The 125395-nt window shown below is 39.5% G+C and overlaps 6 protein-coding genes across 6 annotated transcripts; 4 read left to right on the top strand and 2 right to left on the bottom strand.

The window, feature by feature from the left end:
• Nucleotides 1-22425: 22425 nt before the first annotated feature.
• Nucleotides 22426-48992, top strand: hap1 (huntingtin associated protein 1; the record flags this gene model as incomplete). The annotated part of the gene is made up of 15 exons (XM_041785890.1): nt 22426-22777; nt 23100-23288; nt 35289-35365; nt 35641-35757; nt 35865-35959; nt 37253-37361; nt 42233-42311; nt 42397-42527; nt 42674-42748; nt 43904-44115; nt 44755-44973; nt 45139-45476; nt 46069-46257; nt 46422-46524; nt 47405-48992. Coding segments are annotated over 15 exons (2703 nt in total), but the record flags the coding sequence as incomplete, so codon positions are not given.
• A 171-nt stretch (nt 48993-49163) lies between these two features.
• Nucleotides 49164-49651, bottom strand: LOC121509130. Its single transcript, XM_041786363.1, has 2 exons — nt 49399-49651; nt 49164-49240 (listed from the first exon to the last, which is right to left on the bottom strand). The coding sequence occupies exons 1-2, from the start codon at nt 49649-49651 to the stop codon at nt 49164-49166; spliced, it is 330 nt and encodes a 109-aa protein (XP_041642297.1).
• Nucleotides 49652-58819: 9168 nt separating this feature from the next.
• Nucleotides 58820-66385, top strand: LOC121508305 (keratin, type I cytoskeletal 42-like). Its single transcript, XM_041785049.1, has 9 exons — nt 58820-58957; nt 59638-59766; nt 62577-62659; nt 62782-62938; nt 63096-63257; nt 63360-63485; nt 65366-65592; nt 65691-65716; nt 65801-66385. The coding sequence occupies exons 1-9, from the start codon at nt 58835-58837 to the stop codon at nt 65905-65907; spliced, it is 1140 nt and encodes a 379-aa protein (XP_041640983.1). The 5' UTR covers nt 58820-58834; the 3' UTR covers nt 65908-66385.
• A 12058-nt stretch (nt 66386-78443) lies between these two features.
• krt15 (keratin 15) lies at nt 78444-80700 on the top strand. Its single transcript, XM_041785842.1, has 7 exons — nt 78444-79041; nt 79210-79292; nt 79408-79564; nt 79651-79812; nt 79921-80046; nt 80166-80383; nt 80486-80700. Exons 1-7 carry the CDS (start codon nt 78505-78507, stop codon nt 80586-80588), a joined length of 1386 nt encoding a protein of 461 aa, XP_041641776.1. The 5' UTR covers nt 78444-78504; the 3' UTR covers nt 80589-80700.
• Nucleotides 80701-90176: 9476 nt separating this feature from the next.
• Nucleotides 90177-98154, bottom strand: krt98 (keratin 98). The gene is made up of 8 exons (XM_041785914.1): nt 93655-98154; nt 92959-93041; nt 92688-92844; nt 91886-92047; nt 91657-91782; nt 90521-90741; nt 90417-90427; nt 90177-90307 (listed from the first exon to the last, which is right to left on the bottom strand). The coding sequence occupies exons 1-8, from the start codon at nt 93991-93993 to the stop codon at nt 90207-90209; spliced, it is 1200 nt and encodes a 399-aa protein (XP_041641848.1). The 5' UTR covers nt 93994-98154; the 3' UTR covers nt 90177-90206.
• Nucleotides 98155-118363: 20209 nt separating this feature from the next.
• On the top strand, nt 118364-123961 carry LOC121508119 (keratin, type I cytoskeletal 19-like). The gene is made up of 8 exons (XM_041784659.1): nt 118364-118909; nt 119266-119348; nt 119459-119615; nt 119736-119897; nt 120043-120168; nt 120827-121047; nt 123571-123584; nt 123690-123961. Exons 1-8 carry the CDS (start codon nt 118457-118459, stop codon nt 123737-123739), a joined length of 1266 nt encoding a protein of 421 aa, XP_041640593.1. The 5' UTR covers nt 118364-118456; the 3' UTR covers nt 123740-123961.
• Nucleotides 123962-125395: the final 1434 nt, after the last annotated feature.

Genomic DNA, 125395 nt, shown 5'->3' with positions numbered 1-125395 from the left:
GTAGATTTAAAGTATCACATGCCGAGTGAACACAGCTAATTGCCCTTCAGAGGGTAACTAACTGGTATTTGGTTTTTTGTGCCCACTTTCTTTCACAGTCAGATGTCATCCAGATTTAGCTCGCACAGTTGTCAGGGTGACATTCTTTCTCACTTGAAGCCCCTGTGGACATTGGCCTGTTGTTTGGTTCCCATGCTCCTTTTCCTCCAGCTTGTCCGTTTTATCTGTTTGATACTATGTTGTTATTAGTTATTCTGAGGACACTCATCTGAAGTTCATGCTTTTTCCAGGTAGTGTAATTAGTTAATTTATAACATGGATCCACTTACGTCAAGTTTCACACAAACATTCACTGGGGTTGGCATAATACCCGGATTTTATACCTTTATACAGTTCTAGTAGGAATTAAAACTATGGGTGCGCAGGTGGTCAAGTGGTTTAAGGCATGCACCATGTATGCAGTCGACCCGGGTTCGAATCCAGCCTGTGGTCCTTTACCGCATATCTCTCCCCACTCTCTTCCCTGTTTCCGAGTCTATCCACTGTCCTCCTCTGTCTAATAAAGGCACGAAAAGGCCCAAAAATAAATCTTAAAAAAAAAAAGAATTAAAACTGCAAGTAGAGATAAGGGGCCCTCACACTTTCACGCACCTCAGGGCTTGGTGCATGTCAGGCTGTGGCGTAGCCCCAAAAATGGCCTGCTGTAGTGATTTCTGTCAGAAACTGAAACGTGGAACAACTATGCATTTTAAAAAACAACACTGAGTGAGAGCACACAGTGAAAATATGATATTAAGTGACTGAGGCAAATAATGCAGGGATTTCTATGTCTTACTGATAGGCGGCGATATAACAAATAGTATTGTTGTTGCAAAGATATGGTCAAAAAGGGTCTCTTTGGTCATGTTTGGTGTCCCATGTTTAGCAGGTATGATTAACTTTAAAGACTGAGACTCAGCTGAATTTATTTATTTATTCATTTTATAAAAACATGTTGCAGCAGTCAGCATCAAATGCAGTGTATCATTTTACACAGGAAAACTGATGAAAAGGAAAAAAATGAGGAGAATGAGAGTTTCGCACCAACTTATGACAGTTCCAGTTTACATGCTTCTTGGTGTTATGTTCTGTTACGTTCTGTCTCTCGTACTGCATTTGGGTCCACTTTTGCTTTCGTTGTTTGCGTGAACTGCCTGTCTCACTCTTTTCCGGCCTCTAGCATTTTCTGCTGGAGCCCACCTCTTAAAGGTGTGGGATGTGGACCGGCCATAGAGCCCATAGAGTTTAAAGGTGGGGGACCGTAACCTGTAAAATCCATAGATTTAGAAGGTCCCCTAGTGGCTGTTAGCTGTAACTAATCTATGTAAAAATCCATAGATTAACCGTATCGTTGTATAGGCCACAGGGTTCAAAGCATGGGAAAAAAGTAGCGGCTTATAGTCCGGAAATTATGGTATAATCAGTTCCTCGCATCACCCAGTGATTGGGCCCTCATAACACAGTACTGATATCAAGATAACAAAATAAGGAGTCTTAGGAACCTAAAATGGGGTACTTTCTTGCTGTTATTTACCAAATATATGTAGCACCTCCTGCACGCTGTCATAATTGCATAAATACACTACAATATTTCATAAACAAAACATTGTCTGTTTGTAAGATACGTAAATGTAACTTTATCATCTTTATCACCAGACAAAAAATACTATGTGCACTGAGGTGGGTTGAAAATTGCAACTACTTGTGACTGGCCACTCTGTGATGTTCTAAAAACTGACCAGTTCACACCGATGCAACTAGAGGAGATGATACACTTAGCTTACGAGCACAACTTATGGAGGGGACAGGTGAGCCTGAGGTCTCTGTTTGAAAAGTAAAAAAATAAAAAAGAGAAACACAGATGTTGTCATTTCCAAAATTCACAGCAGGAATATGAATATTCTGCTTTAAACAAATATTTACTGGTGTTTACAGCCTGACAAAACCAGATTCATAATTCCTATTTCACATTTATCTGCCAACATCATCAGACAGCTTAGCTGTGGCGACTTTTTCAGACAGCTGCAAACGTCTAAAACAATCTTGTTGCATCAAAAATCTTTGGTCTTGACTGGGCTTTAGATGTCATTTTTTTTTCTTGTACTTCTAAACTGTATCTTTGAGCCAAGTATCCCTGTTAGAGAATGGGATAGGCTTTTCATTTCTAACTTTTTTCTTTGACCAATGTTTTTCTGTACATTTTCAAAACAGAAAAGAAAATTTAAATAAAATCGTCAGGTGTACATGTACCCCTTGCTGTCACTTTTGATGTTTCATCTGAGCTGCCTCCTCTTCATCAGAATATTTTTCATCCTGTACAGCTCTCAGTAATGTGATAGTGTCAATATTTGTGCTGTGTCAGCCATTATACTATCCCCTGTCTTTTCTATGTGCTTTGTGTTAGCATTATTGGACTGGAACCTATAGCTCTCTAAAAGAAATATATATTTATCAGAACTTAAATCAACATAAAGTTGTTTGAAAGTGATCTATGACCAGGATGAAGAAGATTGCTACTGCTGCTTATTAGAGTTTATGAATCAAATTTTAATTTAAAACTTGTTTCACTGCTGGTTCCTCAATCATCTTTCTGATGATAGCAGAGAGACTAATAAACTTGTCTCTTTATGGAACCTTGGCAAAGAATGAAATAGTTAATGGTTAACTATACAGTCCTCACAATTCAGCAGTCTAGTGCTTAATAACCCAAGTGTGCTGATACATTATACTTACTGCATGCACGTAGGCCCGGGTGATATTTTATGGATACAATTCTAATCCCCGATTTTCTTTAAAAAATTTGATTTACAATTTTAAACAATTTTTTCTTATCCTTGTTTAAAAAACACACACAAATGACCAAAAAAACTAAAAGCATGTTTTCTTTTTTATTTTACGATTCAAATGTACCTACTGAATTTTCCTTGGGTAAGAGCAAGCTGTAATTTGGTCTCAAAAATGCACCTTTTTACTGCAAGGAGAGTTTACATCAACACAGGAGGGCTGCAATTATTTTCAAAAACCTGTGATGGCACACAGAATTCATGTCTGAGTAAAACATGAAAAAAAAAAAATATTTTTTTTTATTTCTGTATGTTCAATATTGTGTTACTACTCCTAAAGTTTTAGGTTTCACTTCTGTAAGGCTGCTGAGGTAAGTCAAGCTGCAATTGACTACACCTCTATTTCCCACTGGGGCTTTCACAATGAAAGCCCTTAATAAATATCAACAGCTACAGACTTTTTTGTGAAGGAATTGTCAGAAGTAGCGTTTTTATCATTGTTCAACTAAGTTTCGGCAGCAGTACCGCCACTTCCTGCTAGTGCAGTGTTTACAGCTGCATGTCTTCATATGTCTCTGTCTTGTTTAATGCTACAGCTCGCTTCTAGGAGTGAACATGGACTTGGAAGTGAGTCAGAAGTTTAAACACAGTTCAAACTGTTGTTTCAGTGGAATCACCATTTGTTTCACTGTATGTTTGCCAGTTAAAAACAAGTTTCACTTAAAAACATTGCTAAAATTTCTACAATTTCACGCACACATGGCACTGTGCCACAGCTGATATGGAAGCTACATCTCTCTCTCGCTCTCTTTTCTCTTTCCTTCTTGTGCACACATAGCTATGCGTGCTTTGGCACACCAACATTTAAAGTAAACATCAAACATCATTCAACGTGTGAATTACCATGAAACCTAAGCATGGGTTTCATGGACTGCATGTCTAGCAGTCAGCACACTGGGCATTGTGGCCAGATGTGCATGGTATTTTGATAGAACGCACTGTTAAGTTTTCTTCGTTTTGCTGAGATATTTCTGTCGGCTGAAAAACTCTTTGGCGACCTGGTGGAGTGTTGTGGGGGGTCACAATGGGTCATCAGGGGAGGGACATGGCCTGCAAATGCCCCCCCCCATGACGCCGACACCAGTAGGATTAAATCAGGCTGGAGATTGAACTGAGTCGCTCACCAAAGCGTGATACGATGTCCGCGTTTGCGCTCTTTTTTTACGATGTTCCTCCCTGCTCTAAATGGTAAACTATGAATAATTTTCTTTGTCCTGGGGAGTGGCAAAAACACAAGAGAGCTATAATTGTAGAAAACCAAACCTAGACAAATACTTGAGGCCCCCCTTATGGATGAGGCCCCAGGCAATTGCCTACCTTTGCCTAACGGTAAAACCACCTATGGTTACATGGCTGTTTTTACTGCTAGAGCAAAACTTGCTGCTGACTGGACTCAGAATAAGCCATTTCCCATCTCTTTGCTAGCTAGCGGTTGCATCATACCTTGTGTGGGCTCTACAGCTGAATGCACCCATTTTTAAACTGGTAATGACAGCGATGCAGAAATCCATTCTGTGGCAGAATTTTTACAGTTGACAGTATTGATACTAGCTTACTGCCCCGTGCCCACCACTAGATTTCAGTGTTATTGACTGCTTTAAGTGTGTGTTTGATGGATGTAGTGGTCTTGTCAAGTCCGTAGTGAGACACATTTTCGCCACTCGGCTGCATGTCTTTGATTGAAATGTTGACACACGTTTGCCATGCTGCTTCCTTTAGTTGCCACAAGTTTTAAAGAAATATTGCAGCGTGCTGTGGTGTGTTCATGGTCTGAAGCTGCTAGCCTGAACCAGGTCCAAACAGCTGACGAAAATGCACAGTTCTTCTGGGATAAAACTCGGGATTTGCGCGGGTAGCCGTGCTGTTGTGCGTGCGTCACTGTGGTGGAGGAGGGAGAGGGTGTAACCTACGGGTGCCCCAGGGGGAGAAAAAGAGGAGCAAGGAGGAATATCAGAAAATCTAGATTTTTATCTACAAAAAAATTTGAATTAATCGATTAAACTGATATATCGCACAGGCCTACATGCACGACATATAGATTTCATTTGATTTGGTTTTGTGCAGCTGTGAAAGTGTTGAAACAATGTTGTGGCTTGAAAGCGTCTTAATCTGCTCAAGGTTTGGAAGCAATTTTGAGTTATTGGGTGTTAAGTAGAACACAATAGGAAGAGGGAAAGATAAGATATTGGTCCATATAATGTCTGAGCGACGATCACTTCTACAACTTAATATTTACCCAACGTTTGTGCCCTAGATTGTTGGAAATTCATTACATAGAAAGATACATTCAGTGTATTTTGTGTTTAACAAAAAGGAATTCTGTAATGTCTGATTCCTTTAAGATCAAAATAAAACTAGAAAAGCACTCGCAGTGCACAGACCTCTGCCATTAGCCCTATCTCCCAATAAAAAAGAATCCTTTAAAAAAATTCCTGGACCCAGACGGTAATCCAGATCACTCCCAAAATCTAGTCAGTTCCTCCTTATGCCATTTCTGACATTTCCTGAAAATTTCCTGAAAATCCGTCCAGAACTTTTTGAATTATGTTGCTAACAAACAAACTAACAAACCCTGCCGATCACATAACCTCCTTGGGGGAGGTAAAAATCTCTGGATTCAGTTCAATGTCATTGATATCATGATTCAAACAGACAGATAAAACTTTACTTAGAAGCACAGGTAGAGGATGTTTCTTGTTAAACATCATAATGCAATTTAATTGGTCTATAAATGTCTTGTGATGTGGCCAGAGTATATGTGTGTACTGGCAGATTGCAGGTAATGTGGATTGTGTGTGGACTTAATGATGTGCTCATATCGTGACCTGATGCACGTCCGCGGATCTCTGGATGGTAATATGACATACTTAGTTTGGGAACAAGGACATTTTATCTTTGTTTAAGTTAAACTTTTTTCTCTGAATCTTGCTCCCATCTTTTAAAAAGTTGACTTAAGTTTTGGTCAGTATTCCACTATATATTGCATGGTATCACACATGTATCCATGCAGCAGTGCAGAATATTTCCAAACATTTCTGTAATGCAGAACCTCTTAACCCAGCCTGTAAAACTCTTATGACGTGTAATCATTACATGGCTGCACTTATCCATACCATGTATACATTATCCCTCAGTGGGAGGTAAAGTCCTGTGTGTACTGTGTTAAAGAAAGTATTTGTTTGAGTTCCAAGATATTTAAAGCCCTTTAAGGCCCTATTTACTCCTACTGTAATTCTGACAGAACTTCTTACAGATTTTTAAGAAGTTTGCACATTCAAAAGCAGGCTTATTTTCTATCCAATTTAGTCAGTGCTTGCGTTACAATAATAACCCTAGGGAATTGTTGAAAGCTGCTATGTGAGTTACAAAATAAGCTATAATGGCTTGGATGGACAAACAGGAAACCTTGATTGATCCCTTATAATTTCTATCACTGTCCATCATGCAGAAGTTCTCCTGTTTTAATTTTATCTTTGATACTTTAAAAGTATTTTGAAGCTTCACCACATGAACAAAAAACCAAGGACATGCTGACAGTACAGCTTAACGATTTGCAAAATAACCTTATTGCGATTATTTTTCCCAATATTGCGATTTAATGTGCAATTATTTTTAGGTTCCCCGTCTAATGTGTTATTAAACAAGCACAAGCAATAAATCATTCTTTATTATAACAGGGACCATGTAAGATATATTAAACTAGGGATAAATAATAAAAAAAAAAAAAATTTAAATGCAATTTTGGTTCATATGGCAAATTTGATATCAATTGCTACATTGAAGGGGATGAGGCTTTGTCGGCTCTGAGGTTGCCAAAAATAGATTTGCAGATATTAAATAAATCATGTTAAATCACTTAATAAACAGTTTATACAATGGTCTTTTGGTAAGAAAAAACAGTAAAGAGCCACTTCCTTAGGGTTTTATCCATGCAGCAATTAAATTGATGTTGATTTTTGGCAGCAATATGACGCTCTAATTTTTTGGTTCAGGTCTATGGGGGTCTCAGCTTTACTTCAAAACGAGTAGGGGGGCTCCGAGGAAAAATGGTTGGGAACCACTGGTGTAGAGCATAAAACATCTACTGCAAAAGTATTGCATCTGGTATCTTGACACATTTCAGGTTAAAGAAGCGTTGCACTGTCTGCAATTTGAATATTGCAGTAGGCCATATTGCAATGAAATCTAATTTGTGAATTTGTTAATTGCCCAGCCCTAGCTGACAGTCAGATACTCAAATATGTCACCTCAACATAAAAACTTAGCACAAAATGTGGGGAAATTTGTGTTTGGTAGATTATTTCTTCATTGTATGCTTCTAGGCAATAAATGATATACCATTAGAAAGCCAGTTTATTTCCCTTTTAAATGCCCCTGCATTTATAAGGAACATTTTTGGGTTGAGCAGCAGAGCTGAGTATGTGGGTTTTGCCCGTGAAAAATTTGCCAAATCTTCTCTGCCAATGCCAAACAGCTTATTTTGCTGTTTATATCGACTCTTGTTTTGAGCTTCTTGTACTCCCCCAGGTCCTGACAGTCAGGTGCCTGATTGTCATCATTTGAGGCAATCTCAATGCAGAGATATCAAGATGAGATTTTGAAACCAGTATCAATCCCATATTTCAACAGCATTGGACTGAACTCTTTCCTCCAAGATAACAACGCTTGCCCCTACAGAGCAGAGAAGATGTACCTGACTTTTCATGGGTGCAGACCATATACTCAGCTCTGCTGCTCATCCTGCAAATGCATAATTCTAACAAATGTGGCACCATTTAAAAGGAAATAAACAGGCTTTTCAATGGTGCAAGATTTATTGGCAAGAAGCATTGTTACAACAAAGAAATAATCTACCAAACACACATTTTCCTGCCTTTTGTGCCAAGTTTAGTTTTATCATTTAGGACTAAAGCTCCCGTTATACACCAAATAAACTTCTCCAACTTGTCTGCATGACTTTAAAATTGATGCCACTTTTGGAGCATAGGAATAAAATTATATTTATATCTGTTTCAGCTAGTAAAGGGCTATAATAGAGTTTCAATTTCAATCACGATTTTAGCTTTCCATAATCATGAAAGAAGATCATCATGATTAGATTATTACTTTACCCCATATGGTTTTTGCCCATATGATTTGTCATGGCTAAAAGTTTCAGCATATGTTAAATTTGGTCAGAAAAGTAAATGTTTTTTGATTTATTGTTATTATATATTATTATTTTGATATATTCATGTTTTTCCCACTTGTTTTTTTCCAAAGCGTTTAGAGTTTCTAAGTTCGATAAGTGCATGTGTTGCAAATGTTGTAAAATCATTGAGTCACTGTCTTTTATAATCATGATCTCAGTCTTGATTATGATTTATACCATAATCAAGCAGCCCTAGTATAGGATGACGAACACTGCTGCTGGTTTCAATCACAGTAGATTACAGTTTTTCTTGTAATCTTAGCAGTGATAAGTAGCTGTAGCCCCCTTAGCGAATGACAGACAGGGAAAGAGCCTTTGGCTAGCTTGTAGTATAGAACTTGTTCTGCTTGCCCCTTTAGTTCAGCCCCTTTCCCTCCCTTTTCTCTCCTCTCCATGTCCCTTCCCTCCTGTGTGCCTCCGCTCACGTACACACCCTCCTGAAAGGGCATTGTTTACTCAGAGTACCAACGTAGGGCTTTCAAACACCCTTTACCTCCATTCAGCTGATCACAGGTCCAGTCCAGACTCCAAGGTTAAAGTCAAACTTTTCTTGAACACAATTTTTGTTCAGTGACTTCAAGCTTGTTACTAAAGTTTAACACTGCAGTTCATGTGACTAGATTTGTTACCATTTTATCTTGTTAAAATCCCACGGTTTGTGGTTACAGTACACTTTTAAAACCCTTGATGGCATTTTAAGTCTGTTTTGGACAGCTCCTCTCTTTTGGTTTCAGGCTAATCTCCTCTGCAGCTCCATTATATTCTGTATGAATGATGCTTTTGCTGATTACTCAGCTGACAGTTTGGGTTTCTTCCTCTGGCTTCCTGCCTGGCACAATAAAACGATCAGAATAGAAAAGAGGGAGAGAGGGCTAATAACCATGTCTCCTAGTGTCACCCCAAAGTGGCTGACAGTGTCTCGCTTGGCTGCATGGTTAACAAACCGAACTGATGGTGTGTTCCACTCTCTGCTAAATTGGAAATGACATGCCTTTTTTTTCTCTCTTCATGAATGCACAATCTTTTTTTCATTTCCAAGTGAGATGATATCACTAGTCTCAGAAAATAAATCCTTTAGTAAATGTTGTTCAGTTGTGGTTACATTTCTCTCCTAACAACATGTATACTTGGTGTCAGAAATGGTCAGTCTGACTGGAAACGAATATAAAAGCAGAAGTGTGTGCAGATGGTGGGTCTCCTCTGACATCTTTAAGGGAGAGAGGATTGATGGAAAAGGGTTGGCCATGACCCAAAGCACTCAGCTGATTGGATGGGGTGCAGAGGAACAGACCAACAAGCAGAACAAGTGAAATACAGGGCCTCTGTTGGTGGTGACAGTGATACTAGTGCTGGGGGTTAATTTGTGTGTAATCAGGTGGGTGTGTTATGATGTGTACACAATAGCATATGTGCATGTGCTCATCCTGTTCTTTCCATGAGAGCTGGGTAGCTGTTGCTTTAACTGGGACTAACCCTCTGCCCTTCAGCCAGCATGTTTTATTGACTGCAATAACTGAGCTGACATATCAAGTGTCCTTTTGTTACCAGTATGAATAAAGCCTGAGGCCTTTATGTCACAAGATATTACGAAGGACAATTAATGGAAAATAATGCAATGTTTTGCATTTTAAATATCTTAAAGAGCAAGTATGGTCTTTAGAAATCCCTCTCATGAAAAAACCCATGTCATATAATGACTTACAGGCTAAATGAGTATAACCACCCCTCCCCAAAATGTGTTGACATCATTTGTAAGCTATAGAAAAATTTTGTCATGTCCATTTGGGCAGAGTCCCAGCTCCTGGTCTGTGTTTAGAGAGTTTCCAGGCATCAGTCTGTGGGCATTGAATGTGTATGCTCAAGCATGTAAGAGTGCATTACGCGTATGAAAGGGACTCCATACACGTAGCAACCATGTGAAAGAATGTAAGACTGCATCCAAGAGAAGGCCACTGGTGTCCTCGGACTTGGAAATTGGGCTTGACGTTTAACTGAATCCAATCTGGCCCAAATCAGGCTTTAAATCATCCAGTGTGTAGCCAGCTCAATCTAGTGTGCAGGGGTGATAGTATTCCGGCACCGTGCTGGAATTCCAGCGTGGCGTTGTTTAACTGCTGTGAAAAAAACTACTAATGTGAGCTGGTTTACGCGGGACAGCCTGACATAGCCTTAGGTTGATTTCCTGCTCTGCCGTTCAGTGAATCCACCGCTGATGAGTCTCTACCGGTGTTGCCAACTTAGCGACTTTGTCGCTATATTTAATGAGTTTCCAGACCCCTCTAGCAACTCTTTTTCAAAAAAGTGACTAGCGACAAATCTAGCAACTTTTTCTGGTGTTACTGGAGACTTTTGGAGAATCTGACGTGAAAGCACACATCGTTGTTGCTCTGTGGGTGCTGGCGTGCAGCCCCTCCCCGTCCAGCTGCACTCACAGGCAGCCCAATCCTCGCGCAGCGTCCCCCTCAGCTGCAGTCAGAGCAGGAGATGCTCACGCCTCCATGTCCAGACTGCAAATTAACGGTGCTGTGAAGGCCCCATGACTGTTTTTTCTATTGTCTGTTTTTGGTCAATTTAAAATTGTTAATGAAGACTTTATGTATATAAATATATATAAACATAAGTGGTATGGTCAAAAATGTTAATGTTTCACTGGGATTCGGTGTTGGCTTTTAAGTGGACCATAAGGTTTTCAACTAAACCAAACAACGGGAGATTTAAAAACCAGCGCGGTTTAATCGAGTGGCATTTCATCAGAGAAAACAGCAGGGGGTAAAACAAAGAATAATGTGGAATAACTGTAGAGACTGCAAGGTTAGAGAGCTGATCACACTCTGTACAGGAGAGGAGAGAGCAGACGCATCTCTGCTCACAGCAGCATCTAAAAAGTTCCATGATGTGTTCAAGTGAGCTCGGTACTCTGAAGCTTCTGACCTCTGATGTGAATACGTGCACTGTGACACTGCTTAAAGTCGGACCTCCAACTCAGAAACATGGAGTAAAAAAGAAGTCTATTAGATCTAATCGATCAAAATTAATGTTCATGTTTTTTCCCCGTATTTCATTTAGAAAATACAAAGTTTTGAACCGAGAAATCAAGAGTTTCGAGTTTCATTGAAAGCAGCAGCTCGGGCAGCGGCTGCTATCTGATTATGGCACGCTGGGGTGTGTGTACGGCTCTGTTACACCTTTGTGTGAATTGCTAGTTGCAGAACAGAGATGGGCATTCCTTTTTGCCTTTATTGCAGAATCTCTGTGTAAAAATGACTTTTGTCTTAACAAATCACAAAAAACAATTAATTAAACAAATATGTATTTGTTTTCGATATCGACCCCCAATGAGCACAGATGAAACAAATTTTGAATCCAAGGTGCTTGAAATCCAGTGATTTGAGTTTCCATAGTCAGTAATGGTTTGGGGTGCCATGTCATCTGCTGGTGTTGGTCCACAGTGCTTTATCAAGTCCAGTGTCAACACTGTCAGCTGTCTACAGTCTCTAAAATCTACCAGGAGATTTTAGAGACTTTCATGCTTTAATCTTTTGAGAAGCTTTATGGAAATACTAATTTCCTTTTCCAGTAGGACAAAACTAGCTGAAACTGGTTTGCTGACCATGGTATTACTGGGTTTGATTGGCCAGCCAACTGGCCTGACCTGAACTCCAAAGAAAACCTCTGGGGAAATGTCAAGAGAAAAATGAGAGACACCAGACTCAACAATACACATGAGCTGAAGGCTGCTTTCAGAGCATGCTGGACTTCATAACACCCCAGCATCAGACTGATTTTCTCCATGCCATGTTGCATGGATGCAGTAATTTATGCAACAGGAGCTCCACCTAATTATTGAGTGCATTTTGAGCATTATTTTCCAGAAGGTCAATATTTCTGTACTAAAAATCCTTTTCGGACTGATGATTTAAGATATTCTAATACTTTGTCATAATGGATGTTTTCATGTGTGAGCTGTAAACTGTTATCTTCAACATCAACATTAAAACAAAATATATATGAAAGTTTTACTTCTTGAATTAAATCACAGGAAAAAATTAACATATATTTAAATTTGTTGTGCAAACCTTCTTCCATTTGAGAATTACAAAGGCCACTTTGCTCTTGGGAACCTTCAGTGCAGCATAACTTTTTTTGTTGCCTTCCCTTGATCTTCCCTTGAACTTTCTAAATGCACTGTATTTATGGGATTTTTTAAAGATAAAATACTCAGGAAATAGACTTTTGTGGCTGTAATTATACCTTGTTGGCCCACCTAGGCATTTTCAGTGTATGATGGGAAACATTGTTGATTGGTGGACATGTTGGTGAAAAGAATTGGCATTAGCATTGCAACTTGAGGAACTCCATTACAAACTTTTGCATTTCAAAGGGGCTTGTGTTGACAATTTCTTAAAACTGCAATAAGGTTATAGTTTTCATGAATTTTGAAAGCCTTTTAAGAGAACTGCTGAGTCCACTTTATGATTATTTGGAGAATGTAGCTTGTGGTACTAATAAACTATGTTGAGTTTTATTGGCTTCAGTTTTGTTATTGGCCAACACTTATGATATAAATATGCTTTATTTGTTATAGCAGGCTTTATCTATTGAACTGGTGTATCTTCTCATGCAGCGTTAATGTTATGGGTTGAGATGTTGGCTGCATAAAGATGTTATTTGCTGTAGGGTATATTATATCAGGGGCAGTAGACAGATTATTATAAAGACTTAGCTGATGTTTGCTTCATACTGTGCTGAATAAGATACACTCTTCCTACTGGAGCTTGAGAACAACTCTGTGTGTAATTCATGTATCATGTGCTGCCTCATGCTGTGTTTGTTGATAGGAGTGTCACAGTAATGCTGAGGAACCTGATCTGTGTGTAGCCTCTTGCTGTAGACACATGATCCTTATGACCCTGAAACGTGGACAGGAGGCCCAGCCCGGCTTTGTTTGTAGTGAAAGGCTCTTTGAGGAAACAGAAGGTTTGATGCTGATATAGCTCAGATGTTTGTTTTTTGCTTTTGAAGATATTAAATCCTTGCTAACTCTAGTTATTAGAAGCTGTAAATTATGAGAGTGGTTTCCACCATGTATCCCTCTGATTGAACTGTCTATGTCAAGTTTTTTCTTTCTGTTACACTAGCCAAAACATGAAAACAGAAGTTTGAATATTAGACAACGTTCACCTGAGTAAATACCAAATTAAGTTTTAAATGATGACTTCGTTTATTAATGGGAAAAAAAAACACGTAAACCTAACTGGCCTTATGCTAAAAAGTAAGGCTTAGGCTTTGGGACTCCAATTAACCACGATGAGAGCCATTATCCACAAATATAGAAAACTTAGAACAGTGGTGAACCTTCCCAGGAGTGGCCATCCTACCAAAGTTACTCCAAGGATTGTGTCCTCGACTTATCCAGGAGATCAGAAAAGAACCCAGAACATCTAAAGACCTGCAGGCCTGGACAAAAATGGCATCCATGGGAGGGTTCCAGAGGTGGCAAAAGTACTGCCATTCTGTATTTAAGTAGAAGTTCAGCTACTTGTGTGACAAAAATTGCTGGTAAAAGTAGAAGTACTGATTCAACTCCCTCACTGAAGTAAAAGTAAAAAAAAGAATGATTAATTTTTAACATCAGTGATATGCAATACCTCTTTTGATAATTCTGGAAATTATTTGAAAAACAAATTTTACAGCTTTGGTACTCTCCATACCAAAAAATTCCTCAAATTTAATTTTACAGGCTGTTTGCCTTACCTGTATACAGAGGTTTTTTCAGTTATATGGGCTTTAGGCATTCAGCTTTTATAAAAAGATCTATTTTACACTAAAACTGACATGTACAATGGGAGAACTTACATTACAGGAATAGAAACGGCAGAGATGGAAGCAGAGAACAAGATGGAGATCCCATATGAGTTGATATCTCTTGTAATCTAATGTTTTTTAATCATTTACATTGAATAGAAAGGAACATTGGCCATCGATGCAGAGAAAAACCTAAGCAACTTTGCAAGGTACTGCAATGATGAAGAACTATCCTGCAAACATTTCAAAATTAAAGCATTGTGTGAAAATTGGAGTAACCTAGCCACAGAAACAAACTGATCAGGCTTTTACTTTGAAAAGAAATCAGAAGAATACCATACCTGTCATGTCAGCCTGAAATGTATTGACCGACAGGATACACAAAGTTGTACAGACCTGCGGAGAGACCTGAGTGCAGTGCAGAAAACGTAATCTTTTCAGGTTATTATCGGATGTTCATCAGCATCAGACTGAGCTAGGTCCACGCCTTCATTCATCCTTTCAGGTCAAAACAAGGAACAAGCCTGTTTTGACAATGTAAGGAGTAGAAAGTACATATGTTTGTGTTCAAATGTAGGGAGCAAAACAATTAAATTTCAGAAAAATAAATACTCAAGTAAAACACAGATACCTGAAAAAAATGACACAAGTACAGTAACAGTATTTCTACTCAGTTACATCCCACCTCTGGAGAGTTCCAATGCCAAAATCACTGCTGACCAAAAAGAACAAAAAGGCTCATCTCACATTTGCCTTCGACATCTTGATGATCTCCAAGACTTTTTGGGAAAGTATTGTGTGGACTGATGAGACATAAGTTGAACTTTTTGGAAGGTGTGAATTTACATCTGGAGCAAAACTACCACAGCATTTGATAAAAAAGAACATCATGCCAACAGTCAAACATGGTGGTGGTTGTGTGATGGTCTGGAGCTGCTTTGCTGCTTTGGGACTGGGGCAACTTGCTGTAACTCTGATTTTTACCATATTTTTATCTGGTCATCTCTCCCTGTTATGGGTGAGTTTTGTCGTACGGCGCATGTCTGCCTCACGGACGGACCAGAGAGAAACATGACAACATTTTTACTCGAAACTTTGAAAAGAGCACCAAGATGTTGATCAGTTAATATAAGATACAGATATGTAATAGTAGAACAATCCAATATATTTTGCACAAGTAGGAGTTGAAAAAAAATGAGTGAGTGCCGGCAGTTTATTTACACCAAAGGTACGGTGGCCATATGTCCGGCTTCTGGCCAGGCAGTCCGGAATGTCCAGCGTCCGACGCAGCCTCAAGCCAGACACTTATTTGTCCTCCTTTTGGAGTCGCACCTGAACGTAACGCAGAATTTTGTCCATTGCTCTCTCTCTGCACATTAATCTGGTGTTTGTATGTTAAATATGATCCAGGTAATGTATATACAACCTTGACCAAACATAAACTTTACCTGGCTGTCACATATTAGTAAATTAACCCTCAAGATGTCTATTTTTGGAGGTTGGTGCCATCCGTGATCAATGAAGTGCGCGCAGTGTTCGCTTGCTCTCCCTCTCCCTTTCTCTCCTGATACTAGCGGCACAGAAACTTTCAGCACATCTGCCCTGTAAATTAATACCTTATTCTGCAACCTCTGTTGCCAATTGTCAACTTCTACCATTGTTTAGTTTGTGAATTTATGATAAAACTCCGTGAAGTTCCTGTGCTGGTTCTGATCAGGAATTAATTGACATTGCCAAACTTTCTTGTGCAGATCAGCTGTTTTAAAATCAGATCGTAGGTAAAAACAAATAAAGACAATGTATGTTTTAATGTGATTTAACAAAAGATAATAACACTAAAGCAGAAACTTAAAAAAGGCCATGGAGAGGAAGAGAAAGAAGCAAAACAGATGAGCTGCTGTGTGTGATTGAAGGGGAGGAGAGCAAGATCAGCTGGTTTATATTTGTTTCATTTTGAGAAGGCCCCAATAAAACTGATAGCCAATAAAGTGGGATTAATGTTATGATGAAAATAATTAACCCATAGTGATCACTTTTTTTTAGACAGATGGAAATTTGAAATATCCTTATCACTGCAAAAAGGAAAATGATCATTAAAATCAATGATAATTTTACTAACCTAGAACGGTGTCTTTTATATGCAAGTAACTCAAGCGATTGCAGGGACTGTGTATTTATTATTATGTAGTAATTTAATAAACTGATGCTGCCGTCAACAAATACAGCTAGCCAGAGCCATAGTTTTAGCCAATCAGAGGCAGAGCAGGGCGGGTCGTGCTTGCCAATGCGCAGAAACTGGCGAAATTTGACATGGGTGGAATGGTCTAACGTTATCTGTGGAAATATATTACTAAATGATGACAGCTGGTTGGTACTCTGAGAGCGGCTTCTACGGTAAGTTTCTATTGGTTACTTATTGACGTCTCTGTGAAGTTAATGTACTGTTGAAGAAGACAGGGTTGGGATTACAGTACACCATGGGTCTCAAACTCACGGCCTGTGGGCCAATTGCGGCCCACGGGCAGATATTTTGTGGATCCCACTTGACATCAAAGTGTAGTGTTAGTGCAGCCCGCGCCTTTTACGCTCGCAAAAATTCAGCCTCAGTCACAAAAATCCACCAGTTTCTGCTGCCAGTCAACAACACTGCAGCTTTAAAGGCAACAAAAGACTCAGTTTATATTATATCCATGATATGAATAAGAATTAAGAGATAAAAACAAGAATTTAAAATACGTGCCTTAATCGGCAAACACATTTAACACACTGCAGCCAAAAAACACGCTAGTTTGATGTCTTCATAATAAACAGCCTTCCGGTTGTTATGGTTGTGGGTGAAGGCATCAATGAGTTCTGCTTGGTCCAGGGCTCGGGTTCTGTCTGAGTTTATTTCCAGCAGTACCAGGGTGCTGGTCTGAGAGTCTCCGCTGCTGTTCCTCAACTCATTCTTTAAACGACGCAGACATCACAGCTCACTGATGTGACAGGAAGGCTCAGAGATATGGACAGGAGTTTAAATAAGTCTATAAAGGCATCCAGATGGTTTTGCCTTGTAAAACCAAACTTCTCCTGAGTGGGATTAAAACAGCTGCTCTCAGGATGACAAATGTTTTCCCTGTGTAACTGTCCCTCAGCCAAAATGCAGACATCATATCTTGCTTTGGTGAGCGACTCAGTTCAATCTCCTGACTGATTTAATCCCTCAGTATAACAATCTGCAATAACAAACTAATAACAACTAATTTTATGTACATACAAGTTAATTTTATGTCAACAAGAACTGAAATTGTGGTCTTGATCACTTAAGCTTTAACGGGACATGGTTTATAAATCCTGTGGCGTATTTAACTCCAGGTCTCATCAAACAGTAAAAATTCCTCCGATAACAATAAAAAACATCCTTTATAACTGAACATTTAATCCTAATCTGGACACAGGCTGTTTAATGACATGAGAGGTCGGCATGTTTGATCTTGACGCAGCGCAAAAATATGCATGGAGATGTCGCTATGCGTGCAGGGATGTCAGGGGGATTCAGATAGAGTGGGCTCATACATGTGTTTAAAGTCAAGTTTTCACTAAGGAGGTGAGGGTTTGCAGATTTATAAACAGTAACAGGGCAGCAGTGTGATAAATCTCCACAAGAAAGTGCGAGAGAGACAGGAGTCTCTCTGGCTCTTTCTCTCTCTCTCCCTCCCTCCTCTCGCTCTCATTCTCCTCTCTGGACTCTGTGCACTGATCCCAGGTGAAATAGGACTCATACCAGGTTTTGTGAACAGGCTGCTGTTGCCATGTTGAATTTATGTTTATAATGAATAATCCAGTCTTGTCAATTCATCATCAGTGGATTCTAAAAACGTTAAAATCTGTAATTGTTCTTAATTGTTGGTGCTGCTGTGAGTTTTGTTTTTCTGTAAAGTGATATGGCTGTACAAAGTAAAATAAATAACTTTTACTGAAAAGTTATGGAGATGATTGAATATTTGCATGACTACATTATATCTGAGTTAAGCCTTGCAAAAAAGTGTTTTATTGAATAGATTAAAAACATTGAAATTACATAAAAGCAAACTAACAGAAAAGCTGTTCAAAATCACCGTCTTCATTTAAAATGCTATTGGTCCTGAGAATCTTAATAGTGTAGGTGAAAGTCTTTTTACAACTCGAATGCTTTATTAGAGAACAGTATACTGTGTACATGCCCTTGGGCTAAGGGCATGTACACAGTATACCCCTTTTAACATGAAAACCTTTGGGAAGTAACTGATAGGCAGGAAAAAAGGCTCCTACATGGTGGGTTGATGGTCAGGTAATATGATTTGGTGTTGAAAAAGAATTTCAGTCAGAAGAATTTTTTTTGCTTTAATCCCTGAATATATCCTTTAGTTATGTTAGTTATTTTAAGATACTCCTGAGTATTATTAAGTGAGTATGTTGGGGTGACAGAGTTGGCAGTGTTGGGGAGCCGCATATCAGAGTCTGATTAGGGCCTCATTTTGGCCAGGGGCGGTCCTGGATCAAATTGTCCTTCAATGAATAGAGTATCTTAGAATCAGTGTAACATGATACCATCGGTATCATGGACAAAATGATATTGCAGCAGGGAATACACCAGAGTCCTATTTGTTGCGATTATTCTTGCTTCACTAAGTGCTGCAAAGTGTCCTCCTTTTAGGTGCTATGGAAATGGCCACCCTAACCAAAGGTGAAGAAAAATTTCTTCTTCTCTGGCAAATATTCCTGGTAGATTTGACTGGTGGCACAGTGCTGTGCATGTCAGAGCAGTTTTATTTAGATTTAATGTATGATACATGTGCACACACATCTGAATCAGATCGTATCCTTTGGCGTCCATGTGGACAGAGAAGTTTGAATCTCAGAATAAATCAGAATCAGAAACAATTCAATTGGATTTTGAAAAAAAAGCTCATGTAACTGCAGCTAATGAGATGCTGTGGCATGACCTCAAACAGGCTGTTCATGCTAGAAAACCCTCCATTGTGGCTGAAACAAAACCATTCTGTAAAGAAGATTGGACCAAAGTTCCTCTGCAGTGATATGAAAGACTCATTGCCAGTTGTTGAAAATGCTTGCAGTTGTTGTCATCAAGGGTGGCACAAACAGTTAGATTTGGGGCGCAATTATTTTTTCACATAGGGCCAGGTGGGTTTGGAGGGCTTTTATTTCCCTTAATAAATGAAATCATCATTTAAACACTGCCTTTTGTATTTACTCAGGTTATCTTTGTCTATTTTTTTTTTGATGATCTGAAACATTTAAGTGTGACAACTGTGCAAAAAAGGAGCTGAGGAATGGGGCAAAGGCTTTTTCACAGCACTGTAATTGGTATTGCTGCAAGTGCACATCTTTTACCTGCCTTTTTTGATCTAACTTAAAGTGTAAGTGAACCCCCAACTCAGAACTAACTCCGCCCACTTCAAGATTTAAAAAAATGCATAGAAAGTGAGCAGTTTGGTCCTGAGAGGAGGGAGGGGAGAAAGACTTTTTTTTTTTAAAGGATGGGGTTTTCCAGATGAAGCAGAAGTGACAGTGACTCCCTTGCCAGAAAGTGACACAGAGTCCTGCAGCACTGCTGCCTGAGAGTGGTCTTTTGAGGTGACGGATTTTTCCCCTCCAGTGTCCCCTGAAGCAGTATAGTGTGGTGGTGGACCGTGGTCGCCCTGAGCACTGCCTGTTTGGGCTGTTGGCTCCAACACTGGCGTTACTAAAGCCGGAGCTCTCAGAGCCGAAGCACGCAGGTGCAGGCAGGAGAGGATGGGAGTGGTCTCTGAATAGTAAAGTCAGTTGGAGGTGGTAACATTCTACCTTTTATATAGAGTTTGTGATGTAGAAACTCACATAAGCCCTGCCTTTTCAGAAAGATTTTCCAAAGCATATGTCCATTTTACCTAATTAAATAAGCCATTAAATGCAGATTTTTATCAGTTTGGTGCAAATGTCGGAAATAACACAAACATTGACGTGTTTTTATCATAGTACAGTCAGATACCTCAGTGTGTTACCCTGCTGAATTTGGTCTGGGGGATTGATGATACAAATCCAGTCAGGTCCTTAACTTTGGATAAAAGTGTCGGTAACATTGTGACATCAGGAGTGCCACATCCATTTCCTGTGAGGGGGTGTGGTCAGGGGGCGGAGTCAGATAGCGCATGACCATTTAAAGCCACAGACACAGAAACGGCTCATTCTGAGAAGGGCTGAAACAGACGCCTCTTTAGACATACAAAAATTCTATACTAGAGGGTTTTTTCAGCAACAAACTTCACAGGCATGTTTTGGGGACCTCTGAGAACAATATAAACTTGTCTTAAAAGGGTAAAATATGTCCCCTTTAACCTATAAACATGGCTTGAATGAAATCTTTGTTAGCTTCATAAATAAATGTGTTGGCTTTATCACTCACTAAATCCCTGATTATAAAATCCAGCTAAGCTTGTTCTTTTGTCTGTTTTTTTTAAAGTTGCGCAAAATAGATGGTAAAAAATCATGGCCTTGAGATATTGTTGAACAAACTCCTCTATCACTAACATGCAGCATGTATGTGCAGAGAAGTGAAGTCAAAATGTAACTTTATTTGGTCAGCTGTCCTCTTGGACCCCTGCACCCCTAGAAAACTATTCCAAAAATATATTTAGACTGCAGTCATGTGAAAATGACATTACTGTACAAAGTATCTTATGTTATAATATTTTACATAAATCTAAATTGTTTGGGTCTTTATCAGTGGAATACAGAACAAAATGCATTCTGCCTTATTTCAGGTCAAAACCCTTTACAGTAAATCAACAACAGGGGATTCCTATGTTATTTTCTATTTTTTTTTTTTACCTGTCTTAATAGTTTTTTCTCGAAGATAAGAATAAAAACAATACTTTAGAATTAAGATAAAGGTTCCTATTAACAAGTTTTGGGGGTATAAAAATTTTGCAAAATAATTTGATTTTCTATATTATGTATGTAAACCCTATTCAATATTGAAGAAGAAAATGATACAGTGATTACATTTTCAGCCAGCTCATCTGCCACCTGCTGCCAGCATTATGCAACAACAAGACAATAACAGAACAAATGCATAAAGTCCTCCTCCTTATCACCACATCTACAACTGTCATCATGCGTTAATGTCTATTTATTGTTCTTATTTTTCATGGGAGTATAAAGTTCAGTAATTTCGACTGAAAAACACAAAATAATCATTTATTAATAAACCAACAAAATTCCACAAAGGAGAAGGTTCATCAAACATCTCTTCACAGTATGTTTGAAAATTTGGTGGATGAGAAGTTTTATTCTCATCGTGTTGTTCCTTGATAAAGGCATTGCAGACAATAGCTGCACAGATAGCAGTAACTTCTACCAACACCTCTGTATTGCGAAATTAAAGAATCAAATGTAAGGAAAATCTTTTGTTGCATTCAGTACAGTATGTCATCACCAAAACATATGTTAATTTTAAAGTAGAAGAAAATCAACACAAAATATTTTTAGCCATAGTAGTCGTTGTCTTGGCTTTTTGCCTTCCTTTTGGTGACACAGACTAAAACTTATACCGTATTTATTCATTCATAAAATGAATAAAACGTATTTATACTGCAATCATTTGAGACACATTCACTGCACTCAAGTGATCCCCATTTCACTAATTGTGATACACAAGCACCAAATGGCTGGAACTGTGTTGAATTAGGTCAGTCACTTTAAAGGGGGTGAAATATTTATGCAGCCACTTATTTTACCTTACATATTTTTATTTGTTTGACCATTATTTTGTAGAAGTCTGTTTTTACTTTGACATTAAAGTGTTTTTTTTTTTTTGGCCAAAAAAAGCCAAATGATATTGACCATAATTGATTAATAAAATCCCTAAAGGGGTAAATTATCCAAGGGGGTGAATACTTTTATAGGCACTGTATGACTGATCAATGATAGTCAGCAGGATATTTTTGTTCAGTATGAAAACACTGATTATACATGAGCGGTGTGAAAATAAAAGAGAAAATCATTTTGAATTAAGCGTTCGCCGTTCATTAGCTTTAACTTTTGGTATGAGTCCATTTAAGTTCAAGATATAATCTAGATTTTCATTTTCAGAATCTCAATTTTTAAAAAAACCTTAAAGAATAATTGGGTTATTTCGCCAGCCTCAATTGATGTTAAGACTTTTCCCCATAAGCTTAAAAAAAAGGTAACATCTGGAAAGGTCAAAAGGAGCACAGCATGTGAGCTATGAAACTATGAAGGAATTAATTATTACAACCTTACCATGAATCTTGAAATGTTTGCCCCTTCAGGCTTGGACATTTTTAAAAAAACATTTTCAAATCTGTCTTCTTTTAAAATAGCTTTATCAGGTGGAATATGTATTCCTCAAAGACCCCTTATTTTCAGCAAAATAATTCAGTATCATACAATAATGTAATGATTATAAGATACAAAGTATCTTAAATGTCTAAATGGTTTTGTCTTTTCTTCCCCCTCCTCCTCCTCTCTTTGTTTTCCTCTCTTTAGTCATACCCACTCAGATAATCCGAGCCTGATGCCCTGAAGTCCTGTGCTGTCTCCCTGAGCCACCAGGGGCCCCAGTCCCTCAGAGGGACGCACAGCTCTCAGTTCAACTTCACCCTGAACCCTCCAGCTCTAGTCAAGCTGTCCCACCCTGCCTCCTCTCCCTCCTCTGCTGCTCCTGCTCCCCTTTCTCCTCCCTCCTGGCCCCCGCGCACACACCTGGACTCCCAGTCAGCCTTCTCCCTCCATGATGAGGGGTGGGGGGAGGTGCCTGGGGCCCTGGATGTGGCCCCACAGTCTTCTTATTTGGCATCACCTGGGAACCTCAGGGACCTGGGACAACGACACTGTCAAGATGCATCAACATTAACAGGTGAGTTATTGACACCATATTAAAATCATGCTTTCAAACACATAGGAGTAAAAATGAATGGATAAAAATTACAATTAATCATCAATCAGCAAATTATTATGTTAAGTATTTGTGTTAAGCATATAAGATGAATACAGTTGTGCTCTGGTGTTTATTAATCAAGAGAGAACTGTAGTTTCATGGATTCATCACTAGAGGGCAGTACACAATTGCAGCTGTTGTGTCAGAGTAGTTGTTTGTTAAAATGTTACATCCTTTCTATCTCTTCTTTGTCCTTCTTCAAACATACACTCAGAAATTATTACAACTATTCCCCACACAGACCTTTGCTCAGACCTGCCAGAGTTGGAGATAGTGAGCCTCCTTTCAGAGGGACAGCCCAACTACACGCTGCGAGCAGACAGTGTGTTTGGATACGACAATGACGACTGGCTGCACACCCCTCTGCTGCAACCAGAGGTCGTTCTGGGACTCACACATGGGCAGATTGAAGAGACACTCAAGTACTTTTGTGAGTGCAGTTACTTAACACCAAGTATACAGTACCAGTTTGAAGCATATAGAAATGGGATTAAGAGGTATTGACTTAAATTTAGGAATATGCATGCTGTATATTATTACATTATCATACAAAGGTCTTGTCCTCAAACTGGCCCTCACATTTTATAGATATTTTACAGCAGAAATCCCAGTTATGTTTGGGTGCTTTATTTGTACCTTTTTTTTTGTTTTACAGAAAAAGAGTTGGCCTCCTTTAGTAAACAGGACAAGACAAGACATAAAAGACAAAGTGGCAAGTGCTGAAGAAATGTGATTTAAAAAAAAAAAAAAAACGATGTGGAGAAAGACATAATTTTAATCAATGAAAAAGTTAGGATCAGTAAGAGGAAGATTAAAAAACACATGATTAATCTGATCTTGATTTGTGAATAGTCTACAAATAATACTGAATTTTGCAGCATCAGTGCTGTGTCCCTTTGATTTGTTGATCTCAGTGATTACTGCTGGTACAAAGCTATTTATAGATGGTTACACAACATTAGATAATTGCTTTAATTTACTTTATGAATGCGCTTGGTGATGCTAGTTATCAGAAGAATGTGTTACAATGCAACAGTGAGTCTTCACATACAGAGTATAAAGAGATATGTCAGCTTTTTACCACTGCCCTTGTGTTCATATGCAGCCAAAGCTCAGTCTCTGTGCCATTGAAATGTAAAGTGTAAAATGTAAAGAAACATATGGCTGAATATTGAATTTCAGGATTAACTGGTTGATCAGTTATTCAATCTCTCAACCAGAATGTTGGGGGTGTGATCCCCAACTCCCACACTGAAATTTAGGATGGCCACACCTTACAGGATTTTTAAAGCCCGACTTTGAGGCCAGATTGGTCCCCTAGGCCCTGAATCGAAAATATCAGACACGTTTGATATTTACTAGGGATGCACAATATTATAGGCAGTATACTGGTATCTGCTGATAATAGCTTAAAAAGTTAATTATCAGTATTGGCCAATAATACAATTTACACCAATCTGTACGGCTGATAATGTGAGGTCATAATTAAGGGCATGCGATGACGCCAGACGTGTGCCAACAACAACAAACATGTTAGCTATGTGTGTGAAGTTTGATGTGTGGGAACAAGACAGCAAAGTAGCTGTTTGCATCGCTTGTAAAGTACATGTGATGCTAGGAGGAGCTTGGCAACATGCCTTTAACACCACAAGTTTAATTTTGCATCTAATTAACTGTCACCCTGATGACTACAAGGACTTTCTTAAGATAAAGAATGACCAAACTTTGTCAGGGAAAAACTGGTCAGCAGCCTCTACTTCAGTCATTCGACAAAGCTAAAAAATACAACAGCGACCACCCATGGGTAAGAAGCTGAACAGGAAAATCATTGAATTTATAGCTCTTGATAATCAGCCTTTCAGCATTGTGGGATATATGGGCTTCCGCGGGCTAATGGTGCATTTAAAGCCCTGCTATATTATACCTAGCAGGCACTCATAGCCTTACCTGAACTGCAAAACTTCATTTCCAATCATGTAGAGAAGCTCCTTGTTAAAGCTAAACATCTTACCTTCACCATATGGACATCAAGTGTCAGTTGTGTTAGCATGTTGAGCCTCACTGCCTCAGTGGATATGAGGATTTCACTCTTAAAAAGCCTGTCCTACACTCACAGGAGTGCTCACTCAAGCAGCCACAATTGCAGCTGCTTTTGATGAAATGTTTCAGATATGGAAAATAGAGATAAAGAACGTGCATGTCGTGCTACGTGACAGTGCACAAAACATGGCAAAAGCAATGATGGACGTCTTTGTGCCACATCTCTCATGCACACCCGAAGGTGCACGAAAGTGTCTCCAGCATTGGAGATGTAGGTGTCACCGGGTTGTTGCAGAGCTGTATACAGTGAAATGCCCATTAAGCTTGGTTGCTTAATTAGTTTGTGCTGTTTAAAGCAGAATCAGGAGAAATACTTCAGTTGAAGTTTTGTTTCTGTTGTTCAGCTTAAGTCTCCAAAATTTAAAATCATATTTAAGCTCTGAACTATAGCTAGATTTTTTGTATTTAAGAATCTGTCTTTTTTTGTTGTTGTTGTTGTTATTTTACTTTGTCAGAAGTATCTCAGGGAGCCATCCTGCAAACTGGCTGAGTAATAAGGAGTGTTAGAGCCATTTGTGCACTACAGAATGTTTGTTTGATCTGACCTGATTAGAATTTGGAGACTTTAAACAGTCCTATAATGTTATTCTAAATGTTTATTTGTAGCTGATAATCGCTGCAGTTCTCCTATTGGACGAGACATGTAACGTGACACGCATGCGTTGTCAACTTGTTTTTTGTGCAGCTATGGAACCCGGAGAGCACAGTAGCTTTTGACCGTGTTTACACAGTGTTTAACTGAGGTTTTGTTTTATTTACTGCACAGTAAGTTTGTTTGTTATGCTACAAAACCTTCCAGTAAAGTCCTCAAAAGGAAGATCACGGACTGTGGCGTTTTATTCTGGAAACACGCGTCAACTACATGTTCAGGTTTGTTATCACAGAGGGCCTTTCAGAAATTAGACGGAGCCGCACTATCAAAGAGAATCAGTCTAAATTTATAAGCTATTTCTTTTTCGCACTGTGGAGCTCAGTGTCAGCAGGTTATTTTGCTTCTGTTTGTTGCCCTCAAAGATGCAGATGACTTTGGCTGTACTGTTAAAATGCATGTAGCATGTAATGCACATGTAACCCAAAGATAATACTGTAAGTTTTTCATTAGTGTATGGGTGAATTTGAAAAAACAAACAATACATCCTTCATTCCTGATAAAAATCAATAGACTACCGATATTAAAAAAAAAAGAAACAAATTGCAGGCCAGGATTGAATTAGTGTTTTTTTTTTTTTTTTTTTTTTACAAAATCTTTATCGGTATTGGCCAAAATGAGTTTTAAAATATTGGCATATCGGATATCGGCAAAAATCCAATATGGTGCATCCCTAATATTTATGATTCATACTTATGGTGATTTTTGCTGCAACTGTAATGCATGCCAGGACAGCCTGATGTGGAGGGATACCCAGCTGTGGATACAGATACTCATCCATATTTATTTTAACTCTGATGACATGTTTGATAATGTGAGACTCAGTGAAGTCTCGTGTTTGAGGAATCCTCTCTGCAAGGACAGTTTGTGTGAGGTGTGGAGTAGTTGTGAGTGCAATGTGAAGTGTAAAAGCTCTTTGAGTGGTCAGAAGACTAGAGAAGTATTGTTACCAAGTCCATTTCTTCACTTGTTTAGTTTGTTTTAGTTTATTATTTATTTAAAAGAGGTTATGAACAACCAAACTGCTGAGTTAGCTATAAAGCTAACTTGCATCTTTGGTTCCTGAGCCAACACTAATTTTGAATATCCTCCAGGATTGATGAAGTATCTGTCTAAAGCTTTGTTTTAAAATCACTGAAGTCTGTGAGGTCTTTTTTCTGCTGCTCTAACTGAAAATGCAGATTTTTCTAAGCAGTTGTTCAAAACTTAGCAGTTTTCTTTTTCTGAAGAGTATAATCCCCTTCTCTTTATTTTCAGTTATTCCCAGAAATGAGTCTGCATTTATTTTGGCTTGAGTGTTTGAAGCCTTATATCCAGCCCTGTCTCTTGCACCCTTTGCTACATTTTAGGCACAGATGTCAAATGTCACCAAGCCGATTAACGTGCCGTCACTTGGCTTCCTCAACAGTTTCCGCTGGAGCACTGCAGAGGAAATACCTCTGTGGTCAATCTGACAAAACAAGAGCAACCTAAAGAGGATTTATTATTCGTTGCACATATTGTCTAGACTCGTAGGTTGGTGGGAGGTTGCCAGCCGCTTTAGGACTTGGTTCTACTGTGTGTGAAAAGTGATTTTTCTGTTTGTGCAATTGCTGACAACTTATGGCACTGTGATCTGCTTAAAGATTTTAAAGTAAATGTTGATAAGCGAGTCTTAAAATTCTGCTCATGTAGTTTGACAAAAGTTGTGTTTGATGTTTACAACTACTTTTTAAAGACCTTTTTAGTCAGAGATTACGTGGACAGAGTCTCACTTCAGAAAATGTGGTCACCAAATAAAGAGAAGTAGTGATTCAAGAACATTCAGCACAACTATCAACTCTTCACCTATCTGCCACCTTTTACTTTGCAATGAATCCTGGGAAAGTTCATATTGCTCTGCTCCACCCTATTTATGAACAATGTGTTCCCTACCACATGATGATAGTCCTTTTTTTTGCTAAAACACTAAGCCAGCATAAATAATATTGCCTACCATGCAGATGATTCAAACACCATATAAAATTACAATTTGCTGATCTTAACTTGATTCTAAGAACAAAATCAGTCATGAAATATACTGCCAAGATTTCTTGAGGTTGAATGGCTGCATCCTCATTCCACATTCTTCAGTCGGTCCCAGACATCTGTTTCTATCACACCTAGGACAGACTAACCTGGCTCCCAAGGATTGTGCCAAGCTTTGCCAGGTTAAAGTGTATGTCTGGGTGGCTGGTGGCATATGGCACTGTTTTTTCCCTTGTCTGAACTCTTGTATCCTCCTCTGTCCCATCTGTTTTTATTGTAATTTGAAGCTAGTTGTATTTACAGGTTTTACTTGTCCTGAGTATGGCCCCATATGCTTTTAATACAGTCAAAACTCACATCTCTGTTTTATCATGGAGAGGTTTGATTAGGCAGAATATGTTTTCAGGCTTGTCAGTCACTGTTTTTCTTGCTCTCTTCTATGTTAAATTAGTTTGTCACATGCAGATTTGTTAATGCAAAGATTAACTGTTAAAAGAACATCTTATGTGATTAAGTTTAGTGTTCTATAAATAACTTTGAATCAGAAAACATTTGTCCCCATATGACACAGTTTTAACGAATAACATTATTTTAAAAAGGAAATAAATAAACCCACTATTTTGAGGATTTTTTGCATATTTACAAATTTAATTTCAGCAGACACTAATATCAATACCAATATTTAGATGTATTTCAAACCTAAAACTTCAGTACTTAAAGCACAAATCTTGATGTTTGAGGATGAACAAATTGATAAATTTCAGTTTGAAATACATTTTCAAGTGTAAGGAATGATGAATTTTTAAAAAGCTGACTTTAGCTGGCATAGATCTTTTTGCCCAGCCTAAAACTCCAACTCATGATTTAATAACGTATAATTATGTAACATTACGACACATGAAGCAAATACTCGGAACTATTTCTTGAGTAAACCACTCCATGTCTGGAGTGTAGTTCCGGCTTTGCATTTAACTTTCTAACATCTCCGTCTCGTAATGTTCCATGATTATTTCATAGCGTGGTGAATGCACAGGTCACAACTTGTCAACGAGAGCATTTTGGAGTTATTGGATTGTGCATTTGATGAGTTTGATGAGGCAAAGCAAAAAATACCATCTGCTTACATAGCGTTAGCTCTGCAGCTGGTATATCCGTCCCCCCAGATCTAGAAACAGCTTGCACTGACAACAAACAGAAACGAACCTATTACTAAGAGTATAGAAATTATTTTAAGAAATTCATAAAATCAGTAAAAAGGTAAAGCATCCAAGGGGTTGAATACTTTTTTAGGTTCTGTATATAGGCTGATTTTGGTCATGACTTCATTTATTGCCTTTATTTTGTTACCAAATCCCTCTCATTGGTTTTTAGTTACATTTTAGCGATGTTCAGGGAAAGTTGAATCAAAACACCTGAGTGTTCGATTTATTACTGGGGCGTGACACAAAGATAGAAGTCTTGTCATGTATGTAATGTGGGCAAAGTACTTGGAATATTACTTCCTCATAACCTCTGTTCCCTGGGAAAATCTAAAGATATGTTGTCAAGGTGCTGCCTATCATTGTACAAACGTTCACTTCAGCTTTTTGAACAAGGAGGTTTGGTCCCTACTTGCATAATATGTTTCATTTGTACATGATGATCCAAAAGATTGCTTTCCACAGAGACAGAGCACAAGAATAAATGTGACGTAACAGTTGGTTTAAGCTGCATCTCCACTGTCTCTTACATGCAACATTTGACCTGGAAAGAGTCCGTTAGGGTGTGAAACATTGATGAGGAGATGAATATTTGATTGGAGGAAAACTGTTGTCTAAGGTAGCAAGTGCAAGGGCAAGAGACTGAGACAAGATGAGGAACATGAGGACTGCGGGTAAAATGATTGTGAAACCTCACAACACAGTGAAGATTAGTGGAAAAGCTCATCAGAATAGAGTTCCTTTATTCTGATGGATTCTTTGTTAAATAGAATTATGGAACATAAAATAATGTGTCTGCTTATCAAGAAAACCTTAATTTTCAATCTGGTTTCTCCTCAAAAGAATAGCTTACGTCTTAGGAATATGATTATAAACCGTATTAAACAATTTTTTCTTAAAGCATAACACAAAAGGAATCATCATGTTAGCCAGCCAAGATAAAAATATGCAAAAAAGATGAAACTGGAAAAAATATGTTTTGTTGTTTTTCCTTTTAATATTCTCTGTCTAGACACATAAAGTGTACAGTCTTTATTGCCTACATCAGTCCTGCACAGTGGGTGTGGCTGTATCTGCAGCAGCATTACGCAGAGCCCTCTCTCTGTCTCCTGTTACGTATGTGCTCTGAACAAGGGCAGCTATTGGCATTGGTGGACCCTACCATCTCCCTCAGATTCATGGGGGTGGGTGGTCTTAATGCAGCATCCTATTACACTGCATTAGCTGCCCCATCTTGAAGTATTAAATTAGTTATAGCCATATGATGCTCATCTTTCTAAGTGAGGACAAGGCCATGGGGATCATTATCAGCTTTTATGCCTTGTTATTTAGATTTTTCTTCCTCTTCACCCCTCCTCCTCTACCTACCCCCTTTTCTTACCCGGTAGTCCAACGTGGCCAGGTGCACGGAGGCAGGCATGACGACAGATGGCCTGTACAGTCTGAAGGATTATACATTAACACAGAAGAGCTCAGATTCTCTAGGACACACAAACACAGGTGTATACACACTCAGCCAGGCTTGTGGATACAATTTCTCCCATTGCACCACCGGGCAGCAGGATGATGCTGAAGACACAACCGGTGTGTCTCAGCACAGGAAACACACAGTAAATTGAGAGGAAGGAGGGATTTAACTGGCTGACAGAGAGATAGAAGGCTTTTTTTCCCCCTTTGGTCACAATGGAGGTGTGGAGCTCCTCCGCCTCTGAGGAGGAAGAAGAAGAGAAGATCTCTCCGGGTGTTGTGGATGAAGTAGTGGTGGTGGAAGCAGAGACGTGCCAAAACAGCAATAACAACAACAACAATAACAACAACAAAGGCAGCCTGTCCCAGGAGGTGAAACAGGGTGAGATAAGATACTGCATGATGAGGGGAGGATGAGAAAGGGTGCAAATTCTGATCAGTGACCTGCAGAGCTGATGTTTAGAAGACAGATAAGAAAAGATAGACAACAGGCATAAAGTATCAAGTGTCATCTTGTGATTGTTCTGTTTGGTGTATTTGGCTTTACTTTGGTCTCTGTCATCTAAGTGCTGTAACACTTTGTAGTGCACAGCGTGTACTGCAGGCTGCAGTGATGTCACTGACAATGCATCAAGCTTATGAAGAAACCATTTCACTGAATGCTGGACTGACTTGACTGCATCATAAGACATCCTTAGTCACACTAAAAATTCCCCTGTGATTTGAATGGGGTTGTTAATAGATTCAGCCTGAATGTTTCCTCTTAGTCTGCTAAAGGTCACTCAGTGTGTGAGTGTGTGTGCGTTTGCTGCACCAGCATATTGAAGTCTTGTGTACATATAAGCACTTTTCACAGGCACTTTTTTAAGGTTTCCCCTTATTTGTTGTTCTTAAATAGAGGTAAGGTTATGGTGGCTTGATTAGGGCAAAAATTATAATCACCATATATTTTGATTTGTATGAAAATCACAATTATGAAACATAATGTCTCACTGATTTTACAACATCTGCATTATATGCATTTATCGTACCAAGACACTCAACATTCTTAAAACAAGCAATTAAGGATAATAAATGAGTGGAAAAATACAAATATATAAAAACAATGCTATAAGATCGCAGTGAAAAAATGGGAATCAGATTATTGCCAAAATAAAGAAACAAACTGGGAAACACTTACCAAATGACAAAACCTATGGACAAAGCAATCCTAACACAGCATGCACCCCATTAATAAAAATCTTGTTTTTGGAAGCCCAAATTTTGATTGAAATTGAAACTGGATTAAATGCCCAGCCCTGGGTCTGGTTATATGTTGAAAAACATTTTAAAGCTGTAGTTTAAATTGTCTTGGATTTCTTCCCTTCCTGACAGGCTTCCAGAGGAGAATGACGCTTTTGTAATTGAGAGAATCAAATTAACTCAATGGGATTGGAGGAATGACCTCCTCCTAAAAATTGATTGCTATTAATTGTTCCCAAACCTTCGACTATATGGTATATAGCTCAGGAGGGCAACGACTGCAGGTGTAATAACTGTGCTGCTGACCCACATTTAGCCCTGTATTATTAGATGCTCTTTCTCTTCTTACAAGACAAGGTCATACTTTGATACAGTTCAATGAATTGAGAGAAAAGAACAAGAACGACTTTAGGGAGGTTTTTCATGATTGAAAATCAACGATTAAAACCCATCTGTTTTAAGAGCATTTACTGAGAGAAGAAATATTCCTCTCTTCCTCCTCCATAGGAGGCGTTCTTTGTCTGAGAGGGCATGTAGCTGAGAACCATACAAATACTGCGGCGCAGGCACTCCTCCAAAACACACAGGACACTGGACAAATTCAAGCCTCTCTGTTATGCAGTAGGGTATTTTTTGTCCACATCAAGATATTTAGCTGTTTTTGTAAATATATTGCAGTGCTTTTATTATGTGTTGTATAGTGTTGCAAAATATGACTTAACAGACGTGACAGGCAAATTTACGTCAGCAAGGTTATATACAGCATTAGGCTAGCAGTTCAGGGTAACTAGCTGGATTAAGCTCAATAAAAAAACCCTAAAACCTCTAGCTGGCAGCACAGCATCTCCTCCTGATCTGCTGTATACCTAGGCTGGCAGGTCAGGAAGAAATAGATTAAAAGACCTTTGCCAGGAAAGACTTTATAGACGTAAACTTCAGCAGCTACCCAGAAAACTGCATTTTCCAAGTGTAAAAAGCCATCAAGGTAGTGGCAAAGCTTGATTGAACATGATGCTTGAATAAAGAATCACAGCCGCATCATCAACACACAGTGAAAAAACAGTAAAAACATCAGTAGTACATCAGGACAGACCAACGTAAAATGAAAAATATATTATTGTCTCTTTGTGTTAGTATTACAATGTCTAAAAAGTGCTGACTACAGTCCTGCAGCTGACTTTTTATAGAGATACAATCCACTTACAGAGTATAATAGGATTTAAGGAAGTTGAACTATTATCAGATTAACCTTTGTTAATTTATTAATAGAGTCTAACTCCATTAATCAGTTAACCATTCAGAGCTCAAGAATACTCCTAAAAAAATGTCCAAATTACTACTGTTAAGACTGAGTTTCAGTTTATAGGTATGATTGTTTGGGGTTGTATTCAAAGTCATTAAAATTATGTTTTTGTTTTTTTTTACTATGAATGGGTATGTCACCTTTCTTTAGGCTTATCTGTGATTCCACTAAGAACGCTTTAATGTGTAGATAACAAAAAGATTTTAGGGTTAAGCTTCAAAGTTTATTCTTTGTCTAAAGTTCTTTCCATCTTTGTTTTGTAGCTTTTATAACGCTTGAATGCCTTGATTGACCTTTATTAGAGGACATATATGGACTTCAAGATGTTCAACAGACCCACTGTCTATGCTGAGCCTATCCCAGCTGTCATTGGGCGAGAGGCGGGGTACACTCTGGACTGGTCGCCAATCGCAGGGCTGACATATAGAGACAGACAACCAGGCATGCTCACATTCACACCTACGGGCAATTTAGAGTCATCAGTGAACCTAATGAGAATGTTTTTGGTGGTGGGAGGAAGCCGGAGTACCAAGAGAGAACCCACGTGTGCACGAGGAGAACATGCAAACTCCGCACAGAAAGGCCCTGGCCAGATATATATATATATATATATATATATATATATATATATATATATATATATATATATTCTTTATTATTTAGTTATTACTATTAATAGTTATTTTACTCAAATTAATTGACAATAATCCCTTCATCTGCAGAGATCTAACAGAATGCCTTTGGGCCTTAAACAATTTTGCACCATGATTGAATTTACTGACTCAGAGAAGTCCCGCCTGTAGGGAGCAACTGTAATATACAGTGGATGGTACACTGAACATGATGAAGAAGACTTCCTCAGTGTGCATGTTTCACTTATTTTCACTTGTAGTCTCTTAAATTGGATCTTATATGATTATTTGATGCAGAGGTTTAAATACTTTCACTATCCTTCATATGAAGCAACTCTTGCTATCTTTGTTTTTTTTTCATCCCCATAAATTAGTTAAAGTGACCACATAACCCCACAGTAGATCACTTCACAGTGCTTTCACCAAAGTTTATGTTGTATATTTCATGGTCAGCTGGTGTACACTTTCTCTGTAATAGATCCAGGGAACAACCTTGGGTTCAGTCCTTTCCATTAGCTTGATTAGACACTGATACAGCTCTCTTATCCCCTGTTTCCAGGCTAGATTTATGGATCTCAATCTAATTACTTTGCTGTGGCAACCTACCATCTCTAAAGTCTAGATAGGCTTTACCAAAGAAAGACTGCAAGTAATTGTTTTATCAGTACGATGGATTGATTTCTAGTTCAAGATACTTTTGGTTATCCACCAGCTGTAGAATCGTGCTATTCATCTAAAATGAATGAGCTTAGCTGATATCAAATAAGTTGAACAAAAAATTAAAGCACACTATGTGCTATTTGGTTTTAACCAAAATCCATGTTAGGAAGTAGTGACCTTTAAAACAGCAAAACAAAAGCATATTTCATTCCTTCCTTTCCATGGTTTCAGTTCAGAATCAGATCCCCAGGTCCATCTAAACTTAACAATGACAATTTGAACTTCCATCTGTTTGTTTACATCCAGCTCAAAGTAGGCACAAACAAACCAAGTTTCAGGTCAACACTCAGTCACTGTGTTCTTGTCCATGCTGTACATGTCCCGGTGGTATGGACACTGTAAGATAAGCCTGGCCGTGTCACAGGTTGAACTATTTTGGTGTCCAGGAGAACCAGGCCTTTATTGGCGTCTTATCTGGGCTAAAAAGGATCAGGCTAAGAGGATCAGGATGTGGCTGACCACATGGAGATGTTGTAGTCTGTATCCGTGCAATCTTTAAGAAAAAAATAAAACAACCCAAAACACGCCAGTCATTCATTTACTGGCAAGGCATTCAATTATACGGACATTACAGTTTCAATGTGTTGTTGGTTTTCTTACAAGCTTCTGTTAGACAATGCTTATTTGATGGTGCTTCATAATTGCATGTTAAAGCATTTGGTGAAATTTCTTTCATTGCTTTCACAAATTAGAATAATTTTTGAAAGATTTGAATCCATAATGTTTTATAGGAAAAGTTTATTCACAAGCTAAAAACCTGTATCTTCCAAAAAATACAAAATAAAATAAAATCAAAAGGAAAGGGCAAACCTCGCCATTTTTGGTTAGATCACCAATATGATTTTTTTTTTTTTTTAAACTGGTCAAATACAGAAATATATCTCAATAAAATGAGGTTGTCTTTGTAAAAGAACAAACTTTTTCAGTTCTGTTTCACTGTAATAATGTTGTGTTGGTCAGTATTTTGATGAAAAACAGTATTGAAGTTTGAATTCTGTAAAAGTCAACAATTATCTTCACTGGCTGGTCTTCATGCCATTTTCTGTATGCCATCTACATCTCAGTCTCCTTCTCCATTCATTAATTCCTCTGTCTGTCCCTCCTCCCTCAGTGCTTTGCTCAGACAGGGTGGGCCAGGTCACCAAGACGTATCATGACATCAAGGCAGTCACCCACCTACTGGAGGAGGTAAGAGACACACACAAAGAGGATCATTAGGATTATAGAGGATTATAGTTATCAGCCTCACTGACCACCGTATTTGTTTTAACCTTTTCTGCTCTTTTGTTTCTGTCAGGAGATACTAAATATAATTTGATTACGAAAGAAGTTTCATTTTTGTGTAACATTACCTAAAAAGGGATGTTTTATTGAAGAAAAATCTTGATCTGCCCGTGCAGATGTACAAAAAAAATCTGCCTTTTGCAGTCAAATGAATGAGTCGTTTGTCTTTCTCTGTGCAGAAAGAGCGTGATCTGGAGTTAGCAGCAAGAATTGGTCAATCTCTCCTGAAGAAGAACCAAGAACTGACCACACGTAATGAAATGCTGGATGAACAGCTTGAGGTTGCAAAAGAAGAGGTATGAGCAAACCTCAGAATTAAAATTCAATATATAACCAGTGTTTTGTCACTGTGGTGCTTGCAGCCTGCAGAGCTGTGCTGATGTAAGATTTCTATGTTTTTAAGATTGCGCAACTTCGCCATGAACTCACAATGCGAGATGATCTTCTTCAGTTCTACGCAAGTACAGAGGAGATGGAAAACGCTGAAGCACACTCACTGTGAGTTTACACACATAAACTGTTCAGAGAAATTCAGCTATAACACTACTAGCATCAAGATCCCATCATTTGCTGGGGTGACTGTGGATCAGTGAGAGAGTTGTTTGTCTCAACTGTAAGTTCAGGAGTTCAATCTCCAGCTCCAAAATCCACATGTCATTGTGTCCACATGTGTCCACATGTGTCCTTGAGTAAGACACTTGACCCCAAATTGCTCCCAGTGCTGCGTCAGTGGCAAGGTAATGGGATTAGTTAATACTGATGGACACTTTACATAGCAGCCTCCACTATCAGTGAGTGAATGGGTGTGAATGGAAGTGTGACCCACAGCGTGAAAAGGGCTTTGAGTAGTTAGACCAGTGTCTCCTAAAAAGTTTTCCTTGGCACCCCCCCCTACATGTACATACGAAAAGCGCTGCTCCCCAGGACCCAAGAGAGAAGAAAAAGTGACACACTGCTACCAAAAATCAACATAGATTTGAACTGTTTCACTGATAGACCCCTAAAAAGGCATATGCATGCTTTTCTTATCAAAACACCTTTGTATAAACTACTTAATAATTGCTTTATCATGGTTTAGTCAATATTTGCAAATCTTATTTTGGTAGCCTCAGAACAGACAAAGCCTCGCGCCACCAAGCTCTTTGGTGGTCTGGGACCCCAGATTGGGAACCAATGAGTTAGTCGACTAAAAAAAGCAATGAACAAGTCCATGTTCCAATTATCATCATTGTCTATCATTAAGTTTGTATTAAAATGCAGTTTAGTTTTCTAAGTCTATATAGATATATTACATAATCTCTAGAATTCATGTTTTTCAGGCTGGTAGTTACATTGTAGTTGTTTTTTATTTTGTTATGCTTACATTTTGAAACACAAAGAGCAACCTTTTAATCTGGAAAAACTGTAAAAAAAACAAAGCTTTTCATACATCACATTTCATAGAAGAAGATAATTTTCCTATATGGAGCAGATTATGAAGGAGATTCAAGATCTCCTTATTGTAGTGAGTCAGTTGTAAGTAAACTTGCGTCAGAAGACTCGACTGATCTTCTCAGCACTTCATGCTAAGATGTCAGCTAAATTCTGTCCCTTCAGCAGTTCTCTAAGATTTTTTTTTCATCTTAGCAGTTTATTTAATGGTCAAAGTACATCTATAACCATCCTCCCACTGGAAATAAAACTGGTGAATTAAACAAGTTAGTTAAGATGTCAAAAGTTTACTTAAATCTGCTCATGTGTTATGATTTTTTTTTCAAAATAACATACTCTCTGCTTTTTTATGTGTTGTAGGATAAAAAAGAACAATTCATGCACTTCTCTGAGCAACTTCGTCCACTATGATTTCTTGCAGCAGAAACTGAAGGATTTAGAGGATGAAAATCGCAAACTGCGATTAGAGGTAAGAAAACGTGCAAACCATCAATCAGATTAGAATACAACTAGTATAGGTCTTATATATACACCTTATTCCCAGCTTCCATGATACCTTGCATAAATTCTAAGCGTGACTTCTGGTGCCCTCTGTGTCTAAATAAAGAGCCAGTGTTTTCTATAGTAATGAGATGCTAATCCTGATTATTCGAGTGATTCAGAGATTAAGATGTGTGAACGTCATTTGTTACACCCCAAATGGGATAATGTGATTATTCTTCTGGCTTTTAGTATTGAGGGATCTGAGCACACTATGAAGAAATGGTCTTTGACTGCATACACAGGCCTGTTTAGCTAACTTTATGAGCCCTGTATTGGTATTTACATTGTAATAAGGGTGGTTGCATCTTTTAAGGAGGTGGGACATGACCTTTTACACTTTACAGTAGATGTAGAGCCCAGTCAGAGCTTCAACTTCTCACCACCACATCTAGCTTTTAGCTTTAAGTTCATTTGCCATACTGTTAGCTGTTGGCTAACAGTGCATTGCACTTAAAAGTATGTACGTATTGGACACAAAAAAACATGAACAGCTAACATGACTCACTGCTGTCACTGTCAAAGTGAGTTTTTTAAAGTTCATCATAAAAACTGGCATTGATACTTAATAAAGTGTCATCACACATTTTAGTTTCTGGATGTTCTGAAATTCTCATTATTTCACAGATTGATCTTTCTTTTAAATGTGTCTTTACTGACATTCATGATTCACATATGTCACCTCTTCAGGTCTCCAGGTAAATCTGGATGTTTGCATTGATTTTAGAGAAATTTAATCCCAGGTGCAGTCAGAGAGGGAACAGCATGTTTAATACATTTTTACAGTAACAAATTTATCTCTGTTTTTCAACAAGGAATAGTATGGAGTTGTTATTGTTGCAAAACTCAAGCGCATTTAAACTTTTTTAGAGCATGACTTGATTTCCATTAAAACCTGCCTTTGTGCTCAAACCTACCAACCTTGCAAAGCAGATGGACTTGCCAGACTCCATGTCTATCAGATAAGTCCATCTCGAAAAGCTCCAATCCACGCCGTTTGTGCCCCAATCAGCGTCATTTTGGGAGAATGAGGCAGTAGTTATGGACAAATTTAGATGTACAGGCCAATTGCAATGGCTACCACAACATAACAGTAGTTTTATCAGAGCGGGACTTCATTTCTGTAAGAAATATAGGATAAAACAACACTTAAAGCTTTTCATGATGGAAATGATGTTTTCGCTCTTCTGCCAAATTGCTCGGCATGAGTTTGTGATAGGTACGGGGTGGTGGTAAGGTGTACCGTGAGTGGTTGTATACGATGGCTGCTAGTGAAGTGATTAGCTAGGACTTAGCCACAGAGGCGCTTTTGACAGATCTGGACATTTGTTTATTAAAAAGAGAGAAGAACCACACTGAAAGCTTTTCAAAATATGTTTTCAGTCTTCTCCCTGCCTGCTTAAGCATGGGTTTGTTATCGTTACAGATGAGGTCTGCCAGTGAATCCAATGGCTGCTGCCGTGGTAGCTTTTAGCTTGGATGTAGCTGTAAAGCAGTTTAAACAGAACTGGACCACATTTACCTTTCAAACAAAAACTGAAGGCCTTCACACAGTAAGGGTGACACAAACAAACGGCACAAAAGTGCGAAGAATTTGTATGCAAATTTTGTCGCCCATTTCTGTACACATCAGGAGCAATGTTAACCTGACACGCAAGATGGATTTGTTTCAAACATCCATCTGGAAAAGCTTCAAAAGCAAACATTTGAGAAAAGGCAGAGGCTTTGAAAAAAACTTGGAGTGTGATTGGATGAACGTTTTGTCTGTCACATCTCTACGGGCCAATAAGAGCAACAAAACGTGACGTAGCAACTATTGAGCTGCACGTGCGCAGCTACGGGGAATAACGCGAAACATGGAGATTACAGACATGTAAGTACTCAACCTTTGTCGTTTTTGAAAAGAAAACAACTCACTGCTGTTCTTTGTTCTTCTTTTAACGAAGAATTGTTGTCAAGTTCTGGTAAAATGTACGCTTTAGCAGCATCCACGCTAAGCTTTTCCACCATAATTGCACTGGCCTCTTGCTGCTGCTTGTTTACGTCACGACTCTGCCATGCCTGAAAGTACTGTCCCTCGTCGCTGATTGGTCCAGTCACTTTCTAACCGGGCCCAAACGGTTCAGATGGGAGCTTAACAATATGGCTTCACCATAGAAAAACAAGGAAATGGGCGTATCCATCTGCTTTGCAAGGTTAGAGCGATGTGGTTTTACAAATAAACTATGCATGGTCTAAAAAACATTTGTGCTGCGAAAGTCAGTGGTATGTTTTCTCCTGTCCTCTGATTAAAAGTGATATATATTGAAGCCTCTTCTCTCTCTACTAAAGGCACCGTTACACACAGCCAAGGGGTCAGCATTGTTTTGTTTCACTGTTTCATTCATTGTACCAGCCAAGTTTGCTAATTGGGGGGACTGAATTTTCATTCATTCTATGTTAAATATTATCAATAATAATAAGGGCACAGCTGCAGGTCACTATGAGAGGAGTTAACTCCCCCCACAGCGCACAGATAAGCTCATCTGTTTGTGTTACAGACTGGTCAGAGGAGTAATTTCAGTGATCTGACTGATCATGAGCATTTTATTGGATGTATGTCAGAGGGGACTGTGTTGTGAAATATGTTATCGGCCTCAAGCCCCATTAGTTTGGAAACATTTCCAGCTGTGTGAATAGCATATTTACATTCACACTGTGTTACGACCCAGCTTGTTGAGGGTAGGAGAAAGTAACATAAAAACCAGATGGTGTTGGTAACTTAAAGTTATTTATTATAAAAATAAAATTGTGCTAACAAAGGTGAGGCAAAATAAAAGGACCACTGAGTACTGCTTGACTAATAAACAAAATGGAATCTAAAGTAGTGTTTTAAAACTAACATACTATTGGTGAAACAAAATGAACATAATTCCTAACTAACTACACTTACTAATCAAAGCCAACAACAAAAGAACAGTACCCTTAAACCTAGTGTGACTAAACAAATATAACCAAACCTACATTTGAGTGCGCCTAAACTAAACTACTACCTGGCCCAGTGAATCAAAACGAGTGCCTCATCAAACAGAATCACAACACAAATTTAACATTAAACATAATTCTAACGAAAGAGGCACAGTGGTGAGCTCAGACACCAAATGAAGCTGCGCAGACTGAAGGGTGGCCAGACTTTTTAAAGGGTTGAGTTGATTGTTGCTGTCCTCTGATAGGCTGACTGGTTTGGCTGCAGCTGCACACTGATCAGCTACATCTTTCAGCAGCAGCAGCACAGGTGACAGGAATCAGTTACACACTGGAGAGGGGATGTAGCCGTAGCACATGGACATGTCAGGCTGGCTTCTACCTGTCTCCCTCTCTTACCAGGCTACGTGAGGAAAAAAAAAACATGCATTGGGTCAGACAGATATAAAAAGAAGACAAACATCATGTTGTGTTGGCGAGGAGGATGTTTTTGCAGAAAACTTGGACAGATGTGTGCTTGTCAGGAGTGAAACTTTGGAAAAAAACGGACACATTTCAAAAAAAAAATTATCTGTTGCAATTTACCTTGCCGATATTATGTTGCTGGTGACGAAAATTGCATTAACTTGCTGCAGTTTCAAAAAATAAATATTTAGTGCAAATTATTTGCATAAAAAATTGCGTCTGGTGTCCAAGGACCTTATGAATCATAAAGCTTGTCTTGCCAGAGAAGATGTTTTTGCGCGTCTGCTGACTGGCCTTGGCATGAATTTATTCAAGGTAGAACCTCAGGATTATCAACTATATCAGCGGTAGCCTGTCTGCTCAGGAAAAGTGAGCACAACCTTGTTTAGTCTTGTTGCTCTGATTGGCCCGTCATGAATGTGACAGATCGTTCCTCCAACCACCTTCAGATAATTTTTTGGAAAGTCCTGCCCTTCCCTATGAGACATTTCCTAGATGAATGTGAAATATGTCCATGCAATGGATGTATGAAACAGTCTATGTAGCATGTCAGGTTATAAAACTGCCTCTTTTGCGCAGATTTCTCTGTTTGTGCTCAAAATGTCTGCTTGCTCCAAATGTTTAATTGCTCGCTCAGATTTACTGTGCTTGTGTTGAAACCATTCTCCTCTCATTTAGGTTACGTTTGCATGTTTGTTACCCAGCAACTCTGATTTTTCTCTGTGCATGTGTACAAAACTTTGTCTGTAAGCACTTAATGCATGCCCACTCAAAACTCTCTCTGTGCATGCTTCAGACTAAACCTGTTTCCTATTGGTTGGTTCATCAAAAGAATCCAAGAGCAGAAATGTGTTTCTAGCACGCAGATGAAATTCTGCATTAAGTTCTGAGTGCATGCAGACAAAGTTTCGTGCACATGCACAGAGAAAAATCAGAGCGGCAGTTTCACAAATGTGCGAAAGTAACCTGATTGAGAGAATGGTTTCAGCACAAGCACAGTAAATCTGAGCGAGCAATTAAACATTTGAGGGCAAGCAGACATTTTAAACACAAACAGTGAAAGTATAGTTTAGAGCACAAAGGCAGGTTTGAATGGGAAGTCTGAAGAAAAATAGGAGCCCAAAATCCATAAGTCATATTCTCAAAATATTAGAATACACTATTAAATTTTGCAACAATAATGACTCCAGAGAAACAGTTACCAGAACTCTACAAGGACATTTCAGAAAATATAACATAAATTACAGCTAACAACTCAGTTGAATGTCAGATTTTTTTGTAAATTATGCAGTATTTGAAAACACTGAGAGTGAACTCTCTGGAACTGTTTCATGTTATTTTATCTTTTATCTGTTTTTAAATTCTTTTCAGGCCAGCGAGCTTACAACAGAAACATCAAACTATGAAGAGCAGGAGCAAGAGCTGATGATGGTGTGTGTGGATGAGCTCTGTAAGTGCCACTGTGTTATTCCAAAATATAGGCTAAGATGATCACTTCTTCCTCCTTGTGTATTCATTGGACTTGTGTGTTTCAGCGTCTGTCAATAAGCAGGTGGTTGATCTGTCTGAGGAGCTGGCACGGAAAGTAGAGGACTCTCTCCGACAACAGGAAGAGATCAGCTCACTGCTAGCTCAGATTGTTGACCTGCAGGCTCGATGCAAAGGGGTGAGAAAGAAAGACAGATGCATACATATATTTCCCTATTAAGGAGCTTACATAAAACCATCATTTAATCGCTGCTGTCATGTCTATTTAAATAAATATCAAATCACAGTAAAACTAAAGCTCTCCCTGTCTTGCTCCCCCTTTAGCTCACCAATGAGAATGAGGAGCTCAATCAGAACCTGGGTGCCGCCCGTGAGAGTCAGGAAAAACTTCAATCAGAGGCAAGACTCCTAATCACTTCTAAATATACTTTGATATTCCTGAATAAGCATCCTGAAATCTTGTTGTGTTTTCAAGTCTGCAAACTTCCTTTGGAATGAATATAAAGGAGATGTTTGGAGAAAGTAAAGTGCTAAAGATTGTTGAAAAAGTACAGAGATGCAGCAGACTTTAATAAGTCTGCTATATACTCATCACTCACTACAAGAGCCTTTACCCAGAATCCCCATCTTTGTGTCCCTCACAGAGCTGTCTAGGTGGATCTTTACAGAGGCCTTGATTTTCTAACATCATTTCCTACATTGTGAATGGTACAACGGGTTATCTGGTTGATGACTGTCTTTATTTTCAGTAACAATAAAATAAAATAAATTGTTGAACACTAATAATACATTTGTACACAACTATTTACAGTGCTTAAAAAATTTATTAGACCACCCTAACCCTAACCAAAGTAAGGTTTATGCCACAGCTGCCCTAAATTAACAGCATTGGTAATTACCAAAATCATTTTTTATGTTTCTGCAATGGTTAATACACCAATATGTAGAAGCTCTTTAACCAAAATGATATTTTTAATGCTAAAATGTAATTATTATTGTTATCCATGAATTATCAAATTTACTGATTTACAAAAAACTGAAAAAATAGTAAAGCACATTAATATTTCTTTATTAATATGTCAAATTATAGTTATTTACTTGCATTCCTGAACAGAAAAATTATTTTTAGTGGTTGAATGTTATGCTTGATTAATTTCTGACTCCTCAGAGAAGCCCAGTGAGCCGGCTCAAATTTTGATGAATTTAGTTTGAAATCCCTCATTCCTTTTCAAAATGGTAAAACGTGGAGTGCTCACTGAAAATGAAAGAGTCCGCATTAAAGCACTTCATGATGTTGGATGGTCTTTGAGACAACTATGACAGGTGGTCTAATAAATTTGCTAAGCACTGAATATCTTCCTCCCGTCCACTTCTCAATGACTGTTCTCACCTTAATTTTTAATATTCAACCTAATAAAACACACTTTTCTTTTCTCTTTGATTCTCTCACAGTTTCTTCAGCAGAATAAAGTTTGGATTGGAGTTCAAAGTCTGAACCTCTCCACTCATTATCTCGTAGTGCGGTTTGATTGAAATGTCTCCCTCTGTCTGCAGCTCAAGGACCTGCAGGATAAATACTCAGAGTGTGAGGACATGCTGTGTGAGGCCCGAGAGGACATAAAAAACTTGAGGAATAAAAGCCTTCCCAACAGCACAGTGCAGCGGTACACCGCGCTGGCCTCCGTCCTCCCCATGGACTCACTGGCTGCAGAGATAGAGGGCACCTTCCGCAAAGGCCTGGACAACCCGGCTCCTTCAGAGTACAAGTGAGTCTTATTATACGCTCCAAAATGAGTAAAGCTTTGCTTGAATATTTCTAATTGATCAATTTCTGCCAAAGTAATTCAGGAGCCTATTTGATGCTTAAATACCCAGGCAGTTCTCCCGTCCTACCTGAAGTGTGCCTGTTGAGTCTGCTTGTTCCAGCAGATGTCTTATTTGCTCGTATTGTACTCATGATCAGACAGCAGAAAATGGGTAATGCAGCTGGACAGATTTGAGAACTTTCTTCAGGTTTTTTCATATTTTGTGGCTGTTTCACTTGTTGAAGTTTGTTTTAGATTCCATTAATCATCTGGCATTTGACATAAGTGTCAGACTTGATTAAAAACAATGCACTGTAAGCCAATAACATAAAGGTTTAAAACGGATTAAAAACATCTGTATCTGTATCTGATCATTATTTGTGGGCCAACATTTTTTCCAAGTAAAAATACCCCACTTACTTTAATTTTTGAAGATTAAAGGCACAAACTAAAAGTATTCATAAATTTGCCTAATCAAGTTTTAAACCTCCACTGGTTTTATAAGGTTTTGTAAATGATTAGCTGGTCTGCAAAATCAAAATGCATTAGTAGATTTATTATAAGGTTTTAAGGCCACTCATGCCCTGTTTCTCCTGGCAGGAACCACCCGTGGCGTGTGTTTGAAACGGTAAAAGTAGTGAATAAGGCCGTGAGGATGCGGTCTCAATGCCCCTCCCCGGGTCTTCCAGGATCCAACCCTTTATCGGCTCGTTCCAGTTGTGCCAGCACCCCCCGAACCAGCTACTATGGCTCAGACAACATCAGTATAACTCTGGAGGACAAGCCCAATTCTAGTAATACCCACAAAGAAGAAAACTGGTGGGTTTTAATTTGTTTTTCATTCAAACTTCTAAAACCAGTTTTAAGAAGTGTTCTGTAGTTGTAGCAATAGTGCTGTTGCTTTACAGGATAATATTGATTAACTCCATTATAGGTCCCAAGGTTTGAAGCATTTCAAAACATTGTCACATCCCTTTTCCACAGTGTAAGTGAACCGAAACGTCTGGGCCAGCCAGGCACACCGGGAGGCCACGACTTGGAGGCAGCCCTGCGCAGCCTGTCAGTTCGTCAGCAGAACCACTCCTCAGAGCGGCCTTTCTTTGATGTGGAGCGGGAGCGTAAACTTAATGCTTTGGTAGCGAACTCTGAGGAGGGCGAGGGTTCCAGTGGCTTCCTGACACCAAATGACAGCTTGGTCTCCAGCCCAGCAGCATCGACAGGCACCAACTACTCCAATGGCAGCTCACGGCACTCGTGTGGCTCCTCAGGAGGATCCAGATCCTACCTGCCGGACCGACTGCAGATTGTCAAACCTCTGGAAGGTGAAAGATTCTGCTTGATGCTGTGTTTTTAATAGCTGGAGGTTATTCAGAGTAATCCCCTTAACTTTGTTTTAGTAGTTTGATTATTTGATAAATGATTTTACCAGATTTTGTGCATACATTTCAGGCTTCATCTGTTTTTTGTCTCATTTGTATGTGTTTGCTTTCTCTGTATCTGCTCTGTTGTACACCTCGGCATCACTGAATATGAGGGTTGTCTGTCCTCAGAGGATTTGTCTTGATGGTCAATAAAAATGTGTTTATTTAAAAATGTGAAAATGTGCATATATGATAAGTCATTATTGAACTAAATCTGGATTTGTTTTCTGATCACATGCTTTGTTAATGAATGAGTCAGAAAATGAAAGTATAAAAATGCATTGTTTTCACAAGATTTTTTCAGCTTTCACCAAACGTATAAAAGAAGCAAAGCAAATTCTTACACAACTATGGAGCAATGGTAGTTTAAAACCTGTATCTTAAGAATAAAGCCAGCTTCATGTTAAAAATCAATGTGCCTGTATAAGTAAATGACCAGTGTTGTATTAAAACATTTTAACACCAAAACTCTCTTTGACTGTCTCGCTTTCAGGCTCGGTGACTCTGCATCATTGGCAACAGTTAGCCAAACCTAATCTGGGTGGCATCCTGCACCCACGTCCAGGCGTCCTGACTAAAGACTTCAGAGAGCTGGAGGTGGATGTGCAGCACATCTACAGTCTGAATGACCTGGAGGAGGATGAGCCTGACCTGTCACAGATGTCTGGAGCTCACGGCATGGGTAGGACATATGTTGATACACATCCAAACGAGCTTTGTTGTTCCTTTTTATATCATGAAGTCAGTGCTGTATTTCCTCTCTCTTTCTCTTTTGTAGATTCTCATTCAATGTAAGTTTTTTCATTTGTAGTTTAATGTTCCCTTTCTCCCTCCATGACCTCGCAGTCTCTCCATCCGGTCCAAACCTCCCTCAGACCTCTCCCACACATACCATTACCACCTGCCAAGTCCACCAACCCTCCCTCCTCACCCCCTCATTCTCCACTAGGTAAGATCATGCTGTACGCTTTGACTCTACTGTGCCTATGCTTTTGTAGCTTTATTGATGATTTCTGTGGTTGTTTTTTTTCACAGCTCTGGCAAAATGCATTGTTGTTTTGTTTGAGTTTAAATCTTAGCTTTGTTTTGTATCATTTCACAATGGACCAGGTGGTTGTTAAGCACCAAACAAGAAACTCCTGACAAAGAATGCTCTGAATCTACACCTTTTCATATACATAATATTTCCTCGCTTCCATTTTTTTTCGTTTTCTCCCTTTAAAAGACTTTGCTCTTTACCTTTCACAGTGACAGAAAACGCATGTCCAGGCTCTTTCTCCACCTTTAAAAGGAGCCTTCGGGGCAAAGTAAGAGTGCAGGACTATGGATTCATCATGAATGTTTGATTTCATAGAAATGGCTAAGGCACAGCGCCTTATTTGTGTAACTAACATTATGATTGCAATTTTGTGCCTTTATTAAACTGATGTCTTAGAATAAGGTCAGAGACTGAGATGTAAAACATTTGCCGTGAACTAACTGAATGATTATGATTATGTTTTTATTTATTTCCTACTAACTCTTTAGTTAGTGCAACATCTCTACTTGTTTGTACGAGTTCTCTGCATGTTTTACTTCATGTCTGTGGCTCTTTCCTCTCCTAGGTTTTGATCTCAGCAAACGATCAGATCCAGGTTTATTGTCCTGCCACACTAACATCCCATTTATCCATCTCACAGACACTACAAATGACCGAACTCTCTGGAACTGTTTCATGTTGTTTTTTTTTATCATTTGCTTGCATGGTTGTGCATGGGAGAAGTTTTTTTTTTTGGTGATTCGTGCTCTTGATTTTTACTCTTAATTCTGGTTTTGTTTTTTGTCGGCAGCCTTCGCTCTTTCAGCATGCCACCTTGTCGGAACTGTGACCTCTTGAGCACTTCATCGCCATCTCACCTTCAGCTCTTTGGCCCAGGAGGCCAGATCACAACCTCCATGACCACCACCACCACCACCGATGTCAGCACTTCACGACTGGGACTTGTGCAGCTGCTGCGCGAGCGCGGCATCTCAGCTTCTCCTCATGTCCATCCCTACCTGCACTACAGCCAGAGCACTAAACCTTCAGACTCATCATTAACCGACAAAGGCGGAGGCTCAGGATCATTGCACAGAGAGGGAAGAAGGAACATTTTCAGTTTGAACTTGGTGGCCAAGCTTCAGGGTCTAGGGCTGCACAGAGTGGCAGCTTTGGGGATGAAAGGACGTTGTGAAACAGAGAAAGACGGGCGTCCTCTGAAGGTTTGATGAGGGCTGTTCACGGGTTAACTCCCAGCTTATTCACCGGAGTGACTTTAAATCATTCACATGGAGCAATTCAGGGCTCACAGCTCTACTGTCTTGTAAACAAAAGCCACATAAAGTTCTAGAGCCATAAGTTAGATTGTTTGTAGTGTACAGTAATGTTATTTTCTATTACAGTGTGTACGGTAGCTGTATGTGAACATCAAAATTTCATCTCAGGACATCGCCCTATCACCAGTTTGTTTGACTGTAAAATGATGTATAACTACTTTTTACACCAAGAAAACATTCATGAAGAAAATCATATTTTTATACTTTGTTTTTGTTTCAATTTTACACATTATCCCTTAAAAGTCATGAACCTCAACCATTTTTTTGTTTCCAAAGTGGAACATCAGTCATTATGTATATAATAAAGTAAACAAGCTGTCACTTTTGAAAACAAAAGACAAAATGCAGTAAGTTATTTGAAACCACAAATGAAACCAATGCTTTCACACTGAAGAACTTCAAATGCACTAAAGTACACTCCAGTCTTCCTGCTCATAAGCTGGTTCACTGAGAAAGGCACATAGTAAATTTGACTGTCAAGCAAAACACTTGAAGAGCTTATCACTGAGTAATGCAAAGACTGAACTAAACTAGCTGAAACATTTGTTGCTCTAAAGTTTAATGCCAGCTTTTTCATCACACATGTTGTTATGGCTGCATCAGCACAGTTTCACCCAAACTCTGTTTGAATGAAATGAACCTTGTGGACTTTTTCATGAGCCAAAACTCTGCATCAAAGAAAGTAGATGATTTTTTTCATGCAATATGAGAACTTTTACTGCTGAAAAATGTAGCTTGTGCTGTATTCAGTGTCATCAGGGATTTTGAAATCACTGGGATATATAAATGAACTCAATTGTTTTGTGAATTCTCCATGATGTTATTTAAAGGCATGTAGAAGAGTGGTAATTTCTATTTAAACAACAATCATCTGTAGCAAAAAGGCATAGGATACTGTAGATTAAAAAGGGAAGAATCCATACACACAGGTTGTATTAATTTGTGTTATGACTTAAATCAACCAAACCACTGTTTTTCTGCACTGCTGTTTCTTCTGTTTGCATCACAGCTGTATATATGTGTCCAATTTTTACCATCCGTGGATAAAACTTTGCATTTTCATTGAATGTAGTTTTGTCTCCCTTATTCTCTCATGACAGTAATGAAATAAAACTTGTGGTAAGAATGCAGAAAAAGGTTTATTTATAAAGATGCAGGAAAACTAACACACTGACTTTGTATAAAGTCAAAAATCATGAGTAGCTTTCAGGTTGCTGTTGGTCCTGTTGCCATTCACTCTGTGTCACGGCGTCCAAAGTCCACCCAGCCCTGGTAGTCCCGATCCAACATGCAGTCAGAAGTCATCATCTCTGTGAACAAACCATTCCTACATGAACCACACACAGCATTAAGTAAACACATCAGAGCGTCCCTCTGGGTCTCTGCCCACTTTCTTTTCATCTGCCGATGAGAGGGTAAACAAAACAACGAAGATAAAAAACCCATCACACCCAAACCCACCACATACCTGAGATAGCTTGCATTACTTGCTTGGTCATTATCTCACGTTCTTCCTCAGACAGGTGTGCTCGCCTCTGCGTTCGGGGTGAGTGAGCATGGGGTGTTGGCTCCTTTTTGACAGCTGAGTCTCTCACTTTCATCCTCTTGGCAAGAAGCTGCTGGAATTCATTGGTGTCTCTGGCATCTCCAAGTGAAGAGGCTGCACCGGATACAAGCAGTGCAACCAGCAGTGCAAACACCAAGAAAACTTTCCCGGCCATGTCTGTGTAGAAGAAAAAAAGATCAGCTTTACATTCTCACCAACTGGTAAAAAACATTAAAAGATCCACTTACTGTGCCTGTGAGAGATATGTGAGCGATGAGATCTGAAGCAGTTCTGCTTCTGCTGCAGTCCTGATAATTCTGCACACATCACTTCTTTTATACCATATTTGGTGTAAGCTTAGAAAAATCAAAGCCAAGATAACGTTGCTCACTCATCGATTGGTGGAAGGATGCACAGGAAGAATGTGCGTAAAGGAAATGGCCCACCTCTACATCCACAAATCCATTACTGTGCTTTTCATTTACCTGGAAAGGTGTTTTTTTTTTTACTCTGCAATAATAGTAAAACAAGTCAATGTGTTTACATAAGAATCCAATAGTCCTTTAAAGACCTAAACGGAGGATCTGATGTAACTGTGTAGCCACTAGTTGGAAAACATTTATCCCTTTTCTCTGATGCCACTCAAATTGTTGACATTGGTCAATTATTTTAACAATTCATACATTTTGAGAGAATATAAAGAGAAAAGTATGTCTGTTTCCTTGAAGCATGGTTACTCTTAATTTCAACTCTGCTTTCATCTGAATGTAAAAAGAAGCTTATTCCTTTGAAAATAGTTTGAACACTTTAAAGCTCCTGTAAGGAGCTTTCAGTTTGTGATGATTATGGGGATTTTTAGAAGTATACACTGTACACTGGGGTGGGATTGTCAGCTTGAGGAGTGCTCTGGTCTTAGTTTGTAGTCTGAGCTATATTGAGCAAGTATGTGTCCGCAGGATTTGGTGTATAAAAGATAAACAGTCCATGTGGATAGAAAAAACAAGACAGAATGCTGCAAAATTAGAGCTCAGCAGAAGTTCAAGCAGGAAGATCGTTTCTACTTATTATTAGACACCACTTGTTCATATCCCTTCTTCCATTCTCTCCCTTTTCCTGCTCTGGTGATCAGCTGATTATGGGTGTTCACCCTCTTAACTACCAAGCTATTCCGATTCTGCCACAACCTTGTTTAAGAAATTATCATGTACCTAGCATATTCTAAATCTGTCATCCTTTCTCCTACTGTCAGTCTGTCCTTTCAGTGTGGATGCTCCAGCCTCCTCCACCCCAGCCACCTCCATTTAGTCAATCTGGTCCAGATCTTCATAGGTCTTCTGCTCGTCTTATCCTGCACACCTCATACTCCTCCTCCAAGCCACCTCATTGAGTTTCTCGGTCCAGCACCTTAGAAGTGTGGAAGGTTCCTTTTCCTGCCAATTGCTTTCCTACCCTTTCAGGTACATAAAGTTATCACAACAGGCAAAGACACTGCACATTTATCTTTCATTAAAATTAAAAAATATATTTTTTGTTAAACTCGTATTGTGAGTTCTGATTGAAATGAAAAACCAGTTCCTATTAGCAGCAATCTTACAATAAAGTATTAACCTTAAAAAAGTGGTTAAAAGTAAAGCTACTCCATTATAGATCAAACACTTCAACTTAAGCTGCAAAAAATAGGCCTATAAGTCTTTATTCTAGGTGCTGGAAAACATTGATTCACATCAGGATTGCAAATGATAATTTCTTAGATTCGGAATCCATCTTTTCAAATGTGCTTTATTTCATCCTAAATATATTTTCAACAGAAGTCTGTTTTAGCACCATAAACCCCCACTGTTGATAGTTTCCTCGGTGCACTGTCTCCAGCTTTCCTGGTGTGTACCAGGTGTGTTAACCTGGCTCTTTACCTTAGCTGTTCGCATTAGCATTGCTAAAGTTTATGTGGATGTGTCTGACATACTAACGTTCTGCCAGTGTCTGTCGGACAATGACTCAGCCGAACTGTTTCAACAAAACAAAAGTGGTAAGATTTGCCGTGGAAAGGTGTTCTATCAGGTTGAGGTCAGGACTCTGTGCAGGCCAGTCAAGTTCCTCCACACCAAACTTTCTCATCCATGTCTTTATGGACCTTGCTTTGTGCACTGGTGCACAGTCATGTTGGAACAGGAAGGGGCCATCCCCAAACTGTTCCCACAAAGTTGGGAGCATGGAATTGTTCAAAATCTCTTGGTATGCTGAAGCATTCAGAGTTCCTTTCACTGGAACTAAGGGGCCAAGCCCAGCTCCTGAAAAACAACCCCACATCATAATCCCCCTCCACCAAACTTTACACTTGGCACAGTGCAGTCAGACAATACTGTTCACCTCCACCTCCACTGCTCTAGAGTCCGGTGGTGGCGTGCTTTACACCACTGCATCTGACGCTTTGCATTGCACTTGGTGATGTATGGCTTGGATGCAGCTGCTTGGCCATGGAAACCCATTATATGAGGCTCTCTCTGCACTGTTCTTGAGCTAATCTGAAGACCACATGAAGTTTGGAGATCTGTAGCGATTGACTCTTCATAAAGTTGACAACCTCTGCACACTATGTGCTTCAGCATCCCCTGACCCCGCTCCATCATTTTACTTGGCCTACCACTTCATGGCTGAGTTTCTGTCGTTCCCAATTGCTTCCACTTTGTTATGATACCACTGACAGTTGGCTGTGGAGTATTTAGGAGCGAGGAAATTTCACCACTGGACTTGTTGCACAGGTGGCATCCTACCACAGTACCATGCTGGAATTCACTGAGCTCCTGAGAGCGACCCATTCTTTCACAAATGTTTGTAGAAACGGTCTGCATGCCTAAGTGCTTAATTTTATACACCTGTGGCCATGGAAGTGATTGGAACACCTGATTTCAATTATTTGGATGGGTGACTAAATACTTTTGGCAATATATTGTATATATATGCTAAGACTGCTAAGGAAAGTGAGGTACTTTAAGAATGGTTTTAAAGTGTGAGTTCACATAACACACCTACAGAAATAGGTGTTAAAAAAGCAGAAAACAGCCAACAACAGCTGACCTACTACCAAACAGACAGTATAATTACAAGCTATCTGGCCTTGGCATTTCTAGTGAAGCTTTAGATTTATGATCACATCATTTTTTTCCACTGGCAAGTTTCTGACAAATACTAAGTTATCTGGCTTAAGTTTACAATTTGTATTCATGTGAAATGATCTTGCTTTCAACGCTTAGTAATCAGATTATAAAAACATTATCAACTTGACTAAAAGCTGTGTTATCTTAACGCTTTTTTAAATGACAAATAATATACAGCTACTTTGTGCACAGCACACTGAATTAGACCCTAAAATAAGACCCTCTGTAACCAATAGGGAATGTGCTGCAAACTGGGAGTCAGTTTGAATCAAATTATGATCCCTGGAATGGAATAGTATCAAATCATGGAATAAAGATTCAGACTTCTAGTCTTAATGCTGTGTTGTTAAAGTAAGTTAGCCTTTAGATGTCCAGACTACCCAAAACGCATCATAAAATCAATATCCAATCAATATACAAGCATTTTAAAAGCTGACTACTTCTTGAAGACAGACCGGGTTAAGTTTGACATTTTACTTTGAAAAACTGGCATCATGATGTTGGTATTTTGGCAAACTTTAACTCTGTTAATTGCAGGTAAATCATAAGAAAATCCTTTCCTTTTTGAGGCTCCTAACAATTTAGGGAGTAGTAGTGAAACTGCTGTACAACTTACACTCGGTTTATTAGCTATACCTTGCTAGTACCCATTTTAACTCCCTTTTGCCTTCAGAACTGCCTTAATTTCTTATGGCATAGTTGCAACAAGATGTTAGAAACATTCCTCAGAGATTTTGGTCAATATTGACGTGATAGCATCACGCAGTTTCTGCAGATTTATCAGCTGCCATGGCAGTACAGTGAACTCACTGTCATGTTCAAGAAACCAGTTTGACATGATTTGAGCTTTGTGACATAGAGCATTCTCCTGCTTGAAGTCAGAGGAGGGGTACACTGTGGTCATAAAGGGATGGACATGGTCAGCAAAAATACTCAAGTAGGCTGTGGTGTTCAAACGATACTCAGTTGGTACTAAGGGGCCCAAAGAGTGCCAGGAAAATAACCCCCACACCATTACACCATGACCAGCCTGAACCACTGATAGAAGGCAGAGTGGATCCATGCTTTCAGGTTGTTTACACCAAAGGTCACTCTTGCAGCAACATTTTAGCTTAGCTGCCATCACTGAACAGATGATTTCAACCATAATAATCTAGTCTGCCTGTAATAGGAAGCAACAGTCATAGTCTGTGTTTAAATTGCAGATAATTAACAGCTCTGAGTGATGCTGTTTCAGTGCTATGAAGGGATCAGAAACCTGACAGATAAAATCCTTAAGGTTGTTTGTCATGGGAACAAGCTGTGCAAATATTTTGCTGTGAAATGGAAAGTTGACATGCTTATAGTTTGCAAATATAGTTTGGACGAAGAAATGACAGCATTTGTGTGACACATGTTAACGCTGCATGGAAAATAGTCTTCTAGAGTCATCTAGGGCAGTGGTTCACAAACTTGGGGTTGCGAGACACTAAGGGGGTCCCCAGATTCCCTAAAAAAAAAAAAAAAAAAGAATATCTTCTAAATTACACTGTTGCCACTTAACACAAATTTTAACCACTTTTCATCACTTTTCCCACCAATTTTAACACCGTTTTGACATTTAACACCTACTTTTGTCAATTTTAAACCCTTTCCACCACTTTTTTCTGCCTGTTTTTGCCACGTCTAAAACCAATTCTTGCCACTTAAGCCTAATGTTGCCTCTGTTAACCCATTGTTGCCACTATTAACCCCCCCCCCTTTTTTTACCACTTTTTACACCAATTTTTTCCCATTTTACCCACATTTCACTATCTGATATACCAGTTTTTGCTAGTTTAACCATTTTTGCCAATACCTACCTATTTTCTCTTTCTCAGTCAATTTTTTTTTCCAGTTTATATCGATTTTTCATCCCATTTCACCAGATTTCCACACATTTTTGCCAATTTAAAGCCATTTCAGCCACTTTTTAACTCCCTTTTACCACTATTTATGCCCATTTTTTCCGCTTTAACCCATTTTTGCATTGATATTTTTGCCATTTTTATGTAATTGTTGCCCATTTCTGCTACTTTTAAAATCAAATTAGAAAAATTACAGAGAAATTATCATCCATTCCCAGAGGCAGGAATCATCTTTAAGCTAGTCACAGCCAATAATTGTGGAAGAGATTTGAAATTGGTACATGCATAATTAGAGTTTTGGCCATAATGTCTTCCCACTGTTCTTTTAAAGGCAAAACATGTTTCATCAAACTGTAAAAGAAGAGAGCCTATTTGAGCAGTAAACAATTACAACTCTGTGTGACACCTACACCATGACAGCATTCAGAGGCATTTAAGCAGCTTCATAAATGTAATTATTCTTTACTCTGATCATTTTGTTCACATTGTCGGCTCATAAAGAGACATCTGTATTAATTCCAGTCTGTTTCATAATCAGCTATAAACTCCTCAGAGGAGTTTTAATGATTAGTTTGAGGTGATTATTGCCTTCACTGTGATCTATTGTAGTCTGGACTTTCCTAATGACGTACTCTCTGCCCATGTAGTAAAAACACTGAAGAAGAATTGACATAACTGTTTACATACTGTATAGATTTTTGGACCAATTTAATTTTGTGTATCCTGTTTCCACTGACAACATGGATGAAATCTAGACGAGTGAAAGTGAGCTGAACATGGCCTGAAACATCATCTGTCAGATTTACTGTCAATGACTTAACAATTATGAGCTGCACTTTGATTTAAACAATGAGTTCAAGTGACAGAAGCACAATGAAGAGCAATGCACAGCATGTGTCAGCCTACAGACAATTTACACGGTAAATCCCACAACGCGAGCACTATTCAGCAGGTTGTTGAAATGATACGTGAACTATAAGATAAACTCTGTTTGACCTCAGTAATGTTTTATAATCCTGTAAGAAAGAATACATCTCGTAAAAGTTGGCATGATGCTCTCACTGATGCACACACCCATCAGTGGAATCTGAAAAGCACCTCAGACACAATGCAGACTTTATCTGCTGCCTCAGAAGCCTGTGTTTATTTTAGCAGATGGTCACTTGTGTCTGTTTTGAAGATGCAGCATCCCCTCCCCACACACACAATCAACCAAATTTATGATAAAGGTATAGTGTCACATGCTACAAAGCCTGACATGGTAGTTTTTTCCTTACAAAAGTCTCAACACAGGATGAGGAAGAGCCACTGCCAAAGAAAAGTGGCATGCAAAGTTTTTTTTATCACTTTTCCTGATGGGTGAGTTTGACTGCAGATTTAGATGGTTTTAGATTCTTGTGGCAGTGCCTTCTGAGTGTTAGATATGCCTCCAGTCACAGGGTGTGACAGTAATTACTTTGTCTGGTTTGCACTCTCTTCTTCTGAGGAATTGTCCTTGTCTGATCAAAAGAAAAAAAAAAAAACAATTAGAGAGAACTTGTTTCAAGCTGTTGTTTATCCTGTTTACCGCCCACTGAATCATGCAAATTCAGCGTCTAAGTGTATTCTGTGGAGTATGCGCTGCATAGAGAATTACGGAAGACTTCATGGACACTTAGATACTCATGCCCCAAGTGTTTTCTCAAAAGCCCGAGCATTTGAGTTGGTAAAATAAAAGGATGATAAAAAAACAAATGCATGGAAAAACGTGGAAATTTTATTCTTCTGAAAAATCTGTTTTTTTTCCAAAAATTTTATTCCTAAGAGCTCATACACCATAAACTGTGAAAAGAATTAGACAAAGCCTGTGTGACGTCAGCTGTTTGATTACAATAGGTGGACTCAAACAGCTTTTGAAGCCAATCCGTAGTGACCTCCATGTTGAAATCGCTGTCACAACCAAACTTTGGATTAACCTAGCCGCATTGGCTTCGTTTTTCAAAACCAGAGGTTGCTACTTGTTATACAAACACTGAAATCTACAAAATTATAATCAGAAAAATACTTTTACATTGTATAAAAGCACAGACCGTACTCAGGGAGGGGGTTTCAATGAATCTCATGAATGGTATTTTGCCTCAGGGCTCTTTGGATCACGGAAAGGAAAACTAATTCCAAAGGACATTCCACATTATTAATCAGGCCACAGGTTTCAAGCAATATGGGAAAGAAAAAGGATCTCTGCTGCTGAAAAGCGTCAAATAGTGCCGTGCCTTGGACAAGGTATGAAAACATTCAACATTTCATAGAAACTTAAGCGTGATCATCGCACTGTGAAGAAATTTGTGGCTGATTCAGAGCACAGACGGGTTTGTGCAGAAAAAAGCATAATGAGGAAGGCTTCTGCCAGACAAATTCATCGGATTAAGAGAGCAGTTGCTAAAATGCCATTACAAAGCAGCAAACAGGTATTTGAAGCTGCTGGTGCCTCTGGAGTCCCACCAACTTCAAGGTGTAGGATCCTCCAGAGGCTTGCAGTCGTGTATAAACCTACTATTCAGCCACCCCTAACCAATGCTCACAAGCAGAAACAGTTAAAGTGGGCCCATAAATACATGAAGACTCATTTTCAAGCAGTCTTGTTTACTGATGAGTGCCGTGCAACCCTGGATGGTCCAGATGGAGGAGGAGTGGATGGTTGGTGGATGGTTACCATGTCCCAATAAGGCTGTGACATCAGCAAGGGAGTGGCAGAGTCATATTTTGGGCTGGATTCATGAGGAGACCCCTTTAGGGTCCCTGAAGGTGTGAAAATGACCTCGGGAAAGTATATGGAGTTTCTGACTGACCACTTTCTTTAATGGTACAAAAAAAGAACCATGCCTTCCATAGCAAAATTACTATCATGCATAACAATGCACCATCTGTAGAGAACAGCTCTGTATCATTGGCTGCTGTGGGCATAAAAGGAGAGAAACCATATTGTGGCCCCCAGCTCTGGGAGGCTATTCTGACATCCTGCAAAGAAATTCAAGCAGAAACTCTCCAAAAACTCACAAGTTCAATGGATGCAAGAATAGTGAAGGTGATATCAAAGAAGGGCTCCTTTGTTAGGATGCTACTTGGCCTGTTAACATGTTTTTGATTGAAATAGCTTTTGATTTCAATAAATATGACCTCCTAATGCTGCAAATTCAACAAATGACAATTTTCAGTTCTTTTCAACCAATAAAATGTTTAGAAACTCTGTTGCGCTTAATGAGGTTGACTCTCTGCTTTGTTCTTGCCAGAAGAGATGCGCCTTACCACAGATTTTCAGCAGCTCTGTTATACTGTAAAATAACTAACACTTTGAAAGTGTAACTATATGTAGTCTATAGTGTAGTAGGCTACTTAAAGTACTTTCACTTTTACTCATTTACATTTTAACCATAGTAACTGTACTTTTACTTAAGTACCACAGTTTTGTAGTCATATCAGTCAATTTTGCTTCAGATCCTTATTTAAACCAAAAATGGGCGAGTTATGAAATAATTTACTCCAATAAAATGTATGCCGTTAAAGATTTAAGATATTGCATTCAGAATTGTTCTTTTGAACCAGACTGTAGATGTTAATTTCTACTTTTAAAAAATAAACAATTAACATGGCTGTGCTAATTTTTCTGGTGTTTTGCAAGGCCTCAAGAGGACACGTGGAAGTGCCATTGAATAAAAGATGTTGTATTTACCTTTTAAAATTAAGTTAAACATTATCTTTAAAATTAAATCTCAGGATCCCCAGACATTTTTTAAATAGGCCTGTCTGAGGTGATGCTAAACTAGAAAATGTTGGGCATCTAGTGATGCTTAAAGCCAACCGCAACTGAAGGAAAGAAAATGATATGTTTGTAAGCTATCCACCCATCAAGCGGTCAAACAAGATATTCAGCATTCACTGTTATCAGAGCGATTCTAACGCCTCTGTACACACCTATTTGTTTAAAAAAGAAATATTATCATCTGCATACCACTCATAGTTAATACATAGGACAGACGCTGTCTCCCTGCTGCAGACTGCTATAAAAAGGCCCGCTTTCTCCTGCTGACACACTCACTCAGACAGACTCTCCAGCTCTGTTCATCACCTCCACCTCTCACCATGCCTGTCTCCGTCACCAGTAAGAGCTTCAGCACTCGCAGCTCCAGCTCCCGCAGCTTCTCCAGCGCCAGCGGTCTCAACCTGAGTGGGGGGAAGCGGCTGTTGGCAGCCGAGCAGACCCTCGTCTCCACTGGCTCCTACGGAGGCCGCGCGCCCAGCGTGTACGCGGGTGCGGGGGGCTATGGGACCCGCATATCCATGCCAGTCTTCACCTCAGACACAGTGGGGAAGTTTGGCACGTATGGTGAGAGCTCATTGATCACCAATGAGAAGTTTACCATGCAAAACCTGAACGACCGCTTGGCATCCTACCTGGAGAAGGTCAGCAGCAATGACGATGATGATGATGATGATTCTGAGTCAGCATTGATGTCTGCTGATGTACACATTTGACTCTGCACTTACAACATTCATTTTTCATGTTAATTTGTTTTTGTTATTCAACACCATATGTCTTATACTTCTGAGCAGATTTTTCCCCACTTTAAAATTGTCTTCATACAGGCCGCTGACAGAACACTGAAATAAAGACAACTGCTGAACTACTTAAAAATGCATCAATCAGAAAATGGATTAAGTTTTTGCAACCTGAGTAGGCTAAACAAGTTGCAAGAAGTAAATTAGAGTTGTAAAAACTTAATTCATTATGTCATCTATTGAAGCATTTATTTCAAAACTGCCTTATTTCGGGTTTTTACCTCTACCATTCATTTTTAGAGCCCATTTACCTCTCAAAGAAGAGTCTTCCCGTACAAGATGGGATACATCCTGACAACATTCACCTCAACAGACACTAATACATTATCAGACACTTCAATATGCTATCTTTAAGAGTCTTGCATAAGGACATATTGTTATGAAACAGGAGGAGCTGGGGATCAAACCTCTCACCTTCCAGTTGAGAGATGAACGACTGTACCTGCATACATGTCTTCTCTCTTAACTTCCATGAATGAATAGATTGCCATTGTGCTCATGTCACTCTCTCATTGTGTGCTTAGGTGCGTTCTCTGGAGTCAGCTAACAGGAAGCTGGAGCTGCAGATCAGAGAGTACTATGAGAAGAAAGGGCCCGCAGCGTCCAGAGACTTCACCATCTTCTTCGCCACCATCAGTGACCTCCGGGCTAAGGTACTGCTCACATTTCATACAACAGTACACTATTTAACAGGACATATTTTGCCCATTTAAGACAGGTTTATATTTTGCTCAGAGGTCCCCAGAACTTGCCTGTGAAGTTTGTTGCTAAAAAACACTAGGATTTTTGCATATCTAAAAACCCCTCTGTTTCAGGCCTTCTCAGAACGAGCTGTCTTTGTCTGTAGCTTTAAATGTTAATGAGCTATCTGACTCCGCCCCTGACCACACCCCTCTCAGGAGATGGATGTGGCACTCTGACTGGGGTTTCCAACCGTCAACCTCCCAGATCAAAGCCAGCAGGGTAACCCACTGAGCTATCAGCATCTCAGCTGGCAGCTAAGAGGAAGATTAGGAAAAGTGGATGGAAAGGACTTAGGAAGAAATTTTTTGGACTTTTCAAACTGGGGTCTTTAAATGGTAAACCAATAGTAGACTACTCTTTAAACTCTGCAGGAAATTATTTACTCAACAGTGCTCTTTCTTTTAAATTCCTGTTATCTATAAGAAAGTCTCAGTGATTTTTAAACCAGAATGCTTCAAATAAATACTTAAAGCAGTAGCTTGCATTCATTAGAATAAAGTGCTATATGTTGTTCTGAATACCACCAAATAAACATTTCAAAGCTTCTAAAGCAGCAGATAACTAGAGGGCACATACCGCCCTCCAACCACCTTCCAATCAGGTAAAGTCATGAGCTTAACCCATCATCATCATCATCATTCTCCTGAATGATGCCATAGATTTAAACAAGCAAACACAATCAACTGAGCTGAATCTCCTTAGAAAATTAAGAGGTGCTTATTTATTTATTAGGTGTCTAAAATGCCTTCTAGGATGCTTAGTAACTTTTGATAAAGAGACTAGAGCCTACAGACATGGAAGAGACATGTTAATGTCTTCCAGACTGCTTATTTTGGCTACCTGCCAGGCAGCCTGGAAGGCTGGATGACTATAAGGCAGCAAGGCATAATTTTGTCTTCCAGGGTGTCTATTTATATTGGCCTTCTGCCAGGTAGCCAATCTCTTGTGGGTAACTGTAAGGCAGCTAGGCATTTTTTGTCCTCCAGTCTACCTATGAATACTAGCTACCTGCCAGGCAGCATGTTGGTTTTGGATAACAGAAAGAGGTCAAGGGGCTGCCTGGCAGGTAGCTAGTATTCATAGGTAACCTGGAAGGCAGGCACTAACTATGCCTAGCTGCACCACAGTTATCCACAACCAAGAGGTGCCTGGCAGATAGTCAGTATATGCAGTATAGAAGATAATAACATGTCCTTACCATGTCTGTAGCAAGGCTCTATATAAGAAGTTACTTAGCCTCCTAGAAGGCATCTAGATGTCTACCAAATAATACACTTCTCCTAATTTTAAGGAGATTCATCTGAGTTGATTTTGTTTGCTGGTTTTAATCTATGACATTATTCAGAATTGAATTAGTGAAGCTAATGTTAACAAACTTATGCACAATATACAGTAGAAGCTAGTGGGCAAGCTAGCTTAGTTGCCTGGAGAAGTGGCAAGCTTGGTTGATATGATGCTTACTGGTGATTGGATGAGGGGGTAAGCTCATGACTCCACCTGATTGGAAGGCAACTGGAGTGTGGGATGTATACCTCCCAAGTAAAGTTGAGAGCACAAAACACCATTGAGCCACTTCAAATTCTTCAGATAAGCACTTAACCAATATAAACACAGTCAACATAATCAGTAAATTTAAAATGATTGATTGCCTAGGATTAGGTGTGTATCCCAAGGTTCTTAAATGATGATTTGTTGTTTTTAAGCTTCATATTCAGAAACTTGGTAAAAAAAAAAAAAGTTCAAGCTTTGTTTGGGTTTTTGATTCTTGCTTTATCTGCTTGTAGAACAAATTATTGGCATATCCTTATTTGTGAAACAACATTTGTCTCTTGAAATAAAGCTAGGAATCTACTGCAAGAGGATGAAGGAGGATGTAAGAGGTTTGGGGAGCTGTTCTTATTAGATCACAGGTGTCAAACTCAAGGCCCAGGGGCCAAATCCGGCCCGTGGTACAGTTGTATCCGGGCCGCAAGATCATATGATCTTTCTATTATAACTGGTCCACCAGTATGAGGTCTGCAGATTTCCTCCAGTATAAATGTATTAACTTAACCTTGATGATTTAAAACATCCTTGTTGAATTATAAAACTCTGAAATAGTAAAGAGTAGAAGAAGTTAGATTAAAACTCAGGAAGGTGGGAAATTCATGTTGTCTAATATTTTCAATTTTACATCGTACGATTCTGACTTAAACTTACGATCTTGACTTTTTTCATGTTTTGACCTTCAAGATTCACACTTTAAAATTTTAAATCATATTTTTACCTTTAAAACGTATGATTTTGACTTTCTATCTCCTATATCTGCCTTTTAAAAACATTATTTTGCCTTTAAGTTTTGTGTTTTGACCTTTTGAACTAATATGTTTGACTTTTTATCCCAGACTTTGAGCTTTTAAACTTATCATTTTTACTTGCTAGGCTCATAGGTAAGGCCTAAATTCAGAATCCACGATTGACTTTCATGATCCTGGCCTAAATAGTCCGGCCCTCAGGACTTCTCATCAGAGCAAATCCAGCCCCAGACTCAATATGAGTTTGACGCCCCTGCATTAGATGGTTTAAAATCAGAAAAGGGGCATTGGAGGAAGATGCAGGAAGATGGGAGTTAATTTTTAATGAATCATTTTCTGCTATCAGAAAACATGTCATTGAAAAAACTGATGGGTCTGTTCAGTGAAGCATTTCTGTCTAACCTCTGTTTTGCCCTGTCGGTTAGATCACAAGGAGATATCTGGACAACCAGGGTATCGTCCTGCAGATTGACAATGCTAGCCTGGCAGCAGACGACTTTAAAATAAAGTAGGTGTAAATTCCTCTCTTGCTACACAGTGCATTAAGTTTATTTGTGGCCTTTTTTTCTGAAGTAGTTAAAAGACATTGTTTTTAATTTGACTGGATAAAATGTCTTTTCTTATCTGTAGGTATGAGACAGAGCTAAACATCCATAGCATGGTGGAGGCGGATGTGGCCCGTCTCCGAGGGGTCCGGGACAGCATGACTCTGTCCATCAGTGACATGGAGTTGCAGATAGAAGGTCTCAAAGAGGAGCTGGCTTTTTTGAAGAGGAACCATGAGGAGGTGAGAACCAATCTGATCCAAAGAGAGGGTTTAAAGCGCCTGAAGAAAACTGCTGCTAACAGATACAATGGCGCCCTCTGGTGGTGTAACCAGATATGACTCTTTTCCCTGTCATGCCTCACTGCATGACTAAATATTTCCCTCTTCCATCCTGCAGGAGATGTGTGAGCTCAGGATCAAGCAGACTGGCCAAGTCAATGTGGAGGTAGACAGCACATCTTCTGTTGATCTGACTAAAGTCCTGGAGGAGGTTAGGGAGCAGTACGAAGCTGTGGCCGCCAAGAACAAGCTGGAGCTTGAAAAATGGTTCCAAACAAAGGTAGGAGATTTATCAATGAGAATAAAAAGTTTGATTAAAGAGTTTATGATATTTCAGAAACATGTATAAATACACGTCTGTATGTATGCGTGTGTGTTAAAGATGGAAACACTCCAGACGGAAATCCTTCAATTTGGCCAAGAGGTAAAGACGCACAGCAGTGAGCTATCAGAGCTGAAGAGGACCTACCAGAGTTTGGACATCAGTCGTTCAAGCTTCCTCGCAGAGGTAGGTCATAGATGAAGGGATGCCATGAAAAACCCATTTCACAGTCTGAGTTTAGCTGATCATAGATTAACAAAGATATTTCCATCCTCACCCCTCCCCACATGGAAAAGGTGACACATCGCTGTCAAATATAAACACATTTTAGTAGATTTTTTTAAATTATAGCCTGAATTACAAGTGTGACTTTTTTAAGTAGTCTGGTGTTGGAGGGAAGTTCTATTTTTACCGTTGTTTCCATCTACAGGCCTTTGAATCAGTGTTCACTTGGCCTCTATTTTAAATATTCAGATTGAAATGGCTCTTAGTTTCAACCAGATTTCTGTTGTCTTTAACCTTTATAGTTTTGTTCACTTTCAGTTGATGAATACTCAAAAACATTTCAATCCAGTTTACATAATAAAAAGTCCTTACATTTAAGTCTTTGCTTTTAGTTTCAATGCTCATTTCTTTCAATTAATGTAATCAGCCAAATTGTAAAGCAATCATGTGATCCCAAATGTCCTTTGGGGTCAGGAAGAGGGGGGCAGCCAAAAGCAATGAATGGGAATTGAAAAGTTAGTACTAAATGGACCTTTATACTTCTGTTATCATCAGAACATTTCTATATACAATGAGTACAATTCCTACACTTTTCAAAACAGTGATTTTTACCACAATTTAACTGATTTACCCGGCATGGTGGCAATCAATACCACAAATTACTCAGTCTAGCAGACCTCCTAGCATTTTTAGCATTCAGATGAAGGGAAACAAGACTGAGCTAAAAGGTTAGCTGAGCTCTTTAACATATAAAAAAAATCATTGTTTTGTCATAAACATGCTTTAAATTAAAACAGCGATGTGCTATGAACCGAATTCACCATGTGGGGTAAGCGCCTGAGTAATCATGTACTGTTCACAAATGAGCCTTGGCTACAAAATGCCTGTTTTGAGTACCAGTTCCCTTTCCTCCATCCTTTGTCATTATTTAATCAACATTTAAAAAGCCAAACTGCTCTAAAGCTCTAAACAGAGATGGATTTCCCATAACAACGAGCGAGTGCGGAAGCTGGTGAGACTGAGGAAACACGGGTAAGATGAGAGTTTAATGACAAAACTGTACTGAACCAAACTGAGCCACTTTGTGGAAACAGATAAACAAGTGTTGTGTGACACCGTCATCCAGGCTTTAGATGGAGGCTTTTTCATTCCTACCTGCTGACTTCCTGCCTTCACAGATTCAGTTTTTAAAACCTTTTTAGAAATATTTTTTGCCTGAATATTTCACTACTTTCAGGACACAAAAGTAGCTGAAGTATTAAGAATGTTTATATTGTCACACTTTGACTGCTTGTAATAATCCTTAACAGCTCAAAACACGGCCTTTTTAGCAGCGTTTCTCTCCAGGCATCATTATTTGCCCCCCTAGGGGGTATCCTCCATTGCTGCGTGACATCATCTGCAAAGAACTTATTATATCCCCATGGATATGCAGTTTGTCAACAGAGATGACTGCTCATTTTCCTTCCCACATGCTTTGTTTGAGGATGGGGAGGTTTTTTTGTCTGTCCATGACTTTTCAGGGGAATTGGTTGTTTATCCATGTGGTTGGATCAGTTGTTTTTGTTTAAAGTGTTCATGATGGGTTGTTAGGTGTTTGAGTTTTTGTCACCAATGATTTACCATGATCTGTGATCAATGATATGTATTTATGGGCAAAAAATGGGCAAAAAAGTGGCAAAAATGTTCAGAAAGTGGCAAATAACAGGCAAAAATGGGCAAAAAGTGGCGACAAAAGGGCATAAACCACCTGCAAATAGAAAACAAAAACTCTGCCCTTGGTCATCATATTGCACCAGGCAAGGTTTGTTGTCCTCACATCGATCCTGTTCATGTTACAGATTCAGTGCCTACAGCAGAACCAGGAAGAAACCAAATCCCGTTACAGCATCCAGCTCAGCCAGCTGCAGATGACCATCAACGTGTTTGAGACAGAGCTGCAGGAGCTCAGGGTCTCCATAGAGACGCAGCAGTCTGAGTACAAAATGCTGCTGGACATCAAGATGAGGCTGGAGTTGGAGATCGCTGAGTACAGGAGGCTGCTGGAGGGAGAGAGGCAGGAGAAGAAGTAAGTGAAAAAAAGAATCAGGACATTTGATCTCTCATAAGTGAATCAAGGAAAAAATCAAGAACACATGATTGAAAAATGTTTTCCTCTCTTTGTAGGGTGGTCATCAGCAAGGTGGTGGAAGGTAAGAACCTACTCATTTCTGACAAAAACACTGATTATTCTCATTAGAGTTATCATTTATTACTGTATGTCTGTGTCTCTGCAGAGCATAAACCTCACATTGAGAGAAGAGTGAAGACCATCGTGGAGCAGGTTGTAGATGGAAAGGTGGTGTCCTCCACCATTGACACTGAGGTGCAGAACATCCAGTAACACAGCTGCTGTTACTGAACCTATAATCAAACATGACTGGGCTCTTCAGTGGTACATCTTCAATTTTAATCATGTTAAAAAAAATATTTTCTACATTTGGCCATTTACTTTTGCTTTCAAGTTTCCTTCTCCAAATTTTTTCAGACTGCTATTGTAGGGTTCCTGGTTTTTGTCCTTTTATTACAATTCAATAATTTAAGAGAGTTAATGCCTGTAATGATTTCTGCTTGATGGTTAACTCACTTTGATTATCATGAGTCCAAACTGTGATCAAAAGCTATGGTAAGATTTTTAATCTTTGAAAAGACGTGTCTTGTCCTAAAACTGATCATTCATTAGCAAAGTCAAACAAAGTTTTATGTAATTTCTTAAAATTATCTTTTTGTGCAAAAATAGATAAATGAATAAATAACATAGGAGGTGTAAAATGGCAAAGATTCAACCCACTTTAAGTCACGAAACGAGAAATAAACTTTGAATGAGCTCAAGGTTGGTGTCCTATTCATTTATTGGTTGATTTATTTTTTTTAATTCAGTTGCAAAATGTTCAAAATACCCCAAAGTAAAGTGACATTAATTCCCTTACACTTTTTTAATTTAGGCTGTACTTTCCCTGTTGATCACCAGGTGTCACTGTTGTTTAGCTCTGTAAAAGTCAAGTTCTGGCAAAGAAATTGTTGGATTGCACAACCTTATTTAGCCAAAGACAGGGCAGACTGAAAAACTAGCACATGCAGTCACAGGACAATAATCTACGGAAGTTACAAAACTAAAGATGAAAATTGATGTCAGGAAAGAAAGCATTTCTGTTCACTTTTAAATGTAGATTTGGTCTGATGAGCAAGGCCGCTCATGAGGGGGGATAAAGGGGAGAGCTTTCTGGGGCCCAGTTGAATGGGGGGCACATGGAGGTCTGGAAAATCATGGTCCATTTTAACGTTAATCTGTGAAAACCCTATTTTATATTTAACCAGAATAATGACCACTCTTATCAAAGCAACAAAGAAATAAGTTTAATTCATACATGCTGTGGTAAGATATAGCTTACTGAAAATGTAAACTCCTTCTCTTAAAATACAATGACCTTTTTTTGGCAATTCTACCTTTGTGGATGGGCAGATTGACGAAATCAGTTGGAAAGTAATGTCCATCTGAATAGCTGAGCCATGATGTGCATAAATGTCAGGATACCAGAGAATAAAGTAGAAGGAACTGAAATAACTTTGAGGCAAAAATAACAATTGTGAAATAAAGGCAAAAAAAAAAAAAAAAAAGTTAAAAGTGGCCAAATTTGACAGTAATGAATGGTGAAAAGTGAAAGAGTGGCAAAAAGTGGCATAAATGGGAAAAAATTGTAAAAAAGCAGTTAAAAGTAGCAAAAAGGGGCAAAATATGGCAAACTATATAAAAGTGTCCAAAACAGGTGGCTAAAAAAATGAAAAGGTGTTAAAAATATTGTAAAAGTCATTGAAAGTGACCAAAAAATAGGCAAAGAGTGAAATAAAATGGTTAAAAAAAAGGCAAAAATGGGTCAAAAGTGGAGAAAAATGGGCAGAAACAGTGATGAAAATCACTTAAACATCAGAACCCATGAAAGCTAGCACACTTTTCTGCTCTAGAATTAAATAACCTTTAGCCAGGACTTACTGATCCATCACATATACATTTATGTCATTAATAAATTTACAACTGGCGAGGGTCTGCTCTCCTGGTTTTTCAGGGGCCCAGCCAAGTCTGTAGGCAGGCCTGCTGATGAGGGCAGCCCTGAATCAGTGAATTCTTCGTTTGGGTGGAGTTGAATCAAGTGGAGGCTTGATTTTTCAAACTGTCCAAACATCAGTGATTCAACAACCCAATTAACTAATTTGACAGTCTTAAAGGCTCTTTTCCTTTCACTGCTTTTGTGCTGCATGCCTCACAATATTTCTGTACATCAGCAGCAGCAATTAGCTGGAATAAAATTTGATGGGTTGTAGCTGTTTTTGTGCAGCTCAGCATAATCAAGTTTAGGCAAAGAGGATATTACTTATTTCCATCACTGTCTTGTGCTTATTAAATCAATCTGCATGCCAAGACAGGACAAAACAATAAAACAACAAAGCAGTATGCATCATCATTGCGACTTGAAAACCAACATACAGAAATTCCACGGTTGAAGTCACCTTTCCATTTAGCCCCATGCTTCAGTAATAGTGTTCAAAAGTTGTCAGATACAGTTCTCTGATTTACTTTTGCACATTCAGTGAAGATGATTGACACACAGGAATAGCAAACAAAGACGCTCTTGTTCATGGTAGAGTGAATCACATGAGGAAATGTTGGTTTCTACTGACAACAGTTATCTCTCTAAACATCAAAACCAAAGCATGCAGAGCTTAATTTTGAGCACAAGGTCTCTTCATCCAAAAACAGTTGTTAATTTAATATTTTTAATGAAAAGTGCCTGTTTGTGAGTCCAGCATTCTGCTGTAAAAGTTCTGCTCTCTCAGATTATACAAACATTAGCAGTGATTCAGAGACTTTCTCCTTGCTATAAAGGGTGTTGCCCACACCTGCAAGGCATTCCTGTGTGGCAAGATGCAACAGAAACCAGTCTGGGCATGAAGTAGAATAAACCAGGCACACAAAGACAGAGGATCATAGTATTAAAGAAAGACACCTAATGCTGCTCTGAGTCATGGCTGCCTCGCCTGCCTCTCCTTCATGAGATAAAAAGTGAGATATTGTTTAATGTTGGCTCGTACTTGAGAGTTACACGCCCAGGTAGAGGCATTCCAGGCTGTTCTTCATGTCGCAGCACATTTGCACATACTGTTTCTGTTTTTACCACAAGCTGGGGTTATCCGTGTCTCTGAGGCACTTCGAACTCACACTTGAATTGGTCTTGTGCATTCTGAGCAGTCTTTCCCATTACCATGAAAAGTGGTTTGGGTATGTGACACAGTAAATGTGTCAAAAAGACTTATTGATATGGATTTTGGCAGAGGCCCTTGAAGTTCAACTGCAAGTCCAACTCCCATGCACAAAACATGCAGAGCATAGCAGACTGTCATCCACAGATACAGGGTGTAAATCACTGGGTTTGCTCTGAGGATGCAGAATGTTTGAAACTCCTTTAGTAAAAACAAAAATTCCTTTCAGCTATTGGCAAACAAAATTCACAAACCTCAATTAAACAGACGCATATTTCCCTTACATATGAAACCGCAGACACACCTCACCCTCCTGCCACACATACCATCACTATTTATCCCTTATCTTACATAAACCACAACTTAATCCTCACTGGAAGACTGGCAGGGTGTGCTTACAAGTGCAGAATAATGTACTGGGAATAATAAGTAGCTAATTACATTTTCAAACTAATCAAGTCTTATTGTGTAGGTGGCTAACATTGAGGAAGTTCATTAACATGGAAATGAAACCTGTAGGATAGATTGTAGGTAGAATAAGGCTCTTGCAACATTTAAACATGTAGATTCTTTCACATTTTAAGCAAGATAATCTCAACAAGGGCTGTACAGCGGTGCTGCACTAGGTTCCTGGTTTAAATCCCCAGTGGACCGAGCCTTTTTGTGTGCAGTTTGAATGTTCCCTTATGCATGTGAGGGTTTCTCTGGATACTCTGACTTCATCCCACAGTAAAAAGACATGCTTGTTAGATTTATTTGTGACTCTAAATTGCTTGAAGGTGTGGATATAAGTGTGCCAGCTTTTTTGTCTCTGCATGTCAGCCCGGTATTTGACTCACAACCAGTCCAGGGCGTACCCTTCGTTTCACACAATGACAGCTGGAATTGCCCCAGCCCTCCATGACCCCAAATAGGACAAGCAGTATAGACAATGTTCATATGGATAGGATCTTAATATACTAGTATCTGCAGAATGATTTGAATAGAAAATGGGCTACTTATAATTAACTTGCTTTTGTGAGAGAAAAACAAACTTAGACCAGCTTATCTGAGTGTAAATGCAGAAAAAAAGCATAAAACCTTAAAATGAAATACTAATGACTTTTATATTGTGCAGAAAAAATGTGATGCATAATCCTCAGTGAAGTACAACCTTCTTTGGCCAAGAAGTGCAATACAAAATTAAAAAGTTTGAAACACTTCAACAAAACTTGAAACTAATTTTAAAAAGCCTGACACAAAATTATAAAGTTTGAAACACCTTCTCTTTCAGTAAGATACCGCTGTTTGTAATTTTTGTGTTCTTCCACTTTTAATTTGTCTCAGGTCATGTAAAAGTGTTTTGTGTTTTGTAAATTTGTTTCGCAAAGTAAAATCTGTTTTGTCCTTTTTAGAAAAATGAATTATTTTCATTTAATATATCAGTGTTTTTGTCAAAAATGTTTCAGACTTTATCATTTTGTATCTGACTTTTTTTCTAAAAGCTTTCTTTATAAAGTAATCCATGACTGGAAAAAATCATCTGCACTGTATCTGTTTCCATCCTACTTCATGTGGAAGATGGCACAGAGGATAGTTTCTGCGTTTCAGAGCTGTAATGTTATTGTGTCTGCTATTCCTGTTGTAAGGCTCATGGTTTATTGGCCGGCAACACAGGGCTGTTGAAAAATGACACATTCGAGACATGCTGTAGTTTACAGAATGCTACAGTGTATGCAAACAATAAATAGATATCTGCAACGCGCTGCATAAGGATTTTAATTTTTCATAATGTAAAAGTAGCCAACTCGAATGCATTACTTTGTCAGTACGTAGCACAGTAACACAACAAGATAGCTTTTAATAGTGATGTTGTCACTACTTACTTTAATGCTATTTAGGTCCAAGCTACATTAAATGAGCCGGGACCAATCTATGACATTTTTAGAAGGAGTGATTTAAACTTGGATCTTCCAATATGATCCTGGGACAAAACAGCAGTCAATGCATTGGAAAACGTCAACAAAAATGAAGAAAGCACAACAAAGCAAGTCCAAATTCAAGACCATGCTGATTGTTTTCTTTGACATTAAGGGTGTCGTTTGAAGAAGTGGGTCCCAGAACACAATACCAACGCTATCACAAATAGGCTCTGGAAAAACTGGGAGAAAAAGTCCAAAGAAAGAGACCACAGTTGTGGAGAAAGGGTTTCATCCTTCATCAAGGCAACGTGCCAGCTCACACTGCCCCCTCAGTAAAGCGGTTTCTGGCTCAAAAACAAATCACAGTGCTTGATCACCCTCCCTATTCACCTGATCTAGCACTGTGTGACTTTTCCTTTTTTTCTGAGATCAAATCTGTGCTCAAAGGAACACATTTTGAGACTTTGTCATAAGTTAAGAAAAGAACCACAGCGGTTCTGAAGAAGACCTACAGCACTTACAGCACTGCTCTGATCAGTGGAAGACCTGGATGCAGGGGTGTGTTGATGCAGAAGGAGAGTATATTGAAGGAGAAAGACACTGAAAAACCTGTGTTCAATAAAACTGTATTACAGCATTAGTCTTGTTTTAAATAACTGTACCTCATATTTCTCTGTCTTCTTTGTAGACCCATTTTGATTTAATGAAAGAAGCATTTTAGACAGTCCTGATAAGTTGTGACTGGATAGCTAATTACCTGTGTAGTCATGAAAAATCTTGGTTAAATTTGATGCATTTTGAATGCACCCCAGGTTGCTGTGCCCCCCCCGGTTGAAAAAGGATGGCCCAGGGTACCACATACTCTAGGGCCTTGGTTCCCAACCTAGGGTCCGGGACCCCCCGGGGGGGGGGGGGGCGCCAGAGATCTTAGGGGGGGCTCGAGGCTTTGTCTGCTCTGAGGCTGCCAAAAATTGGTTTGCAAATATTGACTAAAACCATGATAAAGCAGTTATAAAGTAATTTATACAAAGGTCTTTTGTTAAGAAAAGTATGCATGGACCTTTTTCAGGGTTTTATCAGTGGAACAATTAAAATCTATGTTGATTTTTGGCAGCAATGTGTCACTTTTTTTTCTCTCTTGGGTCCTAGGGGGGCTTTGCTTTTCTGAGGAGCGTGTAGGGGGGGCTCCAAGGAAAAATGGTTGGGAAACACTGCTCTAGGGGGCTCATCGTGTGTGAGCCCTGAACATTTTAAATAAAGCCCCAATCACAAAACAACTACCAGACTGTGTACTTCCCCACCTCTCCCCAAGCTCTGTTTGACTCTGTGTTTTTTACACTAAAAAAGATGCCATAAATTTTATTTATCATAACAATATCGGCTAAAATGACTTTGGAAATATCAACATATTAGATATAGTCAAAAATCCAATATTGTGCATCCCTACCTCAGATATTTCAGTGATGCATTATCTAGTTGACAAAGCCACAAGGCTTAAAACTGCACTGTATGATTATAACATTCAAACTAACCTATACATCACTAGCATTGCATTTTTCCTTTTTTTCCTTTACCTGGAAAATGTAGCTATATGGTGCTAAAATGTTTCAAACTAATTCATATTTTTTGATGCAAATGCAAGATATTTGTTCCCTTCTGCAGGGATAAGCACTCAATGAAGAAATCCTTAAACCCAGTTAAGCCCTTAATATATGCCCAAACAAGTCCACCATGTGGACCGCTGTAGAAGCCAGCACTCACCATGGCCCTCAACAGTGAACCCAGTGTTTCGTTCAGTTACTCCCATAACACCTCCAGAGGTCTGAACAGTGATCTTCAGCCACCCTTCACCATGTTAACTTTTACTGCACAGCGTGCAACAACCCAGAAACATTCTTTACCTTACCCACCCTAATATTTGTAACGACAAGTTTCACATCACAGCATGAGTTTATTTCCCACATACATAGAGCATGCATGTAAATCCTCTGAACTATTTGACTATAAAAACATGTTCAACTGTCATCCTTATCTTCACCTGAAGTGACGCTCCCTGCTGATGTGTTGGGAGCTGTTGAGTGGTTTGATTGTGTAGATCGCTGGGATGAAGCCATCGCTGCTGACTGCCTCAGGAGAAAAGGCTCAGTCAGGCTGTCCATCATCTCTGACAACAGCCAATTACTCTGTCTTATTAAATATGAGATTGCTGGGCTTAGGCTCTGTTTTTTGTAATTGCAAATCTAATTGAGTAATTTGTAGTTTGATTTAAAATTCACAAGTTAACTATGCCCCTTTCCCAGCAAAAACACAGTTTACATTAGGTTGTACACTTAGTACACTTTACACTAGTTGGACACTTAGTCTCACATGGTTCCTTTATAAAATGTATATACATAAATTCACCCTATTCACCCAAGAATTTTCAAACATGAACAAATATTCAAGTCAAATTTTTTAACTGAGTGAACTCTCCATAAACCCACTTAAAAAACATTTGAATGAGCTGATCTGTTGAAACTCACCACACCCTTAAACAAAGTGCAAAGGCTCTTTTGAGTTTCAGTGTAAACTCACATTCACAACATTACCTGTTTCTGCTGGTGGATCACATTTCAATCACTATATACACATACAGTGCCAAACACATTTATTAGACCACCACCCAATGTAAGGTTTATGCCACAGCTGCCCTACATTAACATTTCCAGCACTGCATCATTTTTATATTTCTGTAGTTGTTAATACATTAGTATGTCCAAACCTAAAGATCATTTTGAAATAAATATATATATTTTTTACATAAAACAAAACAAACAGATAAATAATAGAGCATATTATTACTTCTTGTCTAAGATGTCAATTTATAGTTATTTTATGCATTTCTGAACAGAAAATTAGTTTGAGTGGTTGAATGTTACGATTTATTAATTTTTGACTTCTCAGAGAAGCCCAGTGAGCCGGCTCAAATTTGGGTATAAAAATGTAAATTCAGTTGAAATTCCTCATTCCTGTTCAAAATTCGAAAATGAGCTCACTGTAAATGAAAGAGTCTTCAGTAAAGCACTTCATGATGCTGGATGGTCTCCGAGACAAATAGGGAAAGACATAAAGTGGTTCTCACAGTGTGGTCATGTATGCTTTGGAGTCAACTGCAGAGACTGGTACTTACAAAATGCTCCATGGAGGAGGTAGGAGAGAAAGTTAACCGGAGCAGATGTCAGAAATGTCAGATTTTAAGTACTAGAGACAGAAGGAAGACCACTGCTGATCTTCAGGCAGAGATGAATGCTTTTAGATCAGAGTCTGAGAAAGTCTCCAGAATGACCATAAGATGACAGATGGAACAAGGCTTAAAGGGAAGAATAGCTGCTAAGAAGCTATTACTGAGGCCTGCAAACATCCAGAAACGCCTCCAATTTGCCACGGAGCACAAACACTGGACTGCTGATGACTGGAAGAAGGTACTCTGGACGGACATGTCAAAATTTGAACTTTTCAGTCAGCATTGTGGTGTTTTTTTTTCCACAGAAAAGCTGGAGGGTGTTTTGACGCCACATGCGCTGCAGCCACAGTGAAACACACTGGAGATTCCATTATAGTATGTGGTTCCATTTATGAAAACGGTGTGGGCAAATTAGTGAAAATCAACAGTATCATGAACAAGAATGTATCATCATGGAATCCCTTCCTGACAAAATCTGATTGGTCATGGGTTTATACACTGACAAGACCACTACCCCAAGCACACTTCAAAGCTGTGCTGAGTCTATTTGACCAAGAAAAAGGAATCTGGAGTACTGGAACAAAGTTGAAGTCCAGATTCTAATTGTATTAGAAAAAAATTGGGATTTAGTAGATTCAAAGATTGATCACACAAAAGTTTGATCTAAAACAAGTCTGTGGAAAGAGCTAGAAACTATTTGGAGCTCAGTAACAAAATAGACTGTAAAAACGTACATATAAACAATGCCAGCAAGAACGCAAGCTGTTATCAAGGCCGAAGGGTTCCTGGTACACTTCCCGGTCTGGGCCTTTCTGTGCAGAATTTTCATGTTCTTCCCAGGCATGCATGGGTTCTCTCCGGGTACTCCGCCTTCCCCCCATCATCAAAGGCATTTAGGTTAATTGATGATCCTAAATTGGCAGCAGGTGTGAGTGTGAGAATGCCTGGTTGTCTGTCTCTATATAAGCCCTGTGATTGACTGGCAACCAGTCTAGGGTATACCCAGCCTCTTACCCAATGAATGCTGGGAAGTGTTTGCCTCTTGGTATGAATCATGAAACGTTGTTATTAAGTATTACTAAACTAAAACATGCATAGCTGTACACAGGGGCGGTTTTAGTGAATTGGAGGCCCCAGGCAAAGATCAATGTGAGGCCCCCCCTAATATCACTCACCTCAACTTCTTTGATGACCGTCATATGAACGTGATTTAACAGAAGCAGTACAGTGTGCAGTGGCCACTAACAACACATTTAACTCCATTCAGTGTAAGAAAATCTGCATTATAACCAACATCTGTTAGGTTAAATATTAGTGAATAGTTGGTGACATCAAGCTGGACAAACTGCATCCACCTTAGGCAGAGAATAAAAAACAAATGTAAATCTGACATCTCCTCCAAAGAGATATGAGAATAAAGACTCTATGCTTAAATGACTTTAATGCACAAACTTGTGGCTTCTCTTCATCATTTTCTGAAGTTCATGTGCTCTCCTGTTCTTAGGGTTTCATGTGTTCAGATACAATATCTTAGTAATTATATCTGGCCCAAGGTCCCATTAAGAACTCAATACAGTTAATTTGTATTTCTGCATCAAATCAGCTGTATTACATGGGTTTTTGTTATGTTATTAAGAGAAAAATACAATAGGCTCTATTTTCAGTCATTTTTTTTCATTGAATCATACTGTACCATAGGACAACAGGAGTGTCAAACGCATTTTGGGTCAGGGGCCGGATTTGCTGACGTCCTGTTGGCTGGGGAATTTTTTAGCAACATCAGTACAAAAAAAGCTGATGTAAAGGCTGCTGTAATGTTTATAAAGAGAAATTATCCAATATTAGATGCAGCCAGCATTTTAATGAGTGCTGCATGTTTGCACACTAAAGGGTAAATTAGCTACTTTAGAAAGAGAATTTACCTGCACCTAATCTAAACAGGTGAGGCAAAAATATGCTGTCCTAGTAACATATGACCATTTTTACAGATTTTAACGTTTTTAGGACCCACTGATGATAAATTTACAAGACTGTAATATTCATTATAAATATACATTTAACATGACTGTTTATGGATTTAAAACAGCAACCTGTCGTCCACAATGACTGATCTGACCCTTATTTTACTTGGACTGGGATTATTGCACAGAGTCCAACGAGGAGAGAGAGAGAGAGAGAGGGGGAGAGGGAGAGAGAGCTGGGGAGGCACGGAGAAATGGAGACAGAGACGAGGATCTTGGGGAGATTCATCGCACTTCGGCACTATTACTGCTTATAGAGATAAAAACCCTCACCTGCTGAGTAAAAACTTGACTTTTAAGCACATGTGTGAGCCCCTAGAGTAGTTCTTCTTCATGTCCACTCTTTGAATCCCTCTGACATCCCTGCATGCATCATGAACGGGGCCATCTCTGTGCATAAGTATGGATAAGGTGCACCAAGATCAAACATGAAGACCTCACATGTCATGGGACAGTCCGTGTCCAGATTAGGAATGTTCAATTATTAAATTATTTCACAGTTATGAGAAGAATTTCTACCATTTAATGAGAGCTGGAGTTAAATATGCCACAGGATTTATAAATGATGTTCTGATTTAAACTTAAGTGATCAAGACCAAAAGTTCACTTCTTGATGACATAAAAAAAGATCTTGTGTAAATAAAATGAGGTTATATTAGTCTGGCATTGCAGATTTGTTTTAATGTAGGATTAAATCAGGCTGGAGATTGAACTAAGTCGCTCACCAAAGCGTGATGCGATGTCTGCGTTTGTGGTTTAGGGACAATTACGCAGAGAAAGTGTTTGTTATCCTGAGAGCAGCTGTTTTAATCCCACTCAGGGAGAAGAACTTTGGTTCTACAAGGCAAAATCCTCCGGCTTTGACATTTGTTAAGACCCTTGTGCAAGAAATTAGTCAGAGGTGGACAGGACAAGACTCAGTGAGAGAGCAGAGTTGATGCTGCAGCTGCGCTCTGTCGTGCGTCTTTTTATGATGTTCCTTACGGCTCTAAATGGTAAACTATGAATAATTTTCTTTGACCTGGGGAGTAGCAAAAGCATGAGTGAGCTGTAATTCTTGGGAAAAAAACCTAGGCAAATTATTGAGGGCCCCCTTATGGACGAGGCCCCAGGCAATTGCCTACCTTTGCCTAATGATAAAACCGCCTATGGCTCTACATTACAGTCATATTTTCAATATGAAAATGCTATCTTCTGAGCGACAAAAATACCTGCCCTCATATCCTATTGCAGTTTTAAACTAATCAGCAACTTGATAATAATTTAAATGTGTTTAGCACATGCATGAGATGAATATGCAACCCCACAAAATAAAAAAAAGGCTGTGAAAAGACACATCTGGTTTGTTTTACTTCAGGCTGCATGCACACTAATGTACAAGGCTTTAAGCAACTTTGAGTTTGATTTAACAACTGCAAAATGTCAAAAACAATCCATTCATTGTTCTTCTGTCAGTATCTGAAAATGAACCATAACCTGCATGGAAAGTTTAAATGTCTTCATTATTTTAACCAAATGAACCTTTCTCATGCTTTAAGTGAGACAGTTGTAAAAAATCCTCAGGGCCTTGTAAAAGACTTGAATCAAATACTGGTGTGAAATGGAGAGAAGCAAACAAGAAGGAGCTTGTTCTTGTTTGGGCATGATGCACATGCCAAAACACAATGCCAAGAAAAGTAAAGAGCATGTAGCTGCATCTGGGCTGAGCTTTCCAGCAGAGCTTTGCCCATTCTTGAACAAGGATGAGTATCTACTGACTTCATACTGGCAAACCTGCAGGGCATTACTGAGACAAGTTAAATCTTAAATATCTGCAACATTGGCTAACAAAAGACCCAGGATTTCAGACTAGTTCTGTTGTTGCAAGACAGCACAAAGATAATAGGGTATGTGAGAAGGAGTGTGTTGGCTGAGTCAAGTGAAACATGGGATAAAATGTACAGTGTTTACTGTGCTTGTTGCCTTGGTGATGTAACGGGTTTGGCCAGCACAGTGTGGCAGTATTGCACAAGATTTATGGCACGATTACATTGAAGACACACCACATGTCAGAACAATGACAAAGTTAAAGACTGAATAACTAACCTGGGGCTTACTGTAATGGGTGGGGCTGTTTTGCTCACAGCATATTTTACAGAAATAAAACTTGCAGGATGCTCTGTCATCACAGATAGTACTGATTATAGACCAATGTGATAAAAAAAAGATAAGAGAATAATGAACAATAATTTTACAACTTGTATGTGGTCTGCAAGTAGCTGGAAAAGAATTTATTTAATTGCTATACAGAATAGTTTCAAAGAGTTCAGCCTCCTGCTTGTTCCTATTGTTGCACAAAATGAACTCAGTGTGAGAGTGATGGGTGGAGGAGAGCAACCATTTAAGGAAATGCTCCTCCCATCAGCTCTACACGCCCCCTCCCACAGCAGAGGCAGCAACTGCAGCCTTGAGCAGCATAAAAGGGGAACCAAGGTAAAGCTCTGTATCTCAGTCCACCCTGTTCTCTCCTCTGCAGGTGAACCTCCTGAGAAGTCTTCACTATGAACAGTGGTTTCACCATGCGCTCCATCTCAGGTGGAGGTGTGGGTTCCTTGGGTGGGAGCTTACTTGGAACCAGGACTAGAGGCAGTGGAGGCTTGGGGCAGAAGATGTATTCCCAAAGTGTGTATGCTGGTGGACGCAGTGGTGGACCAAGAATCTCCACTGCCTCTGTTAGTTATGGATACGGCATGGGTGGTGGTGTCGGCTGGGCTGGCGGTGCTGGAAGTGGTGGTGGTGGTGGTGTCGGCTGGGCTGGCGGTGCTGGAAGTGGTGGTGGTGGTGGTTTCGGCTGGGCTGGCGGTGCTGGAGGCGGCTGGGCTGGCGCTGGTGGTGACATCGATATTTCAACCAACGAGAAGGCCACCATGCAGAACCTGAACGACCGTCTGGCCTCCTACCTGGAGAAGGTGCGCAACCTTGAGAAGGCCAACGCAGAGCTGGAGCTCAAGATCCGCCAGTTCTTGGAGAGCAAGACCTCCCCTACTGCCCGCGACTACTCAGCTTATGAGGCCACCATTGCCGACCTGCAGGGAAAGGTATGTAACATGACTTCTGATCTTTAATGAATGCAAAATATAATTTATCACACGATGCATCTGTCAGAGACATAGTTTCAAATTATGCATGAAAAATTCAATTTTTCTTCTCTTGTGTTACATGCAACACTTCTATAATTATTATTTAAACGTTTGTTCATCCCACAGATCCAGGATGCCACCCGTGACAATGGAGGCATCTATCTCCAGATTGACAATGCAAAACTGGCAGCAGACGACTTCCGAATCAAGTGAGTATCAACATTTGAGACAGAGAAGTTTATAGCAAAGAAGATTATACCAGACTTTAAATAACTCTGAGGCAATAAATCAAAGCTAAAATGACAATATCTGCCCTATCTGCAGATATGAGAATGAGCTCGCCATGCGTCAGTCAGTGGAAGCAGACATCGCCGGTCTGAAGAGACTGTTGGATGAGCTGACACTGGCCAGATCAGACCTGGAGATGCAGATAGAGGGCCTGAAGGAGGAGCTGATCTTCCTTAAAAAGAACCACGAGGAGGTGGGTAACAAATGCTGATCTGACTGGGTTTACTATTATCAACCCAGGAAACATCCCCTGCTCAACAAACTACTCTTCTCTAACAGGAAATGGCTGCCATGAGAACCCAGATGAGTGGACAGATCAATGTGGAGGTGGATGCAAAAAAACAGCCAGACCTGAGCGCCGTGATGGCTGAGATCCGTGACCAGTATGAGACTGCGGCTGCCAAGAACCAGAAAGAACTTCAAGTTTGGTTCCAAACAAAGGTAAAATGGCACTAAAACCCTTGTGGTGGTAACTTCTCATGGCCTACTGACTTTTGCTGAAAGTTAAATGTTTTATCTAATGCAGATGATTATCTTTTTCTCCTCCAGACAGAAGAGCTGAACAAAGAGGTGGCAGCCAGTACTGAAAGTCTCCAAGTTTCCAAATCTGAAACCACAGAAATCCGTCGCACACTGCAGGGCTTGGAGATCGAGCTACAGTCACAACTTAGCATGGTAATTTGATTCTTTTTCTTTTTACTCTTACCTGCCCTACCAGTCTCATCCTCAGCAAGTTATATTTCCCAAACCCATGCATGTGATATTTTTGCTTTTTTCCCCCATTCTCTCCCTAGAAAGCATCGTTGGAAGGCACATTACGTGACACAGAGGCACGGTATGCTATGCAGCTCCAAAGTCTCCAAATGCAGGTGACCAGCTTGGAGGAGCAGTTGCAGCAGCTGCGCTGTGACATTGAAAACCAGAGCCAAGAGTACCGCATGCTGCTTGACATCAAAACTCGCCTGGAGGGTGAAATCGCACAGTACAGGGCGCTGTTGGATGGAGGGGGCAGGTAATTTCCAACTCTGTTTTGTAATCATAACCTTAAAACCTGTTCTTTTTAACTGAAGATGTATTATAATCTAATGCCTTTTCCTGTAATTCTCCTCTTCAGTCTTGTTGATGAAATAAGCACAACACGCAAGGTGTTGGTGAAGACAGAGGAGCTGAGGGATGGCAAGGTGGTGTCCACCTCCACCACCACCGCCACCAGTTAGTTTGCCCTCACAGCAAACCAAGGAGCAGACACTGAGAGCCATCAGAACAACACCTGAATGTAAACCTTCATGTACTCATGAATGCAATAAACGGCTGAAAGTTTGCTCCCTTCTACTTTGTCCTGTGTCGTTTATTCATAAAAGTCATATTTCATTATCATTTTGTGAAAATTACTTTAAATTTCGGCAGGCAGGTCTGACAAATAGTTGCTTCACTGATAAAGGTGCTCAAACATTCATTTTTAGTGAGACTCCTCACTGTCTGTAATAAAGCAGAACATTAAAAACTGTGTGTATAGTCTTCAGAAATGCTGTCTTATGGTGGCTTAAGAGTTTGGACGCTGTTTAAAAGACAAATGCATGTTCCTTACAAATGTGGCACCATTCAAAAGATGGTATAAGATTTATTGCAGGGTGGCATTGTTACAACAAAGAAATAATCTACCAAACACAAATCTCCTTATTTTTTGTGCAAAGTTTAATTTTTAGCAGATATTTGCCATTATAAAATATTTGCTTTTCCATTTAGTATAGAAGCAATACTTTTATAACATGCTGAAAGTTTCTGGGCTGGGTTGCATGAGATATAGTTAATCACATCCATCTAGTCAACAGCCTATAGATGGTGTTTGGGTGCTGCAAAACGTCTAAAGACTGTGTAGAAGAATGATCGGGTGAAGCAGAAGTTAACATTTTCTGATATCAGTGGAGCATGTAGGTGAATCAAACTTCAGCCAAAGTCAGGGGAAGAGCAAAAACATCCACCAAGAGAAGCTGTCAGTATGATTTTGAACTCCTCTTTTATAAAGCTGCATCAATGCTAACCTGCTCACTGTTTACCAGTAGTACAACCAGTAGGCGATCTGAGGGGGGATGAGGGGGGATGGCGTCCCCCTTGTTAGATAAATGACCAAAATGCGTCCCCTTTGTTAACCTGCCATCCCCTCTCTGTCAGGGCTGAGCAGGGATGCTTAGTTGAGTATGCTCTGCCTGACTCATTGATCCTTTACAGGGTTTCCCATTTATGTATTAAACTGCAGCAGATCTCCACTGTTTAATTACCCCCCCACCCCCCTGTTTTCATGTCAGCTTTCCTATCCAGCATAACTTGTACTGTCCCATAGATACACAGCCTGTTCAATGCGCTGATGCTGTGCCGTTACCCCGCCTCCCTCCCTCTCTCCTCATGGGTGTACCCTGAAGCTCGGAGTTTGACACTGTAGGCCAGTGATAGCCTACTCAACCCACGGCTTTCGAGCTGCATGTGGCTCTTTAGTGACCAGTTGCGGCTCTTTTAAGGCTTACTATTAAAAAATCCTCCCGAAATCCTCTATAAAGGTGAAAACTGTTCGCAGTAGCCTAAAGACTCTTTGCAATAAGTCATATCAATAAATATAAGTCCACACAAAAGAAGACAGATTTTAACTGCCAAATCCAAATGAAAACCTGTATATTATTACCGTCAGTGCACCCAGGATGGAGGAATGTGCGTAAAAGAGCGCAGAAGAAGTGCGCTGATGGTGCGTCTCTTCAGTAAGTTCATGCATAGAGGTGTGCTGTCTTGTGTTTGAATTGAAGCTTCTAATGCTCTCGTTTTAACACATTTCTTCAGTCACTTCCTGCCGATGCTCTCCCATAATCGTATTTGATGATGATTTTTGCGATGCGCATCATCATCAATGAGCCAAACACACAGGATCACATTTTGAAATTTTGTAAAACTTATCCAAACGTGGGTGTTTTATTTGATCTTTAAAGTACCAATAATAAATACTGTCAAAAGGGCAGAAACAGAAAAATGAAAGCAACAAACTGGCAGAGCAGAATGATTTGTGAGTGGGAGCTGCAGGTGTGAGGCAGGGCCGGTGTCAGGGCAAAGACCAATATGGGGACTCTCCCCCTTTGGCTAAAAGCAATAATAATGAGGAAAAAAAATAGAAAGAGTCCCTTTAAGTCAACAGAGTCACAGAACTACAGTAAATGTCCAAATATGAAATATTAATACCCAAACAGACACCCATAATTCATCAGCTCTTTAAAAAGCTTCTCGTAGCTCTGAGTCAACACATTCTGATATTTTTAAAAGACTTCAGTCCAGGTGGAACTTACATAAATAAAAACATATGCTTATCATCGGTGAAATATCTTTCTTCTGACACTACAAACATTTTTATGTTGCCTCTTTCATCCCATTTAGCAACACAATAATCCACCAATTCACCGTTTCATCTCAGCTATGGATAGATTGATCATCACAGGCCCAGTTTTGGATTGTGGCTCTCGCAATAATATTTTTAGGACAATGGCTCCTGGGTAGAATAAGACTGAGGTACCGCTACTGTAGGCTGTTTTCACATTAATCCGCTGAAAGTGGAAAGTTTCTCTGTGCTCATTGAAAACCAAAATTTAGTGTGGGCCTACAGTGTGTGCAAGATTTGTGATATCACAAATTGTTTGGAAGCCAGATTTGTGTAGTATTCGACTTACATAACTGTAATATGGAAATGTGAAGTCTCCAGATCACATACACTGTCAGGACCAAAGAAACCAGAACACTTCACATTTGAGAAGCTGGAATTAGAAAATGGGGACATTTTTGTCTTAAAAAGGTAGTGAAAATGATCAGTCAATTAATTGATTTGTTGCCAGCTATATTGATTAGCTTATCTAATGTTTGCAGCCTTATATCAGTTTGTATAATAATTTTTGTAATTTGAAATGACAAAAACAACTGTAGTTGAATTATCTACATGTCTCACTCTATATTTTCTAATTATTTGTATTTTGTTACAATTTAAGCAAGGATTGGTAACAAGATACTTCACAAGAGATGTATTGTGCCCATCTCTGCGTGTTCATTATTCATAGATTTTTCTCAGTAATGTTAAACTTTTTTCTGAGATGAGTTTTTTTTCTTACATGAACTCTAACTGGCTATATTAGTTTATTGTAAGAAACATGAGAAAATCCTGCCTGAATAAACTCAGTACACTGCATTTAATTTCATGTTGTATTTATTAATTACTTTTAAACACAGTACTTTAATACAAACACAACTTGATAAGATTTTTAAAATATTTTTAATATGCCAGTGTAGAAATGAATGGGATTTTGTTATGATTTTAATATCTAATTATTAAAAATGCTACAGTAAAATATATGTATTTATATTTGTGCATAGTACAAGAATATGCTGGGATTTTCTGATAACAACTACTGCTAACAATTTGATTTTTTTTTTTTTATGGAATTTAAAAAAATTGAATACTATATGGTTTTGCTTTGCCATGTCTGTCATGATTTTAAAAATGCTCCAGTAATAAAAGAACACTAAGGTATGGCAAATATATGCATTTCTACAAAGGAAAATAACAACAAATATTGACTGTCCTGATTTTTACAACCTGCCTATCATTCAAGTATAAGTTAGATTTCTGACTTGCATTTGAAGGCACCATGATGTCTCACAGGTAAAATGTTTTAATGAGGTCCACCTGAGATAGCGTGACTGACCGCGATTAGGGGGTAACAAGGTGCATCCCCCTTGTTAAAAAAAAAACCAAATTGCCTACTGAGTACAACTAAACCCCGCCTGTAGCTACAGCCTTTTCCCCTTATATGACCACAGTGCAGAGATGCACACAAATCATTTTTTCAAGTCCAAGTCAAGTCTTAAGTCTTTGGTCACAAGTCCAAATCAAGTCTCGAGTCTCCAATGGTTGTAATGATCTATAATCTGCCTCTGACGTCCAGTCTGCTAAGACCACTGCATTGTTCTATCTAAAGAATCTAAATCCTGTACTGTGTTATCACCATCAGTAGGGTGGGGTATTGTCTGTGGCTGGCTTGTTGTGGTGTGCGCATGTGTAGGGCTTGACATTAACTTTTTTCAAACCAGGCAGCCACTGTGACTAATGGTTACTAGCCACTCAGTGTTTCCACTAGCCACAGTTCGGTTGTTGGGAATGTGTTTTCAATATATCATATGTACCTCTGCTATAAGATGAAACACATGCTCTCTCTTTTTCCCTCATCAGCATGATCAGTTTAAGCTCTCCTCTAAATAAAGCTCCTCTCTGTGTACTTATGAAACACTACAGACACATGAGTCAGACTTCACTGATAGAGACAGACACTGAGACACTGGAGATTAAAGGGGCTCTAAGTAAGATTTTTGCTTTAAAACTTCCCACTTTTGAGTATATAATGGTGCACACTTTATCCCAATGTGAAGAATGAGGCTCTTTATGTCTTCCTTGTTTGCCTGTATAAGCCTGTGGAGTCATTTCTCTGTGAAGTACTCGGGCCAAATTTTCCGCGAAATCTCAACGGAAGTGACGTTGGGTACTACGTAATGCGCGCACCCCGTTGCTCTGTTTATACCTGACAACGGCGTGTTGAATGGAGAAGGCTGCTTCCGCAAGTAAACGACCGGCTGGCTCAGCCCAAACACCCACACAAACTCCTCGAAAACATAAAAAACTAAGACAGTTTTATCTGCTGAAGCCCGTCGAGTTAAAAGAGAGTGTGACCGACGCAGGGGGGAAATGGAGGATAAATATCGATGGATCATTTGAGAAATAGAGGGAGCTACGCTCGGCGCTCGGGATAAATACCTATCCAGAGATGGCCGTCTTTCTGTGGAAAAGGTAAAGCATCACTCTGGACCATGAAATACAATGTAGTGTTTTATGTTGTATAAAATACGCTACATCACGTTAGCTTGCTTACAAAGATGCTATCCAAACAACTAGAATGTCACGTTACTCATTTAGTGTTTTCCGGATAATATTTAATCTTTTTCTTGCTTCCTGGCACTGGACTCAACTTACTGAGTTTATGTTTTGATACTTAGTTTGTAAAATATCTTCAACACATAATGTCAGCTATCTGATATTTGTGGTCAAGGCACCATTATTAGAGCTAAGCAACGTTAGCCCTGTTGCTTCTGCTCTAAAACGCATTCCATTCAATACACATCACACATTACACACGTAAAAAGACAATTAAATTGGTCAGTGCTGCACTAACTCGCTAAGTTGTTCATTCATAGAAATGGTCGCGAAAATATCGTCTTTTTCTTAATAGCCTTTGTCCCGTGTCCGCACTAGAGATTCAAATATGCTTTATTCATTTTCATTTTTAGTGGGTGAAACTTTTAAGTGTTACTTCACTTACCTCCTCTGTGTATACACGATGCGGTAAATCACCTTGGTCTGCGTGTGTATCAGCTGATAAACCAGAGGCTCGTTCATGAGCAAGGAGCATGCTGCCGTGGACGAGCAACACAATAGTCTTGTAGTTCGCCTAATGGCCGGCGGTGTCGCTACACTGATATTTTTCTAAATCTTGCATAGAGCCCCTTTAAATGTTCTTATTTGTCAGATATATTTCTTTAATGGTAGTAACTTTATACTAACACAAAAACATTAACTGTTAATGAACTGTTTATTCTGAAAAACAATAAAAATAAAAACTCAATGATCATTTCTAATTCTCACTCAGACAAATCTTCAACAGACTTTGCTGACTATTTCTCCATTCTCCTTCATAAACTTCTGTCATCATTTGTGGAGTAAATTTTTTATATGGGTAAAATCAAGCAAAATTTCACTTTATTCAGCTGAAATCTCTTGGACTCCTTAGTTATGATTTATCTGTTACAGTCTCTTATCTGTCTGTCTCCATTTCTCACTGCCTCCATGAACCGTATTTAAAGTTATAATGTTCCTATCGTCTTTTATCACCGTTCATTATCAATAAGCAGCTATGCAGTGATTCTGACATTAATTTGTTCCCCACAAACATATGATATAAAGGGAATTATTAACCAAATAATATTTTAACATTGCGCACACCTATGGCTCACACGGGCAACACAGAGACACACAGCTGGAGCGCACACACATACAGCGCTGATGCTGATCCTCTGTGGAGAGGAGCTTTAATGCAGGAGAAAAGAATTTAGGTATTCTGAAACTGTTGCCCTCAACAGACTAATGTCTGAAGTCTGCAATCTGCACAACCAACATGTTAGCGTGCGTCATGTTCGTGTGTCATATGCAGGCGCACAAACCACAAAAGGTGCACAAACCGTCAAAGAGAAGGGAAGGAAAGGGAAAAAGAGTGACAGGGGGACAAGAGATCGAGTCGCGAGTCTTTTGCGCACGAGTCCAAGTCAAGTCTCATGTCACTGATTTGTGCGACTTAAGTGCGACTCGAGTCCAAGTTGCGGAGTCGAGTCCCTACCTCTGCCACAGTGGTCCATTCATTCTCAGACCAGGCACCAATGTTTAAGACTGAAGCTTTGCTAAATGGATCTGTCTGAGGACAGTCATGTCTGGCCAATCCATTAGCTTTGCAAGGTTACTAACATGCCACACCTTAACACACTCTCTTACTGTTGTTTACCCCCAGGCAACAGGAACTCTTCAATTAGCTGTCAGATAATACAGTAGCAGTTTTGGCAGACCTGTCAACCGGAGCGAACTTAGCCATTTAGGGGCTCCAGGCAAACAGTCATTTGGGGCCCCCACCACATCTATCAGTCTAATGTACTGTGAAACTTCCCATCATTTACCTTGGTTTTCCAGAGAGTGGCAGTAGGTTGATGGTGGTCCTGTGTTCTATGACACAAAAGTATTAAACATATCATTTTAACCCTTTAAAGCCAATTGTATAATATTTGATACGCACTTTTTTGATACCTCTATTTAATCAAAATGATTAACAATTTCCTAAAAAAACTTTTTATACAAGCATAAAAATGATAGAAATGCCCTCCAATGGATTATCAATTTCAAACAATTCCTAATGTATCAAATGTGGAAGAAAAAATGTACATGTGAAATTGTATGGCCTTATTTTTTTTTCTGGATTTCAGTTAAATAAACGTCTCATTCCCACATTTCTGGCTATTATTTGAGGTATCAGGCTTTAAAGGGTTAAAATGTTAACTTTTTCTTTGCACCAACTTCTCTTGCTCTTTAGTCTCACTTTTTGTTTCTCCTATCTTACTGGGCTTTTATCTTCCTCTCCTGTTTCTGAATGTGTTTGTCTTCATCTCCTCTCTCTCTGTCTTTGTCCTTATATTTGCTCTCTCTTGTCTTCATCTCTCTGTGCATATTTCATATTCTCTGTGTTCTTTTGTCTTCTGTCTTTTGCTTCAGTCTATCTTCTCTTCTTTGCCCTGTCCTTATATCTCCTATCTCTCTCTCTCTGTTTTGTCTTCATCTCTCCTCTCTCTCTTTGTCTTTGTCCTTATATGTGCTCTCTCTTGTTCTCTCGTCTTCATCTCTCCTCTGTACATATTTCATATTCTCTGTTCTTTTGTCTCCTGTCTTTTGCTTTAATCTCTCTTCTCTTCTATGTCCTATCCTTATATCTCCTATCTCTCTCTCTCTCTCTCTCCATTTTGATTTCATCTCTCCTCTGTGCTTTTTTCATATTCTGAGTGCTTTTGTCTTTTGCTTCAGTCTATCCTCTCCTCAAGACTCTTTGATTTTTATATTTTCTTCAATGGATATTAAGTTTATGCTAATATTAAAATACTGTTAATTGGCTGTTTATTAGAAAAAACTATGGCAGATTACAAGAAAATCTCTAATTTTCACTCTGACAAATCTCCACTAGAGAATGTTGAGTGTCAAACATGCCCTGTCCTCCTCTCTATTCTCCTTTAAACTGTAAGGTGGAAATGTTTTCATATGTGTGTCTAAAATTAATTGAAATATCTGTTTAAATTATAGATGAGTGCATGAACCTCACATTTAGAGAACATTAAACTGTCTGTTGTTGTCGCATTTATGTGCATCACACAGTATCAACGCCCTTGGCGCTGCGTAAAAACGCATGAATGGATAAAGAAACAAGCCCCTTTTCAGTTATTTTGGAGGGGAATTTGAGCCTTTATGTGCTGAACGGCCTCTCTGTAAGCCTAAATCATAAGGGCAAACAGACATGCACTTTAGGGTGAAGCATTAGTTGTGACACTGATAAATTCAAGCCGCCATCGTGGCTAGTTAGAGTCACGCTGCTACCCGCCACGGCCGAAATCCACCCACATTAGTTGGCGGGTGTAAATGTCAGGCCCCGTTCTCTCTCTTCTTCTTTATCTAACATCCACTTTCGTTAAATTCTCTATCTTCCCGCTGTTGTCGCTCGAATCATTTCCGTGCTGCGCAGTGCCATGAGGTGCATTATGGAATATTTCATGTAGTGCAGACTGGAGAGGGGTGGGAGGGCAGACAGACTCCGTCAAGACAGGAGTTATTGATAAAATTAGGCACTCCGATGCTATTTTTGTGAAGAGATTTTCGTAAAAACACAATGAATAACCAAAATACAAGGGAAGGGGGCATTTTATGGGCCCCGGGGCTCCAGGCAAATGCCTGGTTTGCCTAATAGTAAAGTCCGCCTGTGCCAGGGACTTCTTATTTACTTTGATATTTGAGTGATGCAGTGTTCTTTTTAGGGCTGTCGAAAGTGTAACATTTTTAATCCAAATCAATAATTAATCGAGATTAATCACACCCTTTTATTGTATTTCAAAATTCCACTATTTGCATTTTAATGTTTTTAAATCATGTTGGAGTTTTCTACTGTCTTAAACTCAGGATAATTGACTTCCTTTTTGGACACAGGCCTGCTTTTAGAGGTCAATCCAAGATTTTACTTTGAACTGAACCACAGAGAAAGAAATTGCCATGGATTGAAAATGAAATAAGAGATCATTAAAAAGGTGTGACTGAGCTGTCTGTGAGTTTTTAAAGTGAAATGAGCCATTAAAGGCCACATATACAAAACTCCCTTTTTCAGGCTTTTCTAGCAATAATATATGTCCCTGGCCTGTCTGCAATCCCAAGTACCAGAAAATCTATTCCCTCCACCCATCTCTTTCTCCACTTTTCAGAAAATGTGTCCTGAAACAAGCTGTTCTCAGATTTCCCCTCATGACTTCATGTGGGGAGTTAGCACCACCCCCAGGTCCGATTGGCTCTCCCCACTTGAAAGAAAGATACTCCTCACAGCTGGCAGGTAAGAGGTGGATCAGGAGAGCCACAGCCGTTAAGCCACGTCCATTTCCTGAGGGGGCGGTGTCAGGGGTGGGTCAGACAGGGCAGTAACAGGCATATTTGGGGACCTCTGAGACCAATATAAACGTGTCTTAAAGGGGTAAAATATGTGACCTTTAAGGACCTGTGATGGACTTGTTTTAGATAGAGATAGCTGATGGATAGATACTTTATTGATCCCAAAGAAAATTCAAGTTTTCATCACTGTATAGCTACAGTGAGATGCTGATAGCCTTAGTTTGTTTTTAAAGATTGCTTGCTGAAAACCTTGATTGTCAGAGAACTAAGACAGAATTACATTTTGCCATTAAAAAAAGCTCCATAAGTCTAGAATTGCATATTAATCCTCCCACAGTTTGTCCTTGATTGATTTTACAGCGTCTTGATAATTAATTTTACGTTATCAGTGACCATATTCATTTTGTGTCGTAAAATATCGTTCATTATTCATCAGAGGAGATTGTTTTCATTTTAAAGTAACACAACACAAAATAGTTTTAAGTCAACTGCATGATCTTTATTGATTTTTGATGTTCCTAGCAGTTTATCCCTCAATCTCATCCACGTCCACATCAACGGTCTTGCTGCTCTCCACCACCTTTCCATCCACAACTGTCTGCACCACTGTGATGACCTTTGTGACCACTAAGGAAAAAAACAAACAGCAATCAGAAGCAAATCACTCCATATCTTTAAAAAATTATCAAAAATGACATGGCAGTCAATTGATCATGATATTAGAGAAATGGCTTACCTTGTTTTGTACTGTTGAGGACAAGAAAAAGAAAAAAGGGAGAATTAGTCTCAAAAGTGACTTCTTTTTGTAAAATGTTTTAATTTGACTCTGTTGGTCCCCACCTGTCATCCTCCCCATCCAACAGCCTCCTGTACTCGGCGATCTCCATCTCCAGCCGGGTCTTGAGGTCCAGCAGCATGTCGTATTCCTGCTTGTTGCTGGCAATGTTGGCGTGCAGCTGGGACAGCTGAGCCTCCAGGCCTGTGACCATGCTCTGGAGACTTGCTAGCTGTGCAGCATAACGGGCCTGAGTTTCTGCTAGGGTGCCCTCCAAAGATGCTTTCTGTTGTGATGAGAGGAAGAGGTTGTTAGGTGGGTGCATTGATTTTAATTCAAAAGATGTTATTTAATGCTGGAATAAGCTGTTTCAGAAAAATCTGTAGTGGTACCCTATTTATTTAAATGTAGCTTTAGGCTATTTGTGTGTTATTTAGCTTCTAAGATGAAGGCCACTCCCTGTATTTGAAACCTATCTTTAAATCTACACCTCTAGCTCAGTTAGCCTATAGCTTAGCATTAAGACTAGTGAAATGGTTAGCTTGACTTTGTCTAAAAGTAAAAACAAAAAAAATCGGCCCAAACATGCTTGAAAGTGTGTTGGTGCAAGTGTGTAGCTAGTATGTAGTGCCAGTTAGCTTCCAAGACTGATTGCACTCCCTGTATTTTAATCCTGACTTTAAATCTACAGCCCCAAACCAGTTAGCATAAAGCTTAGCACAGTAAAAGGACTAGCCTAGCTCAGTGTAAATTTAGATGAAGATAGAACACCTGCTGTTGAAAGTGAGGAAGTAAGTTTGTATTTAAGTTCTTTTGTTTTTGCTAATGAAAATGCACCTTTGAAATACTTGCTAGCTAGCTTGTATGAATGCTAATGGTGCAGCTATAGTCTGAAGCCAGTTACCATCCAGCTTAGCCTCATGAATGGAAACAGACAGATAGAAATGAGCCTATGGCTACAGTCTGTTATAAATAAATAAATACATAAAAGCTCTGTGGCAAAAGAAAGTTTGGGACACATCTTAAAAAAAAAACAGCATCTTGACTTAAAGTAAAGACTAGCATGTAAGGTCTCTCTTTGACCAATACTGGACTAAAATGTTTTAAATTGTTGTCGACTAAAACTAAATCAAACTCTGCTCCCCAACTAGTGTATATTATTAAATTTTACATTAGCCGCCAAAACGAAAAAGGTACATACCATGCTCATATGGGACTGCAGTTCAATCTGAAGCCTCTGGAGGGTGCTCTTCAGGTCCTTAATCTCTGTGCGGGATGTTGTCAGGGTCTCTGTTTGTGTGATGACCTCTTGTTCAACTGCAGCGATCTGGAAAATTCATGAAATAGCATGATCTGTTTTGTCCTTCACCCACATCAGATCACAGACATAATGTATTCATGATGTATTCGCCACAGCCCCATCTTCTCACCTTGTTCTGGTACCACGACTCGAGTTCCTTGCGGTTCTTGCCAATGACACCCTCGTAGTGTTCCCTGATCTCTGACATGGTCTTGTTAAGGTCTACGGAGGGAGAAGCGTCCACTGCCACATTGACCTGTCCGCCCATCTGACTCCTGAGCAGAATCATCTCCTGCAGGGGTCAAACATCAACAGTGCAGTCAGTCACTGAGTTGCATTCACTTGAAACTTTTTTGATAATTTTTCTGTGGCAAATTTCTTAATTTGTGCAACACTTAAAGTTTTGTGTGCGTGTATGGGTGTGGAGGGGTCAGTGTGCCAAAGCGTGTTTGAGTCAATCAACAGCAGCAATGAGCTAATGGAGGAAAAATGGAAGAAGAATTGAAGGAAGTGTGCAGAGAGAGGAGGGGCAGTTCTAGGAAAAGGAGAAGGCGACAGACCTGTTTTTAAAAGCTTAAGCTAACATTGGATTTCCTCGTTGTTACCAGATGTAAAGATAAGGAGATTTTTTTTGTCTAAATAGTGACCAGGTAAGGCCACAATAGGTGGCTGTTATGAATGGTGACAACTCTATCTCACAGTGAATAGCTGCAGTGTTTAACTGTCTGCTGCTGAAAAGATGAATGATGATACATTCAATTAATCACCAACCTAGTAACAGACTTTCAGGTCATGCACATACACGGAGTGGGTGTTGGCCTGAATGTAGGAGTGTATCTAGAGTGTTGACAGATGTTAGGTTTGCAGTTTAGCGTCTTTCAAACTGCCATAAACAAACCATGCATTACTTAAATGGGTGCAGCACTCCTCACCTCTTCGTGATTCTTCTTCAGCATGATGAGCTCGTCTTTCAGGGCCTCATACTGGCTCTCCAGATCCATCCTGGCCAGGTTCATCTCATCCAGCACCCTCTTCAGTCCAGCAATATCTGCCTCCACTGCCATTCTCATTGCCAGCTCGTTCTCATACCTGAGGGAAGCAGGCAGGTCAGATGGTGGGTTAGATTAGAAGTCACCACTTAGACTCGAGCTCACACTCTGAAGTTCATGTAATAAAGCAAAAGGACACAGAGAATACACTCACTTCATTTTGAAATCATCAGCAGCCAATTTTGCATTGTCAATGTCCAGGATGGTCTTGGCGTTGAGCCTGGAGGCGATACGGATCTAAGGAGGAAAAATAAGACAAGTCAGAAAAAGCAGAGTGCTGTCTGTTTTTACCATACAGTTTACCACCCAAAGTAACGGAGAAATGTGATTTTTTTAGAAACTGACATGGATTTGCATGTATTTTTTAAAACAACTTTTCATGTTGATTGAGGCGTTGATACTTATCAAATTTAAACTCTTAGTAAAGAGCTGTTACAAATGAACTGAGGATGGATGTCTCTCAATTTGATAATTAACCTCACAGGAGGCATTCTCACTGGTTTAACTTCTTGAATTCTAGCTTTTATGGTAAGCTAGATGTATTAATGTGTAAAAATATATCAACTGTAAATCTAAACCCAGTGTCTGTCCTACTAATACTGCAGTGACAACAGGATGTGATGCACAGGAATGAATCTGGTATGACAGATATGACAGTAAGCATTTACGCTATGCGTTTGTGCATCCTGATAGGAAGTCCTGCCTCTGCTCTTTATGTCACTGCTGGGTTTTCTGGTGCTCTAACTCTTATTTGAATGTGAAAACACAGAATGAAACATAAGTAGCTTAACCCCACACTCTCATCCTGAAAGTTTAAACCAGGCGTCACTCTTATGTGTTTTTCTCTTACCTTGTCCTTCAGGTCATCAATGATGACGAAGTAACGGGTGTAGTCATGGCTGATAACAGTTCTGGTCTGGTACCAGTCTCTGATCTGCTTGTCCAGGCGGTCATTCTCCTTCTCCAGGGTGCGCACCTTCTCCAGGTAGGAGGCCAGGCGGTCGTTCAGGTTCTGCATGGTGGCCTTCTCGTTGGCACCAACGTGGAGGTCCAGGCCATCAGACAGGTTGAAGCCTCTTGGGGATGCACCATAGTTCATCTGGGAGGTAGAGATGCGGGTGCCGTGGCCGCCTGCTCCACCATAGACGCTCATGGTCTTCTGACCGTAGGATCTGCTGCTGAAAGACATGCTGGAGGTCTGGATGTTGACCAGGTAGGATAACTGGAGTGGATCTGCAGTTGTAGGTCTCACTTTGGCCTCCCTTGTTATATAGGCGCCACACACAGCAGAGTGGGATGGGCCAGGAGGAGCAGTGAAAGAGAAGAATGCGGCCAGCAGGTTTCCCCCCTACTCCTCTTTGCAGTCTCTCCATCGGCATGGGTGTGGTGACGGGTGGGTAGGGGTTTATCCACCTTTTTCAGGTAGAACTCGTGATTCTACATTTTATGCTTTATCAAAGAAAATGCATTCTTTGAATAGTCTCAGGTTTAACATTTTCACCTTTAGCTGTTTAAATTTTTTTTGTTCATAGTTTAGTCCAGAGACCCAAACATACATATGGTTTCAAATAATTCATTTCAATAGAGGAAAGCTGTGTGCAGCTCTCTTTTAAAACCTTCACTCACAGCAGTGACAGAAATGGCACATACCAGCGACAATTTCACCTCAGTGAAACATGTGGCCAAAGTTTTAACACAAGGCATTTCTAAGATAGCTTAGGGTATTTTAATCCACACAGACTTTTAGGAAAGATCCTCAAGCCTATGTTATTTAATATTTATAAAATATAGCCTAAGTATTAGTGGTGTATAATTAATAAAAGGTTTTGCAATTGATTAATTGCAATTGCACACATATGTTGATAATTTAAAGGAAGATATGATTACAGGTAGATTTCAAGATAATAGTGACAAAAAAAACCCAGAAAGGATATGTTCCAAATGGCATCAAAACTTTTTATTAACTTTTGAAACAGAACAAGTAGAGACCGAGGGCGGATTGTCTAGTTATCATTCAACCTAGGATGGTGTTAATCTGTAGAATAGGAATTTTCTCTACAAAATCATAAAAGATTAAGAGTGCAGAGAACTTTTTATATGTTGGTGACGAAACCTTGTGTCTCCATTTCTAAAGATTTTAATATTTTTTCACAAATCAGAGCTCTTAGTCCCCCTTAGAATCAGTCAGTGGATTGTAACAAATTTAAAAAACATGCTGACTATGACCATTTTGATTAAAAAAAAAAAAAGAAAGAAAAATACAGCAATTTTTTAATTCCCTGAAAAGTGGGGATTTTGGACAGGTTTTGGCCCAACATCAGCCATGTGTTTTAATTGGAGTTGCAAATGATTAATGTCTAATAATTATTTTAATAAAGACTTTATTTGTTTTCCTATTAAGTGTTATTAACCCATCTGCCTTATATATAGCTACTCTCTTTCCAGAGATTCAAAAGAAAAATACAAAGTCAACAAAACGCACAGTGCCATGTCGATAGTATTTCTTAGAAATGTCATGGGAAGAACAACAGTGAGAAAGATCAGAAAAATACTGTATTTTCAATTTTATTAGAATTACACAAGTTACAATTTTTGTACTCTAGGACTGTGGACCTGAAAAAGATGCCATATCAATGGGATTATAATGTTCCTGGTACTACTTTAGGATGTTCCGTCTTGATTAGATTTTAATGATAAAAAGTCTTCATCAAGTTCTGATACCTCAGTGTGACCAGCCGAGGCAGCAAACAAAAAAACAAATGAGGCAGTCAGGTAAAACTCAGTAAACTCCCAATGTTTGGTGGAATGGTTGTTAGATCTTGCATGCAAAACAAAAATGATGTTTTCATTTTAATGACACTTAAGCTCCACTGAACAATGAAATCAGTCTTTCTTTTGCTTCATTTCATAAATGTTAGAACATCCTGCAACAAAAGAAAAAGGAAGAATTCTTGGAGATGTTAAAAACTGAAGCTCAGATTTTCACTTGAGGCTCAATTCAAGAGGGAGGAAATCCAAAAGGAGTCCCAATTTTACAGCATGATTTCACATTTTGTTCCGTAAGCAACAAAATAGATTTGGTCTGGGCATTGGGCGTTTGGCGTTGATTTGTTTTTTAAAAAATCTTCTCTATTTTATATATACCAAGAATCAAAGTTACCTATTTGTCAATTCAGCCCTCAGCCACTGAAGTCTGTGGTGTCAGAGAGATTTTGTGTCCAAATTTTGCAAAAAAATGGTCTTCCAGTGTGATTTTAGTACTTACAGAGCTTTAAAATATTTTTTTCCAGCCTTTTCAGTGAGTGAAACCTTGGTAATGTTTTATGTAAAATAAGCACAATTAGCAGGACAGCTTTAAGATTTTACACTTGTTCACTGTTTTTTAATGCAATGTTTCATTTGCAAATTGAAACATTGTTGTGCAAATTAGTCAGGATTGTTATTAACTTTTGTCACAGTAAACACAAGGGCTGTAGTAAAGAAAGTGCTGGCTCTGTTGAGTTGTCTGATTCTTTTTAATCATCATCATCTTCTACCTGAGAATGTTATGAAAATCTATGAGATGTAAGGACATTTCCTAAATTTTTGTACTAGGTTTATGCATATGTCTGGAACATCAAAAAAGTCAGATCAGACTCTGTGTGGAACTGGCAGTGAAATATCAAATCTGTATAGCTTTGAAACTTTAAAGCTCAGCAAATCTGTGCATTATGCCAGCAGGGCTGTATACAGTTAATTTTTGATTTGTATAAATGTTTTTTTTTTTTTACTACATTTTCAAAACATGCTAATCAATATGGAAAATTTGTAAACACACTATTTAAGCATTTGCAGCATGGTAAATCTTTACTTTTTAAATTAACTTTCCTCTAATATAAACATAAAAATAGCCTGTCACTGTGTCAAAGCACTGATGGCATCAAGTTAATTGAAACCTGAGGTTCCTTTAATTCTGCAGGCACCACAACCTGTTTTTATTTTATTCCTTTTGAAGGGGAAACAAGTATCTGATCATCTATGGTGAAGATAAAATCAAAGAGAGTGAAACCCAAAAATCTGATAAATAAGAAAGGAACTAAGGTTTCTGTGAGATGCCTTCTCAAGACAGGAAGGACTGGTCGCTGTTTATCTTAACCTGTTTCACTGGTGAACATGCACTCACACCAGCCTCAGACTTACATTCAATGCATTGCATCAAAAACACTGTCAAACATTAGTCATAACTTCTGAAAGTATCCGCTGGGCTTATTGGCAGGTGTTCCATCTAGTTAAATTGGTAGGTGGTTATCATTGTCGTCTTCTCATAACAAAAGCGCGTCCCTGTGACGGTAGAAAATGATCACCTCGTTGTTGTTATTTCTTCTGATCCTTTTGAACAACCAAGGGAGATGCCTGACTGCCTTCATCTATAATCATTTCAGCACCTCCTCAGTCAGCAGTCTGTCTGATAAGCACGGTGATGCTCACAAGTTGGTGACTGACGGTCTGATTGCATCGGAAGAATGTCAGACAGTCGGATTCTTTGAACACAGCACTATGTGGAAAATCATATTCGAGGTTCATAACACACATTTAAGCCTGCTGACGTGTGTCTGCTATTAAATGATTTATGTGGGAAGACGCCTCCTTGAACTCTTTGGTTTAAATGAGAGATTCCTAAAATGTGGGTTGTGTTGTAGCTTTACATGAAGGGTACACGAGGGAAAATACCGTATAGTACATAGTAGTAATACTTGAGGAGGAAAAATAATTTCTCTGGTTAAAAGAGTACTATTTAGATGTTTCACATATGCACTCATTAAGATTTTTAGAAAATTTTGTGAGTTAGTTGTTCACATGTTCACTTCACAACAGGAGATATTTGCTGTCAGTTTTTAAAAAAGAATAACATAGAAATGGTCAACATAGGACCTAATCTGGTATAATGATTGAGTTGACCTTAATGCTAATGAGTGAGTAGACATGCGCCACTCCAGTACTAACCTGAGCTATACAGGCTAGCGCTGCCATAGTTAATGAACGGGACGCTTATCCGTGGCTAAAATACATGCTGAAGCCTCTTGGGAGACATGCAAAAATATCCTCTCGATAGGGGACGCTTTCAGAATGGCTTTTTGCTCTTGTTTAAATACATTTATTTATTTTATTTAACTTTTATTTAACCAGGAGAAAACCTCATTGAGATTAAAAATCTCTAAATAAATGTGGTCAAGGTCTGATTAAACTGCCACTGTGTCTACATCTAAGCTGACTGCTCCACCAGCAGCAGTTGAATACACCGACTCATACTGCAACAATCCCCCCCACCCCTGTAATGCTCGCAAACTCACATGCAATTTCCACATAGAACGACTGCGCCACGGACTGAAGCTCTGCAGGTTTGGTCTGACCGAAGGCAAGCGACCTTGCCCACTGGAAGCATGTCTAGAGCTCTGCACCGCAGGCAGAGATCACAGGAGAACCGCAAGATCACGAAGGAATAGTATGTCAACAGTGGACGATTTTACCTTTTGGGGTATATTTATCATCCATTCCGATTTAAGGCCATGATATTATTGCTTCCGCCACTGGGTGAGTACATTAGGAAATTTAAAGGTCAATCTTTGCCTAAAGGATCTGTGGTTTCATTTAAAATTCTTTGACGAAATAGTCTCAAAAGTTAACTTTTCCATGTCAATGGCGCCGTTGTAGCTCTGTGACCCACTGACTTCTTGGTGACCCTTTGCTCTCGCTGCAGGATGAAACGTAATGTTGTAGCGCTGCTGCCGGACTGTAGCGCCTGCTGTTAGCTGCTCTGGTAGACTAGAGTGGGAGCGATTTGCTCTGCAGTATGATTTGCCAGCAGATTGCGGTGCGGTCACTGTATGTGGAAATTGGAGGTCATGCCGGAGTAGATCAGCAGAAGAGCTTGTAAATTTTTTCCGCCATGAAAAGCATGCCTGTTCTTTTCTCTTTATTGCATAAAGAATTGTGGTCCAGTACTGATAAAACTGCTGCTATACTATAGCTATATCCAAGCTAACTGCTACACCGGTGTCAGCCATTGCTTTAAGCTTAATCCAGCCTGAGCTTCTGCCTCCTTCTGTTCTCCTAAAATGATGCTGACTGGTCCGAATTGTTTTTATGGTCTGACACAAAGGTTGAGGTTTGGGGCTTTGCAAGATTGTTTTTCCTGATGACAGGCATAGATTCTGGAGTCTGATTTGCAATGCTATTGTATCACCATGGTCAATAAAGTGTCACAGTCTTTAAGCTTGTGCATTTTTAGACATTTTTTATGCAAAGTGCTTGTTGGTACAATGATATTTATTTCTGCCTGTCATGCACAAGACAAAGTTTAATTCCCTGATGCTCTTGGATTTCAAGAAATGATTGTCTTATTTTGATTACACGCAGAGCCAATGTAAAACACAGACCTGATTTTGTGTTTTCAAACTGATAAGTTGAGATGACTTATTCATTTAAAAAGGAAATAAATCTGATGCAGAGGCCTCTTAGTTGTGGGGGTCAGTGACTGCTGTGCTGTTTCACCATAGTTTTATCTGTTTGTGTCAGCTGTCTTATAAGGTGTATCATTCTGGAAAGAATTACATAAATGATAAAAACATCTGTCTTTAAAAGTTGTAGATCATTAGTCACATCCCATTTCACTTCAATCTTGTTTAAACAATGTGCTTTACTGTAGTGCTGTAAAAACAAGAAGTCAATCCTCTGATTTCTAGGTTGTAACATATCAAAATGCTTTCCAAAGCCTTGCAGGCCTTACTTCTATCCAGTATAATAAACCAAAAGGGGCATGAAAGTCTTGTTAAACAACTTTCTCAGGTTTATCCAAACCTTTAAAATTTTTCACTCAGCTTTAAAAAGAAAAAGTTCTTTTGTTTTTTAAGCACTCATGACAAAAATGTTGCTCTGCCTGCCTCAGCGACACCCTGCAGTGTTAATACAAACTCTTCCTGAGGACAATTGATGTCAGCGGTATGTTTGCATGAGTGTGAGGAATTTCACTCCCTTATCTACTCATGCTAGTGCAAAACGGCCTTGACATCTACTCTTAAAGGTGACTGTATAGTGGGGGAATATTTTTACTCACACATGAGTTGAGCTTGGAGTAAAACATGGGGGACTCAATGTAAAATCAAAAAAATTGAAAAAAAATCTAAATGAAAGAAAGCTTGGGTAAAAAAATTGCCATGAATGTTATGGAGATACTGGAGCAGAAACAGACGGGCACAGTCCAAGGTTAGAGTCTAGATACTCAGACTGTCTGCAAGTGGTCTTCACTCTGCTTTATAAAACTTGAACTTTCAAGGGGAATTTCTAACAATGACCATTTAAAAACTGAGAGAAGACAAAGGAAAACAGAGAATAATACTAATTTTTTGCTTATGCACTCTATGCATCAATAAACCATCATGTTTGCTGAATAAATGCTTGAGAAAGAGAGCGAGTCTTATATTCTATGCCTTGTCTGAATAATAAACCCCAAAATTACTCACAAAATTAGCAGTTCTGATTTGAAACATCTAAATATGAATCAGAAAAGAGAAACTCCTGCTAAACACAAAGATAAGTCCAAAAAAAGTGTTTGTCTTTTCTAAAGTCTGAGTCATAAGTTGGCTTTACATTTTTCTATAAAACCAAAAATTGCAGCTTGTGGCGTCTGTTAGTGGTTCTAACTTAGAACTTCTAAGTAATTTTTCCACCAAATTTATCCCACCAATGGGTCCATTTTTTCTTTTGTTGGGTAAAGGAAAAAAAATCTTCAAACAAATAAATAAATAAATGATGAGTATAACTACAGGACCAATCCTGATCAAGCCCAAACTCACCACCTCCCATCAGCACACCACACCCACATTCCTCCCTCAGAGCAGCAGTGAGATGGATGCAGGCTTATCTACTGACAAGAACAAGACGGACTGCATTGTGGTTCTGGATTTTTTCTTAACATTAGTCTACATCCCTTCTGTCACAGATGCATTCATGTGCAGTTGTTTGCATTGCAGAGCTTCATACGTTGTGTTAAATGGTGTGTAAAAGGAAGAGGAAGCTTGGGTCTGAAAGTAATCCATGTTCAACGTTTGGTTGCTTTAAAGAAAAAATTAATACTACTCTGAAGAGTTTTAGCTGGTGGAGAAACAGAATGACATGAATACCAGTATCTTCTTTTGACCTATTAAAGCATACGGGAATGTCAGTAACACGACTAAAACTATTATTTGCATGTAGTATTTTAGTTTAGTTTATTTAATCTTAGTTCAGTTTGGTAATATAGTTTAGATTAGTTAAATAAAGACTAGTAAAGTTTATTTTCATCTAGTTAAGTGTAGTTGATTTTAGTTTTGTTATTTAGATTACTTAAGACTAATAAAGTTTAGTTTATTCCAGTAAAGTGTCATTTATTTTGTTTAGCTATTTAAGAAAGTGTAGTTTATATTAGTTTAGTGTTGTTGAGTTAGTTTAGCTTAGTTTTATTTAGTTTAGTTCAGTTCACTATATTTATACACCACGTTCCAAATGATTTTGTAAATGATATTTTTCTCTGATTTCCTAAATAGTCAATGGAAATGAGAGTCAGTATAATATTCAAGTCATCAACTGTTAGCAAATTTAATTGAACAAATCTCCCAATGGTAACTTTGTTTTTCAAAAATAAAACAAAACTCAAAATGCACTGTTCCACATTATTATGCACAGCAGTTTCAAAACATTTTATAGGTTGTAAAGAACTGAAATTGGTCATTTGTTTACTTCGTAGCATTAGGAGGTCATATTCACCGAAATCAGAAGCTATTTCAATCAAAAACATCTTAACAGGCAAAATTACATGTTAGCATAGGGCCCTTCTTTGATGTCACCTTCACTATTCTTGCATCCATTGAACTTGTGAGTTTTTGGAGAGTTTCTGCTTGAATTTCTTTGCAGGATGTCAGAATATCCTCCCAGAGCTCCTGTTCTGATGTGAACTGCCTCCCACCCTCATAGATCTTTAGCTTGAGGATGCCCCAAAGATTCTCAACAGGGTTGAGGTCAGGGGGGGATGGGGGCCACACCATGAGTTTCTCTCCTTTCATGCCCATAGCAGCCAATGACACAGAGGGATTCTTTGCAGCATGAGATAGTGCACTGTCATGCATGAAGATAATTGCTATGGGTGGCATGGTTCTTCTTTTTGTACCATGGAAGAAAGTGGTCAGTCAGAAACGCTATGTACTTTGTGGGGGTCATTTTCACACCTTCAGGGACCCTAAAGGGGCCTGTCAGCTCTCTCCCCATGATTCCAGCCCAAAACATGACTCCGCCACCTCCTTGCTGACATCACAGCCTGTTGGGACATGGTGGCCATCCACCAATCATCCACTCCTCCTCCATCTGCACCATCCAGGGATGCACGGCACTCATCAGCCAACAAGATTGTTTGAAAATATGTTTTCATGTATTTCTGGGGCCCAGTGCACCCATTTCTGCTTGTGAGCATTGGTTAGGGGTGGCTGAATAGTAGGTTAATACACGACTGCAAGCCTCTGGAGGATCCTACAGAGGTTTGTAGGACTCCAGAGGCACCAGCAGCTTCAAATACCTGTTTGCTGCTTTGTAATGACATTTTAGCAACTGCTTTCTTAATCTGATGAATTTGTCTGGCAGAATCCTTCCTCATTATGCTTTTATCTGCACCCGTCTGTCCTCTGTATGTGTATGTATATGTACTGTATATTCAGAATTGACACACTACAAAGTCATCAAAGCTTTAAGAGTAAATGAATAAAATTTGCCTCTCTTAGGAATGCTTCCTCTTTTTTACAGCAGATCAGAGATGGACAAGAAAATTGGGGAAAACAGATTATTACAACATCAAAAAAGAAACGATAATAAAAAATACAATAGGAACCACATGAATAAGGAATGCATACATAGTTTGAACCCCTCTTACTATGCAGATAGATTGAGGAGATTAGAATAAAATGTTACTGAGTAAATTTGACAGAATTTGTAAGCTTGAGAGTGTCATTTCTTGTGTCTTGTATTCCTCTTCACCCCCTGATCCATTTTCTCTTTTCTGTGATGATCTAACGGTGACAAATGCTGATTCAGCAGGGAATGAAAGTTTGCTTCACCAGCAGCTTTGACTCTTACTTTTCACAGCTCCTAAGGGTGTGGTGCAGTGATTCACTTTCACCTCCTGTGTAGACTTCACTCTCCATGTTGAGCAGCTGTACAGATATGACCACTAGATGGTGCACTTCAGCCATGAAGTGGCTCCGACATGTGTTGAACAGTCAGGGTGTGGCTGAGTGATAGTATGGTGCATTTTATAAGAAAACCAAAGGAGGAATAAGCCTTGAGACACTCTTTTCTTAAGCCTGTCTTATAAAGCCTGGGTGTTGGTGTTGGTGTTGGTTTGCAGCTTAAATACTCTGGGAAAGTTTACGATTTTCAGTTGTTTATTTTAAATTCAATGTGTATCACATGGTGATAAATTTTAAACTAGCAATGAAAAAGTCTGAAATGATTCGGAGCATCTTTATTATCTGAAAAAAACAGACACGGTCATCAGTGTTAAAGCTATAAATTACATTAAGAGGATGAAGCAGCCTTCTGTTTTTAGACATTTTTAAAAGCAGAGCAGACTGCATATGAAAATTGGTCAAAAAAGTTACAGATGCACAGGCTAAGATAAGGACATTGATAAGTTTCAGTGGTTTTCTGAAGGGCTGCATGGTGAGCTGTTGTTAGGACTGTTGCCTCACAGCAAGAAGGTTCCTGGTTCAACTCCTGCTCGGACAGGGCCTTTCTGTGTGGACTTTGCTTGTTCTCCTTGCGCGAGTATTCTCTCCAGATATTCTGGCTCCCTCCCACAGTCCAAAGACTTTCTTGTTATGTTAACTAGTAAGTCTAAATTGCCTGAATGTGAGTGTGAGTATGGCTGGTTGTTTATTCATGTCAGTCCTGTAATCGACTGACAACCAGTCTAGGGTGTACCCCACCTCTCTCTAACGAAAGGTGGGATTGACTCCAGCCCTCCTATGACCCTAAATGGGTTAATGGTGTAGATAATGGATGGATGGTTTTAGTAGAGGTGCAAAAACCATCGCCAACAGAAAGTTCCTCAAAGGAGCTTTAAAAGTCTAAAATGCTTGTTTGTCTCATGTGTGCAGAGATGGAAAGTTTAATGCATAAAATAGGTCTGAAACACATTCCCAACACAATAAAACTTCCTTACAGTTGTTCTTTAACTAGTTTATGAGCTGTTTAATGGTCAATTAAAAAAAAAACAATAGCAAAGGTGTTCAGTTAAATACTGAGAGAAACTTTTATGTATTCCACTTTCACAAAGGCTCTGCATCAGCTTGCATTAGAACTTATTTTGTTCTTCTATTTCCCTCAGAAGCAGCATTATACATAATACATATTGGGCAAATTTTATTTCTCTAACAAAGGAATGAATTGTGCTGATATAATGACCAGAGATAAGATTACTGCCTCTGGTTACAGCAGCTGAATAGATAAAGTTAACTTTGTCTGTTTGCACAGCAGATCATTCAATAAACAATATGAAGGTGAATATTGAACTTTGTCAACAGAAACTGGTCTCACAGTGGTAGAACAGTATATCAGCACTGTGCCACACCCATGAACACACCCTCACACATACACACATTTATGCAGGGATCCCATCTCTTGTTACACTTTACGATCCATGTTCTGTCAGTGATTCAGCCCAGGACCTCTGCCAGGACTGTTGCATGCTGGGATGTTACCGTTGCTTGGTGCCTGCTGAATAGTTGAGCAGGATGTGATAATGCCTGTGGAGGGGTGTGGTGCGTTTGAAGGAAGCTCTGTGTGCTGTGCTGCTCCCCACGGGCTCACATCTGTGATTCACTGTTGGAAACTTTGCACAGAACTGCTGTTTCTGTCTCTAAGCAGGACGTTTGCAATCATTCTGAGTGAATCCTCTAAAAACCTTGACATGTTTGGATGATTGACCAAGAAAATCTGATAATCTGTTTTGTTGCTCCTTCTGTGGAAAATGACGCTTTTATGCAGGGAAAGAACTTTAGATATCACATTGAATCTGTAAGAAAGAGGCAAAGTATCCCAGCCTACTCTCTGATGTCTGAGATCTTTTTGGATGAGTGGCCAAATTTTTTCTTTCAGTATTTATTTTGTGATTAAGACTGTCTAACAGTACTGAAAGTACATGTCCTTCATATCCTTTACTTTAAAGTCAGAGCTGTACTTCTAAATAAAAATCAGTTAAAGATTGTTGGTAAACTGCTGGAGAAACTCTGAATCATCCTACGATAATAACCAGTTTAGACTGGCCATCAACTTCAACCACGCTCTAAACACTGAACACAAATAGTGACCATCAAACCAAAGTTACGAGACTCCACATTTTAACAGGGTAAGACAAGGACACTCTGTTGTGCACCACCTAGTTAATCCTCAAAGTAAATATGGAGTCTAAGCTCAGATCAAATGTATGTATAATGGTCTTTAATTTTGGCCTCTTCTACCTGTCTCTGATCAAATGTGTGCATCTGATCAGATGCGAGCATCTTTGTAGCCTGATTTAGATTTTGATTGTTGATGATGTGATGCAAGTAAAATTTTAGACTTTGACAATAAAGGGGGAAAAACATTTCATAATCATCTCTTGACACAGGGTGGATGTTTTCACCAAAAGTCATAAAAGTTTGGCACTGATTTATAGAGCACTCATGGAGACAAACCCTTTTTTATTGGTCAGGACAAATCATCATAATCACAGAGGTCCGACCCAGTTTACTGCTCTGACATCTTTTCCAGTGTGGTGTGGCTCAGTGGTTACTTCATGAACACAGCTCTCTTTGTACCTGTTTGTACAGAAGCTGGAAAAAGGTGACTCATCTAGGAATAAGACATATTTGATTTCTTGTCTTTAATTTTTACAGTAGCTAAAGGAAGTCTACACACCCCTGGTAAAATATATTACCATATTTTTGTCGTGTAAAATAATGATAACAGAAAAAACTTAGCACACAAAGTAGGGAAATTTGTGTTTGGTAGATTATTTCTCTGCTGTATCAATGCTTCTTGGCAAGATGTTACTCTGTTGGTGCAGCTATCAGCATGGTGTTCTCTGCGTCGTCTCCTCATTTTGACCCCACAAACCATGTGCCGAAGTTATAATCTGGACTCATGGCTAGCATAACAATCCTCCACATGGTTAGGTTCCAGTGCACGTGTTGCTGGCACCAGCACAAATGGACCTGATGGTGAAGGGTAGTCATGGCAGGCCTCCTGGCAGCTCTATGAGACAAGAGATTGGCTGTGTGCAGTCTGTTCCAGATTGTCTGAGCAGAGAGCTGTCAGCCATACCATCCAGCAAACCTTGACTGCAAATCTGTAGAAGGCAGCCCACTGTTCCAAAGCTCTAACAGGTTGAGGAAACTATCTTCTTGGGGTGTCATCTTCTTGGGACACTCACTTGGTGGCCTTTCTGTGACATCCCCTGTTAAACAGAACTTGGCTTTCAGTTTGGAAATGGTACTAGGGCATAGTCCAATTAATGTCGCAACTTGGTTTTTGTGGAACACCAGCTTGAAGTTGCCCTATTGCATGGATCTTATCCAGATCAGTCAAAAGTGGTGTGACGAGTCTTGGAGCAGACAACTGTCACTCCATCTCATGCTTGGCATTGGACTTTGAGATATCAGGCTTGTATGCAGCTGCTCAGCCATGGAAACCCATTCCATGAAGCTCCCACTGCACAGTTTTTGTGCTTACATTAATGGCTGTGGAAGTTCAGAACTCTTCAGCTATGGAATCAGCAGAGCACTGGCAACTTAACATACCATGCATCTTAGCAGCCATTGACCTCACAGATTTTATTTGGTCTTCTGCTTTGTGGCTGAGTTGCTGTTGCTCCTAAACACTTCCACTTTCTAACAATATCATTCACATTTGACTGTGGAATATCCAGCAAGGCTGACATTTCATGAAACCCTCTTATTGCAAGGGTGGCATCCTTCACAGTACCATGCTTGAAGTCACTGAGCTTTTCAGAATGACCCATTTTGTATCAGAAATGTTTGCAAATGTCTGCATGGTGAGGTGCTTGATTTTGTACACCTGAGGCAACAGGTCTGATTGAAACACTTGAAATCAATATGTAAAGGTTTGACCAAATACTTTTGTGCATATGGTGCATTTTCCCACAAGCTTTAGGGAGACTTGATGTATGTTTCTGCAAAATTTAGCCAGGTTTTGATGTTGTTCCTCATTAAAAGGGCTCCTATCTTGCCACCTGATCCCATAGCAAGAATTTGAAGAAAACTGAGGGCAGCATCATGCTTTGGTGCTGGTAATCTTCAGCTGAAGTAGATTTTTAGTTAAATGAAGAAGATTTGAAAAGTTCCAAATACCAGTGGTTTAAAACTTTCAGGAATGTGCTAGAAGGCAAGAGAAAAAATGAATTTCACCTTTCGGCTTGACAATGGCCCAGGGCAAACATCCAGGTCTACAAAAGAGTGGCTTCACCAGAAGAAGATAACAAATTTGGACTGGTCACGCCAAGCCCAGACTGATCGTGCTGAAAATCTGTGGGATGGGTCAAACGAATCTTGCCAAATTGAGATGAACTGTAATTTTTTAAAATTGTATTGATGGTGGAAAATTTCTGAAAACATACATCTTGGCCCATTTTTACACCATAAATATGTGGCATTTTAATATGCTATTTTATATTCACTGTGTATAGCTGTGACTTGAGTTGACATAGCATGCAAATAGTGTCATGTTAGGATTCAGGCATTAGTCTGTTATGATTTTACCATCTTCTTTTAATTTTAACTTGCTTACATTTACTAAAAATCACTTTATTCAATATACCATTGAGGCAGAACACAAAGGATTGTGGCTGATTGTTTTGCATGAATTTGGTCATAAATCAAAGTATAGGACACATCAAAACTTGGATCTGTTGAAGGGCTTAATGTGAAGAGAAAGTAATGCTACAACACTCATGAACACTGCTCCTGATCCACCCCTACCTCCACCCTCCACCTGACACTAACTTCATGCAGCCCCTCAGTCACTGACATCCCAGTTATGCACAAACTCTGCCCAGCTCAAGTTGGGTTACATTAACCCACAGTGTGATGTACATTACTGTTTATGTCTTATTTTATGACTAAGTAAATAACTGTATATACCTGATATTATTTTATTCTATTCTAAATATTAATGCATGCACCTTACCTTATTTTTATTATTTATTATTTTATCTTTTACCTATTTATCTAGTTTTCTCCTATTTTTATCTACCCTGTGTACTTTGCACCAAGAACACCAGAACAAATTCCTTGTAAGTGTAAAAAACCAACTTGGCAATAAATCTGATTTGATTCTGTCGTCAGACATTCAAGTTCCATGATATTTCTCCACTGTGGGTAAATCTGTCAAACTACAATGCATTTGTAGCTCTTCTACCACTCAGCTATAGAAAGCATTGACCCCAGGTTTGGCAGAGTACAGAGAACACACTACCATGACTTGGTACCAGATTCAGGTAAAAGAATAAATGCTTGGACTAAAAGTAAAGACTAAAACATGAGGAATGTTTATGGACTAAAACAAAACTAAAATGGTATTGAGTTTTTGTTGTCTAAAACTATAAAGGGTAGAGATGACTAAAATGTGACTAAAACTAAAAGGAATTTAATCTAAAGACTAAGACTGAGAATTAAATAAAAAATAGCAGTCAAAATCAACACTGAACACAATCAAAACACATTTTATTGATTGCTGTCTGTTTAAAGATGTAACATTGTTTTTCTTTTTAAACTGCCACCTTAATTCTGTTTGTGATCTTATTCAGCATAACTGTTGGCCAGTGACTGTGTCAGGAAGTGAAGAAAATCAAGATGCAAGAAAAGAAGGGCATTTGACCTGAATAAAAAACTTTTTAACAAGCATCTTTCAGTCAGCTTCAAAAGCAATCCAAAGAGGTGAATATTTGCTAGGAGCTAGCACAAACTTCACTGATCCAACATACATGTAGTGATATTATTGAATGATGTCTGTGGGGGGCTTATTCCCTCTGCTTTTTAGGGCCCCAGCCATGCAGGCCTGCTGCTAGTATGACTAAAATCAAAGTGCTCTGAAACTTATTTCTACAAATTATTGGTAAGAGCAGGAACTCAACATGTGCCAGCCACAGTGGCAAATATCACAGAGAGGTGTGATGATGTGCATCTTGTCATGGCATTTTCTCATCACCTTTCAAAATAGAAGTACCAATTTTGTGAAGGACATGGGAATGCAGGCCAACTGCAATTCCCACTGCAGGATGTCACTGACAGCAAAGAAACTGTAGTTGACTGTAATCAGGTGCAGGAATCCAGACAGTCAAGACCTCAAGACAATAGACCAGGTTCACACATGAATTGTGACACCTACACGCTGACATCCTTATTGTTGCTATGCGGCAAACAAATAGTGGATTATTTTGATATTGTTTGGAGACTATGGTTACCTCAAGGTGAAAGGATTAAATGAACAAACAGAGCAGACTTCCGCTGTAGTCTCTTTGTTTCAACTTTGAATAGAAAGCAGTTGTCTATTCTTTTAAGTTTATCTCAGAATAAAATGGATGAAATATTGAAATGTTGCTTGAGTTTCTCTGTTATAGTTTTGTATGAGTCTACTGAACTGTGCCAGTCTGCTACAACATACATTCATCAAATAATGTTGTTCTGATACAGATGCATAGACGTTTACACTTTGTACCATCATCATAATGATATCAAGCTTCTGCATGACAATGTCAAAGTAGAATCAATAAGTTTCACAATGAAAGATAAGAAGATCAATAATGTTGGTCAACAGATGGCTCTGTCTCTCTGTTGATCAGCATAATGACAAATCTTATTCAAAGATATACAGGGCCATTCAGTTTGTCACTCCTACTGTGTGAATGAACCCAACAATTGACAAGATCATCAATTAGAGACGATTTTCAATTTATTTTTAAGATAACTGTTGCCATAAGTCTTAAAGGCACCACTTGTTTGAGTAAATATCCAGAATCACACTGTACATGCTAACCTGCTGAGCGACATACTTAACATGCATACTGTACATAAGGTATCTTAATCTAGGCGTCAACCCCTACCAGAGGCTTAAAATGCATTTGCCATGACACTCATTCTCTCACTCTTCCCGCTCATTCCCCTGAGGTTGGTTGTTTTGATACTGAAAATAAAACAGAGGAAAATATTGTAGAGAGGATATCAGTCATCCATGTGCATGAGTCTGGTGTTAGAAAACAGAACCTCCAGCTCTATAGGCCATGCAGACATGAAGTCATTCACTTTGCTTTAATACATAGCTTATGTGCAGTAGACACAAAGTGTTTTTTCTTTACATAGCAGTCTTTCAGCAAACAACCTTACCAACAAGATTATTTCCTATTAGCAGCTGTGCCAAGGCACACTATAAGGACAAAAGTATTTGGTTGCCTGCAATTACACCAACAGTAACTGTAATGATATTGTATTTAAATACATGTACTTTAATATAAAGTTGAGCCCATTCATTCTGTAGAGCATTTATGTGGTCAGGCACTGATGTTGGTTGAAAAGGCCTGGCTTGCAATCTCTGTTCTAGGTCATCCAAAAGGTGCTCTGTGGGAGTGAAGTCAGGGCTTTGTGCTGGCCAGTCAAGTTCATCCACACCAAACTCATCAAACCACGTCTTTTTTGTCCTTGCTGTGTGCACTGGGACACAGTCAGGTTTGAATAGAAGAGTGCCTTCCCCAAACTGATGCTTCAAAGTTGGAAGCAAAGTATTGTCAAAAATGTCTTGTTATGCTGGAGCATTAAGACTGCCCTTGATTAGAGATAAGGGGCCTAGCCCAAACTCTGTAAAACAGCCCCATAGCATTATCCATCCTCCACCAAACTTCACAGCTGGCACAATGCAGACGGGCAGTTACGTTCTCCCAGGATCCACCACACCCAGACTCGCCCATCTGACGACCAAACAGAGACACATGGTTCATCACTCCACAGAACAAATATTCACTGCTTCACAATCCAGTGTCGGTTTGATTTACACCACTCCATCTACTGCTTGGCAATGTACATTTATGCACAAAAGCCACAGACACAGAAACGGCTCATTCTGAGAGGGGCTGAAACAGAGGGGTTTTAAGATATGCAAAAATCCAATACTGGAGTGTTTTTTCAGCAACAAACTTCACAGGCATGTTTTGGGGACCTCTGAGAACAATATAAACTTGATTTAAAAGGGTAAAATATGTCCCGTTTAACACCTACCACAGTATCCAGAACCACAGACAGTATATAAAGATGGACAGCACAACAGTTACCGATAGGAGTGAAGCAAATAATCAAGAGCTACCATCTTGATGCACTACTGGACTGGATGCAGTATAAGTCAAAAATCATTGCATCCCACCCCAAAAGTAAATACTTACTTTTCAAATTCAGATTATGTCATGATATTTAGGTAAAATCTCTGTTTTATGTCTGCACTTTAGATAAATTCAGTCCCTTGCAGTGTTCTCACCTGGACTAGCAAGGGGGATTGGAGAACTTTCAAGGGCCCAGCTGTGAGGGAGTCATTGAGGCCAGCTGGGTGGGCCATTAAAAACCAATTGGCTAATAACTTCATAGCCATACCAAGTCCTGAAAGAAGGAGAAGGAGCAGAAACTGAGACACTTTTGAACCCAAAATAACTTTTTAAGTTACTTCTCAGCACCAAGAGTAGTGAATGTTTGCCAGGAAGCTTGCACCAGCGCTACCAATCTAAAACACATGCACTAAAATTTGGTTCACATTTTGAAAGGGCCCAATAAAAAGAGAGGAAAAGTATTGAATACTAACCGTACAGTCACTGAAATTTGCACAAACATGAGTGTTTGCTATTATCCAGAAGAGGAATCCATTCTGATTACAACATGAGCCATTCTGAGGGATGTTTGACAGTTTATTGGTAAGTTAAGTGTGTGCTTTGGTTAGCACAAGGGAAGTGCCATCGACCAGAAAGCTCCAAACTGTGCATACTTTGGCTCCAACTTATGTCACCAGTGCAAAACGTCAGTGTCTTTCAAAGGGGAACATAGCAAGCATCAGCACCTCCCAGGCTTTTGTGTGTTTTTCCCCTCTAAGCTGGGAGATTTTTCCAGTTCTCAGTAAGGGTCTTAGTCTGTGAGAGGTATATTTAAGTCTCTGTTGTTATAATGTGGGTGCTGACAGGCCCACTGGAACTACACATAACAGTGATTAAGGACTAAACAAATAAACTTGACTTGTTTAAAACTCAGATCAAGACAGAGCAACCGGGGCCATAATCATTTATTGTTTTTATTTCTCAAACAAAAAGCGCCCCTCTAAACAAAAGGAGCAGAACAAACTGTCTAAAAGGGTTGAGAATAATTCAAAATAAAGATCAGTCTGAATTAGTGTGCTGAAATGTACTTTAGTTTTGTCAGTGCACTTACTCAGCAGGAGCTGATAAGAAGATCGATGCAACTCATGACTATTACTCTGTTCCAGAATCACACACTTCTGTTTGCAAACTTTATTACAGCATACTTAAGTACAGTTCACTTTACTCAACAACAGTAGGTTAGTATCACACTGCCATTTGCACTTACAGGTGGTGACAACAGTCTAACTGCCTCTGTTTTCTTCCTCTACTTCTTTTTTTAACAGCAAGTTGTAAACAGAAATTTGGCTCAGGTTCAGGTTATTTTTTTGTACCTATAGGTAGATTTGTTTAGCAGCAAGTGAGACTGTAAGATCAGAAATTACAAACAGGCCACAACAAAGAAGAAACATGAAACAAATGGGAAGAATGAATGTTACTGAAAACCTATGAAAACATCACCCCAACCCCCCATCACACCCATAAAAGGAGATTTGAGTTATCTAAGGCCTTATCCACACGGAGAAGAAAGCAATATATTTCCATTTCATTTTAAAAACGTTTTCCGTAAACACAGGATAGTTTCAGGAAATGTCTGCGTAAGCACGGAACCACTGAAAACGACTGTCAGCGCTGAAGTATATGTGCCAAGCCCATAAGTGGTGCTGTAACACTGCCATGGAAATGCACCAAGGAGAGAGAGGAAGATTACGGACCTGTGCATGTGGCTTAAGTGGGTAAATAAAAAAGGTAAGGTAAAGGTAAAAAAAAAAAAAAAAAAAAAGACTTTGTACATCAATCAATTTTATTTATATCCTGTAGTGATCACTTAAACCTTCTTTTAAAACATCCTATACTGGAGAAGAGATCTGACATTACATGAAGAAATAAATGTGGGACCATATACAAATAAAGCCTGCAGCGAGGCTCGTGGGTAATGGTGAAAGGTGGATTTTTTTGCCACTGTTAGAGGAGAGCATGCCGCAGCAGTGTGATGTCAGTCTGTATTTTGAGACCATTCCAGTCACAAAGAATGTTGTCTAATGTTCCATTTGTCATGTAACTCACATTGCAACGTGTTTTTCCAACTACCGACCGGAAGTGGCAAATGGAACGTCTCCCAAAGTCGCATTTGCAAGTCATGAACTCGTTCTTTCACAAAGCAACCTCAACATGGTGGCACAAAGCATTAAGTGTAGTAAAAGCTGTAATTTTGACCTGTTTTCAGAAAGCCAGATCCATCTGGCATGCCAGGTTATAGAAATCATAGACACAGCCCTACCCTGCAGTTGCATGTAGTGTGTAGCAACAGCCTTGTAATGCATGAAGTATTGTGCAGTGTGTTGTTTTAAAGTCTCATCATCTAGCAACTGGTCAGGGTTGCTATAAAGAATGACTGGCTAACATAAGAACGGTATCTATTATTTTTCCAACTTGTCATGGCTGTGACTAAAGGAACGCAAACAACTGGGAAATCCATTTTTTCAGGCAAAAGCAACGTCATTCCCCATTACAACATCTGACTTCCAAGGTAAATGGAATGTAGCATAACTGTCCCTGTCAGAATGCGGGAAGTGGGACACAATTGCGGACTGGGGGGGTTCTTAAAGCTATCCCAGAAGAATAACCACTAAAATCGCAAGCGATATTTGGGAAAGGGAAGGAGAGAACCCAAACTGGTAGCAACCCAAACTAAGAATCTCCCCAACTAAAATAATACTGAGAAAAGAGAACAAAACCACCACTGCCTAGCAGCTGATTAGAAACAAAGCTCTAAGGGGGAAGAAAAGCTTTCTCCCATGAAACACTACGGTCACCAGAGCAGTGAAAACTAATCAAAAGGACTGGGCAAAGACCTCCAGCACTAATCCACTTCAACTGTTAATTCCCAGGTAATATTCCCAGGTAAGTTGTCGATGTTGGAGATGCGCTCACTAACTCTGAAGGTGAGGTAATGAGTCAGCACAGAGTGCTGCAGCCCAGGTGCTTAAATCAGTTTGCCACACCTGGCCCTCATCAGTGGCAATCAGTCCTCACACACCTGGCACTGCACTGATTGACTCACACTCAGTGAGAGGCCATGCTGAATTCTCACAGTCCCGTCTTTCACAAACACCTCAGTTTCTGTGTCAGGGAGTTTATTTTCCTCGACTTCCTTCCGCGTGTCTTCGTTGTTCACCTGCAAAAGCCTTTGATCTGTCAGCTCATTAATAGGCATTTTTATTCATTAGGAGCTTTGCATGTGCTGTTTAAGGTTGAATGTAGGCGTGTAAAGGGTGGAATGGGAGGCAGATGTATGTGCGCACATTTCCAGGTGGATCGGCATTTATAAGGAGAGAATTGCGCGAAGATGTTCATGGGCGCAGTTGTTTAAATCTGAATCATTTTTGGTTCACGCTATTTCCAGGGTTTTGGCCCCCTTACACTTTTGGTCTGGATACTACCCACTGTTTTATAAATGAGACCCCAGGACTTCTCAAAACAATCTCAGAAAGTGACTGGAACATTCAGTCTGGCACATTTATGATGGCCCAATCAAGAGTGACAAGACAAAATAAGGTTATGCTCATGCACTTCTCCTGAGCAGACAAGCTACCATTGATGTAGTTGTGAGTGGTCAAGCTCTTCTGTGAATAAATTTATTCCAAGGCCAGTCAGGAGATGTGCACAAACATCTCTGCCAAGACAAGCTTTCAGTGTGGCTCTTTGTTTTTGTTTCAAAGGAAAATTTTGTACAGTTCTGATTAAACTGCTGCATTCATACAGCTACATAAGAGCTAAAAGCTATTGCAGCAGCAGCCATTGAATACACCAGCAGACCCCACCTGTAACGATGACAAAGATATGCTGAAGCAGGCCAGGAGAAGAGCGAAAACATCGTTTCCATCATGAAAAGCACGCAGTGTGGCTCTTTTCTCTTGTTTTAATCAAGGAAATGTTTTCCAGTTCTGGCAAAACTGCTGCTGTGGCTATGCTTGAGCTAACAGTTCCATTAGCAGCCATTGTATACAACCACTCACAGTAAAACTAATCACTCCGTAATGATCAAAAACTCATGCTGAAGCAGGTCAGCAGAAGAGTGAAAACATCTCTTCTATTATAAAAAGCTTTAAGTGTTGTTTTACTCTTTATTTCATACAGATATGTGGTCTAGCTCTGATGAAACCTCCTCTATGTTGTGGTAGCCATTACAGTAGCCATTGCAGTCGCCTGGTACAGCCAAACCCTGACCATAATTACCAGAGCATTTGAGCGGAGCGGAGCGGGAGCAGGAGCGAGCAGGGAGCGCGAGTGGAAGGATTTTGGCCAGAGCGGGGAGCGTTTTTTTTCAAAAAAGCTGAACCAGCACTTTATCTTGCGCTCCATCCCGCTCCAATTTCGCTCCGGTACCACTCACACCATGCGTCTGAAGCATGTCTCACCCAGAATGCATCTGCAAGAATTTGTATCCGTGAAGCATCCTGTGTTGGTTTCACTGCTCCTGCAGAGAGACAGTGCCATCCAGCACGTCAGACTGGGCTTTCCGCCAGAATAATCCGAGAGACTTGAGATGCCTGCACAGTGTTGATATAGTAATATTAACACCATCGTCATTTTTTAAAAACATCAGTATTTCCCAGTGTCTGAAACTGAGAAGATGGTAATGGTAATGCACTTCCGTGTTGTCATTGAGTGAGCGGTGAGTGATTGGAGTGGAGCGGGTAGAAATTTGAGTGGAAGGTGGAGCGATAATGAGCGGAGCGGCGTGAATCCCCTCTGAGTGGATGAGCGGGCGCAAGAAACAGCTCTGTGAGTGAGGAGCAGGAAATTTCATCGCTCCACTCCGCTCACATGCTCTGATAACTACCACCTCCTTCTTCTCAAATGACCCTGATTGGTCCAAACAGCATGCTGGTTGGCACAAACGGTGTGGATTGGAGCGTTTCAAGATGGATTTGCCTTTTGACAGACATGGAGTCTGGCGAATTCATCTGCTCTGCAAGGTTATAAAATAGGATGTAAGCATTTGGATATTTTTGAGTCTTTCCCAATGCCGATACTGGCCATGAAGTGTCTATGCTAAAAGCCAGCATTAGCTGTTTGTTTGTTTAACATCTAATATAGCCCCTAAGTCCAGTCAGATTTTCACAATCAGAATTGCCTGAGTTTCTTGGCTCACAAAATTTGCAAAATACAAACATGGCACCTTGACATAGCTAAAGCTTCTTACCCAGAGCACAAGTTTAGAAAACAACAGCATTATGAATTCAGTTTAAAAGGTGCAACAGGTCCAACAGCGGTCAATAGGTAGCTTGAACATTCTTGCAGTTAACCAGTATGGTTAACAATGTCTTTCTAAACAGCTCACTAACAGGAATCATTATAGACTTTGTCCACAAGGATCTGCCACAAAGATGTAGTCATACAAACTCATTATGTAATGCTGTTCAGTATACACGCACATACAGAACTGAAGAAGCTTGATTCACTTCTCCCTCTAACCGAGAGTTCACCCCTATGTGCCTTGTTGCCTCCCCCCAGCTGGCGGCAGATGTTACAAGAGCACGGAAACTGGCCGGAGCCCAACACTGAGATAAGAAGGACACACAAAGACACACACATGGCTGCACACCCAGCAGCCCACACACATGAATACAGAAACACTTAAGACCCATCCCTTACGCAGCCCACAACACAGGCCAAAACTAACAAAATGAACTCAGTATGCATAAAGACACACACACACACACACAGGATGCAGGACTAAGGGGGGATGTGGAGTGTGATACCGTGAACAATGGGCACTGACAAATTTCCTTAAACTTAAAACAAGGAAAACAATGCAGGTTTGTGGTTCAAGGCTCCAAAGTCTACATGCAGCTGTCAATCAGAAAAGACTATCATTAAATCAGACTCCCCTGTATGTTAGCCACAATTCCTTCAAATGAAAAAAGTGCGTAATTAACTGTTATTTAGGTTGTCACACAATAGCAGCACAGTACTGTAAAGATTAATCACATGAATCATGATTAATTAGGGTCCATAACTGATGCATTCGTTTTTTTTTACTCGCTTAAACACATACTATATTGTTCCTTTCAGCATACTTTGGTTAAACCACTGCAGCCACAGTGATGCAAAATAAGTCCGCAACTGCTCCTTAAAGTCTCATTTCACATAAAAAACTCACAGGCAGGTCAGTGGAACTTTTTTTAAACTTTTCTCTTATTTCTTTAAAGATCCACAAGAAGCACCTTTTGCTGTGGTTAAGTTAAGATCAGTCATAATCTCTGACCTACAGTGCCTATGAAAAGAATCATATTGACACGGATTGATTTATGAAATAAATAAAAGGGTAATACTTTTTACAGGCACTGTATTAAAGCAGGTCTGTATTCAAACAGGAAGTCAATGACCCTTTGTGTATGACAGCAGAAAAGTCCCAAATGATAAAAAATGTATTATTTAACAAAATTGGCTGAATGCTGATATTAATCACTATTAAAAATTTTAATGTCTGACAGCCTGAAAAACAAAACAAAGCACTCGTTCTACACTGAATTAAATCAAGGAAAAGTCTTCACTTATGTTCTGGTTAAAAGGTGTTATAAATTCAAAATGAAATGTCTCATCTGGAGTAACTCAATACTAATGTAATCTTGTCATAATGGGGGATATCTTAAAAGGAGCCCTGGTGAAATATAATATTTGTAGAGCTTAATGTGAATGTTGACACATGGCAGGACACTGCAAGTATAACTCTACGCCTCTTCTGTTTGAGTAAGGATAACAATTGTCGGCTGATATCAAGACTAGACTGTCAGGTATTTATGACAGCATGAGCCATACATGTAGACAGACACTCATACACTCATAGAAACATGGTAACTGAGAGAAAACTCCAGGGACCAACAGAAACCCTCACACACAGAGAAACACAGACTGACACACACATTCCATAACAATTCCCTCACTGGAGTGGAGAGAAACCGAACTCTGGTCCTTGAAGGAAAACAAATGAAGGTTCTGCCAAGCCTGTGGCTGAACTGTAAAGGAAAACTCCCTCTTTCCCTCTGCTCCCTCCCTCCTCCCAGCCAAGCCCGCCCTAGGTCCAGCACTATATCAAGAGCCAGCCTCCTTCTATCAAACTCCACAGTCCTGCTCCAGTCCACAGCTGTCTAACGGTCCTCTCTCCTCGTGTCCTCTCTTTACCAGCACATAGCCAGCCATCATGTACGGAATGTACAGCGGCAGCAGCAGCAGCATCTCTTCAGGTCCAGTAATAAGGCAGAGCCGCAGCTTCACCTCCAGTGTGCCTCACAAGGCACACAGTGTGTCGGCGCTCAGCTTCAGACAGGGCCCCCGCATCTCCTCCACCCAAGTGCGCACCATCTCCTCTGGGTTTGGGGGTGGCATGGGGGCCAGCAGTGGGCTTGGCGGTGGCTTTGGTGGCGGCTTTGACCTGTCCAATGCCCTAGACCAGAGCAGCGTCCACCTGAATGAAAAGGCCACCATGCAGAACCTAAATGACCGTCTGGCCTCTTACCTGGAGAAGGTGCGCTCTCTGGAGGCAGCCAACGCCAAGCTGGAGAAGCAGATCAGAGAGTACTATGAGCAGAAGGGCCCTGCAGCTGAGAGGGACTACAGCAACTACTGGGCCATCATCAACGACCTGAAGGACAAGGTAAAGTGTGCCAAAGCCTCTGCTGTTTAAACACCTGACAAGTCAAATGTTTGCTGTCCTGTTAATGATTACCAAAGGAGGGCTTTAAAAGAGAAGAGGCATGACTTAAGTTTGCATGACCCACTGTGTTCCTGAATCCTCAGTGTCATGATGAATATATAACAATGATGCAGGACTTATGAAAGCTCAAAAAGAACATGAAACTATCAAAGCATGTAGGGGAATACTGTGCATGATTAATGGCTGTGCTGAGGGAGGGGGATGTTTCTGACGCAGCTCAGAAAGCATTACATGGGAAGTTAACTTGTGCTCTCTTAGCCATCAATTTTAATTCAAGCTGTTGTTGATCTTTAAAGATTGCAGCCGCCACCATTGGTAATGCCAACATCCTGCTCCAGATTGACAACTCCAAGCTGGCTGCTGATGACTTCAAAACCAAGTAAATCATAGCTTCCATACTGATGTTCACATGTCTCTTTGTTTCAGTCAAATAAAAAGGCATGACAGTTTGAGATGTCTCAATGGTTTTGGTTTTCCCAACTAAATCAGATTCGAGCATGAGCAGATGATGCGCCAGTCAGTGGAGGCTGACATCGCCAACCTGCGTCGCCTCCTTGACCAGACTACCCTGACTAAGGCTGACCTGGAGATGCAGATCGAGGGCCTGCAAGATGAGTTGGCCTACCTCAAGAAGAATCACGCAGAGGTTATAGATGCTGCAGCATCCTCTTGCTTTTATGATTACTGCTCAAACAACTGCCTCCCTACTTCTGTTGAATGATTGCAAGATCTGCATTTGTCTTAATGATGATATTATTCCAAACAGGAGCTGGCAGCACTGCGCTCTCAGCTTACTGGCACAGTCAATGTGGAGGTGGACGCTGCACCCGGGCAGGACCTCAACAAAGTCTTGGAAGATATCCGTGCTCAGTATGAATCCATCAATGAAAAACACCGTCGGGACCAGGAGGCCTGGTTTAATGATAAGGTAAACACCATATCCCACACTGTGCAAATGACTGGGTTCACTCCCTCAAGAGTCTAACTTGTAATTAAACATAATCTGTGAAACTGAGCTGAGCAATCACCAAGATTTCTTATCTCTTCTTTCACAACTGCCTTTCCTGCTCCAGTCTGCAGCCCTGAGCAAAGAAGTGGCCATCAGCACAGAGACAATCCAGACGTCCAAGACAGAGATCGGTGACCTGAGGCGCACACTGCAGGGCCTGGAGATTGAGCTACAGTCTCAGCTCAGTATGGTGAGGAAAAAAAACCTGAAACCCAAACCATCTGTTCACATCTCACTGAGCTTGCCTTATATGAGCAAAATTCCCGGATCCCTGTCTTGTCAGGGGAAGTGGAGAAACAGACAGTGATAGAGGGTGAAAGACCAGAAGGGAGGGTATGTGAAGGGGGCTTTACTGAAAGAGCAGGGAGAGAGAGATAGGAGTGATTGGAGCTCTGGTGAAGGGAGGGAGGAAACTGTTCACAGACATGTGTTCAAACTCTGGAAGACATAAAAACGTTTGAAGAAAGCTAAAGGAATGCTGAGCTGGATCGCCTAAAAGTCATACTGTGGACAATCTGTGCCTAGCTGCAGTAAATCATTTACAACTCCCAGCAAGAGCAGAACTCTGCTCCTGTGTAACAATGAGGGGCAGCTAAAAGGCACATGCATTCAAAAAACTATGCATACTCCTCTGCTCATTACTCCTCAGTAAAAAGAAGGGTAAAGCTAAGCAAACACAGACATTCTTTGTGTCTGGTATAATAATCCAGGGTGTGGATGGTGGTTGCACACTCTAGCTTTTAATGATCAGAGCTAAAAAGATTCACTACATTAGGCTTGATTTTGCAATTATAAACAGATCACTATTTCTACAACATGCCGAGATTCCTTTTTTGTCTCTCTAACAGAAAGCGGCTCTGGAGAACACACTTGCAGAGACAGAAGCTCGTTACAGCGCTATGCTCGCCGGTTTCCAAAACACAATCAACATGCTTGAAGGCGAACTCGCCAACGTGAGGGCTAGCATCGAGCAGCAGGGACAGGACTACAGGATGCTGTTGGACATTAAGACAAGGCTGGAGCAGGAGATCGCCACCTACAGGAGTCTGCTGGACACAGAAGAGTCCAGGTAGATACGCTTAAAGGAGCATGGACTTTCAGATCATTTAGATCATAAAGCTCCAGAGAGCTTTTAGCTAGGGATGAAAAAGTATTACTGAAACCTCTTTTTGACATAGAAGAACAAGTGAGACCATCAGAAATATGATTTAGTGTTTTTATATTGTAACTTTTAATGCTTAAATTCCCTTAAAGGCAGTGGTGTAGTCCAGGTTATATGCAGGTATCACTTATTTTATTGTTCCTATAGTGCACTTGTTCAACAACTGGTCAGCCATCAGGACCCACCACCATCTCCTTAAGAAAAATTGAAACCCAGGTTTATAAAAATCCACCCACTCTAATGTATCAAATGAAAACTGTCGCAGCTTGGACCCCAAATGGAACAAGACAAAGAAACAGGACAAAATGATTACTTTTAAAAAGCATATAAAACAGAAAGACGTGCATGCATATTTCTGATGTAACTCTGCTTGGAAATTTGGTAATTTCTCTGGGAATTTACTTTATATCCAGCATTGTTTTGCAAAGAAAAGGAGTCCACTTGGAGCTTCTGTACATAGACTTTTTTTGCTGTTTTTTTTTTTCTTGTTATGCGTTGGCAACCCTCTTGAAAGAACATTGCGACCCACTTTTGGGTCCTGACCCACTAGTTGAGAACCATTGCTCTATCCCTCTGATGCTCATAATTGTTAACTTCTGTTTCCTAGGATGGCAAAGATATGTTCCGCTTTACTCTGCCTCTAACTGGTCTGCAGAGGTGGGAAAAGCACAAGACTATTTTACTCAAGTAAAAGTCCAGTTACTCTACTGTAATTTTACTTGAGCAAAAGTAAAAATACTGGTCTATTAATCTACTCATGTAAAAGAAGGAAAGTATTTAAGTCAAAGTTTACTCAAAGTACTAAGAAGTAAAATAGTAAAATAGGATCTTTCTTTATTGCCATGAACAACAAGAGAACAGATGTCAAACCGGGTTGAATGGGGCTGGAGCCTATCCCAGCTGTCATTGGGCAAGAGTCAGGGTACACACTGGACTAGTCACCAGTCAATCACAGGGCTGACATGTAGAGACAGACAACCAGGCAAACTCACATGGCCAATTTAAAGTCACCAATGAACCTAATGAGCATGAAAGGCCCTGACCAGGAAGCAAACCAGGGACCTTCTTGCTGTGAGGCAACAGTGCCAACCCCTGCGCTGCTGTGCAGCCCATAAAGTAAAATATTCAGCAAAACTGAAATAGAGTTAAATTTAACACTTTAACTATGTCTACTTCCGTAGTACGCTACATATAGTTAAACTACACTTTTGAAAGTGTTAAAATATTTTACAATATTACGGAGCTGCAGTAACTCCTGAGAATCTGTGCTATGTCAGGTCTCCTCTGGCAAAAACAAAGACAGACAACCTTTTAGCAACACAATACATACTGATGAAGAATACTCTGCAACCTTTAGAAACCCTACAGTCACATTTAAACTCAGTGGATAACTTCACTCATGGTGCAAATATGTCTCACATCAAAAACAACAATCCACCAGAGACATGAGCAGAAGAACCCCACAACACATCTAAATACATCTAAAAACATCTTAAATACATCTAAACATTATGCCCAAGAGCATGATGGGGAACTACAACCACACACCCCAGATCTGAATTCACAGTGGACAGAGCTTAGATCAGTTGACTCTTTACAGAGTTGAACTAACACTGGTGGATCAAAACTGTCACATAAATCCAACACTGAAGACCATATCACTCAGAGTGGAGTTAAAATTACACTGAGAATTAAAATCTTGATATTGACACTCTAGTTTTTGTTGTTCTGGGATGTGATGTGGAATTATTCTCCATATGTGCTACTGTGTAGTCAGTAGAAATGGAATAACTACAAGACTACTGTATTCAAATGAAAGCACAGTTACTCTGGTTCAAATTTACTTAAGTAGAAGTAAAATTACTGATTTCAAAATGTACTCAATAAAGAAAAAACCTACTTAATTACAATAATCTGAGTAATTATAATTAGTTACTTTCCAACCCTGCTGGTCTGTTTTTCATTACTTGTTATTCCCTACACTGGTTAGGTACTAATACAGGGGCAAAGTAGGGTGGGTCAGCAAAAACAGAGCTGGTGTCGCTACTTTCTGGCATCATAAAATCATGATGAATCTTACTGTGCTGCTGAATGGCTGGCTAAGGAAAATATATAAATTAAGAGTATATCCATTTCTGCAGGCATCACTACACCACTGCTTAGAGGTGACAGGCTGCAAACCCCCCCTTTTTTAGTTTTCTCCTTTTAAGTTAGAGCCATTTGATTGGAAAAACTTGAAATAAGCAGGATGAGAGTGTTAATCAGAAAACATGATCAACACATACTGGACAAGATCAGCAAAGAGACCAGACCAAGAGTTACATACAGGAGCTTCCATGCTCTTACTTATTTCAGTACTGCACATACCCACTGACTCATTGTTTTTCTCTCTTCTTTCCCTTCTTTTCTCTCCCCTTTCCCTTATTCCAGACCAATTGGTTCAGGTGAGTGACATCATCTTTAACACGACATTACATAACAGCAGTGCAGTCGATGTAATGAAAAGTTAAAGCCCTGACATCATGATTTTTTCCCTCTCTTTTTCACAGGGGGCTCAAAAACCACAGTCACAACCACCACTGTGCGCACCTCCAGTTAGGAGGTCCAGCTGGCAGGACAAGCTGTTCTCAGGCACACACGCACATGAAAACACTCTAAGAAAAGCTGTTGAGAGAGATGGCTGAAGACTGAAAAGATGACGACAAGTTGAAAATGACGCATGTGTGAATTGAAGTACATGAGCAAAGAAGGAGACATGCCTTACTTATTGTGTGTGTTTGTGGGTGACCTGTCTGAAAAATAAAACAGCTGGTGAATACAAGTTGTACTATTTTGTGAGTGTCCAAAACTCTTTCAATAACATCCCTCTGTTTATGCAGTCACCATGGTAATTGCATTACATTTTGGGAGGTGGGATGTGGAGTTACGGAAATCTGTGTTACATAACAGGGCTGCTGTCAGGAAAGGATGAACAATGGTTAACAGGCTCAGCGTGGAAAGCATTAGGAGTTAGAAAAAAGACCCCTCAGTATGCTTTGTAGAAAATCCTGCTCCCAGAAATTGAAAAAGGCAAGAAAACTTGCCCAACTTCTGTTAATGCATGAAGAAGATGACCTTAGAGTTTGCTTGAAGAAGTTTTTTAAACAAGACACACCCAAATGTTGACTAATCTTTGCCCTGGAGGCTTTCAACACAGCATTACATGAAGCCTGTCTCGCTCTTGTCACCTAGTAACAAGAAACACACAGCTCAGGATAGAAATACTGAGTGGGAACGCAAACACTGACTAACTGAACAAAGAGAGTCATTGTGGAAACAGGTGCTATCAGGTCGCACTTTGGCCTGTCTATGATTGATGGCAAATGACCAATGAGCTGTTCTGATAAAGTGACATGAAGGGTGGAGCTCCTCTATTCTGCTGGTGACTTATTGCATTTTTGGTGAGAAAGAGAGGTAGGAAAATATGTTTATGAGGTGTGTTTTTGCGTGGGAGAAAGAAGCAGAGAGGAAAGAGAGACAGATCTGTCCAGGTCAGCAGTCACAGCCTCTGAAATTGCACTGAAATCCTGTTAAGAGTTCATCATTCTCATATGATGATGATGATGCAATGTTAGTTTTGGAGAAGAGAGATTATCAAGGGGATCAAATTGTTCAATCCAACCCCCTCTAAGGAGCTTTACTCACCCATATTTGGACCCATATCTTGCACATGATCCTCTCTTCCATGCTGTTGTAATGATAGTTTTTGACAAAGCTTTTCCAGTTCAGCTTGTATGACTCCATGGCAAGAAAATCCCAAGCAAAGGTCTTAAAAAGATGCTGTCCTAATGTCAGAGCAGATCAGTGTAATTTAATAATGCAGGGCAGCCAAGAGCAAACTATCCCAAAAATTAAACTTTTGTTAACATGAAGATTGGAGGCAAAGTTTACCCGATCTCCAAGGGAGTCAGTTTCTCACACTGTATTTGTGTCTGTTTATTATGGAGCATATGTCTCCCTTTATCACTTTTATGCAGTGGTGGATTCAAGATGTTTGAGGGGTAGGGGTGTTAAAAATAAAAAGGGTACTCTTGTGTGCTGAGGCACCACAGACAAAAAGTTGTGGTTTGTTACATTTTCTCCATTATGTGGCACATGCCCTTAAGAGCGCAATTTACTGAGAGAGCAGCCTAGAGGGACCTTTATAATGTCTCGTCCAATGGGATGGCACCTTGAAGGGTACATTGCCAGAGAGGGGCCTGTCCACAGACCGTTC

The sequence above is a fragment of the Cheilinus undulatus genome, linkage group 4 (assembly GCF_018320785.1).
Source record: "Cheilinus undulatus linkage group 4, ASM1832078v1, whole genome shotgun sequence".
NCBI lineage: Eukaryota > Metazoa > Chordata > Actinopteri > Labriformes > Labridae > Cheilinus > Cheilinus undulatus.
Note: the sequence above shows the minus strand (reverse complement) of the source record. Positions and strands in the feature narration are given on the sequence as shown.

Excerpts from the sequence above, each read along its gene's own strand:
- LOC121508119 (XM_041784659.1), top strand. The coding sequence starts at position 118,457 with ATGTACGGAATGTACAGCGGCAGCAGCAGCAGCATCTCTTCAGGTCCA. Across the intron at positions 119,616-119,735 it reads TCAAGAAGAATCACGCAGAG|GAGCTGGCAGCACTGCGCTC; the intron begins GTTATAGATGCT and ends TATTCCAAACAG. Across the intron at positions 119,898-120,042 it reads AGGCCTGGTTTAATGATAAG|TCTGCAGCCCTGAGCAAAGA; the intron begins GTAAACACCATA and ends TTCCTGCTCCAG.
- krt98 (XM_041785914.1), bottom strand. The coding sequence starts at position 93,993 with ATGTCTTTCAGCAGCAGATCCTACGGTCAGAAGACCATGAGCGTCTAT. Across the intron at positions 93,042-93,654 it reads TTGATGACCTGAAGGACAAG|ATCCGTATCGCCTCCAGGCT; the intron begins GTAAGAGAAAAA and ends TTTCCTCCTTAG. Across the intron at positions 92,845-92,958 it reads GCTGATGATTTCAAAATGAA|GTATGAGAACGAGCTGGCAA; the intron begins GTGAGTGTATTC and ends TGCTTCCCTCAG.
- LOC121508305 (XM_041785049.1), top strand. The coding sequence starts at position 58,835 with ATGCCAGTCTTCACCTCAGACACAGTGGGGAAGTTTGGCACGTATGGT. Across the intron at positions 59,767-62,576 it reads TCAGTGACCTCCGGGCTAAG|ATCACAAGGAGATATCTGGA; the intron begins GTACTGCTCACA and ends CCTGTCGGTTAG. Across the intron at positions 63,486-65,365 it reads GTTCAAGCTTCCTCGCAGAG|ATTCAGTGCCTACAGCAGAA; the intron begins GTAGGTCATAGA and ends TTCATGTTACAG.
- LOC121509130 (XM_041786363.1), bottom strand. The coding sequence starts at position 49,651 with ATGGCCGGGAAAGTTTTCTTGGTGTTTGCACTGCTGGTTGCACTGCTT. Across the intron at positions 49,241-49,398 it reads AGTAATGCAAGCTATCTCAG|AGATGATGACTTCTGACTGC; the intron begins GTATGTGGTGGG and ends GTTTGTTCACAG.
- krt15 (XM_041785842.1), top strand. The coding sequence starts at position 78,505 with ATGAACAGTGGTTTCACCATGCGCTCCATCTCAGGTGGAGGTGTGGGT. Across the intron at positions 79,042-79,209 it reads TTGCCGACCTGCAGGGAAAG|ATCCAGGATGCCACCCGTGA; the intron begins GTATGTAACATG and ends TTCATCCCACAG. Across the intron at positions 80,047-80,165 it reads TACAGTCACAACTTAGCATG|AAAGCATCGTTGGAAGGCAC; the intron begins GTAATTTGATTC and ends TTCTCTCCCTAG.